At 45.5% G+C, this 117785-nt stretch overlaps 2 protein-coding genes across 2 annotated transcripts; both read right to left on the bottom strand.

Moving 5' to 3' along the window:
* Window positions 1–49558: 49558 nt before the first annotated feature.
* Window positions 49559–100973, bottom strand: LOC120838355 (arylsulfatase B-like). Its single transcript, XM_040208230.2, has 10 exons — window positions 100954–100973; window positions 94215–94305; window positions 77241–77396; window positions 73379–73495; window positions 72270–72380; window positions 69887–70024; window positions 68332–68458; window positions 65011–65301; window positions 54977–55422; window positions 49559–49684 (listed from the first exon to the last, which is right to left on the bottom strand). Exons 1-10 carry the CDS (start codon window positions 100971–100973, stop codon window positions 49559–49561), a joined length of 1623 nt encoding a protein of 540 aa, XP_040064164.2.
* Window positions 100974–111316: 10343 nt separating this feature from the next.
* Window positions 111317–116560, bottom strand: LOC121838363. The gene is made up of 3 exons (XM_042294562.1): window positions 116458–116560; window positions 112529–112640; window positions 111317–111407 (listed from the first exon to the last, which is right to left on the bottom strand). The coding sequence occupies exons 1-3, from the start codon at window positions 116558–116560 to the stop codon at window positions 111317–111319; spliced, it is 306 nt and encodes a 101-aa protein (XP_042150496.1).
* Window positions 116561–117785: the final 1225 nt, after the last annotated feature.

Below are 117785 nucleotides of genomic sequence, written 5' to 3'. Positions count from 1 at the left end.
TCTGTCTTGGCGTGCACACTCGTTGTGAGACGCGCCGGCTGAGATGCGCAGGCATAAACTAGGCAGCGCCGCGTCGATCGGAGTTTCAACGGTTTCGTGAAAGGAACTTGACCGACTTGACCTCAGGCGGCTCACTCAGAGCTCAGTCAACTACGAGCACCTCGAGCGGGGAGGAATGCAACAGCTGAAGGACAACATTAAAAACGCCAAAAAATCGCAAAAAAAAAAAAAAAGAATGAAAAAAAGAAGCAAACATTATTACAAAAGTTAAATGCTAGGTGACGCAAGTTACTGTCCATTGCGAAAGATATGGTTAATACCAGGCTCTGGTTAATACCAGAGCCGTATCTGCGGTCGTGATGAAGTACAAGAACAAAACTTTCAGAAAAAACTTTTACCCTAGAGTAGGATCGAGTAAATTTTGGAACATAGCCCTCGTCATGTGACCCCACAAGAGCCGTAACGTCACCGGTAAGATGGCAGCGCCCACAGCTGGCGGACGTGAGTGTTCGGTCATTTGGTGCCCGGTAGCCGTGACGATCATGGTGTGCCGCTGCTTTCCGACAACTTCAGGCTACTTGTGCTCTCCGACGCAGGTATAATGTGAATATAGGAAGGAATGAGACTTTATGCCCTTTGTGCGCAAGATCGTTCTGGATCATCTGAATATTAACACCTGTGAGACAGCATCAGCCGTATCGCCGTACCGGTGCTCGGATTCCCGGATCTGTTCGAGGATCGATAGAACTTTGTGTGCTTTTAGCATGGAATTTTCGCACTCTTTTAGCTTTGTTTCAACGTTGGAATATCTGACAATCGATGCGAAATGTATGCGTCGGACGTAGGGCCTAGGGGAAGTTGTTTCAGCCCTAGGTAACCGCATAAGCACAGCAACTTTTAGCGAGGAAACTCCTGCAATCTTTAACCTTTTTGTGCTAACCGACGATTCTATAAATTGGCAGTTCTCAAGATTTTGATATAACGTGCTTTCATTTCACTAGCTTGCATTAGATCGCTGTCCTTTTTTTTTTTTTTTTAAGTGAAAATCTGGCGTTTGTTTAAGTGACGTGCACACGACTGTTACGAAGACCAGTCATTCGGAAAAAAAGGTCACTACTAACGTTCATAAAACAGTTCATTTATCATCTTGGAACTCAAAACACAGTTAGAAGATCTTCACATTTGTAATTGATGAGTGCACAAAATGTTGCATCCGATGTACCTTAGAAATTAGTATTAGTAAGCTGTTTAATTTGCCGGTCATTATCAATAGTCTTATAATCAGGCTCTCTTAGATGGTTGTCTAATCCATCATTCTGACATCTAGAATACTATATTTAAAAAAAATGCAGTCCTGCTTTTTAGATGTTGAGAGATAGCACCCGTGCAACTCGGAAATAGATGATTAACTGTACATTTTTATCTTTCGTAAGATATATTGCAGCAATAATATTTTTCATCAAGAGTGCATTGTATTAATCTTTCAATTATTTACTTGTTTTAATTACCTGGACAAGACGACTCATATTTGTGTTCATCCCTTCCTCGAAGAGCAGTCTTGTTGCAAAATGCCGACTACCATTGCTTTCAGTCTCTTCAATAGACTTTTTTCAAATGTGTGGGCCGCCTATACTTCGTTTCACCGTAACTTGGTAAAGGGTAACCGCCACAGCTCTCTCGAGCCAACCAGAGAGACGGAGTGAAGGTATGTGTCAGATCTCTGTAGGAGAAGAGCACTCTGATGATGCGTTGTCACATGCCTCTCTCCAACGTGCATATTGCCTCACTGGGACTGTAGCCTTCGCCGTTCGGCAAATTGGGATGAAATGAATTACAGTAGCTACTACGCTAATTACCCAAGGCCTTCATGTTTTGGGCATTTGTTCAACAAGGATGTTATGTCAGCAATCATTGTGAACACGGCTCGGCGCTTATTGGACTCGAATGCTGCATTAGTGTTCGACGTGAAATGGGGCCCATTCACATGCTGTACGCAGAAAAAGAAATGGTGACAGTCAATGTTGCTTGATTGGGTTTTGCAAAGGATCTATTGTGTTATATATATATGAAATATCCTGCTATATGACAATGCATCAACAGATGCTATTAAACTAGATGCTCAGAGGTGTGTTCGTCTTTGTGATTAACAAGTTACAGCAAAAGTTATTTCTTACGAGTGTAATAGTTATTTTCAATAGCTTGGCCCGTTTTGTGCTTATTAATGTCAGTGTGCTATGATGGATCGTGTATATAGTTTTAAATATCCTCCCTGCAACGCCTACAGGGGTCCTTGAGGGCTATAAATGACTAAATAACATTTTCACATCACTGGAGTTTGTTTTTGGATGCACCACATGTTTAGGAGAGGTGGAAAAAGTGCAGCCTGATGCAACAAGTCTGCCAGTCTGGTTTGTTCCATTTATTAATAGTGGGGGGTCAGAGATGTGTGTCCTCAAAAAGGTCCACCGCATGCAGTGAACACAATTCTTGGTGTGTAGACTCTGAAGGCGTAAAGGCTGGAGTGTGAATACTATGCATACTGTCGAGACCGGTTATAACGAAGTCGGTTATAACGAAATAGCGGCTATATCGAAGCGATCACGATTTCCCATTCCCTTTTGCACTTCGTTATAACCGAAGTCAGTTATAACGAAATAGCGTATATAGTGAAGTGATTTCCGATTCCCCTTGACTTCGTTATATCTGGTCTCGACAGTACCTGGATAGTATATCAAATATGTTTATTTCCACTTGATTATATAATTATTGATTCTTATCAAACGGTTTCTTAACGAGTTCTTTCTGCGGCAGCCTCGTGCCAGGCATTCAGCCGTAGTACCTGTGCTTGTTGTTGGATGACGCTCCTGGCTCGTCTGTGTTCAGTTTGGCCAAGTGGCGACTTTGACTGATGCTGCCTTGTGATCATACGTCATGTGCCGCCCCTGACATCTGATGCACCAAATCTGCAGGGCTGGCTTCTAATCCACAAATTTTCCTGGCAGTTTTCTGCATCAATGTAGCAAGTTCGCGCATGTATTGCTTAAGTGGCGCTGCCTTTTGCTGTACCGTTGACTTGATGGCTCGCGACAAAGTTTGCTTGCTATTCAAGCCACTTCACTTCCATTCCGCAGTGGCGATTTCTTCTGCATCCCACGACCCACTGCAACTTGTGTAAATAAAAAGTCTCGTGTGGCAAAGTGAAGTCGGGTGATGCTTGGTGTTGAGTTTATAAGAACGACCAACCATTCTATTTCTTCAAGCCACTCAGCTGCATTCTTCCTCAAAGTTAGAAACTGTGTGCTTCGTGGAGTGGATACAGATAATTGGTGTCAGCAAATTATTACGCATTGTCCTTGGGCGACAACCGACACCAAATCGGCCGTCATTGCATTGTCGCTCACCTGATTTGTCGTGCTTAGTGTAGAAGCATGTGTCATGCTTGCCTCCCGTTGAGGTGATAGGAATCGGAAGCTTCGGGTAGTGTTGGCACCAGGGACAGAGGCTGCCAAAGGTACTCCTCAATGTCGCACGGTCCCTCCTCGATACATGGCCAAGGGTTGTTCGGCGTGAACCCTCGCAGGCCGATTCATTGATACAGGCACCCCTGGTAGACGTGGTCGGCCTCACGCAGTGGTAGCAGAGTGACCGTCGGTCGGCCGTTTTCAACACCTCCGACTTCCTCAGTGTACTTTGTTCAATGTGACCTACACTAGTTCTTTGCAGTGTCGGGAATACTGCGGCGTTGGGGTGTCTTGTTGAATTGGCATACTAATGAGCAACCAGTGGCGGTCGTTGTGCCATTGCAGCGTAAGCCACTTTCAGTTCGTCAGATACCGCTTCGCTCGCAGATGTCTCTAGTTGAAATGCCTCCTGAACTTCCCGAACGATCTCGGCAATCCCAATAAAAGCCGGGCCACTAGTGACAGGAAGTAGCTTCCCGATCTCCTACCAGACAACATTGTTTATGATGTCACAGATGCCTGGGGAGGCTGGCCTTGGAGTTCCAGCTGGACGGCTCCAATGTCGAGAGGCTGGAGAGCTCCTGATAGTGACAAGCTCGGGCGTGTAGTGCACATTCAATGTTGGAAGCCTTAGTAATGAATCCTTCGACTGTTGTTGAAGGGTTGCAGACAAGGCTGCCGAAGATGTTGTCCCTCAGATGAGGGACATCAGGATTCTGAGCTTCTTGTCTTCTGTAGCATAAGGGTCGGCGCAGGCACTTGATCAGGTGCAAAACGTCTTCCTTGAAGGTGGTGATGCTCTAGTTGGGAGCATCTCCTGGACCGAATTAGGCATTCGGTCCTCTCTCGTCAATGCTGGCTGACGAACGTGCTTTTCAGCTTGATCTTGCAAACTTCCCACACCGCTGAAAAGGATTCCTGGTTCTCAAGCCAGTGCCTGGCAGTTTCTTCCACGACAAGTTTAGGTTCTGCAGGTGCTGGTTGTCTGTCCACCCATTGTGGCGGATGACACGGTTATATTGTTCAATCCAGTCCTCGACGTCTTCATATAACTTGCCGTGAAAGGGCGTCAAAGTGCGAAGGGCATGCAAGCAATGGTGGGAGCGGACGCGGTTTGCTGCTATGAATTTGTCATCATTGACTTAGTCCGCTTCGTGTTTTCTGGCAGGAGACCGAATTCCGGTGGTTCTTCCTGGTAGCAGCAACTGACTCAGATTTCAGGTTCTTCGTGGTGTATTTGCAGGGTTCGCTTTTGTGGGATTCGCTCGTCTTGCGATTTTCAGCCGGGCTCGGGATTGGACTTGGTTCACGGCTCGCCAGGAGTGTAAGACGTGGGATAGCTTGCCACCCTTGTCCTGTTGTCGGGCAACTTGGCTGAGGGGCCGCCAGGGTGCACACAAAGTGAAAGGCTAAAGGTAAAATACCCAGCATCTCCACCAGAACATATGATGACAGTCGAGCATGGCCTGGAATTTTCCAAAATAGTAGAGATTGATTCAAGGACTGGACCAAGCACCGTGACAATTCGCAAGTCTCACGGCCTATAGGTGGTGCAAGGTGCCTATCAAAATGGCTGTCATCTGGATGATTGTTGTAGAGCAGCAGTACGAGGCTGGGTTCGATACGCGCAAGTAATTGTAGTTTTGCTATATACAAGCAGTATTAGACCCTTACTTTATTTTTTTCACAACAGGAAGGTGTAGACAAGCACTTTTATTCTGAAGCCTATCATCCAGGAGCTAGGGAGCGCGATTGCCACACCGCGGTACCACCATCGCTGAAAGTTGCGAATATAACAAAACTGACGCAAGAGAGTCTACCCTGACCAGTAAAGAAGCTGCAGTGCTTCGGTGGCATTCTGTCCGAATAAGTCGACTTCTTCGAGGTTTTGACGACTGCCATGGACAGCCACCGCAGGCTGTCGCGGTAGGATCGGGTGGGCTGGACAGGCAACACGTGCCCCAGTGATACACGCGCGATGAAATATCCATACAGCTTGCAATTCGCGTAACCAGTGTTGATGAAACGTATGTGTCGACGAAACGTGCGGCAGACCAGCGGATTCAATACCAACTGCAACATCTGTGCTCCGTGAAAGTGCACGTCTATGCCAGGACAATTTTTGAAGCAGCACAGCATCACCTAGCACGGCACAAGAATTACCAGCTTGAAAACAACTCTTCGGCGCGCCGCACACCTGTGTTCCATGAAAGTGCACACCCCCGCCGGAACAATTTACGGAACGGCACAACATCATGTAGCACGGCACGGGAACTACCGGTTCTCCGGTGCGCCGCACAACAAAAGAGAGCCTTCGGTCGTTTGTACGAAGCGGCACCACGATTATATAGTGCCAAGTGCACGACTCACACAATTTCCGTAGCTAAACTGTGTATTCAAATACATTGCACACGCTTCACTGCAGACCTCAAAAGTTCCGATGGTCAACGAGAGTACAAAAACGTCGCGTTGAAATTTATCCTCGCGATATCCGAATCAATCCGAGGTCCGAGCAACGCAGGGCCGATTGTCTCTCATATCCCCGTCGATCACCAGCGAAATGCTGACCGTTCCTTCGTATTTCCACGTTATACCTACGTGAGAGACCAAGCTGAACTCTGAAGTCGCTTTCGACCACCTTCAGGTGACGCCTCCAGCATCTGAAATCAACTCGCTCAGTCCAACGACAACAACAACGCAGCCGACAAGCTCCGGCCGATGCTCCGGCCGATGCTCCGTGCTCCGGCCCAGCTGCCTGGGCGCTGCCATTTTTCCTGTGATGACACGTGCTTGGTTTGGTCACGTGACTAGTTGTCACTTTTGTTTTGCGTACAAGCGTAGGCAGCGGCCTGTACTGGGCTACTTCGTTGGTAGTGGGTCACATTCGAGTGCAGACCGGAACGCACGTCAAGCGAGCGGGGTTTCCCGTAGTGCAACCATAATACGTCGCGGTTCGCCTGCACATCCAGTGCTTTAGGAAGTTGACATTTGCTGCGCCATCTACATTGTGTCGTGCGAAGCCCTGAACCACGTTATCGCGCGCGAACAATCGCGTTGTGTTTAAACTGTCAACACCGTCGCTGTCGTGCCGTTGCGTTGAGCGCTGCGTTTAAAAGACAAAATGATCACAGGAATAACTGGTGGCAGTGGCGTACCAACTTGTTTTTGAGTGTGTGTGGGGGGGGGGGGGGGGCAAGGCAAACCACATTATCTTCCCCGGGAGGCGGTGCCCTTGGTATCCCTTTGGCGCCACCGGCCAGTATTCGCCCTGCCCAGCGGTGGCTGTTTCAGGGGGGCAAACCACATGCATCGCCCCCCCCCCCCCCCCCACTTTGAGAACTTGGGGGGGGGGGGGGGGGGGGACAAGCGCCCCCCTTGCCCCCCCCCCCCCCCCCCCCCCCCCCCGGTTGGTATGCCCATGACTGATGGTCCCACAGTTTCCTGCTGTCAGCAGATCATGTACAGCAAATACAAGAAGGTAAGAAATAACATTACTTGATCTGGGCTTGATAGCCCAGATCAATAAGAAACAAAGAAGGAACAATTACGCCCGACGGCACTCGAAATACAAATTACGGTCGCGTCCGTCGGAACTCGAAATAAAGAGTAAAGTCACGCCCGACTGAACCCGAAATAAAAGTTAAAGGGACCATGAAATGACCTTTTTACTTTTTCCAGATAACTTTTACATTAAACCGTCAATGTTCACTGAATGCCGAACAGGCATCCGTTTTCGTCTCGGTTTATTAACTTCTACACAAAAAATTATTGAAATATCGACTTTTTCATTCTCTCCAACTGACCGCAAAAGAAGCCGTGACGTAGGCCGTTTCCAGAACCGGAAGTTCTCTCGGCAGTAGGAGAATGGGAGTGTTAGCGGCAACGAGTTGGGGTGCGCCGGTAGGTTTTACTGCGCTGATGTCACCGACGTATTTCCTGAATCGGCGCCTCTCATCGTCGCATCGCAGCTGAGCGAAATTCAATGAGATATGTTGCGCTACAGCGACAGCATGGGACTAGTCCCATACGCCGGTATGCCTGTTGGGAAGTGCAGCGTTCGTCACGAGTGTTCGTCAACACTGCCTCGGAAAACAAGGGGCACAGAACTTGCAAAAGTAGATTAAGTACCTAGGTGTGATTTTTTGTAATACGTTGCGCTGGAATAGTCACGTGGACTATATATGTGCAAGGGCATATCAAAAACTAGCGTTCCTTAGAAGGCACCTAAGACATGCAAATAGAGATGTTAGATTAACTGCATATAAATCCTATGCGCGTCCGATATTAGAGTATGCAAGTTGCGTATGGGACCCCTACAGAAGAAAACAGGTCACACAAATAGAAAGAATTGAGAACCTTGCTTTACGGTTTATTTTTTCGGAATATAGGCGTACGTCGTCTGTTACCGCAATGAGAGCTGAGGCGCGGCTGGATCGCCTAGAAAACAGAAGAAAAATTTCTAGATTAAAAGAATTATACATTATAGCAAACGGACTGACAAAAATAGATCCTGAAACATATCTGCTACCTTCGACGTCTCGTTCCCGGAGAACCAGCAACACTAAAGCCATTTCACCGTATCAATACAAGAATGATGTATTCAAATATTCATTCTTTTGCAGAACAATAATTGAGTGGAACGCTTTACCAGAAGAACTTGTCAGTTTCTGCAGCCTTGAGCTATTCGGAGCCAAATTGACCGAATTTTTTAATTAAGTGATGCATGTAAAGAATGCGCAGGCACTTCGAACTGCCTGCGCACGCTTGACCCGCACAGAGTGCATGATCATGTATTTATTATGTGCTTTTGTACTTCCTCTCCTGCGTAGACCGAAAGGTCCGCAGTATTGTAAATAAATAAATAAATAAAGAGATTGACCTGACCTCTTAATCTAGAATTGAGGTCAGTGATCAAACTGTCATTAGATGTCATTTCTCTTCAGTCAGACATTAACAGTGTGTTACAATGGTGTAACATGTGGAATATGCAGCTTAACGTTAACAAATGCAAAGTAATGAGAATTTCCCGTGTCCAAAATGACACTCCTCGCTACTTTTTTAACAATGTTTCTTTAGAGCACGTTTCATGTTATAAATATTTAGGCGTTCATATCTCATCCACTCTCTCTTGGGATTCTCATATCCAATACATAACAAATAATGCTAACCGCATGCTCGGATTCCTAAAACGGAATTTTTCAACAGTTCCTGTGTCGCTAAAATTACTTCTCTACAAAACACTCGTTCGCTCAAAACTGGATTATGCCTCCTCCATCTGGGACCCCGGTACTGACGTACTAACCCTTGCAGTTGAAGCGGTCCAAAACCGTTCTGCTCGCTACATCCTCACCGCATCGCTAGCGTAACATCAATGAAATTGGGCCTAAAACTGCCAACGCTTGCTTTGCGCAGAAAAATTTTTCGCTTATGCCTGTATCACAAGCTATACCATCATAACCCTTTCCTACGTGAAAGGTTACTAACGCCTGCACCTTACATCTCGTCACGTCTCGATCATCAACATAAAATGGACGTACCCTCGTGTAAAACTACATCTTTTCATAGTTCGTTCATACCTCGCACCACTCTTGACTGGAACCACCTTCCAGCCTCTGCGGTATCGATTTCCGATGGTGTGGCGTTTAAAAACTGTATTGCCAATATTTATATTCCAGAATTTGACTAACCTATTGTTATTTTTCTTGTTCTGTTTCATGTGCATATCTTAGATTTACTTTATATTATGTAACCCACTCCCCTCTGTAATGCCCTCGGGCCCTGAGGGAAAAATAAATGAAATGAAATGAAATGAAACTATAATACGGGAAGGGTCCACAAGGGTCGCGCGGGCATATTCCATTTAGCACGCCAGCCGATCGTAGGCAGGCGGTCTTGCGACGAAGCAACGCAGCGCCGAGTCGGAATGCCTGCTAGGCCTATACGCTTCGTCGGAGTCGGTGGATCCAGCGGTCTTGTTCGTCGTGGTCTGTTTTAAGTACTGTTTTCTTGCTGCTTGAAGTCGGCACGCGCGGGAAGAACACGTAGAAAAATAAACGTTCAGTCAGTCAGAGTTTTGAGAGGAAGGAAAACAAAGAAAATAAACGTTCGTAGGCGGCCGCCGCCACCCAAGTACTGTCGGCCCTGCCCTACTGCGCACGCGCAGTAGTTGCTTCGTTTACCACACGATAGATGGCGCTTGGCTCTCAGCATTATGAAGGACTAACAGCACTATTAAGGAACATTTACAAAGATAACAAGGTGATTATAACATGGGAAGGAAAGGCGACAGGGAAAATAGAGATAAGACGAGGCCTTAGGCAGGGGTGCCCGTTATCGCCTTTGCTGTTTATGTTGTATCTGAGAGGATTGGAGGATAGACTAGAGAAGAGTGGGCTTGGGTTCAACCTTTCTTACAGTAAGCTAGGCCAAAAAATTCAGCAATCCTTACCGGGATTGATGTATGCGGATGATATTGTACTAATGGCTAACAACAGGACAGAGTTGCAGGAATTAATGAGCATCTGTGGTAGGGAAGGAGAGGAATTAGGTTTAGAATTCAGTAGCGAAAAATCGGCAGTCATGATTTTTAACGAGGATGAAGTTGAGAGGCTGAAGATACAGAATATTACAGTTGAGAGAGCTAGTAAATACAAGTATCTAGGAGTATGGATATGTGATGGTGCAGAATATCTCAGAGACCATGAAAAGTATATAATAGGTAAGGGCAACAGAAATGCAGCTGTAATGAAAAATAGAGCACTTTGGAATTATAACAGGTATGAGGTGGTGAGAGAGATTTGGAAAGGGGTCATGGTGCCTGGCTTGACTTTTGGAAACGCAGTGCTATGCATGAAATCCGAAGTGCATGCGAAACTAGAAATAAAACAGCGCGGAGTAGGTAGACTGGCTTTGGGGGCACATTGCAAAACGCCAAACCAGGGAGTACAAGGAGACATGGGATGGGCATCATTTGAGAGCAGGGAAGCGGTGAGCAAGGTAGAATTTGAGGATAGGTTGAGGCTAATGGACGGGGAGCAATGGGCACGAAAGGTTTTCAGCTATTTATACATGAGGAGTGTAGACACCAAGTGGAGACAGCGCACTAGGAAATTAAGAGGAAAGTTTTTGGGCTATAGCGAAGATACGGAAGAGCAAGTCTCAGTTAAGAAGAAAGTTAAGGCCACAGAAAGAGATCGGTGGCTAGAGGGAATGCAGACAAAGACGGCTCTGGAAAGCTATAGATTAAACAAAAGAGTTATTGCCAAAGAAAGCATTTATGACAATTCTAGGGGAAGCTCATTGCTGTTTGAGGCAAGAACGGGTGTTCTGCGAACCAGAACATACAGAGTGAAGTACCAGGAAATTGATACAGTGTGCACTGCTTGTGGAGAGGAGAACGAGACGGCTGAGCACTTGATACTCTACTGTAAAGGGCTTCACCCTATGCCTACCGAAGACAACATAGATTTAATAAAGTCATTGGGTTTTAGAGACAGCGAAGGGAGAGTGGATTTCAAGACTGTAGAGATTACCAAGCAAAGATTAAGTGAATGGTGGCAGAAATCGAGAGAAAACTAGGTATTTTCTTATTCACTGATGGCAAGGGGGTTTCATAGCCTCACTTTCTTTGCACTGCGAAGTGAATATAGATTTCACATTTAAATATTCTAAGCTTAAATGGTAAAACAAAATGGCTAGGTGGCGTAAGCTACCGCCCTATCCAAAGGGCTCAGCCGTATTCATCCATCCTATAAACGCAGTGCTATGCATGAAATCCGAAGTGCATGCGAGACTAGAAATAAAACAGCGCGGAGTAGGTAGACTGGCTTTGGGGGCACATTGCAAAACGCCAAACCAGGGAGTACAAGGAGACATGGGATGGGCATCATTTGAGAGCAGGGAAGCGGTGAGCAAGGTAGAATTTGAGGCTAGGTTGAGGCAAATGGACGGGGAGCAATGGGCACGAAAGGTTTTCAGCTATTTATACATGAGGAGTGTAGACACAAAGTGGAGACAGCGCACTAGGAAATTAAGAGGAAAGTTTTTGGGCTATAGCGAAGATACCGAAGAGCAAGTCTCAGTTAAGAAGAAAGTTAAGGCCACAGAAAGAGATTGGTGGCTAGAGGGAATGCAGACAAAGACGGCTCTGGAAAGCTATAGATTAAACAAAAGAGTTATTGCCAAAGAAAGCATTTATGACAATTCTAGGGGAAGCTCATTGCTGTTTGAGGCAAGAACGGGTGTTCTGCGAACCAGAACATACAGAGTGAAGTACCAGGAAATTGATACAGTGTGCACTGCTTGTGGAGAGGAGGACGAGACGGCTGAGCACTTGATACTCTACTGTAAAGGGCTTCACCCTATGCCTACCGAAGACAACATAGATTTAATAAAGTCATTGGGTTTTAGAGACAGCGAAGGGAGAGTGGATTTCAAGACTGTAGAGATTACCAAGCAAAGATTAAGTGAATGGTGGCAGAAATCGAGAGAAAACTAGGTATTTTCTTATCCACTGATGGCAAGGGGGTTTCATAGCCTCACTTTCTTTGCACTGCGGAGTGAATATAGATTTCACATTTAAATATTCTAAGCTTAAATGGTAAAACAAAATGGCTAGGTGGCGTAAGCTACCGCCCGATCCAAAGGGCTCAGCCGTATTCATCCATCCATCCATCCATCCTATCAAATTTGGCAATTTTCGCCACACATTTCTAATTATGCTACAAAATGTGGATCTGAATATTATTTAACAAAACTTTTAGGAAACATTCGCCGGCTATTTATTGTTTACGATCGCGGTGCTGGTGAGGTAGGCTCTTACCCGATAGGCGACCTGGATTTGGCTGACGTGCTCCATTTCCGCGGATGCATCGTAGTGAACAGGCGAAGGAAGGAAGGCGCAAAAGAGTCCAGTTTTCTTTTAAAAGTTCTATAGCAAATAATTTTTTTGGTTCCCTATTTTTGTGTTTTTGTGTTTCTTTTCACACCTTTTACGACGTGCGGTGGATGAAACTCGATTTTAAAATCATTTCATGGTCCCTTTAAAGGCTGTGGCGTTTTTTTTTATATTAGGAGCGAATTGATTGAGTTACATCGTGAAGAATAATAAATATGCACATGCACATCGAGGTGTATTCTATCCCTGAACCTTACGGAACCAAGCGTGTAAATTGGAGTTCCCGTGTGTATTGCCTAGAGGCATTTACCAGTTCGCAGACCTCAACAGGATCATTCTTTAACTGCGACTTGGATTATCTTAGAGATAAAATAAATAACATTAATAACCGCACATTCTTAGTACCCCGATCGGTAAAAGCCAAACACTAAATATAATAAAGGAAGCGATGCACACTTGAGTTTATTTTATTACGCATTTTCTGAAGTCGTCCCTTCTTTTATCGGTGCATGCAGGTTTGGTGCCTCCGAAAAATTAGTCTCGTATAACTAAGTGTGAAACTCCTTTAAGCTGAGCATAGTTGTAACCCGAGACTGGGGATACGGACAAGGGACAAAACACAGAACGACAGGGACGAAGTCTCAAACGCAGCTACAATTTCACAGGACATACATATATGTCAGTCGCCATCCTCCGTCCCCCTTTTTCCCTTTCTTTTCCCAAAACTCCACCCCTTCCCTATTCCTTTTCCCAAGCCCCCGTACATTCCAGTCAAAAACAATTTAGATGGCGCCAACTCCAAGTTGCCGACAGATCCCGTGTCAACAGCCCACACCGCGACATACCGAGGTCACTCCGGCTCTCCCCAAACACAGTCGCAAAGACGCCGACAGAACCCTTGTCCCCCCACACACACCGTGAAACCCCGAGGTCATCCCGGTTCTCTCAAACCAGTTAGCCGCAAAAATTTTTCGGCTTTTAAGTGGACGGACGTGTGACTGATGCATTCGGCAGACGTCTTTATTCTAATGGTCTCTCTCACTAATCTTTTCATGTCGATGTTTTCCTTTTCTACAATCTTTACGTCTCCCCAGGCTGGAGAGCAGTCGGCACATTCATTCAAATGTTTAGCTATTTCCGAATTCGGATCATTGTTTTTTTACATTTCTTTTATGTTCCGATAATCTGTCATTCACACATCTTTTGGTTTGACCTACATAAATGCCACCACATTTCATTGGTATCTCGTACACTACACCGATCGCGCATACTGTAGACTTCTCTCTGTGCGCCCTTTTACACTGGTTGGGTGTTCTCAAAAATGGGGTCAAACGGTCCAATCTGAAATCCCTCTCAAAAACTACGTCGGCGCCGAACTTCTTTGCGCACGCCTTTAGGTTGTGTGAGATGTCATGGTGGTACGGGATAACCGCCCAACGACCCCGCCGGGGCTCTAGACTTCCTTTATTTCCCGAAACTATCTTTTTTATCTGTCCAATTATGCCATCAACCGAAAACCCAGCATTCTTCAGTCGACACATCTGCTTCTCCACTGCCTTACTAACGTAGTGGGTGCAAGATCGGTTTAAGGCATTGCCTAATAATGATCTAATAATGCCGCATTTAACCGTCTACGTTAGTAAGGCAGTGGAGAAGCAGATGTGTCGACTGAAGAATGCTGGGTTTTCGGTTGATGGCATAATTGGACAGATAAAAAAGATAGTTTCGGGAAATAAAGGAAGTCTATAGAGCCCCGGCGGGGTCGTTGGGCGGTTATCCCGTACCACCATGACATCTCACACAACCTAAAGGCGTGCGCAAAGAAGTTCGGCGCCGACGTAGTTTTTGAGAGGGATTTCAGATTGGACCGTTTGACCCCATTTTTGAGAACACCCAACCAGTGTAAAAGGGCGCACAGAGAGAAGTCTACAGTATGCGCGATCGGTGTAGTGTACGAGATACCAATGAAATGTGGTGGCATTTATGTAGGTCAAACCAAAAGATGTGTGAATGACAGATTATCGGAACATAAAAGAAATGTAAAAAAACAATGATCCGAATTCGGAAATAGCTAAACATTTGAATGAATGTGCCGACTGCTCTCCAGCCTGGGGAGACGTAAAGATTGTAGAAAAGGAAAACATCGACATGAAAAGATTAGTGAGAGAGACCATTAGAATAAAGACGTCTGCCGAATGCATCAGTCACACGTCCGTCCACTTAAAAGCCGAAAAATTTTTGCGGCTAACTGGTTTGAGAGAACCGGGATGACCTCGGGGTTTCACGGTGTGTGTGGGGGGACAAGGGTTCTGTCGGCGTCTTTGCGACTGTGTTTGGGGAGAGCCGGAGTGACCTCGGTATGTCGCGGTGTGGGCTGTTGACACGGGATCTGTCGGCAACTTGGAGTTGGCGCCATCTAAATTGTTTTTGACTGGAATGTACGGGGGCTTGGGAAAAGGAATAGGGAAGGGGTGGAGTTTTGGGAAAAGAAAGGGAAAAAGGGGGACGGAGGATGGCGACTGACATATATGTATGTCCTGTGAAATTGTAGCTGCGTTTGAGACTTCGTCCCTGTCGTTCTGTGTTTTGTCCCTTGTCCGTATCCCCAGTCTCGGGTTACAACTATGCTCAATTTACACCAGCTAGCCTGCACCCTCACCATTGCTCCTTTAAGCTCACTGTTCTAGATCATTTTTTGATGGCCCCTTGAACACAGTGAGAACTAAAGTTATTCACTCACCAGCACAGGTTGCTGCCACTCCGGAAGATTTGAATAGACCACCTCAGTTAAGGTAGAGTTCCTGTATAGGCTCTACCGTAGGTAGCATATACAGGAACTCTAAGTTAAGGCTTCTTCCAGTGCCATCTGTTGTCCATTTTTGACATCCCCGAAGAAAAAGGCTTTTCGACCTGTTTTCACTGACAGTCTGTAGAGGTCGTCAAATACCAAAGCAAAGGTGTGCAGGATGACATTTTTTTCTAGTATAACCGGGAAAATATTAGCAGTGTTTTCGCTCCGATTTGATTTGGAGCCTAAAAATATGCACACTGATGCACCATCGGGCGATTCACCTTCTGACATAAAGACCTGTTGATTCGGAAAACATTTATAACTAGGCTTAATAAAGAGTCAAGAACTTACCGTCAGGGATCTCTCCACTCCGCAGACGACGCAGGCATCGCCACCCGGTCTAAGAGACCTGATAACGTTCGCGAATTTTTCCCGTGTGGAAGGGCCAATGACATCAAGTGGGTGTTCAATGTGATTTCCCTCGTTGAGTGACACAATGCTCAGTCGATCTTCATCAGGAAATAAACTTCGAATCATGTAGAGAGTCGAACGTTTCACCAGGCTGAAAAATCGTGGCTCCTAAAATATTGAATCAGATTTTTTTTATTTAAGGAGCTGCATTTGCTAGACACCAAAGACAAACCTTAAAAAAAATTTCTGATCGTAAAACATCTTTCACAAATAAATTCCACTGCTATAATCTATTTAGCAATGGCGCAAGTTCAAAATTGTGCAAGCGATAAATCTAGAAATAAATCAATCTTTATATTGTCGACGCTAGCTGTTCAGGGAGCAAAATAATTTCCCAGAAATCCTGGAAGCACATCTAACCCTTTTGTGTCGAAATTAAAAGCGTCTAAAAATACTGCAAAAAAAAAAAAACATAATTTGGATTTAATCACTCACAATCGAGCTCGACGTATCAAAAACAAGCACAGTTCTTCTTCCACGCCCCTGGATGTGTTGAATCACACGAAATACCACATCGGGTATAGCTTCGAGGGAAGGGCCTTGCAATCTTGGTTAAAGAAAGGATGCGGTGTGATGAATTTGTTAATGAATAAAACTCTTCACCTTAAGACACGTGACAAATAAAGAAGGCTTACTCATAGTAGTCGTCGCTTTCTCTGACAACAGCCCAGGTTGGTTTCGATGAGCAAGTTTCGTAATGAGAATTTTTTATCGGTGAAATATTGTCATTTCCTTTCTCGTTGCAAAACCTGAACACCTGCAAAAAAGGAGACGTAGCAAAATTTAACGCGAAGCTGTTATGCGCTAGGACCAGGAAAAAATACGTCCGTGGATGTCAACAAAAAGCTCCCCATTGGTCGTGGCACGTATAAACAAATAGAAACATATGAAGGGGGAAACCCGCGTGAGTCAGTCTTCTTCCGGACTATTAGGTAGTGAGGTCCTGATCTCACGGTGTCATCTACGGTCATCAACTGATCTCAGCCAGGAGTGCGCTGTGGCGTGGCTGAGGGCAGAAAGCGCAGATCTAACCTTCCTCTCTTTCGCTTCCGCGATGCGGATAAACAGACTTGGGCTCGATCGGAAATGAAGACAATTAATCCACAAAGTATTGTACGTTTCTTCATTGCAATAATATGTAAATCTTATAGATGTATAGTTGTAAAGTTGTCGTGAACATAGGAGCTTCGCTGGTCCTCCATCTTGACGGGAAGTCGATGGGCTCTAAATTTTTTTTTTAATCACGTGGAACTCTAATAGAAACCACACAAGGTGTGCACAGCAGGTACAATCTCTAAGTTGCAGGAAAAAATAACCTCATTGTGACTTGTATTATTTCACGTCAGAAAAAAATTTACAAGCATAAGTTTGCCGCGTTATTTCTAGATTAGAACGCACAGGGATTCGAAATTCGGGCCTAATGTCGAATTTGTCACGGTAAATTAAACAGATGCTATAAATTTTCTCGTCCCTAGCTCTTTTGCAAATTTAACGTAAGAGTTTATACTATTGAACGAATGCTTGTAAGAAAGCTTTTCTCCCTAACAATTTATTTTTACTACTCCGCCAAAGAAACTTATTTGATGTTTGGGGCTGTAAAAATATCAATGCATTTTTAGAAACATAATTGTGTCAAGTAACAGGAAGTTGGGTATGTGATTTGTATGTCAGAATTCGCTCATCAACAGGACATATTGAAAGGACATCAAGTAAAAGTGAGCTAGCGCACACCACCTCAAAGCAGATGGAGGGAAAGCTCGCCCTGCAAAACCAGGGACGCTGGGTTTAACCTCCACCCATGTCCATTTCAATCTCTGCGACCATCGCACAGCGTGCTATCGTGCATCACTACTGCTAGCCGCAAGCCAAAGACCTCGGGATCGCGGTTCTAATGAACTGCCTAAATTGTTCACCTGCAGTTGAGAGACAAGTCGCCAGTTGAGACAGACTAACTTCAAAATGTACAAACATACACACAAACATACATCACGAAACATTAAAAACAAACAAAGAAAAGCCAAAAATTAATTTTACCTGCAAACCTTCGGTACAGAAAAGGTGGCAACCGTTGTCTGAGGGATGTCCGGAATTGTCAAACACTCCGTACCGAAAACGAGCCCACTCGTGAGTTAAAATAAAAGCTGAAAAAATATAATCGACGCATCATCATCCTTCGTTCTACACACACCTTATATTTAGAAATAAACCGGAGCCTCCCTAGATGCATGAAACCGGCGCTGCGCTTGCGCAATGGAATGCAGGCAAGAAGCTCGCCGTCCTCCAGCTACCAACCCGTGGCGTGCTATGGCGGCGTCGATGTAAGTCCCCCTGCTCTTTTTCGCATTGAAATAGTTGATTCTACGCATTCATAGCAATATTTGAGTATGTTAGTGGCCTCATTGACCGTAATAAGATTTCTTGCTTCGCAAAACTTCGCGCGAATAATGTACGTGACGCGCGGCGATTTATTCCACGTGGACTCCGCAGAATGGAGGCTAAAGCTTGATTGACGTAATAAGCGTAGAAGCACCAAGAACAATAAATGTGAAATACGCAGAGCGGACATGCGCTAAACTCACAACTCACGTTTAATAAAGAGCATATAAAAAAGAAAATATATTAAAAGGAAACTCCGCCGATTTTTTGGCTACTTAATCCAAAGGATGACTTCCTGATTCCTAAATGCTATCTCGTTCCTACAGAATTCTAGTTAATTAAAAAAGTGATATTTTATTCGCTGCCAGAACCAGTACATAGCTCTTGCCAAGTTTTCCCTAGTTTTCCCCGTCATTCAAATGTGGCGTCATGGGTGGGCACCGAGGCGCGCGGCCGACAATCGGGTACGCTTGCGCCCGCCTTTCTCGCGTCAAATAGCGAGAAAACAGGGGCATTCGTGCTATGGTAATCTCTAGCTGCACAAAGCATGACTTTGGCCTACGTGCCAAGACCTATGGTATGTGCTATGAGGAAATAAAACAACGAAAGCAATTGGGACCTTGAGACACCGTTCTTTGCCACTCGGTGCGCTCAAGCCACGGCTCGCTAGTTTCGTGAAATCGCTAGCAAATCCGTTATCCTTTTATCAGAAGCTGGTAGTTACGCCTGTGAAGAAAGGCTGGACGTTCACGCAATACATTCTTTGACAAATTACCCAAGTGCCACGGAGAATGTTCCGAATACAGGTACAGTTGCGCCGCACTCTCGCGTTACCTGAAAGAACGTGTCATTTCTTTAAGAATTTCTTTAGAAAACTTACTGCTAGAGACGGCAGCACGTGTAACTATTCTTGTAATATGCATATGCTCCTTGTTGTTTAATTTATTTTGGAAAATATCTATAGACCATTCCAGAAGAGCGCCTCTGGTCGGGGCCATTTTCATCGTTCGTGCGTGTGGCGCGTGCTTTGCTCGTCTTCCAAAGCGGCGAAAATGCGCGTGCTGGGCTCTCATATAACGCGTCTATGCTGTGGTTCTCGTAAACAATAAAATGTATGGAATGGAATGATCCAAATCAGTGTAGGCCAGATGGTCACTAACCATGGAGCTAAACATCAATTTGTGATGAAACGCGTGCAAAATATACGAGTACACTATCCATCCTCAAATAAAAAAATTTTGTTCGAAGATATTGTCACGGGTGGTGACAAAAAAAAAAAAAGGAAATAAACAGAAAGAAATAAACGTTTAATGTGGCAAACTTGTGCCAAAAATAAACGAGTACAAAAGATAATAATAGAGCGTCGCGGGCGTCGAAGTCGGCGTAGCAGCAGAGTCGAACGCTGGTGCGAAACTGACTCCGTTCGCCTTGCGGAATCCCTTATGTACCCTCGTGGGTTTCTGGATCGTTCGGCGTAGAAGGTTCGGCGCGTAGAACATTCTGACCTCGAACAAGCAACGTGGTTCTCGAATTTACCAGAACATTACTTTACAGAGTCAAAAAAATGCGCCTCCGCGGCCAGGAATCGAACCCTGGCTTTCAGCGTGGAAAGCACGCGCGATAACCGTTAGGCCACGCGCGCGCTGCCTACTTGGCCAGCTGCGCGCGCGGCATTACTCCCCCCTTTAAAAAAGTGCATCGCCCCGATGCAACCCAAAAACAAAATGAAGCAAATAAAACAGAACGGTAAACTAAAGAGTCACATAAGGTCCACAGTCCTATCGCGCGTAGTACGGCTTCAGTCGCACGACGTGGACGACTTCCGGTCGTGGAGGGCGGCGTGACGAAGTCCTTGTTCCGTCGGGCATCACCTCGTAGTTCAGATCCCCGAGTCGACGAAGCACTTTGTAGGGTCCAAAGTATCGTTTCAGCAATTTCTCACTGAGGCCGCGGCGACGGATGGGCGTCCATACCCACACCCAATCTCCGGGCTGGAAGTGGACGTCCCTGCGACGAAGGTTGTAGCGGCCGGCGTCGACGCGTTGCTGGTCTTGAATCAGGAGTCGGGCGAGCTGGCGAACTTCTTCGGCGCGTTGAGCAACCGCCTGGGCGTCGTCGCTCTCGTTGCCAGATGGCTCATGGGGCAGCATGGCGTCCAGCATGGTCGTTACCTTCCGACCATGTACCAGCTGGAAAGGGGTGAATCCAGTGGTCTCTTGGACCGCCGTATTGTAGGCGAACGTGACGTAGGGCAGCACCTCGTCCCACGTCTTTTGCTCTACGTCGACGTACATAGAGATCATATCGGCGATTGTCTTGTTGAGTCGCTCCGTCAGCCCGTTGGTCTGCGGGTGGTACGCAGTTGTACGACGATGGCTGGTGTGACTGAGTCGGAGGATTTCTTGGGTCAGTTGTGCCATGAACGATGATCCGCGATCTGTAATCAGAACTTCTGGAGCGCCGTGCCGGAGGACGATGGACTCAATGAAAAACTTGGCAACTTCCACAGCAGTACCCGAAGGAAGAGCTTTCGTTTCGGCGTACCGCGTGAGATAATCTGTGGCGACGAAGATCCAGCGGTTCCCCGACGTCGAAGGCGGAAAAGGACCAAGTAGATCCATTCCGATCTGCTGGAAGGGTGCAGTTGGAGGAGAAATAGGCTGCAGGAGTCCGGCCGGCCTCGTCGGAGGTTTCTTGCGTCGCTGGCACTCGTGGCATGATCGTGTGTACAGGTGGACGGTCTTGGGGAGCTTGGGCCAGTAATACTTTTCACGAATACGGGCCAGTGTCCGGCTGTATCCAAGGTGTCCGGACGTCGGGTCGTCGTGACATGCTTGAAAGATCTCCCCTCGAAGGTCGGTTGGGATTACCAGCAGCCACGGCGAGTTGTTGTCCCCGAAGTTCTCTTTGTAGAGTACACCTTGTCGAATGGCGAAGGTCGGCACGGCTCGTGAGAAAACACGGGGTACGGTACCGCCGCGCCCTTCCAGGTGCTCGATTAAGGCTCGCAGCTCCGGATCGTCTCGTCGACGTCGTGCCATGTCATCGGTGTTCACTGCCCCTAGAAAGCACTCGTCATCATCGTCGTCGTTGCTGCCGGAAGGTGTTTCGACAGGGGCCCTGGCCAGGCAGTCAGCGTCGCTGTGCTTGCGTCCTGACTTGTAAACCACAGTCATGTTGAACTCTTGTAGCCGGAGGCTCCATCGAGCGAGGCGTCCTGACGGGTCCTTGAGGTTCGCAAGCCAGCAGAGCGAGTGGTGGTCCGTGACTACGCGGAACGGGCTTCCGTACAAATACGGACGAAATTTCGTGATTGCCCAGACGACCGCGAGGCATTCTTTCTCAGTCGTGGAGTAATTTCTCTCTGCCTTGGACAGTGTCCGACTTGCGTAGGCGATGACTCGTTCGGTGCCTTCTTGTACTTGAACTAGTACCGCGCCAAGTCCTGCGTTACTTGCGTCAGTGTGAATCTCGGTGTCCGCATCCTGATCGAAATGTCCAAGAACCGGAGGCGTCTGGAGTCGTCGCTTCAGCTCGTCGAATGCCTGCTGCTGTTCCTCGGCCCATTCGAACCTCTCGGCGTCCTTCGTGAGGTTTGTGAGCGGTGCGGAAATCCGTGCGAAATCCCGAACGAAGCGACGATAGTAGGCGCAAAGTCCAAGGAATCTTCGCACAGCCTTTTTATCTGTCGGCGCTGGAAATGACGCGACGGCGCGAGTCTTCTCAGGGTCTGGGCGCACGCCTTCGTTGCTAACCACGTGACCTAGAAACTTCAGTTCGTCATAGGCGAACCGACACTTTGACGGCTTGAGGGTGAGTCCAGCGGTCCGTATGGCTTGAAGAACAGCTCGGAGTCGTCGCAAGCGCTCGTCGAAGTCGCTGGAAAATACCACGACGTCATCGAGGTAGACCAGACAGCTCTGCCACTTCAGTCCTCCCAGTGCGGTGTCCATAACACGCTGGAAAGTTGCTGGCGCCGTACATAGACCGAAGGGCATTACCTTGAACTCGTACAGCCCATCCGGCGTGACGAAAGCTGTCTTCTCTCGGTCCCGTTCATCGACTTCGATCTGCCAGTAGCCGCTCTTCAGGTCCATCGATGAGAAGTATCGAGAGTGGCGCAGCCGGTCTAACGTGTCGTCGATTCGGGGGAGTGGGTAGACGTCTTTCTTCGTCACCGCGTTCAGCTGCCGGTAGTCCACGCAGAACCGAAGCGTTCCGTCCTTCTTCTTAACCAGTACGACTGGAGAGGCCCACGGACTGCTTGATGGCTGGATTATGTCGTCGTTCAGCATCTCTTGAACTTGCTCCTGGATCACCTCCCTTTCTTTAACGGAGACTCTGTACGGTGATCGATGCACAGGGCGCGCGTCGTCCTCGGTAATGATGCGGTGCTTCGCAAGGGCTGTTTGACGTACCTTCGACGACGTCGCAAAGCAGTCACGGTATTCGGCGAGGAGGTTAATCAGCTGCCGTCGTTTCGGGTCTGGAAGCTTAGGGTCGATGTCGAGTTGCGCTGGCGACGTACCGTCTTGCTGAGGTGGCGAGGATTCATCAGTAATGGCAGCGATTTCGGCGGAGTTTCGGAGATCCTCGACGTGGCCAACGGCTGCACCTTTTGTGAGCTGTTGCGTTTCATTCCGGAAGTTCGTCACGAGGACCACAGTGCGGCCATCCTGAAGTTCAGCTACTCCTCGTGCGACGCCTATTCCTCTTCCCAGGAGCAACTGGAGGTTACCTTCCAGAAGAACTTCGCTACGGGTAGCTGCATCGGTCACGACGGGTATGACAACACTTGATCGCGGCGGTAGATTCACGTGGTCGGCGGCGACTCGGACGGCGGCTGACGCAGTTTGGAGTATCTCTGAAGGCGGGACAGGTGTCCGCAGCGTCAATCTGTTTTCTCCAAGGTCGATGACGGCGCCGTATTCACACAAAAAGTCCATGCCGAGAATGACGTCTCTGGAACAGTCTTGTAGAATGACGAATTTCACAGGACACGTCTCGCCGTGAATTTCGACGCGAGCGGTGCACCTTCCGACAGGCGTAATGAGGTGTCCTCCGGCGGTTCGTATCTGCGGTCCATCCCACGGCGTCGTGACTTTTCGAAGGTGGCGAGAGAGCCTACCACTCAATACTGAGTAGTCTGCCCCGGTGTCCACGAGTGCCGATGCGTTTTGGCCATCAATAACAACGTTTAGGTTGTTGGACACCGTTGCAGGCGCGTCGGTGCAATGCGGGGCGTCGAGAGAGTGGGAGCGCTCCGGCATTCTTGGAGGCTGTTTGCTTCCGTCGTTTTCGGCAACGTCACCTCCAGGCGTTGCCGCACTCAGTTTTCCCGACGACGCAGGGGAGACAGGCTCTCTCGGCGGGATCGTGGCGCTGGGGAGGCTGAACGTCGTGGCGATGGGGAGCGGGCTTCATGGCGGAGAGACGACACTGGGGAGGGCGAACGTCGGAGGTACTCCTCGATGTCGCGAGGGCGTTCGCCGTACCTCGGGCGTGGGTCGTTCGGGTGGAACCCACGCAGGCCCATTTGCCGGTAGGGACAACGACGGTAGATATGGTCGGCCTCCCCGCAGTGGTAGCAGATGGGTCGTCGATCCGCTGTCCTCCACACGTCGGTTTTCCTTGGCGCCTGCTGTTCTCGGCGGTCGTACTGACGTACTTCGTCGTTGCGTCGGAGGTACGCCTGCGTTGATGGGTCTCGTCGTGGCGCCACGGGGTAGTGTTGAGCAGTTGGCGACGGTCCTCGGGCCACTGCGGCGTAGGTCAGCGCCGGCTCATCGGCTGCGGCCACGCTGGCAGGAGTCTCCGGTTGAATTGCGCGCTGAACTTCTTCGCGCACCACTTCGGCTATCGACAGCGAAGCCGGCTGGTTGGCAGCAGGCAGCAGCTTCCTGAGTTCTTCCCGGACGACGTCCCGGATGATGTCGCGGATGTCCGGGATGCTGCAGCTGGACGGCGAGAGGGCAGCGAAGCCGGGAAGTCTCTGGTAGTGTGAGGCCCGTGCGTGAAGGGCACGTTCGATGTTGGTGGCCTCAGTAATGAAACCCTGGACAGTCGTAGGCGGGCTCCGCACGAGGCCCCCGAAGATGTTTTCTTTGACGCCGCGCATTAGGACCCGCAACGTTTTCTCTTCGGGAGCGTTTGGGTCGGCGCGGTTCATGAGGCGGAGAACGTCTTCGACGAAGCTTGTCACGCTCTCGTTTGGCCCTTGGTGTCTTGCTTGGAGGAGTTCTTCGGCACGCTGTCGTCGCTGCTGGTTGGCAAAGGTGCGTCGCAGCTCGGCCTGGAACTCTTCCCACGTAGAAATCGACGCTTCGTGGTTCTCGAACCAGGTGCGCGCCGTGCCTTCCAGAGCGAAGTAGACGTTCTGAAGGCACTGCTCTGGTGTCCACTGGTTATGGCGGGCCACTCGTTCGTAATGCTGTAGCCAATCCTCCACATCCTCATGGGCCTCACCATGGAACGGCGTCGGGTTGCGTGGGGCGACGGGCAGGTATACGACGCTGGCGGTGGACGGGTTCTGGGACGACTGGCTGTCCATCGTTGGCCTCGTTGGCTGCTTAGTCTTGGGCGGTAGAGGTCTGAATTCCGGGTGTAGACCTTGGGTGCGACGACTGAACCGGATCTCGCAAGTGCTTTCGTCGGTTCTTCGTGGGCTAGGCGTCGGACTTGCACTGCGGGCCCTCGGAGGGGTACGCGGCAGGGGCATGCGGTACCCAGCACCTCCACCAAAATGTCACGGGTGGTGACCAAAAAAAACAGGAAATAAACAGAAAGAAATAAACGTTTAATGTGGCAAACTTGTGCCAAAAATAAACGAGTACAAAAGATAATAATAGAGCGTCGCGGGCGTCGAAGTCGGCGTAGCAGCAGAGTCGAACGCTGGTGCGAAACTGACTCCGTTCGCCTTGCGGAATCCCATGTACCCTCGTGGGTTTCTGGATCGTTCGGCGTAGAAGGTTCGGCGCGTAGAACATTCTGACCTCGAACAAGCAACGTGGTTCTCGAATTTACCAGAACATTACTTTACAGAGTCAACAAAAATGCGCCTCCGCGGCCAGAATCGAACCCTGGCTTTCAGCGTGGAAAGCACGCGCGATAACCGTTAGGCCACGCGCGGGCTGCCTACTTGGCCAGCTGCGCGCGCGGCAATATGATTGCGCGTAAAGTACAGAAATGCGTCATCGAATTTATAATTAAAAAAGAGTTAACAAAAATTACTCAAAACATTTGTAATAACATTTCTCCCTTATGTTTTTTTTGTTTTTTTTCTGTCGGAGCAGAATGCAACGTGCTCTAACAGTCATCCACGAGTACACGTGGCAAGGGAGTAAATAATATAAGATTTTATAAAATTAAGCTTTTGTTTAGCGCAGTTTCCATCAGCTCTAAATTTGCATGGACGAAATTAATCACTTTCATGGTTTTAAAAAAGCTTTGCAGCGCTACATCGCCTTTCGCCGCAATAGAATAAAATAAACATGCTTTCACCATCTCTTCTGTGAGAGGACATGGCACACCAAGCACTTGACCCACCAGGCACCGACTATTTTGTATATTAATGAATCTAAACACCTGTTCCATAAACCTTTGTAATACCAGACACGAATAGCATTATGTTTAAAGTCTTATTATTTTATTTATTTATTTACTCAAAATACCTCTAAAGGCCCTCTGTATGAGGGTATTACATTGGGGGAGGGGGGACAAGCAAATGTGTAGTACACAGATAGTAGGGCTGGGCAATTGATCGATTAACCTTCCGATTAATCGATTATTGCTTTAATCGCGATCAATTTTTTTAACCAGTTGATCGGTTAAAATGAGGCGAACAAAAGTAAATAAATATACGTTTTATTCCTTTCTCCTGCTGCCGTTCCCTCTAAAACGAACATACAAACTTGCTCCTTGTTCACCTCGTAGGTAACACCCAACAAACAAATCATTCGTCGTGAGTCACGCGGGATTGGAAGAAAAAAGCGAAAACAGAAGCAGAATGAAAGCAGGCTTTACGGAAGTCCGGTGACCTCGGTCTTGAATTTGGGCGCTCTTTTTGAGCACACGCAGCAGCTTTTTTTTTTTTTTTTTTGAAGGCACGCAAGCATGTTGGCTTACGGGTTTGCAGCGACAAAGCTCTTCCGAAGGCTGCCTTGATCCCCATTGTGGGTTATGCTCCGTCCTTGCGGTCGCTACAACGTGACCTCGCTCGTCTCTCCGCTCGTTCAGCGTGGTGCAAAGCCGGCCGTGGTCGTGGCTTGCTTCAGTATTCGACCCTCTGTTTTATTTGTGTGGTTGGAATTTCTCTCTCGGCGTCGCTTTTGCCTCTTGACGCAACGACCTTGGCGGACCTGCACTGCCCGTGGCAAAGTGCTTCCAGATGTTCCCCCGTTCTCTCGTCGTCTTTGACGAGTTGGCACCGCGCGCAGCCGGATGGGCTCGTTTCCCTTTTCCCCGTAAAAAGGGGCCTTTCCTTTGCCGGGGATTTTCTGTTTGTTGAAAGCTTCAAGGACGTCGTGGAATTAGAGCGTGCGGGTAAAGTTACATGAACGACGAAGATGTTTCATCCTGTTTTTGTCCTTCATGTACTACTCCTATAACACCTTCAGGGACATCCTCGACGGATCGACGCTCCCCAATTATCCCCGTCTCCCTTGCCCCCGTCTTTCCTCTTCCCTTCATGTCGCGCCGCAGTCACTTGTTTGAGAAGTACCTCATCACAACACCCTGCGCAGGCATGGACGAATACAGGAGTATGAAGGGCAACCTTTCAGGGAAATTCGGGTTTAAAGTAAACTCCGCGGGCGAAGTTTTTGACTTAAAGAAAGTTCACTTCCTCATCTGCAAAAAAGCTTTCGCATATAGTGGAAGTGTAAGCTCGCTTCAATACCATCTCAGAGCTAAGCACCCAAGCATCTCGCTGCAACAAGAATCATCTGCAAAAAAGCAGACGACTATCGACGTTTTCTCTTCGAGGCCGGTTTCTCTGAGGAAAGAAGAAACTATTGCACAAGCCCTTACATCTTGGCTTGTTTCTTCTAGCCGGCCTCTCAACATTGTGGAAGATCACGGACTAGCGAAAGTTCTTCAGATTGCCTTGGATTCTCCGTCTTACCAGCCGCCGTCCCGTCGTGCAGTGAGTGCCAAGGTGGATGCCCTGTATACCTCGAGACGGGAGCGTCTTCAAGCAGAACTCTCGGCAGCCAGCTTCATCAGCTTAACAGCGGACTTCTGGACCTCCATCGCCAATGACGCCTACCTCGGGATAACGGCGCATTGGATCGACGACGACTGGATGCTTCGATCGGCAACATTGCAGGTGAGAAACGTACCTGAGCGCCATACAGCGGAACAATGTGCCAGTGAGGTATTGGAGACTGCTACAGATTGGGGAATCGTTGAAAAGGTAAAAGCTGTCTGTACCGATAACGCCCGCAACATCTGTCTTGGGGTGGAGAGAGCAAACTTTCAGAGTCTGAAGTGCGCAGCTCACACGCTTCAGCTGTGCGTCCACAAGGCGCTCAGCCTGACGGATGTGGAGCGACTGCTAGCCGCCTGTCGTCGTACTGTGGGTCACTTTAAGCACAGTTCGAACAACCAGGCCGTCCTTTCAAAACATGCCGCTGAACTCGGAGCACCTAAGAAGAAGCTTCAGCAGGACATCGCAACACGGTGGAACAGCACGTACATAATGATAACCAGCCTGCTTGAACTGAAGGAGCCTTTGCGCCGCTCCATGGAGGACAGCAGTACCATTAAATCGTCGATTCCCCACCTCACAGACGTCGATTGGGACATGTTGGAGCAGCTTCGGGAAGTTTTGAAGCCCCTGCTCGACATTACTGAGCTCCTTGGAGGGGACAAGTACGTTACTCGGTCTGTACTTATTCCAGCCTTAAAACTGCTAAAGAATAAAATGAAGACGAATGACTGTGACCCTGCCTTCATCTGCCGCTTCAAGGCCATGCTGGTGGACTCTATCGATGAGAGGCTTCGCGCGTGGCCGCAATACAACGACTATGAACTGGCAACGTGTCTCGATCCTCGTTTCAAGAGCCTCGCATGCATCGAAAAAGATCGCCGCGAACTTGTGTGGGAAAGGCTTTCCCAGCTAACACATGCGTCTTCGGACGATTCTACTGATCTAACGCCCAAGAAAAAAAGAAAATACGTTTTCTCGGAGGAAAACGAAGAACCCACCATCTCCTGCCAAGTGTCGCTTTATCGATCGATGGCCGAGGTGACGGACGATGAACTGGACCCACTACAGTGGTGGCGAGCTCAGGGCTCCCTGTTTCCTCAAATTGTGCCAATTGTGAAGAGTGTGATGTGTGTCCCAGTCACCTCAACGCCCTGCGAGCGTCTGTTCAGCGCAGCAGGGATGATCGTCAACAAACAAAGAAACTCGCTCCTGCCGGAAAATGTCAACAACGCGTGTGGCGCTCGCGCCACACGCGTTGCTTATTGTGAATTGCACTGGTTGATCGGGCGTTCTTTCCGAAATTCGCGAGGGAGGCGAAGATCCACTCCGTGGGGCCCGCTGCAAAGGTAGATGATTTCTCATTCTTAGAGAGACCCGTTTGAGACAGTTTGTCGTTCAAAATGGCCCCTGTACGAACTTGACAAGCCCATTAACGTTGAAGCCGAGTGAGTTTTTTGACTACCAATCAATACGGTAATTGCCCAGATGCGGATGCAACACACGACACATGCCGGGCGCATTCGGTCTCGTTCACAAAGTTTCGTTCGAGCGCGACTGCAACCACTAGCGCCCCGTTAAGAGTGCCTGCGTCGTGCTGTTGCTATTGTAAAACTTTCGGCGAGCCATCGGGGAGGCGCTGTGATGCACGACACAAAGTAGCGCACCGCGGTCGAAGCAAATGTGTGAACCAGCCTCTATTCGTACCGCGGTGGCCATGTAACAAATAGCGAAAAAGAAGTTCGCGTTGGACACTGTCCTCAACATCAATATCGGCGGGGCACGCTCAGCGACCGCCAGCGATGCAGCTCATTGCTGGTGAGACTAACAAACACAAAGAGCGAGCAAACCTCACTTGCGCGGCCGTTGCCTAGTCTATCCTTGCTTTATCGCACAAAGGAAAGCCGGCAAGAGTTCAGCGGGGTAGCCAGGAAAGCTTTTACCCCCCCCCCCCCCCCCCCCAAAACCCAACCGACCCTATAGACGTTCGCAAGTACGGCTTCTGGGCTTCGCCATCTTGCGGCTGATGTCGGTAGATTGTATGATAACAAAGCATTGCTAAGGCCTGCCTGATAGTCAACCATTGTTGGGGCGTACCCAGAGTTCAGTAATGCTTGACTATCTGACAATCTACATACACGAGCAGCAAGATGGAGGCGTCCAGAAGCTGTACTTGCAAACGTCTGCAGACCTCAGAACTATACATCTGTCTCCTGTTTTTTTTTTTTTAAGTTTCGTTTTCTTCGTATTAAATAAACTTGCCTTAGCTTCTCTTTCTAGGCAATGCAGACGTCAAAAAAATTCAAGAAATATGAGCAACGTTCAACCCCATAATAATTGTGTTGGGTGTATGTTTATATTGCAGGAATTTAGTCAGCCCAATGGGCGTCTGGTTCCTCAGCTGAAGATGAGTACTTTTCACGGTGCAGTACAGGAGCTAGCCTAGCAGCCGGGAGACACGACCGCATGCCGTTACGATACTCATCCAGATCGAAGGGGGAGGGCTGGGGATTCAGCCCAGGATTCCTGGGCTGTGCAGCGCGAGCTTTTGCTCCATGTGTTCCGATCCGGTCCATGGTAGCCGACTTTGGAAACTGATCTCCCTCGTGCTGTCTCGTCTTGGTTCTTATTTTCCGAGACAATCCAAAAAGGCTCTCTCAAATTGCGCTTGGCCAGTCGACCACGACATATGGCGCCGGCCACCCCTCCTTATTTAAAAAAAAGAGAAGCCCCAAGGCTGCGACATAGACAGCCGTCCAACCTAAGCAAAACCCGTCCGCACCGACGCTATCGCAATTTTGTTGAGCTAGATGTACCGGGAGTTCCTGAGAAGAGAGAACTGTGTTATTTTGCCCGGGTAAATCAACTATGCTTCGCAGAAAGTTCATACTCCGTGAAAATGTGACGCTAGTGGTTGGGACGGAACGCGAAAGTTTGAGGGCATAACGTTATTTGGATCAAGATATAATATATAAAACGAAATTTCGCTATAATTGCAGGTGCACCTATAACGCTAATTTATTCAAAACAAGAAATGACACTGTGGGCGCTGTAGCATTTATTTCATTAAAATAAACTTGTCAGCCATAAAGAAAACAATGTCCTCTTCCCTTCTCACGACTGTTTTCCACTGATATTAATCATCCACAGTGTCGAGTTCTTTTTTTACGGTATTAGGCTTAAAAGGACGTCGTCTCGTCGAGGAATTTTGTTTTTCTGAAATATGTTTTTATTCATGTAATGTCAAGTTTTTAAACTTTCGCGGTCTATCCGAACAGATAGCGTCACGTTCTCGATGAGTTTGAGGTTCCTGCGATGCATTCCTTACGAAAATGGTATATCTGAACTTATATATAAAAAAATGTGGTTATGTAAAAATTTGGGCAGAACTGGCCATATAAAGCACATCACTTTATATAAGGCATATGTGGTCAGATATGCCCCATTTTTTACATATCCATATCTGGCTCTGCCAGATAGGGGTATATTGTCACGGCTGGTGACCAAAACAACAATAAGTAAACAGAAACAAATAAACGTTTAATGTGGCGAACTTGTGCCAAAAATAAAAGGGTACAAAAGATAATAACAGAGCGTCGCGGGCGTCGAAGTCGGCGTAACAGCACAGTATAACGCTGGGGCGAAACTGAATCCTGCTTGCCAGGCGGAGCCGCTTTTGTACACGCGTTGGCTTCTGGAGCATTCGATGTAGAAGGTTCGACGCGTAAAACATTGTAACCTCGAATCAGCTAGACGGTTCTCGAATTCACCAGAACATCACATTACAGTGTAAACAAAAATGCGTAGCCGCGGCCAGGAATCGAACCCTGGCCCTTCGCGTGGGAGGCAAGCGCGATAACCGTTAGGCTACAGCCGCGCTGCCTACTTGGCGCGCGGCAATATCTGCCTCCCATATCAGGCCAGATATGTCCCAATCAAATAAGGCAACCTTCATATGTATATATTGTTGTTTTCTACAAATATCTACCAAAAGTCACTTCCTATCTGTATAAGAAAGATGCCAATTGGATATTGAGCATGTACCAACTTTTATTAATTTTTATACATGCTGCGTTTTACGCCACTCCTGATTTCGCTCAACTTAATTCCTAGGGAAAGCAGGATTATCGACATTCGCGTATTGAATGTCAATGAAACGTTAATGTCGACGAAACGTGTGTCCATGAAACGTGTATCCACGAAAAGGTGGCCGTGGAACGTGTTATCACGAAACGCAGGGAGGCATAAAAATGGGGATTTGCGGCCACTCGCTTGGCTGAAAAGCTAATCTTGTCTTCCACACTTGCAGTTTCATCAACGAGTTATCTCGAGCCCAAAGTGAAGCACAAGCGTCTACATCGTTGCCGCATCGTGCTGTCCTTTTACGTGGCATTCGACGGCACTCAGCACCCTGCTCAACGGATTTACGGAGCCAACTGGTTCCCGTTACGACCGCTTCACGCCGCTCGGACTCTAATTGTCTGCTAGTTCTACACCCCCGTGTCACGTGCTTACGTGACTGCACAAAAGGCTCGTCAAGCCTTCATCGTCTGGGATTTGCGGCCACTCGCTTGGCTGAAAAGCTAATCTTTTCTTCCACACTTGCAGGTGAGAGTGCACGCTTACTCTTTTCTTGAGTAGAATTTGTCATACTACCAGGCCGCAAATCCCAGTGTTCTACTTTTGTTTGTACAGTGCGTGTTGGCAAATCATGGGTGTCGATGTTTGTGTTTATCGAGAAAGAATAGGATGTTTCCTCCCTTCTAGCACCCGCAAATGTGTAAAGTTGAAACGTTTTTTATTCTGTCCGCGAGTTCTTGCTGTTGTTCCGTCGATCAGAGTTGTGTTTGCACTCGCGTTGGTATGCTCACTCCTCATTTTGTCCGGAGACGTAGAAATGAACCCCGGCCCCAAGAATGCTCCCGACCAGCCAACTCTCGCTACGTTGCAAGAGAAGCTGGAAGCTCTCCTCCTAAAGACTGAGTTAAACCACCAAGAAAGTCTTTCAAAGCTTAGCGCGATCACAATAGGGGTCGGTGAATTAAGCGAAAGGGTCACGAGTCTTGAAAGAAAGGTTGAGGAATTGTCGGGAACTAATGAAGAAGTTACTAGAGTCTCTCAAGACCTCCGCTTGCTGGAAGAAAAAGTCGAATCAATATCGTTAAACTCTGAAACTACACTAAACCTTGCGAGCGACCTCAACGCTCTTGATAACCGTATCCGCCGGAATAATCTTGTATTCAAAGGCATTCCAGAGGAACCCAGGGAAACCTGGGCCAGATCTGAAGAAATAATAACTTGCTTTGTCAAAGAACACTTAGATATAGAGGCAGGTGTAATTGAAAGAGCCCATCGGGCAGGTAGAAAGAACGTAAACTTCCCCCGCCCCATCATTGTAAGATTTCTTAGCTTCAAAAGTAAGCAATCGATTCTAGAAAACGCACACAAGTTGAAAAACCTAGAATCTCCTAAGGTATGGATTGAGGAAGACCACTCGCCATTGATCCGTGAAGCACGCAGAAAGCTTTGGGATTACGCAAAAACGCATCGTAGTCCCCAATCACGCGTGCGTCTAGTGTTTGATAAACTTTTTATGAATGACAAGGTGTTTTTGTACGATACCCAAACAGACACCGTTGTTGAGTCGCAACGGTCTATTCCAAGCCGAATTACAAACTGACTAAAAAAGAAAAAGAGTACGTCTCATGATTTGTCCTTTTTTCTTGCCAACTTTCGGAGCATACTATCTAAACAAGATGCTCTCGCTGATACAATTGCAATGTGCAACCCCGACGTCGTGTTAGGAACGGAGACTTGGCTTTCTGATAATATACTGAATAATGAGTTAGTACTCAACCATGACTTTGCGATTTTTAGAAAAGATAGGATACAGTCACGTGGCGGTGGAGTCCTTATTGCTGTCAAAAGAAATTTGCCCGCTGTTCCCATTCTAATGGATGACAACATTGAAATAATCTGGGTGCGTGTAAAGGTTGCTTCCTCTTTCATTTTAGTAGGTGCATGCTATCGACTGCCGAACTCTTTGTCTGATTTCGTTGATGACCTGTATACCTCTATTGGAAATGTTACCTCTCGTTATCCAAGCTTGCCTGTTTTTCTTGGAGGTGACTTTAACTTTCCCGGGATTGAATGGACCACTGTTAATGTGTCTGACGAATGTCGCAACAATTTGCTTACATCCGCCTTTCTAAACATCTCGCAATCATTTTGCCTGACCCAAGTAGTACTTAAACCCACTCGGGACGATGCAATTTTAGATTTATTGTTCACTTCTGTGCCAGAATATTTAAAAAAGGTCACGTGTCTTGACAAGATCAGTGACCACGTGGCTGTCTTGATTAACTTCAGTATATCTATAAGAAATGCTCCCTTACAGTCCAAGGAAATTCACGACTTCTCTAAGGCAAACATTGATGGCATAAACAGTGTTTTAGAAACTTTTATTGGCGAACTTAACTGCGATTTATTTTCTAGGTCAGTAGAAGAGAATTGGCAAAGGATAAAAAATAAGCTTAAAGACATACTTGCTACATTTGTTCCAAAAATTACTATACCTGATGCATCGGAAAAGCCGTGGTTCACGAAATCCCTGAAAAAAATGCTGAACACCAAAAGACGTCTCTTCAAAAAGGCACAATCTCGGGATACTGACGAATTATGGTCTCAGTACGATACTCAGGCTAAGCTGTGCAAACGTGAAACCAAGGTTGCAAAATCCAACTTTTACGGCAATGGTCTAAAAAACTTGATGCAAAAAAATCCCAAGAAATTTTGGAAAATAATTAGCCCACCTAAAGACACAATTCCTAATTGTTTCTTAGACCAGCATGGAAATGTAATGTCACCAACGGAGTGTGCAAACAAATTTAATGAGTACTTCGGAGATGTTTTTACCGAAGAGTCTTACCCGCTGCCCCAGTGTGATTTGGCACACAACCATTCTTTATTATCGAAGATTAAAATTGACCCGGATGGTATTAACAATATAATACAAAACCTGCCCCTCCAGTCTTCTCCTGGTGCCGACGGCATCAGTTCCAAGCTACTAAAACTTACACAGCCATATGCCGGGCTTCTTCTTGCACAGCTTTATCAACAATCCTTAGACCAGAGCATTATACCGCATGACTGGAAACATGCAATCGTCACTCCAGTTTACAAATCTGGTAGTAAATCGTTGTTTTGTAATTATCGACCGATATCTCTCACCAGTGTCCCATGCAAGATTCTTGAGCATGTTCTGTACACTCATATAATGAACTTTCTTGTAGACAATGATTTCATTTTCATAAATCAGCATGGCTTTCAGAAGAACCGGTCTTGCGAAACCCAACTTTTTGAATTATTAACAGATCTACACACAAACATACATTCGCGCTTTCAAACTGACACTATTTTTATTGATTTTTCTAAGGCGTTCGACCGCGTGCCACATAAACGCCTACTTAAAAAACTCGAGTGTCTTAATATTGATAGTTCTTTAATTAACTGGATTCGGGAATTTTTGACCAACAGAACACAGGCAGTTTCTTTTCATTGTAATGTTTCTTCTAGTATTAATGTGAAGTCTGGAGTTCCTCAGGGATCAGTTTTGGGCCCCTTGTTATTCCTTATCTATATTAATGATATTGCCACTAGCATTTCCTCTACAGTCAGACTCTTTGCAGACGACTGCGTTATTTATAGAACTGTAAAAAACCAGACCGACTGTCTCTCACTACAGCATGACTTAGACGCCCTCTCTTTATGGTGCGACCGCTGGCAAATGAACATCAATACCTCAAAATCTAAATTTATGAGCTTCTCCACAAAAAAATCCACTGTAAGTTTCAACTACTCAATAGGACATTTATCAATTGAGAAAGTAAATAAGTACAAATATCTAGGAGTTATTTTGAGCGAGAACCTACACTGGCAGGACCATGTAAATTATGTGGCTAGCAAGGCTAGTAGGTCATTAGGTTTTCTAAGACGAAATTTATATCTGGCGCCTCCGGACATTCGTTTACTCGCTTACAAGTCATATGTTCGGTCTCAATTAGAGTATGCCTCTATCATATGGAATCCTTGTCAAGACTACCTTATTCAACAAATAGAGTCAATTCAGAATAGGGCAAGCAGATTTATTTACAAAGATTACTCTCGACACTCCAGCGTATCTCAACTGAAAGAAAAAGCTGACTTGCCACTCCTCTCTATCAGAAGAAAACTTTCTAGGCTAACCTTCGCCCATAACATCTATTATAATAACCCACTCCTCAAGCTTAAACTATTAAAGCCGCCACACCGTATTTTTCCTCGATTTGACCATCAGCATAAGGTATTACTACAAACATCACATACTAAACTTTTCCAGACGTCACCTCTACAGTTGGCAATTTCCGACTGGAACAAACTTCCAGCCAACATTGTAACTTTAGCAAATGTCGACGAATTTAAAAATGCGTGTGCTCAATACTGCGTAAATTGAAATGTATGTTTTCCCCGTGTTTTCATTATATTGTTATTTTTGCATGATGTGTGTTCATATTTTCACTGTTCTGTTTTCCTTGTATACTGTTGAATTTCCCCCCTCATGTATGCCCCCTTGGGGCGCTTGTGAGGTACAAATAAATGAAATGAAATGAAATAAGCATTCTACCTGCAATTGTGACATGATTTCAGACGGCCAATGGCAGGTGACTGCTGGTAGAATTTCGGAGAAAGTATTTTTCCGGCTGCCAGGAGATAGACACAGTCTAATTCTAGAGGTAATCTGGAAGAGTACCAGTAGGAAAACGATCAATTGTCGCGAAGTAGGTTGCAGCACACTTACGTTGAGGATACCAGACTTGAAAGGTGTAATTCGAGATATATGTTGACACGGGCATGACAACCACTCAAACAGAAAAACGAGAATTAAGGTGTCCGTGAAGATTCAACACGATGTAGCACAAGCTGTCATTTGTAGAACCGGACACTAAACGCATCACAAAAAATTCTTGAGCTTCTTTGAAGAAATTGCGTTGTCCGATTACGAATAGGAGCTTTTGAATTCACTGCAGAAGCAGAATCCGCAGCAGCCACCCATGGCGCAACACACGCCAAACTAGGTCCGGCAGCAGGCATTCCGAGATTGCAAATGGCTAAGGCGTCATCCGTCACGTCACGCGACTACGCTTTTGCCATTTTCCGCGCACAGAGAGCGGACTCAAGCGATAAAAAGGTCGCCGATTGGTTCGGAAGGGACGCACGTTCTACCACGCTTTCAGCTTAGGGAGAGAGATATGTAGAGAAGGAAAGTCCAAAACGGGAGTGCACACACAAAAGGCTTATCTTCTGGGGCATCCCAACGATTCCTAGTCAACAGGTTCAACGAGTCAAAAGACCCAATGCGTCAAAAGATTCATTATTGGACTTTGTGACTCGTTGGACCTTTGGACTCGTTGGACCTCTTGACCATAGTCTTGACTCGCCGTGTATCTTTTGTCTCGTTGGATCTCATGACTCGTTAGACCTCTTGACCCGCATTGAATCTCTTGACTCGTGTTTGGCGAGTCAAAAGGTCCAATGAGTCAAGAGATCTTTTATTGGGCCTTTTTTTCTCGTTGGACCTTTTGACTTCCTGCCCGATCACCGAGAAAGGGGGGAAGGGCTTTGAAGAAAAGCAGGAACAGAAAGAAAAGATAAAATACGATGAATGACGGCTTCCGGGTGGAAAGGAGGGGCGTGATTGTCACTGCACTGCAGCGGGTGAGATCCCGCTTCTAATAACAAGGCAACAAAAAAGAGCGAGATGAGAGAAGGGTATACAGTGGGGCCTCGGGGACGAGAGGTTCTGGGATCCTGAATGGCTGACTGTGTCACGGTGTTATGCGTTTTCCACTTCAATCGGCTCGAGACCAACATCATCTCTTCGTGCGGTATGCTTGACTAACGAAGGAATTTCCCGAGAGTTGTGCACGCTTCACGGTCGCGAGGACGTAAGTTGTTTCTCGAATTTAGAAATCAACGAACAGTCAGTCGGTAACTGAATTCCGAGGCACGTCTAGACCTACACGCGGCGCTGACGTCCCGCCCCTGCGGTGGTTCTGCTATCGGCGTTGCGTACGCGCAGACGGTCCACTTGACGCGCTCCCTGCGCAAGTGTACTGCCTACACCTCGTGCGGAAACTGCGCCTTTTCCCACACCTCGTGAGGGGTTGTATGGAAGCAGCGCGTTACCTATACGCAGCATGAGCTCAACTGGGAGGAAGGGTTGTGTGGATCATTGGGACAGCATAATGTTTGGCAGCCATCCATGCAGAGGGTCAGCATGTCGCAGTATCTTGCTGGTCAGTGCAGCATGACTGCTGACTGGCACCACGCTGTACGGGAAACCAGCACGGGCGTGCGTTCGTGGAACCACTACTGCGTGGTGCACCTAAAGACCCCAAGCTATACTCCGTTTCATCTAAGGATTGACCGCAGCCTATGCTAGAAGCCGAAAGCGTCACGGGACATATCGATCCGCGCGACGCCTTGAACACCTTTCTGTTCGAGGCATTTTAGAGTAGGAGAAGGGCCCTAGCACCACTTGTCTTGCTGTGCATGCACACGCTTCACTGGCTCGTGTCCAGGTTGAGCAACATTGATCAATATCCATGCAAACTTTTATTCGTCTTTCGATGTGCCGCGGTAGCACGTATATATATTTTTTCTTTAGTTTGCATAAACGCGTAAATCACATATTACATCTTTTAATGTACGGTACTTACTGAATTTTGTCCTTGCAAACTGAATTATTTTATTCGCACGTAATACAGCCGAGGAAAAACAACATTGTACCTTCCATATTTTTGCGACATATTTGGAACCTCGCATCCCATGATCCATTACTGCAACCACCTATCAAATGCTAATTTAAATTTCGATATATCTTATATCAAACCTGAAAGTTTATTAAAAAGGAAAAGTGTACCATAATATCGACCAGCCTTTTAAAAAATATATCTTAAATTATTATCTTAAATTATTTTTCGTCATATTGCCTTCCGATTGGCCAAGTTCCATATCTTACCTGCACGAAAAGAACCGGTGAATTATCGGGAGTTCCTCTCTTCGAAGTCGTCATCTAAGGTGCATCCTAAAGGAACCTCGAAACGATATTTTCTACTTTTGCTAAATACTGCTTAGAATCACTCCCATACGTTAATAACTGAATAAACTTACCTTAGTTGTTCTTTCTAGTCAATGGCAGTCGCCAATAAAATTCGAAGAATATGAACATCGTTCATCCCCTCAACTCGGAGCCAGAAGAAGCGGCCACATGGCCTGGTGCCTATCCCATGCGTTCAAGGTCAGCTGGGGTTGACAAAGTAGAGAAGGCCTGCTGAGCTCGGACATTGTCAGAGTTGGGCTCCTCTCATCACCGCAGTGGCTGGACACGTGCCACTGTGGCACTACCCGAGTGTCCGCCGAGGCATTCATTGATACGAACTGAAGTCGATTTCTCACCCAGTTCTCGTGTCCAGTCCATTCATTAGCCGCGCTCGACTGTCGTTAGTCGGGTGGTTTCGATTTCACAATCACGTCATCTAGCGTTGCAGAGGCAAGACTGAAAAAAGTAGTACCGTTTTATCTTCGCAATTTCACAATTTCACCGCGACACACAAAAAAAAAAAAAGTTTCTGAATCAGTGGCGGTCTGTGCGAGCATACTCGTGCCAGGCTGGGACCAGTACGAACCGGCAAGGTCATGAACGTTGGTTTCATCGGAATTGTGTACTATATTGAAATATTAAAATGTGAAATATTCCAATTCAACGTAAAACGCGAGGTCCACCAAATCGGCTTGTTCATCATAATGGATAAAACTAACAAGTGCGCTCTAACGTTTGAGAGGTTTGTGTCAAAACGATTAGATATTGTAGGGTTTGAACTACGTTGAGAAAAACAATGCTAAAAGCTCAGAAGGTTTGTTGTCTATTTTTTATTTTATTACCACACATTTCTTGTCAGCTAGAAACGAAACCTGTTCCTGTAGGAGTAGCCTCTTCGCGATGTTCAGCGCCATCGTTCCGCCGACTCACTATTACATGGGCTGCACACATGACTGTGAAAAACAATACAAGTAGAGCAGAACCCAGTAGAATGGATGCTCCCGCACATGACTGTTTAGGTGGATTCGTCGAACTCCGCACTGTCTGCAAAATTTCTGGGGCGCTTGTGGCTGCTCCTGAGGTTCCAGTCCAGCTTTCTCTGCTTGTTTCAGGCGTAATACTTGTGGATGTTGAAATATGGGACTTTAGAAACTTTTCAACCCTGAGTTGCACAATTTTTGAAACACCGCTCGCTCGGCTGTAATTGTTCCAGTACCGCATGCCGATAAAAAGAAGACCTGCGTCGTCACCTAGGTACTCCGGGGGAATGGCAAGTGTCATCTTCTGGACTCTTGAGTTGAGGGCACATGCAAGAAGAAATTAATGGTGTAGCGCACATATGCTACTATTTTTTAGATCACCGCTTTATAACAGATTTTCATGCAAGGAAAGGCAGCGGTTCACCAAAACAATAACGAAAATGCTGAAGGCCATAATTTAGTTCATTATTTACCTTCTTCAAAGGTCTATTATTTATTGCATAGTCACTTTAACATAATATTCTGCCTTCCACCCTGCTGTCTTTTCGCTCCTCGGAGCTGAAACTGATATGTAGCCCCCTCCCCCTCTTGCCTTTTTTTTATTTTTTGGTGTACTTTTTGCGTTTTTGTTTTTGAATCCGTCTTTATTTTTAGAGCTCAGCTCTTAGGCCTGGTTCGCACTTGCGGATCGGTGGCCTAATCTGCAAGAATTCGGCCGCCGGGCGTAGCGTCCACTGTGCATTGCCGCGGCCGATTCCGCTTCGGCGGCAGCGGATTAGCTGTAAGTGTGAACCCGGAATACAAACCCGGGAGCCGGAACCCGTAGTGACGTCAGCGCTTCCTCCGTACGGGCGGTGACGTAATTACGGCTTCCGGCACCCGGAGTGAAGACTTGAAAAATTTTCAAGTTTCTCCTTCAAGGGTCGTGACGTAGGTTTCCGTATTCTCTCCGCGGCCAATCAGCGCGGCGCGCCAGGCGCGCTTCCCTCCTCCGCCCTCCTTGCCACCGGCGTGCAGATAATAATAATAATAATAATAATGCTTTATTTCCATCCTTTATGATGGTGGGGCCCAAGAAAAAAAGCTGCAGTGAGCAGCTTGACGAGTCCCTGGGCCCCTACAATGGACAGCAGGAAGCGTGCGGGAAAACAAACAAAAAGCAACATAATAGCGTGCTAGAGGCAATGATGTTAGAAATCAGTACACAAAACTAAAAGCACCTTTTGCAAATGTTAAGAGGGAAAAGGATCATGTACAAGCATATAATAAGCGCAAGTCTCCAAAGGTTAGATTTTCTAGATCAATGTTATTGCTGTTAAGGTTGTTTAACAAATGCGGGAGTGTGAAGCTTTACATTTGAGAGACATAATTTGTTCGCTGCGTGACCATCCTCCATTTCTCTGGGTTACGGGTAGGATACGGAGAAGTTTTCCTCAGCGACGCAAGGTATTCCAAAAGACATGTACCTCTTATTTTTTCACTTTTATAACTAGTAGAGAGCCGATACTCATATAACTTGTGAATAGTGATTATTTGAAAGATCTTAAATAAATCAGCGGTATGAAAGTCGCGTTGCACGTTACATATACATCTCCATATTTTCTTTTGCAACATAAAAAGTTTTTCAATATTGGTAAATGTTGACGTTCTCCAAACAAGGTGGCAATACGTTAAGCGGGAGAAAAATAATGATTCATAAAGCAATAATTTAACACTTGTTGGTAACACAGATCTGTATCGATTTATAAACCCCACTACTCGAGCTAACTTTGGGATAAGATAATTTATATGGTTATCCCAAGACATACCCTCACTAAAAATGACTCCAAGAGTTTTAAAACAACTAACAATTTCGATTGGAGTAGAGCTAAAAGTGAGCACTTTAGACAGCACCACAGGCTTGTTTTTTGGACGAAAAATCACAGATTTTGTTTAATGAGTATTGATTTCCAAGGAGTTACTATCTTCCCAACTTTTTATTTTTGATAATGTCAGATTTGCCATATCGATTAAATCGTCGCAAGCATTGGAAGAAAAAAATACTCTTGTATCATCCGCGTAGATCACGAATTTTGCGTGCTTATTTACGTGAACGATATCATTAATGTATAAATTAAATAGAAAAGGTCCCAATGTGCTCCCCTGTGGGACCCCTGACGTAATGAACCTTACAGTGGATGAATAACCCTTTACATTTACATACTGTTGGCGATATTCTAGGCAGGACTGTAAAAGTAGCAAAGCTTGTCCGCGTATGCCATACGCTTCAAGCTTTTTAAGTAAAACCACATGACTAAGGCAGTCAAACGCCTTTGTAAAGTCCAAAAAGACCCCCAAAACATATTTTTTGTTCTCAAAATTTTTCAAAATATACTCTTTTTGATTAAGAAGTGCAGTTTCAGTTGAAAAGTTCTTGAAAACGAACTGCGACGAAGTTACGAGGTCCCACTTATTTGAAAAATCTACTAGACGTTGATAAAGTATCTTCTCCAAAGCTTTAGAGAAGACAGGCAGTATAGAAATAAACCTATAGTTACCTAACTCGTTTTTGTCACCTTTTTTATATATAACAGTTACTTTTGCAATTTGCATTCTTTTGGGAAACGCACTCGTTTCCAAAGATAGATTAAAAATATAACTTAACACTGATGCAATTAAGTCAACTACGTACTTGACTGGGCGAATTTGTAAGCCGTCGGCATCACAGCTCCCGCTGTTCTTTACTTGTGTAATCACATTAAGAATTTCCGAACTATCAGTTGGTTTTAAAAAGATGGAACTACAATTATGGGGACAAACATGTTTCCAAGCATTAGTTACATCAGCGTTAGCACCAGCGCTAACACCTATGTCTACAAAATATTAATTGAACACATTGGCCAACTCTCGATTGGTTAAGTTTGCACCTTTATGCTGCAATATTTCGATATTATTTTATGAAGGAGCGCCTTTAACCAGTGAGCCTAAATGTTTCCACATTATGTCGGTACGGCCGTTTGCCGACGAAAAAAGGGAAGAATAGAAACTCTTTCTTGCATTCCTCATCTCTTTGGTTAAATTGTTTTGGAAAGCCCTAAACTCCTTAAGGACATCAAGGTCACGCGTCTTGATGAAACGTTTATATAGCGCATCTTTCCTTCGAATTTTTCTAAGCAAACGGGAACCCATGGTTTACGACTTTTGTTGGATACCACTACAGATTTATATGGAAAGTGGCGTTCATATAGCCCAAGAAATTGCTCTAAAAATCTGTTATAGACAAATACTCTCTAAATGCTGCATGCATTTAGAGAGTATTAAACCAATGCAAGCTAAATCCGACGAGCCAATCAAGAAAGAAATGTCCGAACCTAATAAAAGATTCCAGAAACACGCACTAAAATAATTTGCTACTTGGGCCAGTAAAAATAGAGTTTTAATAGCACTGGCTATCCATGTGGCTTGTCTACTCGCCACTACACTACAATATTTGTATCCATTGCTTGTTATCGTAATTTTGCAGCGCTCGAGTTGCTTTCTGGGAGCAGCAATGATCCTAGTTATCAATTACGTTTCTTAAGTCTGAGGTAATGATCCCAGTAATCAATCACTTTATTTAAGCCTGAGGTATACAAAAAGGAAAATTTTCTCTACAAGAGGCACCAACCTGCCTGAAAATCTCAACTACGCGGTGGACGTCTTTCCTTTCTCGAGCTCGGGACCGGTACTATCTGGCTGCACACGGCGTTAGCAATAAGTTCCAGGTTCGATAAGATGCAGCAGGCGACGGCACTTGCATCATCCATTCACTCATTTTCAAGGAACATCACCAGGGGGCTCGTTTCCTGGGCTCAGTGTATGGGAAACAAGCTTCTGTACCACGGTATGCCAAAAGGTGTTTCAACAGTCATGAGAATTTCAAACGCTGTTTCATCAAGTGCTCAGTTATCACTTGAAAATGTGGTTTGTGGTTGGATGAAATATGTCGACAAAGGAAGAGCATTTTCTTTTTCTCCGGAACGTGTAGCTAAAAGCCTGTCTTCAATAATACTACTGTGTTACTAGCCCTTACGAAAATGATTAGTGAGTTTCAATTGAGTTTCTAATATATTCCTATAGAATACATAGGTAAATATATAGAAACTTATTAAACAATTTTAAGGGAGATCCTATTCAAAGTCAAAGCCTCTGTCTGTGAGCACCGTGGTCTTTCTCACCCTTACTATTCGCTGTGGAACCGAGCCGTCTCGGCTCAATTCAGCTTAGTGCTCTAAAGCTTTCCATCGTGAGCCTGTAGGTTTCCAGCGCAACTACTAAATGCAGTTCTGAGTAGCATCTGTAACAATGTGAGATGATATTGCCACGTATATGAGTGAACGCGCCTTCAGAGTTCTGGAGTATTCACGTTTCTTCTTAGTTCAAAAAATTAAAATCATCTGGGGCAAGATTAAACGTGAATCTTCCAGAAGTACAGAGAGTAGCGTTGGTCCATGTACCAGAGTGTCGAACCGATATTTTTATTGGTTCGGTTCGGGTTCGGGTTCACGGCTTTCGGTTCAGTTCCGGTTCAGTTCCGGGGCGCAAAAAATAACGGTTCAAACCGGTTCGAACCGGTTCGAACCGGTTTGAACCGCTAAATTGAGAATATATTTTCCGCGTTGTTCTGTCAATAGGCGCTATTTAGGCCGTGAAACTAACTGCTGTAAACGATCTGATTTTTGCGAGGACCTATTTTTGAGAATTTCGCGAATCGCCTACAATTCGCGAAAAATGGGTCCCGCGAACAATTTCGGTAAAATGTAAACAGATTAAAATTTATATTGAGATTCCACCGCGTCGAGAAAATTACAACCCGCGAATTATTCCAAAACTTCAGCTTTGACCTAAATCGCGAAATATTGAGCCCACGAAAAATAGTCGTTTACAGTATATAGTTTTTTTTTATTGTTTGTTCAATTCAGTTTTATTCTCAGGTACCAAAATTATAAAATTATGTTATTTATTCCTACACAACAAGAAAGGAAAATCTACATTAATATACAAAACGTCGTGTTTATACGACTCAACATCCCTTCGTTTACCAGAGTCACATATATTGTACCTGAATCGAAATGTTTTCGGAAGTGAAGTAGGTTGGCTAAAATACCCGTGATTGGTACAACTTTGTATCGCAGTATTAGATGTTGAATCGTGGTTTTGCACTTGAACTAAGGAATTAATTACAGTGAATACAATCATGAAATGGGCACCTCGTCGCCATATATATCATGAAATGTGTTTTACGGAATACGTTTCACGATATATATATGATGACGAGACGACTGAGCTTAAGGGAATATAATTTTCAAAATGTCACGAAAGTCACGGGACAAGTCCTTCCAGTCTATATTTTATAGGAACACTAAGCGACAATCGCAATGCTTGTTTTTCTAACTAGCATATTGTTTGCTCTCAGCACCATGATGCGGGCGACGAATCATGCGAAAAGGAGTGGCTGAAATTGTTCACTCTAACCTATGAGCACCTTAGTACTGAGATCGAATCTGACCTAAAACAGTGCTTACCATGTGAACATTTTCTTATATTGGATAAACTGGCATAGCCTGGATGTTGAGGTTTGCTCTTGACAAAATGCAGGTCAATTTAATTTGCAAATAAGCATCACCCTCGCTAATTGATGATTTTTGTTAAATAGAACAAAGTGGTATTTCATGCTCTACTCAATTCGGAAGCTACCTAATTGGACACTTTCTGAGAGTTTAAGTGTGCAATCGTCATAGTTCCACCATTCGTTCCAGTAAAAAAAGGCGATAGTAAAAACACATAAAAAACGCGATAATAAACTTCTATATATTTGAGAAGTTATATATGCGTGAGGAACACATATAGTTATTTAAATTAGCTTCAAAATAATAAAAAAAACATTATTTAAAGCTTTTCAAAATCACCTATAACGTGTCTATAGAGGATAAAAGCGCTGAAAAATATTTGCCGAACATCTTTCAGATAATTTAAAGGCGCATTTACTTATATATCTTGGAGGTGAGAATCTTCTATTTATGCTGCCAAATCTTCAGACAGGAATTAAGTATATTTTTATTATCATCGATAAATTTGACTTTATGAAGTTCACATAACCGCCTGAGACCGACACGGAAGGACGATACTCGAAAATACGCCAGCTGTTGTGTCTTCGGCAACGTGCTTTTGTTAGCTGTTTTGCAGTGTAAAATAGTGGGTTGCAGGGCATGCCAAAAAACACTGTCGTCATATGATATATCGGAATAGGCAAATACACGAGATGTGCAGAAATAAGGAGATGACACGCAATTTTTTCTAAATAATCTCTTACACAACGCTTTACTGCAAAAAGAAATGCATAGAAGTGCATAAAATGATATTCCTAATTAAACATAGATTCCGCGCAGGGCAAACAAAGATTTTTTAGAATCCTAATATAAATCACTTTTGGGCATCAGCTTGCCTCAGCTCGAAACGTCGCGGGATACTACCTCGGGAGGCTAATGTTATCTTAGGTTTTACGTGCACTTGTTTTGAGACCTTACTTCATGACTCTGTTCTTTATCAGTCATGTGCTCCAACATTTCGTTAGGCTGCCGTATATCATCGCGAGACTACTATAAATACTACACAACTTTACACGTTGGACGTCTACTGCTGGTGTTGCGAACGTCGCACTTCACCAGAAAGCTGAAGTATTTAACATGGTTTGCACGTGACGTAATCGCACTAGATACTGGTTGTCATTGCGAGTTGTTCTTGCTGAGAAAATCAAATCCGGTTTGGCAAAATGCACGCTGCAAAAGTTTCGCGCTCAGTGCAAGCTATGTATTTGATAGGCACACATTTTTCTTGTTGGTACATCGTCGTTAGGCACGGCGCGAGTATCTGGCACGACGAAAACGTGCTTTCTGGCAAGAGTGTTTTTACAAATAAAAGTTGTACCAACTACCCATCTGTCACTACCGTTTCCAGGCCACGCTTTGTAGTCTGCGCCGAAAATGCGGGGCAGAGGAATCTTTACGACACAGTATGCTTTAAAACTACCCCCGCCCCACTCCCTTTTTTTTTAGTTGCTCCTCAAGATACTTTTTATTCCTCAAGGATTGCCTGCTCCGTATTGAGTGGTGTTCACTCGACAATTATATTTGTGTCACTTGTTAACAGTAATTCTTCCTTGCTTTAACTTTGCACCCAACTGTGAAGGTTAAACAAAATACAGGGCGGTCGAAACTTGGAGAACTTGAGAACGACACTCCTGTGAGACTTAGAGCGGCTGCCAACGTTCGGCTATCCCCGTGAGGCCACTAGGATCATTCTTCTCAGGTATCCCTCCCGTACACACTAATAGTTCCATGTAACGTCGGACTAATACGTCACATTTAGACCCTTTAACACTTCTATTCTCGGGACAACTTTCTTAGGCAGTTCAGCAATAACGAAAACATGTTTGGGAGCCTCAATGGTGTGCATACATGTAAAATGGGTCGTGCAGCATCTTTTTTTTTTTTACCTTAAGTTCAATAAATACCGCTAAGTTGTAATCCTTGACGTTGATAACTTGCAAAAGCATCCATTAGTTTGCCCTTCCGCGAAATGGCAGACAGTCGAAAGAAAGAAATGAAACAGCTTTCCCCTCCTCCACTCACAATTAGAACTATCAGCCACATGATCTGATCCTAATATATACACCGTCAGTGTTTATCATAGTCATACGCAGGGTTGGCAAAGCAGAGAGCATGGGCTGATCTTCAGATATAATTTTAGTTGGGCTATAATGCCCGAGCCCCACTAAAGCGACAAATAGAAACAAACGACAGCGGCTAGCCTTAAACCAGAGTATTTCGCAATTTGACAAGCTGTGTAGAATAAAGAAGGCTATGCTCAAACACGAGTATCATGCACACGATGGTACCATTTGCAGGCTTGTAAACACTCGTGCTAACTTCGCGAGCACCGAACAACTCAAAGCCGTATAAAGGTACCATCGCGAACATGCTGCATGTGTCTGAGGCTTGTCGCTTTCGTTTGTTTCTGTTTCTAGCTCTAGTGGGACTCGGGCCCATCATAATCTTTGAGTTGAACACGAGCGTTACCCGAATGTTTGGCGATACTGGTTGTCATGAACCAGAGCATTTGACTCGGGATCATGACAATCGGGTACATCATGGTGTCACGTGACTCTCAGTGCGAAGTTGTTATGTCATGTGACGTCACGGTATCAACAACGTTAATAGATCTAGCGACGTCCTCAATTCGAATCGACTTAACGCGGTGAGTCAGGTGACGTCACGGGGTCACGTGATGTGACATTACTTGACAGCATGTCTTGACATCATGACGTCACGTGACATTGTGACACATGGCTAATCATAGTGCCAATAAGAAAGCGCCGCAAAAAACCAGGATTTATTATACATTGCAATTCTGTATATGACGATTTGATCAATACGTAGAGGAATACACGTGACAATAATAATAAATTTGTAATACTAACAAAAAACAATACCGTGAACAGTTTTGAACCGGTTACCGTTATATTTTTTTCCGGTTCAGTTCCGGCTCAGTTCCAAGATGGCGGCGAAGTTTTGGGTTCGGTTCAGTTCCGGTTCGGCTAAAAATAACGGTTCTGTTCCGGTTTTCGGTTCGGTTCGGTTCCGGTTCGACACCCTGCCATGCACGCCTCAATATTTTATTGATGTTGGGTCAGTTTATTGTTTTACAGTGTTTATATTGCTTTTTTTAACCATAACTCGCTGATACCAAAGGTCTACGAGCCACACTTCATTAGGAACAAAGAACCGCTACTATTTTGTGATTTAACATAGCATGACACAACGACGGCAACTTTGGTGGTTTCTGTGCGGCAACCTATGGTTTCAGAGGTTTGAAAATTTTACCAGATATTCTGACCTCTCCTAACAGTTCATGCCCAAAACGACACCATTTTCTTACTGGTTCGGTGATTTAGCAAACAAGACCAGCGATAAAGCGCTTAGCCACAAAGAGGATCGAGGTGATGTTTCCAATCACCGCTCCTTTGGCGTCTGTTAGTGCTGACATGGTTGTATCAGAACGGTCCAACGTTTGTGAGTGAGGAACTCAAAATATGTTTAAGGAAAAATGGCACCATATGTTTGTTCTTAACCTTGCTATAACGTCCTGCTTTCAAAGGGTACAACCGAGCATCTGAAAAAGATAATACAGCCGAAGCTGTAGATGGCTGCATTGGATGACTCATTCACAGATAGCCAGATTATTGGTGTCTTACAAAACAATGTCATATTAAATGATTAGCTGTAGTCCTGGTGAACTTTCATTGGTCTGGAAGTTCAAGACTCTGCTAGGGTAGCTGCGGGCAACATTTCTTTAACTACAAGACGTGTAAAGCATCCTCATCACAAGATGCGGAGCAACAGAAGGTTAGCTGGATATTAGATGTCCAGCCAAGGTGCAGGCTTTGCCTGAAATGTTTGATTTGGCCGCAGCAAGGTGCAAGAATATTCGACCAGAAGTTTCCATTGTTAGTGTGACTACTGTATGGTGGCTCGTAGACCAGGAATCAGGGTCACATATGCGCATCACTGAGGCGTCCTAGCTCAACATGCTACCTAGGATTCCGTTTCATGACTTGCCAAAGCATGCATATGCTTCGTTTTCAGGTCCCTTTGATGCAAAACGGAGGGCAGTTTTAAAACAAAATGACGAGCCCGTCATGTTGAAAGAGGACATATTATCACGTCTTTGAAAATTTTGCTCCGTGCTGTCACGTGGAAAGAGAAAAGTTATGCGAAAAGTGGTTCGAATCGAAGAGCGCTACGTCAGTTGTAGCCTTCACAGTGCCAAAGAAACTCACGACGTGCAGGCTATCTTTGCATTTCGGATTCGGGGATGGCGTTGCCTTAATAGACTCGAACCAACGTTGGCATCACGGTGGAAGGAAAAAGACGTGTCGGAACAAGCCCAGAAAAGGGGTGGCAATTCCACTCGGGCTTCGCGCATCTCCCGGTGGGGCACTGCAGGGTTGAAACTCGGCCTTGGAAACGTGCGCCCGCGAAAAAAAAAAAAAAAAAAAAAAAGCACGGTTCGTCGAGTCTCTGTCAAGTTGCGCCATCTGAAGGCGTTTGTTAAAAATGGGAATGAACAATAGACCCAGTTTCTCCGTGGCAAGTCGGCGACGTTAATACACCTCAATCTTCTTCCGCCGTGGTTGGCACACCCCTATAGCAACGCCGACATCAGAGCCAAGGCGCCCCCAATCCGTGGTGGTACTTCGGGAGACCCCTGGGGTCTACCGGTAAATTGGCCGGTGGAACCATGGTCGCTGCGTAGGCTGCGAGCTTTTGCATCATCTCCTCGAGTTCCTGCAAAAACAACATCAACAAAAATGAGACACTCAATAGTGTTGACGATTGGGCTAGTTGGTCATTCATATTAGCGGAAAACAAACAGCGCAAGGACAAGGACAGAGTAGAAGGCGGAGACACTCAAGTGTACCGATTGCATGGGGTAACATGCACAATGACAAAAGGCGCAGTTCAAATTTTTATTTACTTTCCCAGAGCCGCGTGTTTCGATAGGTGACCGTAAAGAAAAAATCTGACAGGCGTGGTTTATCATGGCATAGCCTCCTCTATACTTACAAAGCCTGGGAGTTCGACGGCGGAGTCATAGAGGGCCCGATCTGGTAGCACAGAGACCCTCTCGGTGAGCATGCGCTCAGCGCACAGCTTTTGCAGCGGCGAGGACCCGGAACATATACCCGTTTTCAGCTGAAGAAAAAAGTGGGTGTGTCCCTCTCGTCGCATGCTTATTGGTCGCATACCGTCGCACATATTATTCCGTTCTGCGAAGTAGTTCCGATAAAAGTTTGCTCTCTGGAATGCTAGCGTTATTTAAGCTTAAATAAATTTGTTATTCTCAGTAGGATAAATAATACACCTCCTTAGTATACGCGTGTATTCACGTAATTCAACGCCTCACAACATCTGAGGATCGATGTTCGTAGCCAGCCGGCCAGCCGCTGTTGCTCGCCTTCCAAAATGGCGACTCCAACAGCTCTGGCTGACCGGTCTGTGATGTCAGCACTCCTTCCTGAAGACGTTTCCCCTCGGGTGTACTACAAACGTCACGCAAGTGGAAATGTCCTGTCGAGCCAGACAAGGCAGTGTGTTTTGAACGTTTATTCTTGGATGCGGCGGCAGTACCAAGAAAAAAATGTTGTGGAAGTCATCAACCTGACTGCCGCCGCAACGGGGATCAGTGTTAGTTCGGTCTACGAGATCAAGCGTGGCTTCAAACGAGCCAACTGAGCTGTGAAATCTCCTTCAAAGAAGCGCCCGAAATTCGCCGAGAAAAGAAGAGGATTTCAAATCACGACGCGTGCACTTTGACAGCCGTGAGAAGCTGCCTGCACAGTTTCTTCCGTCGGGGGGAGATCTCAACGTTGAAGAAAATCGCCGCTCGTCTCCAAGAAGACAACGTGCTGCCGTCCTGTTCCGGGTCTACCCTGTATCGCCTGCTGAAGGACATGGGTTTCGAGAAACAGAAACGGAATCACAACTCTTTCCTGATTGAGAGAGAGGACAGCGTCGAGTGGAGGCGGTGGTATTTGAGGGCAATCAGAAAGCACAGAGCCCAGAACCGCAAGATCTACTTCCAGGACGAGACTTGGGTGAACGCCGGCCTCAGAGTTGACAAGGTGTGGACTGACAGCACCATAAAGTCAGCAAGGCAAGCCTTCATGTCTGGATTGACGACCGGGCTAAAGGTTCCTTCTGGAAAAGGTGAAAGAGTGATTGTCACCCACGCAGGTAGTGACACTGGCTTCGTGTCCGGCTGCCTGGACGTGTTCCGTGGGAAGAAGAAGGGGGACTACTACGATGAAATGGACTCGAACAGGTTTGAATCATGGTTTCTTCATCTGCTGGACCACATCGAGCCTAACAGCGTAATTGTTATAAACAACGCGCCATACCACAGCAGAAAGGCTGAAGCTGTTCCCACAACTGCAACAAAGAGGGGCGAGATCCAGCAGTGGCTCTCTTCCAAGAACCTAGACTGGACTACCACAATGAAGAAAAAAGACCTTCTGAGCATCGTGGCAACGGTGAAGGATCGCTACACAAAGTGCAAAGTTGACGTCATGGCTACGGACGCCGGACACACAGTGTTGAGGCTCCCACCGTACCATTGCGAACAAAATCCCATTGTGTTGATATGGGCACGAGTCAAGCAGAAGGTCGCCTCCAAGAACATCACATTCAAGCCCAACGACGCCGAGCGGCTCTTGAGGGAAGCAGTGGACAACGTAACAGCTGTCCATTGGCATGACTGTGTAGAGCATGTGAAAAAAAAAAAATAGAGGCGAAGTTTCGAGAATGTGATGTCCCAGAGTCGAACCTCGAGCCAGTCATCATACCCCTCGATGCAAGCGACACGGAGGAGGAGAGTGGAGACGACGACGAAACTGACGACGAGGATGAGGGTGAAGAGATCTCCGGTGTTCAGCCTTTAGAATGGAATTGACCGTGAACTAATGTCCCCCTAGGACATGTTCTCTTCTGAAAGTGGCTAGAACTTTGGACCCTGTTTGTCATACCCCAGAACACAGAGCGGCCCTTTTAAGGACCATTCACATACTGCAAAATCGAATTCCCGGCTTCATACACGCCTAACCTCCAGTGTCATGTTGTTGTCGCGATTCTACCTTTCATTACGTAATAGCCTTGTTCATGGCTTCTCGAGGTCTTTGAAGTCAGCTGTATGTATCCCACTGTGTACAAAGATTCACGCTACAAAAAAAATTGCAGTTGTACTGCACTCGCTAATTTGCCCATTACAGCAGAGGTATCAGGTGTTATTTTGCCCTTTTGCATTCTAAACATATATGCATACAATTACACTTTAAGGGTCGTTTTCATTCAAGAAAGAAGACGTAGTCTTGGCGGCATGCCGAAAGCCGACCATTGTTCTGAAATGTGACCCTGAGCTTAACATTTTACTTGCTCACCTCGTGCATATTCAGTGTCGCTTACACCTCATTTTGAGGTCTAAACATCAAGTTCAGCCCAGTCTTTCATTGAGATAGCTCCTTCATTGCAGTAATCAGTTCCCCAGGCGGTTTGTGGGAAAGTAAACTCACAAAATGCCATCCACATGCCTTGGGGTCGCTCTGGCAATAAACGTATCTCTCATCCACCATGCTGTTTCAGATTATAATTGGGATTCTTATCGCCATCCTCACACAGGGCCACTCTGGCAACAAGCAGAAGCTTTGATGGGATTCTGGAAGAACGTATCTCACATCAACCATGCTGTTTCTGCTTATAATCAGGATTTGTACCACCATCCCCACACCACGAACTTAAGAAAACGGAATTAAAGCATAAAAATTGAAATTCACCGCGACACACAAGGAAACCGATTGCCCACTCATTACATACACATGAACGTCAACGCAATAACGTAAACTAGAGCCTCTAGTTTACGCAATAACGTAAACTAAAGGCACTAACGTAAACAAAGGTTTATTAGGACAGAATAAACTATGCAAACATGGGTTCGTGGCTGGTAGCAGGTCTGATCAATCCCAGTTCATTAAGTTTGCGGCGATGTCGATGATGTCAGCTGATCTTTTTGCTTTAGCGCTCCATGGTTGCCGTTAAAAACTGTAAATGCACTAAAACTGGCACATACTGATTTTTTTGCTTATAGTGTTTTTAGAAAGCCGACGGTATAAACAATGTTAGATATACAAAGATATGTTTATTGAAGACAGTCTGAAGAAGCGATGCAAAATTGTGCAGAGCATAAGCATGTTTATTAGAAACAAACGCTATTTGACGAGGTATGTTCTAGCTTTTTGCCACTAGAGGATGCTGCAGTGCTAAATTCGTTTTGGTTTCGGTCTCTAATCCTGGATCCCACCACCCCCCGACGGAGAGTGGTTAAGTCTGCGCGATATCGCGGCATTTCATTGGTGGAAACCCAGAACACTCCGCCACCAGCCGGACTTGTTTTACTTCGGTTCTTAAGGTGAAAACGAGTAAAACCCGACGGGAAAAAAAGCGGTAGCCCCGAGGAACGCGAGAAGCACGAGCGGACATTCCATCGCTCGGGAAAGGTGTGTTTCGGCGTCTCGCCGCAGCGGGGCGCCCGTTACATGCCTCTTGTTTGCCGCTCCCTTTTCACTTTCGGCGGCCGCGTCTTGTGACGATCTGCCAGGCTTTGTCGGTAGACTATAATTATAGTCATTTTTTGTGTTTTTTTTTTTTTGCTTCGTGATTCGCGACATTTCTTAAGCCCCCAGTAACTGTACAAGCGTTTAATTTAAATAAAAAAACAACTAAAAAGAACATTCCCATATACAAAGTTCTGGGGCACCTCTTGTACCTAAAATCTAAATTTCCGTCTTTAGCATTGTCGCCTATTTTTTTCGTTTCACCATGTTGATTCGAAAGAAAACTTTAAAATCTAGCCTCCATCTTAAAAAAAAAAAAAAAAAAAAAAAAAAAACTTCAAACTTTAAACTATTGTCTGTAGCAATATTGCCAACTACGGTGAGCGTGATTAGCATAGCGTAGGGCAACGTTTCCCCAGAACTTGATCAATATTATTTCAGTTCTGCGCAAAATAATGTGCTGTCGATTAGTACGAATCGCCCTCAATATAAAGCTCTATATACGGTGAGCAATTTCACAGCAAAACGAGCCTTGTTCTTGACGCTTTTCTTTTGCTTTATAATTATTTTTTAGTATAGAGCACATTAAAGAAGAAAATAAAAAAAAACTCTTTCGCAACCTTGTGTTTGAAATTCGAGGGAAAGTTTCTAAGGGGGTGCACGCCTCCCGTACTTAGACCATGTAGCTCGTTCCAACACAACGTTTTTTTGTAGGGAGCTAGAGGGTAAATGTAGGCTAAATGGGAATGCCAAAATGACTGACATTCCGTAGGTCTCAAATTCGTCTTTCCTCACCCACCTGAAACTTCTTGAGTAGACCCTTTCCAAAACTACATCGAGCAACACTGGGTGCAGCCATATTTCGTGCATCGCTATACCTGGCGCAAAGTGTGTGAGGGAACCCGAGCTCACGCCGATCGGGCGCCGACGCAGCGGTCGTGCCCCAAGACATGGCGGCCTCGGATAACTCACGCTGCAGCTACGAGAGGACGAGTAATTTTTTTAAGGGTCTATTAACTATGTTTTAGTAACCGGAGAGAGTATAGTTTCATTACGGTATTTTCTATTGTAGTAATTCTTTCTTCTCGACCGTTTTATCGACCAACACACTGTGTCCAAACAAGCCCGCGTTTGCCCACACCGTGTGTGGGCATTGTGCTCGCGCGGAAACAAGATTCGCTTTAGGCGATGCATCGGCGCATGCGCAGTGACGACCGCAGCGCCACCACAGTGGCGTGACGTCAGAGAGTTGAGTTGGTCTATAGATAAAGTCGGAACATTGATGGCATTACCCAGAAGCAGGCACACGGGTTTGCACAGGTACCCTGTATAATACGTATCACTTCAAGTCCCACGGCAGCCAACGCTACAGTCCGGTAGAGCGAATCATGCCGCTTCAAAAGTACATCGTCACTTCGCTCCTCGTCTATGTGCGACTGCTATCGCAGAGTATATTTCCGAAGAATGTTCTTACCGTCACGTTCGTGGACGACAAGTTGTCGAGCTCGCAGGGATCCAGCTGTATGTCGAAGTAGTAGGGAGGACTGGCGGCCACAAAGTTCCGCCCGGCGTTGCGCCGAGAACAGTTTACCACCACTTCTTGGCGCCAGTTAGGCCTAACCGCGAGTTCGCGGACGTCGTAGAAGTCCCTGAGCACAGCACCGGTTCGAGAGTCCAGCATCATTCGGTCGAGACCTTCCACGGGTCGCGTGCCCCCTGGCACTGGCGCGCGGCCATCGAACAATCCGCTACGGTACGTTCCAAGGACTACCTTGCGGTTGTCAACGATCAACCCGGAGATATTGTTGACCGGATCGATGTTGAGAAGGATTTCATGTCGCGGAGAAGGAAGGTCTTCGGAGAGGGCTTCCCACATGTCCTTGCCGTCGATATCACCGAGCCTCGACACGTCTCCTCCTGAAATGGATGAAGTGCCAGAGATTGTCCAGCGTTGTATGACGCAGTGTAGCAGTATGCGCGTGACCTTTAAAAGAGCTGCTTTTAGTACGGGAGTGTTACTGAAAATAGATAGCTTGCACGTGGCGTCAACACGTCGTGCCCTTGGTCATTTCTACATCATGTCTGAAAAAATATTCACAGTGTTTTTTTGTTCTTTTCTTTTTTTTTTGTAAAAGTAAATTACGCATTGCCGAACGCTCATTCCCTATCCAAATGTAGCGCTAACGATCTTGAGCAGATGCCAAAATGTCATCACTATCCGTTATCTTGTTCCAAAGATTTTGCCTGTTTTCCGTTACTGGCGCCCGGTAGAACTCCACGTATCCGAGAGCTCTGTTCACCTCCATTTTCGTATTAAAACTTTAATAAGAGTCACATAACTTTCGAATAAAATAACAGTTAATGCTTAAACTTTGCCATCTGGTTCGGTCTGTTAGCGCTACATTTGGGTGTAATAGGCATTCGGCGATGCAAAATTAATCTTTTAAGGGTGGGGGGAGAGGAATTTCGTTTTCATTTGCGAGATAAAAGGCAAAGCTAATGTCTTGTACATTTAACGCCTTTAGAACTGTGAGGGCAAAGGGAGTAATCACTGGACGCCGTATTTGTGGGTGCTGTTTAGAGCGCATGCTCAGAACGAGGTGACATTAATAGGCTGCTAAGATGGCCACTCTTGATGGTGTGCAATGCGGGTTGCAAAAGAACTGTTGAAGCTCGCCCTTCGCACGCGCTCAGCAGTCGCGCACACAGCTATGGCCGCCAGTGAACAATTACAAGCATGCATGGCTCCCCTATTGGTGCCTCACGACTGCAAGCGCGTGCAGCTTCCGAGTGAACATAGCTTTGGCGAGTTTGAAATTGCACGGGCTTGCGCGCACGAGCAGGGGCTTGGAGTGACCTTGCTTGCCATCGTTTATAAAAAGTTTGATTCAGAGAGATTACACCGTTTTGGCATCCTCATTTTGAGTGATACACCAATGTTAATCTGAAAAAAGTGTCTTGCATTGTGTGGAAAAGTTTTCTACAGTCGCCCTTTAAGAACAGGTTTACCGGAAGTTGTCTCAACAACTATGTCGAATGTTCTTTTACTTGTACCAACGAGTTTTACTCGGAGATACATTCCTAGGAGTTAGATATATTAGGCCCTGCGTGATATGTCGACGATAACAAAGCAACATACTTGGAGCCTTCAGAATGGCGCAGACGGTCCCCGCCAGTGGGGACCGTTTGAAGTGTCGAGTGTACAAGGCGTTGGGGCATTCAGCAAGATTGTAGCTCCTTCCTCGTGCGTGACTTACTGCGTCTATATTGGCCGTTTCTGTGCATGCGAAAACTACATTGCGCTGCTTGTTTTTTCTGAATGTGATGTTCCTAAAATATTAGCCATAGAGGGCTGCTAAGATCACCAACCTTCTGTTTGCTCGGTGTTCACCTGCACACTAAGGGTATTTTTGAAATGCCCTTAGACTGCAGGGTGTTCCTGTAATACCCCTTTGGGCGCAGTCTATGGGTGTTTCTGTAACACCCTTAGAGTACGGTCTAATGGTGTTCCTGCAGGGTCTAAGGGTGTTCCTGTAACATACTTAGGGCGCGGTCACACTGCCAGCGCATCATACAAAAGACAGTCCGCAGACATGTTCAAAGCATACATATGTGCGAAGCAAAGGTGCTTTGATCATGCCCGAGGAGTGTTAGCAGATAATTCAGCCATCACATCTGCAACGAACACTATATAGGCACGGCAACCCTGCCGTGGCATCATCGGCTAACGTGCACCCAATCGCGTTCACGCAGATAATCATCGGCTGGATTCCCCTCATCATCGTAGAAGGCATCCTCGCCTGTGAGAGGCTTTGTGGTCATCGGCGACTTACTGCGGAACGGAACAAAGATTGCGCCGCCACTATCTACGCACGTGGCAGGCTTTCCCCGCACAACAGCCCCCAGCGGAATGACGTCATCAGGAGACCCCTGCTTGCCTGGCGAACAGTATATAAGAAACATGCCCTTGGCCCCCAGCTCCAGTGGACACGGCAACCCTGCCGTGGCATCATCGGCTAACATGCACCCGATCGCGTTCACGCAGGTTGGTGATCGTAAATACGGGCTCCGTAGAGAGTACGCTGACTTAGTTGTGTTGCCGTGTCCACGGGTGTTAGGCCAGTGTGTTTATGACTGCCTGACTGTGGCGGGCATGGTACTTAAGCTATCCTGCAATGTTGAAAAGAAACCCGGACCCATAACTTAAAAGATGTTTTCTCAGACTCTCCAGACCCAAAAAAAGATCCTTAAAAAGGTCAACGAAATTCAGGTAAAACAAGACACTTCGGAAATTAATATACAGAAGCTGCAAAACAGGCTGGACACGATTGAGGAAAAATTACAGATCGTCAATGAAACTAGTGGCAGAACTCATCAAATTTAATTTACACTTACCGGTCACGATCACGAAGTTACTTCTTTTAAACAAACAAATCGAGGATCTTGAGAATCGATCCCACGGGAATATTTTGATAATTAGAGGTATCAGTGAGAAATCACCAGAAACCGAAGAAGTCCTGGTAAGAAGAGTAACTCATGAGGTATTTGATTTTATGTTGAAAGTTAGGGTTGATTCCATTGAAAGAACTCTCAGACTTTGAAGGCACATACCCAATACGTTTCGGCCTGTTATTGTGAAATTCGCTGACTTTCGGGATAAAATAAAAATCCTTAACAATTGCTCCAAGCTGAAGGATACCCAAATCAGCATTAACAAGGATTTCTCAAAAAGACTTATGGAAAGACGAAAGAACTTGTGGAACTGTACTGCATTATGAAAGAAAGGAAGGCGCAAAAGCTGGACTGGTTTTTTATAAGGTCGAGGTAAACAACGTTCTCTATGCCTGGAAAGACGTTAAAAAAGAAAGAAATCGGTGCTCGCCATATCTGAGCACACAGGATCAGGATCACTGATGTCACAACAAAGCACGCTTCAAACTGATTAACATAAATGACCGAAGTATTGTACATAAAGTTGGCCCAATTGAAAGCATTGTTCTTGAACACAAACCCCACGCTATGGTAATCACAGAAACGCGGCTGCATTTCAATATTATAGACAGTTGAATTACACCACCAAATTATACCATAATTAGGAAAGATAGGAAAGACGTGGCGGAGGCGTAGCAATTTTGATCAAAAGCGATATTGTATTTACTGCACTGGATGAGGTTAAAGCTATCGAAGCTATATGGGTCCAAATTAGAATGAATGACCGAGTTATAATCGTGGGCCTCCAAATTTCTCAGTTGAATGTTTAGTCAGGTTGAGACAATATATGGACTTGGAATATATGGCCATAATAAAAACATCGTGTTAGTAGCTGATTTTAATTTACCCAGCATTGACTGAATTACGTTTTCGGTGAGAACAGCAGAAGGGGCCAGCTGCGAGAAACTACTGGAAATTGCATTTTGTTATAATTTATTTCAGGTTGTCACAGAACAGACAAGAACGACTTCTTCTGCATCATCGTTACTTGAACTAATCATTGTTTCCACAAACCTAACGTCTCTTCTTTTGGAATGTGAACTTTTTGAAGGAATCTCGGGTCATAAAACGACATGCATGAAGCTAAACTTCTGCAACTGCAAGCTTGATCACCGTCCACATAAAAAAAAAGTTCTTAATTTTAAAGCCGCAGATGACGGTGGCATTTTAGATTATCGTGAGAAATCGCTTGAAGACTTCCAGCTACTCTATCAGTTAGGTGCTGCTACCGACGTTTTGTGGAAATTTTTTGCTGATGTGACAGCACATTGTGTTAGTTTATTTGTGCCTACGCGTATCAAAATAATAAGAAATAAGAACTCCTGAATCACTAGAGAAATTATACATGTAAAACGAAAAAGATGTCGGATGTCGGAGAGATGTCGAAACTAGTGCGATTAAACAAAAAGACTTTAGGAAAATGACACTCCAAAGTTACGAAGAGGTAAACAGCGCCAAAAGTACGGAGAACAAAGAATAAGGAACACACAGACCGAGCGCTGTGTTCCTCGCCCTTTGTCCTCCGTACTTTTGGCGCTGTTTCCCTCTTCGTAACTATGCATAACTAATTCGCCCAATTTTCAACGGTGCTACACTTCAAAGCTTGAGTCACGACCTGAAGAGGCTTGTTAAAGATGCGAAGCATACATTTAACAATGCCACTCTTAAGAAATTTATTACCGAAGCCCCGGCTAAATTCTGGCGGTATGTTAATCCCTCCTAAAAAAGGAAATTACTTCAGACAACATTCAGCTACGAGTAGAAAAATGAAATTCCTTTTTTTTTTTTTTAATTTGTGTTTACTCAAGACAACCAACATTTGCCAGGAGGTAGAAATTTTTCTGATTACCCTCCAATTTGTGACTTATTAATTTAAGAGGAGGGAGTCACTGACCTCCTGCTTAACATAGATGCAAAGAAAAGTGATGGGCCTGACGAAATTCCTAACATGGTTTTGAAGCCGTACGTTGAATCGGTTGCTAAGCATCTTACTATAATTTTTCAGTCGTCTATTAACAATGGTTCCGTGCCAAAAGCCTGGGAGGATTGTCAAAATTTTCCCCATACATAAAGGAGGCTCTGTTTTTTTTGTGTGGAAAACTACCGACCTATATCTCTGATTAACACGTGCTTTAAGCTTCTCGAACACATTGTTTTAAAGCATCTTTTAATGTTCCTTAACAATCACGATATTTTGTTTTAATATCAGCATGGATTTCTCGAAATGTCTTTCCACAACAGCCCAACTCATCGAAACCGTGCATGATCTCTCCAAGCTATAAATAACCGTGGCCAAACGGACGTCTTTTTTTTTTTTGATTTTGCAAAAGCATTCGATAAAGTGTCTCATTTTAAAATTAAAGCCCTGTTTAAGAACCCCATCATTACAAAACTGGTTTTGCTCGTATTTTTCATCGAGAGTTCGATTCGTTGAGTCGGGAGGATGTGTGTCTTGACCCGGCTAGAGTTGTTTCTGGAGTTCCACAAGGCAGTGTGCTAGGACCGCCTTTATTTTTGATATTCATAGATTGCATACGTTGTGGAATATCAGTTACAATTAAGCTGTTTGCAGATGATTGTATTTTGTACAATAAAACAAACTGAACAAGATCAACTAAAACTGCAAAATGAACTCCTCAAAATCGAACGTTGGTGCGATGAGTGTCAAATGGAGTTAAACCCTCGAAAATCGGTCGTTATGTCTATAAAAAAAAACATTTCCTAAATTAAGATTATTTTATAGATGATACCAACCTACCTCGTGTAGACAAAAATGAGTACTTCGGAGTGAGATTTACAAGTGACTTACGATGGAATACCCACACAGAAAAAGTGTCCAGAAACACTAACCAGGCACAATGGTGCCTCAGAAGAAATCTTGCAATGGCTTCGCCAGAAATAAAAACATTAGCTTACAAAACGTTAATGACACCTGCCGCAGAATATCAAAAGTAGTGTGGCACCCATATCCAGTAGCTAACTCGTCCAAACTTGATAGATCCAGTGGCTTGCTTCCAGGTTTATCTTTAATAAATATAACCATATATCGTTCCCCCACCGGACTCTGTAGACTTGCTGAACTTCCTTCTTCTGAATTGAGAACGAAGTGTGACCGCTTGAAAATAATTTTTTTTAATCATTCATGATCTAGTTAAGATAGACTAAAATAAATACATGGACGTACTCGACAGTGAATGCACGAGACATCGTCATAGCATGCACATCAGGGAACAATCTGTCGAAAATGGTTGTTTTAAATTTAGTTTCTTCCCCAGGGCCATAAAGGAACCAAACCAACTCCCTAATTCCGTCGTCACCATGACAAATGTCTGTGATTTTGTTAAAAATATCAAGAGTATATTGCTTGATAATGTACCGTGACTTGACGTTTTGAATGTATTTCTTTTGCTTTTTTTATTCCTGCATGTGAATCGCGTTCTTGAAGTGTCAATGCGTGATTGTTCTTTTGCATCTCTTATGCATTACCACTATTGTAAAGGCCTCGTAGAGAACCGACAGTATATATAAATAAATGAAAAATAAACAATGATGAATTCCTAGGAACAATTTCACTGTGTATGCTCCTAGACGTGCGCGCTCGAGCAGCGAGTTCACGCCAATGGCAGCTGATTTAACGTAACTGAAAACCACGCATTAAACTCTTTGCAAATAAAGATGTCTGCTATGTTTCTGCTTTTAACGCAGGTTGTGTTAAATTGATGACTTCTACGCCGGGGGAAAGTATGGAAAACACAGTAGATGCCTCGCCTTCGGCACGCGCTCGTGTCGACCTTAGCCAGTTGCCAGAGACTAGCTCTAACAGAGACCAGCTGTCTTTTTCTCCTCTGACTGTTCCGATGCGTTCTCTTTCGAAGGGTGGGTAGATAATCTAGACATAATCCAGCTTAGTATGTATGTTGTACTAATTTATATCTAGCGTAGAATCAGTATTCTCAGGTCTACCACAAGAAAGTGTTTTAGATCATCTTCTTTTATGCATATTTAAGCGGTATCTTAAATGTCAACCAAAACGCTAAATTTATATGCGGATGATTCAACACTCATCTACGCTGCTGAGAATAGTGAGGAAATGGTGTGAAAAGTGAATTTATTATTGGATCAAGTATCATTGTGAGCTAACATGAGCACATTAAAAATAAATACGAGCGAAACTAAGGCAATAATACTAAGGCCTAAACATAGAGTCGTCCCTCTCTTAAATAATATAACTTGGAACTCAGTTAAAATTGAATTGGTCCAAACTTTCAGGACACTTGGAGTCGTGTTTTCAAATAATAAGACCTAGGACTATCGTGACACATATTTAAATAAAAAGTTGTCAAAATTGGTAGAAATGATACCTCGGCTTCGTTACAGGCTTTCAAAATCCGTTCAAGTATTGTTATACAACTCGTTATTTTATTCCATTTAAACTACTGTTTTTTGGTTTAGGGTACTACCACCGCGACAAACTGAGAGAAAATGCACCTGATTAAAAAAAACAATGGTACGTGTTATTTATTGCAAATGCGCCATATCGTTCACTCACAGAAATCATTTTCAACATTTTTAACATTCTCAGTATAACCTCCGCAATTATAGGCTATCGACAAGACTTAAAACAGAACTTCGGTATGCCACTTCGTTATTGATGTAATTTGTCAAGCCTACAACAGCACGCCGTAACATATGCAATTCGTGATCCTGATTACTCGGATGTTGCGACATGTCCATTAAACATGGGAAAAGGAACGTTAGCCTACCGAACCCCAATACCTCTAAAAAAATTGCACATCATTATAAAGAAATTGAATTTCAAGGAAGGACGTTCCATTTTGTATAACTACCCTTCAGAAAAAAAGCAAGAAAATCAAGCTGGTCAAGCTGGTTTAGCTGGTTTTTAAGCTGGTTCGAGCTGGTTCAAGCTGGTTCGAGCTGCCACTGGAGCTGGGCAAGAAGGCACTTGAGCTGGTTCGAGCTGGTACTGATTCTGGTTCAAGCTTGTCAAACTGGTTCAAACTGGTCAAGCTGGTTCAAGCTGATTCGAGCTAGCACTGCAGCTGAGTAAGCTGGTACCTGAGCTGGTTCAAGCTTGCAATGCTGGTTCGATCTGGTTCTGAATCTGGCCCAAGCTGATTCGAACTGGTCAAGCTAGTCTTGCTGGGAGCGCGCACTCCAAAGTCAGCTAAAGCTTGTCGAACTGACATTGCCGGGAGCGCGCTCCAAGGTCGGCGGGGGCGGGGACGATGCCACGTCCTCTTCTTTGTCCTCTCGTTTTGGTAGACGACCGAGCGCTTCAGACGCGCTGCGAGCTTCCTTTGTTGCACACAAAGGAAGTTCGCAGCGCAGAGAATAGCAGGAAAGGAGAATTTGAGGCACGTTTCGCTATCTTGGGCAGATTTTCAAAGGGATGGCTGTGTGCGCGTGGTTTGGAGACTACTTCATTGGCGGTGCAAGCGAGCGACAGTCCGTTCAGCGCGAGAAGAAGTCCGATGCCTCGACTGAGGCGTCGTTTTCACGAGAGCGGCCGAGGCGAGTGGGAGAACCCAGAGCCTATATTGGGGGAGAGTTTGGCCAGTGTATGATCCCGCCGCCCTAACGCCCCCCTTCCGAGTGAGCCAATCAGCCCGCGGCGCAGAACTAGAGGCGTGAGCGCATGCGCGTGAACTCCCGGCTACCCCAGCTGAGCGGGGAGGGCCACCATTTTCATTCATTCGCCCCCGGCGGAATGCATGGGATCGACATCCCAATTTCGGTTCTTTCCTTTTTTTTTTTTTTTGACAGACTCTGGCCAGAAAATGATAGAGAGTTATTCCTCGGTGGCTTAAAAGGCTAACGAATGAAGCTGCTCCGCGTTTGAACGCAAACTTTTATTCGGGGGAAAAGCAATAACCATTGCTGACGACGCATAGCCTCAGCCGTGCTCGGCGCCGACAGCGTTGCGTCAAAATGGCGGTAGTCTCCTCTTTGCTCCCTTCTCTCCCTCTCGCTCCTTCGGCGCTCTCCTCCCTTTTCTTCACTTTTCTTCTTTCCGGCGGCTTCGTCGCCACACCCACTGGCCAAACTCTCCCCATATACGGCCCCGGGAGAACCCTGCCCCCTCACTCGACACCCCGCCACGAATCAGCGACCAGCGGCAAAAGACAACGCCAAGCCGCCGCGAAGCGAGCCGGAGCCGAAGAGCGTGTATAAATTAACAGGAACCTTCCTCTTTTCCATCACTCGTAGAGAACCAGCCGTGCAAGTGAACAGCACCATTACGAAGCGAGGGTCGACTCAACTTCCCCGGAAAGGTACGGAGAAGTCAAATGACCCGGCCTTTCTCGACGTCACCCCCGAACCTTCTTCGAACGCATGTACCCTCAGGAACCTCATGCCTCACAAAACTCACGAACTCAACGACCTCATGAACTCACGCGCCTCAGCGAACTCGTACACTCACCGAACTTATGAACTCGGGAACTGACCGACCTCATGAACTTACCAAATTTACAAACTCAAGTCCCTCAACGTACTCTTGAACTCATCGAACTCACGCCCCTCGCTCAACCTCAAACTCAAAATTTTTCGAGGCTTAGAAACTCGCTCACCATCACCTCACACCAGATCGGTGAGGGTGAATGAGGTGAGTGAGTGCGCTCATGAGTGAGTTTTACATAGGTATGCCCACCAATCCTCCAAGCAGAGCTCGGTGCACTGCCGTCCCCGGATATTCTCGTTTCCTCCTCCCCCATACTTTCTACCCGTATACACCAACACACTGTGCTGACGTCACGCTGCTCTGGTAACGCTGCTGTCTTCATGGCACATGCGCAGGAGTTTTGACTCACACGAACCTGGTTTCTGCGCCCACGTGTTTGCCCACACGTGGTGTGGGCGAACACTGGCTTGCTTGTGAACAGCGTGCTTGTGTGTACATTCTCTATTACCATTCCTTTTTCCACGATAGTGGGAGAACGGGGAAATGTTTTCACGTGTGTTTTAGATTGTTTTAAAACAAAAAGTGATACTTTCCGGCTGCAGAATAGAGAGTGGGCAACCAGTCGGTGATGCGCATCATCTGGTTCGAGAGTCGACCTACTCTCGACAGCAGGGGGCTCCAGACAAAGGCTGCTCCCCTGACGCCTCCTTCCCACAGGGTCGCCTTGCCGCCCCGCAGAGGCCAGTTGAAGCCACTGTTGGAGTCATCACCCCACGGAAGACCTCCGTTGTCGGTGCTGAAGGCCACGACGCTGTTCTCCAGCATTCCTTTCCGCTTGAGTGACTCCATCACCAGGCGAACAGATTCGTCCAGCTCGTAGACCGCCCCTTAAAGTAACCGCCAACATTTCGTTAGGCATTTCAATGGGTAGCCCAATCTATGCCGACTTCGTTACCATATCAGCATTAATTATAATTTAATACCTGAGAATGGTGCGGAAAAAATAGGAACCTCTTAAGTTAAAGGAAAGCACAACAGGGGAAAACGCCTCACGCTTTCCTCCGTTGTCTTTTATTTCGACTTGAAAGTTTCTTCATTTTTCCTTACCACTCTCCCAGGACTATCACCAGCTCACCTGCACACTCACTTAGGTTTTGATGTGAGAGCATTAGAACGCTCGTTTCGACGAAAACCGCCGGTGTCACTACACATAACTATATTGGGGTATCGTGTTCAGAGATTAGATGACTCAGCACGCGTGCCTACGCATGGAGTGCGTAGGTGCACCCAGAGGGTAAGAGAGGGGGAGGGTGACGCGTGCTGACGTCAGCGCTTCGGACCAATACGAGCGTCGCACAGCTGGCGCGGAGCCAGAGACCAAGAAGCTCTGCGGCGCCGTGGAATGCCCTTGGGACAGCAGGCCAGCTGAGTTGCCGCTGTGCCACGGGCGAGAGAACTAATGCTCACGCATCCTTATCAGATGAATCCCCGTGACCGTCAAACCGACTGTTCTTTTCACATAAGCATATCAACATTGAAGAAATCGTAAACAAAAAAGGACAGTGTGAATTAGACATAACACATCACCGAGACTTTAGGTAAGCGAAATACGACACACACACACAAACAGAAAACATCTCAAACACAGCTGCAATTGCATTTCACTTAAAAAAGTGCTTAAATTAAAAATGCCCCCAAACCCAGTACTTCTAGAGCTAGATACCCACTCCGAGCACAACAGATAAGGTACCATCCTCCCCTAAACCATAACTGTATCAACACACACCAACACATTAGAGAGCGAGCTAGGGTAGGAAGGGAAACGCTGGTTGGAGTGAAACACTTTGAAGAAAGAAGATTAAGAACCAGCAAGGGCAAAATTGTACAAGCTTGGTCATGCTGACAAAGGCTGGTAATTATTATAATGTCATTAATGCAAAGGTGCAAACAAGTTGGACAATAATGATATTGCCGTCCACAGGGCCGAGAAAGCAACGCTCGTAGACGGACTTCTAGAAGATTCGCGTTTATTCTGGTTCCGGTTGTAACTTTGGTCCTGCTTTTTTATTCTCGGAATTGCAAGTTCATCCTCGCCCCAAGCGCGTGACGCTTGAACCTTCTTGGCCGAAAGTTCGAGATAGTAACGCACTGTAGATAAGCAGCTGCCCGCGACTTTGTCGAGTCAGGGTCGCCTTCGCTTGCTGTTTCGTCGTCTAATCGCCGCCCGCTTTTCTGCTGCCTCCACGCTCGTTCTTTGCCTTATCTTGTTTGCCGTAAGTTCGCCGATTAAACCTTTATTTTTAGTTCACAGTTCACTGTTCGTCCTCTTGTTACCTTCGTTCGTGACAGTATTAATAATCCTGAAGTAGGGAAAAAGGGGCGACAAAGGACAAACACAAATCTCCAAACAGAGCTGGGTGACTGGTGTGCCACTGAAAAAATCCGCCTGGTCCTGGTATCGAACCAAGGACCTCTTCGTTTCCAGTGGAGGGCTGTACCAACTGAGCTAACCAGTAGCGCAAACGCCTTTTATCAGCTGCCACCAGTCTAACACCGACAAGGTTGAACAGCCTATATTTTAAGGTTATGATGATAATGTAATTAATGTAAAGGTGCAAGCGAGCTGGACAAGAATGACGATACTTTCACTAATATAAAAGTTAATAAAAGATTATGAATTAATTAGCCGACTAATCACCACGACTAGGCCCCTATTAATATGTCCCCCTGGCCGTCTAACTCACCTGCACAAACCGCATAAGTGTAGCTTTCACACCTTTACTTAAACAAATTTGTAAAGCTTAAAAAAAAAAAAAACACGCTGTCTAATAACATAAGCTACAGTCAAAAAGAATTTTCTAAACAACACCTCCCACATATTTCACATTTTTCTCCATATAATTATTCATGCATTCAATTTCGGCCGACACAAACGGGGTCGAACTCCTCACCTTATAATTCCTGCTAAAGGCCGTACTGCCACCAAATCTTTTGGCCATTGCCTTAATTAAGGTTGAGAGAAATCTCATGGCGACTAAAATAGGGTAACTAAAGGCCGTTACTCGTTAATCACTCCAAAAAGAGACGTAGAACGGGTTATTCGATACAGCGTTTGAAAACAAAACGCGATAAGTCAGCTTAAAAAAAAAACGCTTTATATTCTTGTTACACTGAATGTGACGTTTTTAAAAGCGGTATCCGCTTCTAGTACTGGTCGTCGTTAATATTTTCTCGCTTTTTAACGCGTCCATTCGGGAATAACTGAGGCTTTACTGGCATACCTTGTGCAAATCGTTTTTATGGTCTCCCGTTTCCTCGTTGTGCAAATTACCGTCCCGAGCCTTTTTGGCCATCAACACCACGAGGCAAGCACTAAAATGAGAATTTTAACTGAACAACGAACATCGCGATGTTCCCTGAAACTTTTCAAGATGACAGTCATAAAATATCAATAAATAATAATTAGGCTTTTGGACGTGTGAAGATTTTATTCCACGACCCTACCAATTTTTTTTATTAAATCCTACGGGCCACATTCACAAAATTATCAATCTCCTTTTTCCTTGACAAAAGATCGTAATGTTCCCGAGGGCTGTAATTGCCTGGGTATCTAGAACGCAGATCAATTATAAATTTGATGTTTAATTAAAAACTTTGTTATCCCAGGGAATGTCCCAGCAAGCTGGCCACGAGGTACAGTCCGTAGAACTATAGCTGGGTACTTGTGTACTGCGCGTACCCATTTAGATGAAACTAAATACCATCACCCATTACCTCATCAAAACGTAACAATACACCACTCGTTTCTCTATTTAAGAAGTAACTAGGTCGTTACTTTCTTACCAAAATAAGTAACTAGGTACGAGTAGTGGGTTACGTACAGCTCGGCACGATGGTAACAAAATTCAAATGTTTACCTGCATGTATGGACCTGTTCAAGTCGTGTATGTAGGGGAAGTGTGCCACCGAGGACGCAGGAGCTTTAAGCCCAACGGTGTAGTCACCGACATGCGCGGCCTGATGTGCCATGTACAAGAAGAGAGGCTGCCAAATGAAACAAGAAGAACAACAAAGATCTCGAAACTTTCGTTTCGCATGCAGCGGATCCCGCGACTGTCTCGCGTATACGCCGCGACCCGCTAACTCTAGCGAGAAAACTTCTCTAAATTTAGAGGGAGAATTTCTTCACTAAATTTAACGGGAATTTATTTTCGCGTGAAGTCAGAGTGTCACGCGATGTCATGGCGTCACGTGACATCAATGTGCTACGTGAAAATTCGTCCGCCAAATTTAAAGGGACGTGTGGGCTCTGCACGGACCTGGGACCGAGACACGTGCTTTCTGATCCACTGTCGTAGGTTCCTCCAGCTGGGCCGGGCTCGGGGGTGCGCCAAAATCGGCGAAAAGTCAACGGACTCGGGTCAGGTCGTGTATAGTTGTCTCCCCATGGGGTAAAACCATGGGGTAGGATCCGGGGCCCTTGATCTGCCTTGTTTCAAGCATGTTACAAATACGCGCCCCGCCGGCAACTAAGCACACACAAAGGCACCTTTGTTTTGGAGGGGGGGGGGGGGGTGAGAAGGAGCTCGACGCTTGAATAAATAGCCACCAGTGTTTCACGCATATAAGGAATTCCGCATTGGAGATTTGCTTGCTAACGACCCCTGGTATACGTCGCGTCAACGCTGCTCGGTTTACTGTCACGAGCCGTCTCATCTGGAGCACAAAAGGGTCATGGTCGAGTCCTGCTTGCGAAAGACCAGGACGTTCAAGTAGGCCAATCGGGATCCTGGATTTGCTCAATGGTTTTACTCCGTGAGGAAGTCTCGATATATATTTTGTGAAAATTTCAATGGGACATTGGGGCCCATTTGTTCCCGTTTTCGGTGACGCCAGATTCACATGGTGAATTTTGGCCTGAAAATTCGTAGCTGCGACGTCGGGCACCGCAGCTTCCCGTGGGCTTTTTTTTTTTTTTTTTTTTTTGCCCAACGAGCGACGTCATAACTGCGAAATCGCAAGTGATATCGCACGATGTGAATCATAGCTAACTGGCGCCATTCAGCTCCACATCTTTGAGAGCTCTGTCGGCAGCCATCTTCTCATCGAAACATTCAGAGAATCACAATTATTTTGATAAGATAGCAGTTAGTTCTGAAGCTATGGCATCTTGCGTAATTTATTTTCGCAATAAAAATATTTTTTTCCTTCCCTTTTGTTCTTATTCTCGTGAGTTCCGTATCTGGTACGAGGAACGGAAAAAGAATAAAAAATTTCAACCTGGAATTTACGAGAAAATGTACTTGAAGCAAAGCAAGAACACGTGACAGTCACCCGTTTCTTCGGGAACACCCTTCCAGCGGCGTCGATAGATCGAAATGATGTTTAACGCATGCCGGAAGTGACGACACTTAAAATAACTGCGCCCTTGTGGAAAAGGCGTTAACGGTCCGCAGAAAACGCGACACTTACCTTGGCTTTATCGTGAGCCTCAATTAGCGAAATGGCCCTTTTCGTAAACAACCTCGTTGAGTAATGGCCCCCTTGATCCAGAACAGGCGTCGTGTTATTCCAAAAGTCTAGTCCAACGTATGTTTCGTTATTATAGACCTGAAATCGAAAATCGCTCGCATTGTCAAGTCTGGTTCACGTACACTTGTAACTACTCACGGCCGAGTGCCTTAACAACTTAGGACCTCTTACGACGAGAGAACATACAAGCGCCCCCTACCGGGTAACCATGAAACACTTAGCATTACCGTATATTTCTTCCTGCTTTTTTTCCCCCATTTGTATTTCTTTCTTGGCTTTAAAAGCCTATGACAATGTTGTAATCGATCATTTCTCATAAATTGTACGTACTATCGAGTACAAATGTAATGCAAACAGCTGAACGCGCGGTCCACGATACATGTTGCACGCGCAGCCTGGAGGCTGATAAACCTGCAGACCGGAGAGAGGGTATGCACGAATACTTTACAAGGGGAATACATTCCCCTACCCGATAATACAAAGGCCTCGGTAGGAGTGTCGCGAACTTTTGTCGAACCGGATTTTTAGGTCGAACTTTCGGGGTTCAACTGAGTCGAACCGGTTCGAAGAAACCTTCGAACTTTTCACCAGAATCGACCGGTTCGACTTTGTGGACACTGTGGCCAGACCTTGATACCAGCATGTCTAGGTTTGGAGAATTTTTTTTTGTATGCAATGGTTTATTTTATTTTATGAACAGTTGCAATTAAAATAAATCAATTCTTATCACTGAAGAAGTTAATAACTTAATTTTTTGTACTGAATTAACTGAAAGAACCAATCAGCGCTGCCCTTGATTCATCCCTTAGCCATCACCATCCAATCCGAAGCCAACTGGCCTGCCTGTCGCGCATGCGCACACGAGTCGAACCTCGATACAAGGTTCGCCGAACTTTTCACTAAAAGGTCGAAAAAGTTGAACCTGGTCGAACTCGAACCCCGGCCGGTTCGTGACACCCCTAGGCATCGGCGCGGACAGGTTTGGCGCACTTTGAATGGCTGGATGATCGGCCACCTTGGGCTTTTCCGGACTGAATTGGGAGTGGGGGAGGCGCCACCTATTGTCATGGAAGTCTCGATTATCAGGCATTCGCCGCCGGCGGTGAAGAGCGCGCCGCAGGCCGTTCGGTCAATACAAGTGTTTGCTCAATATGTGTCGTAGCTCCAGTCAGACTTATGTGCGGTATTTCTTTTACAGCGGAGCTGTTAAGGACTAGTCTCCCCAGGATCGTATCCCCCGCAAAGAAATGAGGACACTAAACTCTGGACACCTACCGCCATCTATGAGCGACGGCGTCAAGCCACGCACCCGGTTGCCGCCGTCGCTCATAGATGGCGGCAGCATTTCCACTCTGGACGAGACGGCTGAGCACTTGATACTCTACTGTAAAGGGCTTCACCCTATGCCTACCGAAGACAACATAGATTTAATAAAGTCATTGGGTTTTAGAGACAGCGAAGGGAGAGTGGATTTCAAGACTGTAGAGATTACCAAGCAAAGATTAAGTGAATGGTGGCAGAAATCGAGAGAAAACTAGGTATTTTCTTAATCACTGATGGCAAGGGGGTTTCATAGCCTCACTTTCTTTGCACTGCGGAGTGAATATAGATTTCACATTTAAATATTCTAAGCTTAAATGGTAAAACAAAATGGCTAGGTGGCGTAAGCTACCGCCCGATCCAAAGGGCTCAGCCGTATTCATCCATCCATCCATCCATGGCTTGCTGACTAGCGGACGGCCATTACTTTCCACTTTACAGCTCCGCTGGCTCCGCTGGTCTTCCTTCTTCACCAAAGTGGAAAGGCTAAAAGTTGTTGTTTTTTTTCAACACAAAACGTGTTTTATTAAGCGAAATTTATTTCTAAAAATTATTCCGAAACATCTTCATGAAAGAACAAAAAAGTCACGAAAAACTAATCTTGTGTAATTTTGATGTTATAGATAAGATTAAGCTGTTTACTATTTTCCACTTGTTCCTTATTTTCGTCTGGTCCTGTGCCTCTGTTCCCCCCTTTTTCCAGTGTTGAAAAAAAATGTGCTCTTGTGTACCTGGCGGCGCCAAGTTGCCCCATGTGCGCCAAGACAGTGTTATAAAGACGTGGAAACAGCAAAGTGTGCAAACCTGTGGTCACCGAAACTTAGCAAACGAAGGGCCTCGCTCAATATGTTAATTCCCTCTTCTCGCTTCGCGATTGGTCCTTTTGCGTTCCGATTGGCGAATGCTGCAATCCCATTGGCTAAGGAGCGATAATGAGATGCTGGCCCCAGGCCCTGCCCCTCCTTTCTTAAGTTGTCGGCGACGGTATAGTAAGTGTCCTCACCGCAGCGAACGTGTGCGTGTAGTAGTCTTCGCCCCCGTTGTAGTAGCCGTAGAAAGAATCGAATCCCCTGTAAGTCGGCGTGAAACTTTCCTTGTAGTAACCTAAATTCCACTGCAAAAAAAAAAAAGACATGTCTTTTGTCGGGACCCGACATTTGATCGAATGTCGGTTCGTCGCACTCCGTTTCACCGAACGCCATTTCATCGAAACCGATTCGTCGAACGCCGTCTCATCGAAACTGGTTCTTTCCTATGCGGCGAGCAACTGCAGAGAGAGGCGGAGACGGGAGCGCGCGGGGGTCGTCGTAATGCCGAGCTCGGGTTGGTACGAATAGTGGGTAGACCTAAAGCTATAGCCGCCTTTGTCTGCCCCGCACTAATCAAACGCTTTAGAACTCGGAACGCCGGCGTCTGGCGTTTGGCTCTCGCATTCGCCATTCAACCTATAAAGTTTCGAAGGCTTAATCGTTTCCCACAGCGTGAGGAAGATTTCCTCCACGAATGTCTGTTATCTTGCCCGCCATATTATTTTTTTTTCTTGTGGAGGTAGTTTTCTGGTGTGAAATTGACACCTTAGAACCGCTGTTGATTTAGGTAAAAGCTATATGCTTTCACGGGGTAGTCATCAGTGCGCGTGTATACTTTCGAAAACACGGAAAAAGAATGAGTGGTGAAACGTAATAGCCGCAGTCCTGCTGCTTATGCATCATAGAAAAGATAATGTGTTCGCTGTAGACACGAGTATCCGCGCACACGACTCCCGCATGCTCGAATCATGTCTGATTCATGTTCTCAACATGTCTGCAGGCAGTGTTTGCATGACTCCAAGTGACATGGTCGTCATGCAAAGAAAAAACACGCCTGAGCCAGTGTCTCCATTTTGTATAATGTGGTTAGCGAGTTGTCATCACACGGTAAAAAAAAAACAGATGTGGGAGGGCACACTACACGCTTCTTTTTTTTTATACATAAAATGCCACAGATTAAAAGATGCACGAAAGGACTTGATGAAGCAGCCATCAGCAGTTCCATTTAAAGGCGTTTGATGAAATGTCCAAAAAACATTTTTGTGTGTGTGTTATTCCTGCGACAGTTCAAATCAATACAGACCTTTCCAACCAGGTGACTAGTGTAGCCCAGATCTTTCAGGTGCTCAGGTATGATTGTGAAATTGTGCGACAGGCCCCGCGGTTCCGCTTCCAGTAGGAGGGAATGCTGCAGCCCTGTTGAACGGCGAGATCATTCATTAGAGTTTAAAAAAATGCTGAGGGTCAATGAACACTCAGTCAACGCTTATGTCACGTTTGGCTCCTTCAAAAGGGCACGTCACATAGTACCTGATGGGACAATTATCTGAGCCAGACTGCCCCATCAGCTAGCGGCATTCTTTATGGCCTTTGCTCTTGCTTAGAAGCATTGAAATTTGTCCTTTTCTAGCAGCGCCCTTCCCAGTACACTGCATGAACAATCCTGAACAACTGTTCCGACCAGCATATTCGAAACTGTGTGTCAATATCCTCGTACAAAATAATTGCAGTGCAGTGATTTAAATAATATTGGCTATGATGAAAAAACTCTAGTTTATTAATATTATTTTTTTTTTCAGAAGACGAAGAGGAACAGGTGTTTTGCGTAAGTTCCTGCAGGCAGGCGGCCTCAATGCCTTAGAACTAACTAATCGTAGAACTCTTTCAATTCGACCCGGGCGCGAAGAAGCTAACACGGTGAGATTGGGGTGCCTTTTTAGAAGAGGTATGGTCGCAGCAACCTAACCGAGCTGAGGTGGGAGGAAGTCCTCAGAGAGCGCACCTTTTCACTCTAAAGCTGCATTCACATTGTCCTTAGCAGTATGCACGGTATGGTGCCTGGAGTGCGTCTCCGACTGCTGTGTTGAGCGTCCTATCCCGCCCACGCTTCAAAAGTTGTCCCGAAGTGGCAATAAATGACTTCACAGAAGCCGGTCATGCTGTCGGATGTCGCGATCCTGGCGGTTGGTGGTAAACATGTTGGCTAGAAGCACGATCGAACGTGAGTGTCGCTGTCTTCACGGCGTCCCAACTTCTGGCTGTTGAAACTTCCGTGGACTGTCACGCTGGAGGACAGCCTGGAGCAGAACAGGCGTCGGCCACATCTACCACTCCTGCTGGGATACCGCTAGGATCGCGACCGGCGACAGCGTGACGCTTCTATGACGTCACCTGGTGGCAACCGAGGGACCGCTTTTTGGACGCGGTAAACAATAGCCGGACGCGTGTTCGAGGCACATTACCGAAACCGAAACACGAGCACGGAGGCTCATGGCCAAAAGTTATGTAACTAAACCCGACCGCGTTTTTTTCAGTTTTTTTTTATTGTGTGAAGCAGACGACGGACAAACTTGCGTGCACCGTTTGTCGTGCGATTGTTTCGCACTTTTATCATTTACGCTCGATGTTCTGCGCTTGAAGATCGATTGACTGGTACCACGAGCGACAGTCGCGAAGTAGCGGCTCCACGCCCGTCGCAACCAACGTTACTAAAACACTCAGTTGGGAAACTCGCGGTCAAAACCTGGGCCGCTGGCGTCCACCGGGACCGAGCTAAATGCGACAACAGCGCCACTCTTTATCATTTGTTTGTACTGTGGTCACCTTGAGCTTTTAGAAAGCATGTTTTTGCGTAAAAACAAACGGAAAAGATTCTTTTTGTATGAAATTTATTGGAGTTTAGTACAAAATGAAGGGCGCCTGATGTTTTTAAAAATTTTAGTTTCCAAGGTTTTGCGGCATAATTAATATTGTTTTTATACAACCATGCCTCAACGATGCTTTCAGGTAGCGCGTCCCGACCTAGGTGCATTTTAACTTCGATGGTAATTCGCGGCGCGTCCGCTGGGGAGACGGGGGTGGCACCTCTTCCGCTGCATCTGTTTCGGCGCCAAAATAGCCGATTAAAGTTAAAATAGACGTCACGTGCAGTTCCTCGAGTGGCCGCTGCGGGAGAAATGGCGGCGTTGTGTTCGCCATTAGCTCGGTGCTCGAGGACAGATCGGGGACACTTTTTCAGAGCAGTCTCTATGGCAGTTTCCCAACTGAATGGTTTAGTAACGTTGGTCGCAACGTTGGTCCGTCGTGAGCTTCCATCGCGTCGTCCAGCCCGCGGTACGTCACATATTGTGAATGGCGTGAACATGTACAGGCTGTCCACCCCCCCCCCCCCCCCCCCTCCGCCCACCAAAAAAAAAGCAATTTTTTTTTTACCGCAATTATTAACTACATATCGCCGAACGTTCATTCTCCCACAAATAGAGAGGTCCCAACCAGATGCAAAGCTTTCAGCATGAACCGGTATAGTTATTCAAAAGTTTTGCGATCTTTTTTTTTTTAATTCAATGGGAAAATGGCGCTCATTTTCGCCCGTGTTCGGTTTTTGGCTCAATAGAGCGTCATGTATTCGAAAGTTCCGTTGGCCGCCATTGTCTTACGAAAATTTCCAGAAAATCACATAGCTTTTGAATAAGATATCGGTTGGAGCTGAAACGTTGGCATCTCGTTCGGACCTCTAGCGCTACACTTGGGCCAACAATGGGCGTTCGGCGTTGCGTGGTTTATTTTTGCGATAAACAAGATACCTGCAAATGTGTTGTACTTCAACTAACCTGTACTTCAAGTAACCTGTAAAATACTTGTACTTCAAGTAACCTGCGCAACATTTTTTTTATTTTTCAGGGACGTATTTGCAGATTTTGGAGGCCACAAAAAGATGGGGTTAATATTCTTTTCTAGTTTTAAATGTGTGCCTAGATTACCCACGACTTTGATTATATTTGGTGCACATAGTTTGAAGTTTGAGCGCCACCTGACCATAAAAGAGAGAGCTTGAGCGCGACTGAAATTTACAGATTCGCGACCGGCTGTTTTCGGGCGAAAAGAAAAGAAATTTCGAGCCGCAAAATGGGTTCTCGTTAATTGGGCTTTGATATTATACGCTTTGCAGCAGCTGTGCATGAGCGCCGATATAACCGACCTTCAATTTTCGTTTCCTCTTATTACGTTTCATTCACTTCATCATTGCCACAGCAGGACAGGTTGTTGCCATTTTAGGTCCGACTGCAACCTTCTCCCCAGCATTGGTCTTTGTGGAGGCTCGTCAAAGCCCGCGGCGGTAGCTTGGCATCTCGGTAAAACAAGAGAAGGTCAGCAGTGGCGGCTGCATTCTGGCACGTGTGCAAAGCGTCTAAATAAAAACCTTGGCAAGCATAAATACCCTATTATTGTCTTTTTAAGACTCAATGGCAGGGCTTCTGCCTGCACAGAGAAAGCCCAAAATTTCATCGAATGTGCACTGAGCAGGTCAAATTTGTCCTGGAAAATTTTCAAGCGCAGTCCTCTTTCTTTAAAAAAAAAATGTGAGCAAAATGCTTGCCAAATGTTAAAGTCGGGCGCGTTCGTGAACGACCGAGTTCGCGACACCATTTACATCTGCGGTCATCTCCCGATAGGTGCAGAGAGCAGGCGACAGCGTGCGTCGTCTGCTCGCTGCGTCTATAGAGAGATGGCGCCACAATTTAATAGCGTCGCTGTCTGTCGTCTGCGAACACGGCCAAACTTGACTTTGGCAAGGTTTTTGGTCCCAGTTTTCGCAGGAAGAGAACTGCGCCTTTTGAGTTTCACACGTTAAAACTGACCTGCTCAGTGCCCATCCGCTGAAAGTTTCAGCTTTTCTGTATGCAGGCCCCGCTTTTTCCGGTTTGTTTTACAGAGGAATAGGTCAATTTGGGACGCCCTATCCGTGTGTTGGCACCTGTTGTCTTGTAATTTGTTCTTCGGTGCCCTCATTGGCAAATCTCTCAATCTCATTGGTTGTGGAGACATGCACGGAACAAGCCATGCCCTGCATTTCTTATACTGTCACTGACGACCAATAAAAAAAACAAAAAACAGCATCCATAGTAGAGCTGGGGTCCTAAGATAGGCCGTCCTCTCAAAGCTGTATGAATAGGGTAGAGGCCAGTCATGAGAGCACCCCTGGACGGAGTACAGGAAGGCAGCACGTAGTAGTTGTTCAGGATGATTCCCGACGACGCCAGAGCGTCCAGGTTCGGGGTCGGTATCTGCGGGTTGCCGCGGAAACTTGTGTCCGCCCATCCCTGCCAGGGTAGGTCGCGGTAGTCAGAAAGTTGGTGAGATATAAGGCGATATATGTCTATATATATCTATATACATTTCTAGGTTACGCCCTCTAAAGATGCAGGTCGCACCACTTTGACATCGTACAAAAAGACAGCGGGTTCGCGGCAGACATGAAGAGGAAACCGTCTCCGGACACCACCTCAATCATGTTGGAAATATTTTTCCTTGACGCGTACGAATGGTTCGAACATGTATGCAGACTGTCTTTCTGTCTTTTGGATCATATATCGGCAGTGTGACCGCGCGGCATGAAACGACCGACAGCCACTGTCAACTTAACAAACGCCGAGCGAGGCGAGTCCCTGCGCGTACACTAGAGCGCTTCTAACCCACTTTAGACGGCCTGCCAAAAATCGGTTTCTAAACGTATCACGTTGCGATTTACTACAGAGGTGCGGCCAGGTGGTGAAAGCGTTGAGTTCAAATATCAACGAATTAACTTAACTGGTTCGGAAAAAAAAAACTATTTTGGTTGTTTGCCGCAGCATTCGCAGACGACGTCAAGAGTATGTGCTACCCAAAGGGGGCGCAACGGGAAACACGAGACCATAGAGTTATTACAATAAACGCTAGAGGCTCAGCTGGCGCTAGTGTGCTGTTGCAAATTGAAGCAGACAGTAAGCAGTCCGAAATTGACTTCCGGTAATGCATTTCTACGGAAAAAAGCGAGTGCATTTTCTCCCTGCGCTCGATTATAAGAGCAAATATCACGAACAAATCGTACCTACTAGGCACATTAGAACATTTCCCAGACACGCAGATGAAATATTTGGTCAGTTACGGCGTTTTTATTTTAAAATCGTGGCATGAAAAACGGTGCTAAAACCGCTTCGTACATGTATTTATGTGCACTGTCGGACACTGTTAGCGCGAACACGGCGCCGGCGCTTTCCAGCATGGGGGTATATGTGCCAAACGAACGAAGGACATGTGGAAAACCAAGAGAGACGGCAAGAATTACGCAGTAACACTGGATAAGTAACTCCTTGTACTTGCAGACGATAAAAATAAATTGAAAGTCACATAATATAGTCCGATTTACAATAAATAAGTACTGCTTTATTCTTTCTGCTCATGAATACATGCGAAGATGCTTGTTCTGTGTTCAAATCATCACCCGCACGCTCCTAATTTTGCAAATAGGGGAAATCAGAGAACAGGTGCGCGATAAAAACTGCCCAACATGGGAAATAATAAGAAAATAACCTTTCGTAGCCCACGTACTTTATTCTTTACGTTTCGAACGTTTTTTTAACCACTCGTAAAGATGCACGACGGGGGCATTTTCATATAGTGAGCTAGGACAGGCATATTAGCAATATATAAGCACCAACGGAATGCTGGCGAACTTTGAACACACTCTACATTCCTTTCGATCGTTATTTTGCTTGGAATCGTCGCTCGTTTCTACATACCTGCCATGAAACAGAGGTTTGGGCCTGAAATTTAGCGAAGTTTAACATCGCTCAGTGGTAAAGGAAAAAGGCTGTAACTAAAGCAATTACACTTTCAAAATATTAAAATAAAGGTACATACTATCTGGTACAACCGAAATAACAAAAGTTATTAATGTTATTTTCCGGCGACGAGACAAAATTCACGCGCGTTTTCCCATAGGAATACACAGGAAGACCGGAAAAGTAGACTGCATGCTGTCTGCTTCAATTTGCAACCGGAAGTCCCGTAGACACTAGCGCCAGCTGAGCCTCTAGCGTTTATTGTAATAACTCTATGCACGAGACTAATGCAACGCCTCGACCGATCGTCTATCCGTTCCAAAAGTAGTGATCCACGGGAAATTTCATTTTCTCTTTGTCTTATGGAATTTATTTCTTTAATAAATAAATTACCGCAGAATTAGAATTTAACATTAGAGAGGCGCGCGCTGACATAGTAAAATGTTTCCGAAGATCGTCTGCTAAGCTTGGCGCGACGCTTCCGACTGTTGTCAGCGGCGGATGTAACCAGGCGAGCCCGGAGTCATGACATCGCCTGCGAAGGCCACGGAAGATAACATAAAACGGGTTTCTATCTTTTCTTTTTTTAACAAAGTAAGCTATTCTGTTGATATTTGTACACCATGCTTCCACCACCTGTTTGCACGACTGTAGTGAATCACAGCGCAACACGTTGAGAAACCGATATTTGCGGGCCGCCTAAAGTGCACTGGAAGCTTTAGCTTACATGTTGTATTATCGCTTTTGTGTCAATAGCATTGCGGCATTTCGTACACTTTTCTTAAACTGTCACTAAACAACATTGTTTCCCATCGGCCACACAGGTGCCGGAAGTTGGCCCCACGACGGTTTGGTTAGACGAGATCAAATCAGTGTCTATTGAATATTAATTTATAAAAAAAAAACGTTGACTTATTAAGGCTGTCAAATTATTCAATAACCTTGCAGTGGTTCTTTCCTCTTCGCAATATTAGTGGGTGTTTGGACGGAAAATTAATCGCGGTTTCCTCGCCTTGAATTCAAGCCCGCCAACGCTCAATACCTCCGCCCACATGTATTGCTAGCGGTTCGTACTAGAGCCACTAAATTAGCTGCGCTTAGAGTATCGGGACTCCGTCCCCCGACATTGTTCTGGCCGCCGCCATTTTGGCTCGTATGCAGAGCAGACTCAACTGCCGATCCTCATGATTCAGAAGTGCGACTTCCTCAGCATTAGATGTGGTGTTAGGAAGCTCATGTAATGTTGCTTTGCTCTGTCGCGGACTGTTTTAACATTTCTAGAGGGCGGAAAAGCGTTTCCTGTGATTTCAGATAAAACTTCAGATAACTGGCGACCATGATGTTAGAACACAACATGGCCAAGTGTCGTTACTCTGAAGCGTAGCTTATTTAGTGGCTCTAGTTTGTGCTATACTCTATTTTAGGAGTTGTGTGTATCAAAGGCAAAGGCAGAGGCGCGGGCACATAACTTTCAGGTTTGCTTACCTTTCGCGAGTGCTCGTGAAAGGAAAGCAGGCACGCGCGCGCGTGTGCTTGTGCCCCTGCTACACGCAACTCATGAGATGGAGTACGGATGACAAAATTTTAGAAATTACCGTTATCTAATTAATAAACAAAACGTTAAAAGAGACTTTCGGAAATATTCAATAAGGAAATGGTCGCCAATTGCGCCAGGACTTTGTGGAGATGAAGGGTGAAAGCTACTAAAACGCGCCATATTTCGTTTTTTTTTTTTTTTTTTTTTTTTAAATTTAAGCGTTAAGCAACTTTGGCTTATGGTTCGGACCTCTAGTGCTATATTTTGGGCCGAGACAGGGTGTTCTGCGATACTTTCGCAGTAAGAAAAAACAGGGATTATATTCTCTTCTTTTTTTTTTTCTTTTTCCTTACACACACGGTACTTGCGCCGATTTTAAGTTCTGGTACTTGTAAACATATAGAACACGAATCCACCAAAAATAATCTGTCCGGATGATTCGGTCCACATGCACGGCTGGACATGAACTTCTTCGAACCAAAGCGACGCCTCGCGTGCTTTCTAGAAGTTATGTAACAATATGTCTTTTTTTTTTTTTTAAGGTAGAAGTTAATCTGAGGCAGAGCTCAGACTTAGATTAGTTTAAAGGGGCATTATTTGATCCCCAGTTCATTTATTCTTAGCGTGTCCTGAATTTTGGTTTTTCTCTCTTGTAGCCTCACTCTTTTGTAAGGGCTTTACGCCACATATTTCGCTATAGGGAGTATTCACTGGCGGCCATATCCGTGTGCGTTGCTGCTGAACGCGTGCTGACGGCGAGCTTCCGCAGTCCTTTTGGAGCGTGCATTTAGCACCATCAAGGTTGCCGGTCTTAGCAGGCTATTAATGTGAGCTTGTTCTGGGCATGCGCTCTAAACAGCACCCTCAAATATGACGTCCAGTGAATACCTCCTATAGGGAGTATTCACTGGCGGCCATAGCTGTGTGCGCGAATGCTGAGCGCGTGCTGATGGCGAGCTTTCACAGTTCTTTTGCAACGTGCATTCCGCACCATCAAGAGTGCCGGTCTTAGCAGCCTACTGTTGTGAGCTGGTTCTGAGCATGCGCTCTAAACAGCATCCACAAATATGGCGTCCAGTGAATACTCCCTATACACGAAGCCAGAACACATTCAACATCTTGTAGATAATCCCGGTATATCTTTTTTTAACCTGAAAAAATTAGAAGAGTGGAAAAACATCCTAAACTCCTAACCTTGCAAGCAGGATTCGTTTCATTAAAACTTGGGTTTGGGCTAGTTGGTCCATTACTGAATAAAAAGTTAAAAAGCGCGAACAAACGAGGACAAAAAAGAAACACGGACGACAGGCCTGTCCTGTCGTCCGTGTTTCTTTTTTGTCCTCGTTTGTTCGCGCTTTTTAACCTTTTATTCAGGATTCGTTTGTTTGTTTTTCATAATAGTAAAATGTTTAAACAAAAGTTGCTATCTTGCGAGCAGGTTTTGTTTGTTTGTTTTTCATAACAGTAAAATGTTTGATAAACACTGCTATCCACTGTTTCAGTAATCAGTCCAGATGGCAGCTTTACAGCCCAGCATTTGCGCATCCGCTGCCTCGATAAGTGAGGAAAAACAAACGCCATACGCACAAGCGCTCAAAATGCCAGCTGTCAGAAGTTCTTCAATAAAATGTTTTTTTGTTTCCTGAGAAGATGGGAACGGTGGGGCGTCTATAGAGACTTTTAGCAAACCGTTACAATGTTCCGCGTGCCGCACTACCAGAGCCTTTGAAGCACGGGAACCGAAATGGCGTGGCCGCGAGCTCTCTACCTCTCAACGTAATTAGGCACCTTGGCGTCAAGGCGCCTCGTGACGTGCAGAGGCCCTTGACGTACCGAGGAGCATTGTGCTCGTGACGTCAAGAGCCTCTGCACGGCCAAGAGCGCTGCAGTTGCAAGCATTGCCGTTTGGTTGAGTAAACGCGTGACAATCTCGCCTAGTAGAAGTATCCAAGGACTGTACGCTTTGTGGCCTAAGCATAGCTTGCCCGTAACCTCCTTGGCGGCCATGCCGGTATTTTCTGTGCCCTGAGCGCTCGGTTCATCATGTCAGTTTCACACCGCAGAAGTAGGAGTTCGGGGAACCATTAAGTATAGTTTGTGTGTGTTGTGTGTGCGTTTAGACAGCCGGAAGTTAGTCGGCACCAATGATCGACTTGTATCAGCTGTAGAGCAGAAATTTAGCCAGTGAAGTACAACCGCTATAGCCTGGGGTCTTTAACGTGCATCACGCAGTAGTGATGCACGACCTCACCCCGGTACGGTGCTCATCCAGATCGAAACGAGCAGGGGTGGGGATCGAGCCGAAGATCCCTAGGTTCTGCAGTGCGATCTTTCGCTCCACGTTCTCCGAGCTGGGTCGCTAAACTCGTCAAGCACAACTTTGTGTCCGAAAGTTGCGGAACGCGCTAATTGGACTCTCGCGCCGCTGACGTCGCGCCGAGCGAGGTGTCAATCATTCGAAGCAAAGTTCATCGAGGCGCGCGTGCGGCGCGTGAGGGGCGCGAGGAGCCCGCTGATTGAACGGCTTCGCCGATGACGTAGCGCCCATTTGTCCCTACATCCCTACGCCAAGCTAAAATTAATGCTTTGCAAATTGTCCCTAGGCGACCTGCTGACGCTCAAAATCCCTCCGAAGTTTGTGTTAACAAGAAACCTCGTTTGTCGAAGTTGTCGCTGACGTCAAAGTGACGTTTCCGAACTTTGCGAGAGCCGCGGTTTGAGCTCGAGATCTTCGCTTCGGATCGAGGCGAAGTTAAACTTTGTCAACATGGCGGTGCCGTACGCTGCGGCCGAGCTTATCTTCCGCCACCGTCGGCGTCGCTACTGAGACCACTGGGGACGCCTTTCAACTCCCCGACGACGACTTTCGGCGACAGTACCGGCTATCCAAAGCCGTTGTGCGTTTACTCTGCGACGAGCTTCGTTCGCCGCCTCGGACCGTGGAACAACAAGTACTCTGCGCGCTCCGGTTCTTCGGAACCAGTAGCTTTCAAGGCATGGTGGCGACTGACGAGCACCTGCCAGTCTCCCACATGACTGTGAACCGGGCTGTCAGAGTTTTTGCGGCTGCCATCGCTTTTTTTTATTTTATTTTTTTCTGTAATATCCGAAGAGGTACTAATAAGCTGGTATACAATTCAGAATGTTGGGAAACAAACAAGAACCGCGGTAATTCTTGGGTAGGGTCGAGTCTCCCGGCAGCCGGCAGAATTATTTCCCCGAAATTCTACTGGCAGTCGTCACTCATTGGCGGTCAAATCAGTTCATCGAACGACGTGTCATCGACACATCGTTTCATCGGCACGCGATGTAATCACATGAAAGAGATTGTCTTCCGTTAGAGGTATATACGCATTAAGCATTTTCCCACCTTTAAACATGTAAGTGGGGTGTCCCATAACTAACACCCTAATAAGTGTAGCGATGGACCTTATAAAAAAAATGTAAGCTTCACACCTTTAAAAATGTGTGATTTTTTAAACATGTTTCTTAAAACGTATGATAATGCCTACACCTTTTTATAAAGATGTAAAACTACAATACCCCTTCTCGTCAGGCACGCAGCCAAGGGGAGGTGGGGGGGGGGGGCATAAGGCCTGGCCTCCCCCCCCCCCCAAATTTTCCATTTTGCTGGGGCCTCCTCTCCTCCCTCCCCCTCATAGAGCACTTTGTCATCGGCGCCCCCCCCCCCCCCCCCCCCTTTAACCGAAAATCTGGCTACGTGCCTGCTTCTCCTCAAGGTGTAATTACCACAGTACATTTCTTTTTTGGGGTGTACACAGTGGCCCGGGACCCATTAATATGACTGAACAAATAAATTACACAAACGAGTCGCCGAAACAGCACGTTGCTTCTTGGCGAGTGTCGAGGCAATATCATCCGAAAACCGGCTTCAATATTGGCCGGATGTACGGTTTTGCGCCTCGTGCCTACATCCGGCAGGTATGGGAGTACCGATGCAAATAAACGATTTATGTCTAATAGCACTGGCACCACTGATTTCTTAGGAGGCTAGATCGTGGATAGAGGCCTGTATTGCTGGGGTCGAGCGGCACCACCGGCAGTCATCGCTTGACACAACTCAATTTTATTACGTTAGTAAATTGTTCTCTACCATGAAACTTCTATCATGTTTCCGCAAATAACAGTTAATATTGTGGGCAAGAATATTAAACACGTTAGAATACCAATCTTGTTTAACTAATGTTGTGTGGTTGAGGGTCCAAGGCTACTTTGTTGGGCGTTAACTGTTATGTGTTTAATGAGACAAGGGCTACCGAGAGTTATTGTGGAGTCATCCGTGATTTCGGAGTCATCAAAGCTCAGCAAACGATAAGTTAGAATGCCTTTACTGGGGATTTTCGCATCGTTTTGACCGCTTGTACATAGTGCTTCATGGTGAAAGCTTTTTCTTTGAACTCCTGTGAGGGCTTCCGTGACAAACTGAAACTCGGAGCGTGCCGTTCAGTCGCTCGACGTGCCATTTATTTAGCAACCGAAGCAAGCGACGTCGGTAAAGTCAATCGTGCTCCGGCCAATTTTTTTTTTTAATCGATGTTCAAACGCTTGACGAATGTCTATTTGATCTCCAAGAATCCGACATAATCATCGCAGCACGTCATAAAATGCTCGCCCTCGAGCACCGCGTACAAGCTTCCAATTTTTGCGTGTTTCTTCCTTAGACTTGCGTGTATTGCCTCATGATGTACAAGGCCAAAGCAACAAGGACGAAAACGAAGGGAGAACTAGACAGGACGCGGCATATTGCCTGTCGTCAAGCAATGGCCGCCGGTGAGGCCAGTGACGGGCTCCCAATTCGCGATACAGATTTGCACTGTGAGAGTTCTAATGCATTACACCCGCCGAGTGCTGCACGGAGAACAGGCCCCGAACGAACTTGCCGAATGCACCCAGTGCAGACTGATGCTGTCGCCATAGATGTTGTAGAAAAGTACCGACCTCAAACCGAAACCAGCGCCTTTTTGTTCGACGTGATGGGTGGGAATGCGAGAGTGCAGTCGCTGCCATCGTTTGAACGTTGGTTGCTGCAACGTGGGACTTACATTTGCGATGACTTCCACTTAAGCAACTCAGCAGTCAGAGATATCTACAGACGGCGTAAGTTTCCGAAACCAGTTGACTACAAAACAGCATACGCTTGAGGAAATTGATGGCACTGTACGCGCAAGAGCTTGCTTCGTTTTAAGCATAATATTATGAGTGAATAACTGAAAGGATACGGCTTAAATCTAGTTCTTTGGAACAGCTAGCAATACGTTTCGTAAGACTTTTTATTTCCCTGGCATTGAGAACGAGATCTTTCTTAAAACAAAATATGACGGGGCGATATAGCTGCCATTCAAATATGACTTTGCTTGAGTCTCGGGCAACGTCTCCATGTTTAGCCTTCCCGGACGCTGAGTGAATCCGTCGCAGGTTTTTGCTGTGGGAGCTTTGTCGAAAAATGTTGCACTTTTCACCCATACACAAATGATGCTAGATCTCGCGGCCCCTGTGGTTGTCCTGGGCCTTCCATTACACACTGGTAGGTTTCAGCGTCTGTACGGCTACAAAACGACTCAAATTTCGCAAATAAAAGACGGGCCGTCGATTCCTTTCTTCGTGAAATATCAGAGGCTTACAATTCAAGCTCGCGTTTGAGTTTCTGGCCCGCGGGACGCGATTTCGAGCAGAAAACCAACTTTTTCTTTCAGTTCCGCTGTGCGAATGCCTCATCGTAGCAGACGAACTCTCGTCGTCTGCTCTCGCTCCTCACCTGGGCGAGGCATGACGGGATTGTCGGCGCTAGAGAGCCCAAAGACGACGTACAGCGAGCGGCGTGAACGCTCGCCTCCCCGCTCTGTCTCGTGCTCTCGTGCACCGCCTAGGGATCGCGGGGGATGTTTCGTCAAAATTTGCGAAGTTGAGCGCGCGCAGGAAGGAGGAAACTTTGCGGCGTTCTTTTGGTCACTCCCCCCGCTACGTCAAAAAGCGAAGAATGTTTTGCTCCACGAGTTTAGCTCCCAATCGGCAACCGATTCCCCACCAGTAAGTAGAAATGACTGTCAGTACCCAGCAATGGCGAAACCAGCAAGCTATGTAAATATAAGGTAACATTATTCGCAGTTCATCCGGAGGGGGTAGTGGTGTGGCTGGCGTGGCAGAGGTCTCCGCACCTTCAGATGAAGCTCCTGCATATCGTTTGCTAAGAACGGCAATCTTGATGGCGTGGAGTGCACGTTGCGAAAACACTGGATTTCTTCGCCATGCTTCACGATTCCATTTAAGCCCGAGTTGTTTATGCATTTTCTTTGTACTTCCGTATTTGGCACTGGGCCGGGAAGTATTCAACGTCAGAACCAAGCATGCTTCGACGATGCTCGAGGCACGTGCGCAGATAATTTTGTCATCATGTCTCCATGTGCGCAGCAAATACAGCGTCTTTTACATGATGTACATGCAGTGGCGTACCACCTTGTTTTTGAGTGTGGGGGGGGGGGGGGGGGGGGGCAAATTAGACCTTCCCCCCTAGGGCCGGGGGCGGTGCCCTTGGTATCCCTTGGGCGCCGCCGGCCAGTGTTTGCCTTGCCCAGTGGCAACTGTTTCAGGGGGGGGGGGGGGGGGCAAAACACATGCCTTGCCCCCCCCCCTAAGAACTAAAAGGGGGGAAAGCGCCCCCCTTGCCGCCCCCCCCCCCCCCCCCCGCCGGTTGGTACGCTGTACATGCAATGTGACGGTTGCTTCAGACATTTGCGTCAACTGCATAGGTGGTGCGGCGTTGCGTGGGGTTCCAGTACGGCACTCTGTGCTACCCTCGGTTGCCTAGCAACCACTAGTAACGTCTGGTCGTAAGCAGTGGGCTCGGTGGCTGTGCTGCGACACAGTCAACTAATCCACTCGCTTTCGCTATGCAGGTGTTTTCCTCCGTCATCACCCGTGTGCTACTTCCTGCTCTACTGATTGCCTTCCCCAGCGTCACCTAGGAATGTGTGCCTACGTACTGTGGACGCGATACCGGTGATTGCCATCTGTCCTCCCTCTGCGTGACGGCACGTGTGGCAACGCCTTCGATCGAAAACTACAACCTCGACCCAGCACAAGGAACACCATCACCATCATCAACGGACCCAGCCGAATGGACGATGCTGAAAACCGCTCACGAAGAAACAATTTAATATTTTACGGCGTTCCTGATCCCGTCCCACATGAGACTTCTGTCCAGTCCGAAGAAAAGATAATCAAGTTATGCTCTGATCATCTCCACGTGACGCTTGAACCTACAGATATAGAGCGAGCTCACCATCTCGGCCATCACACAAACGGACGCTGTCGCCCATTAATCGTAAAACTAACTTTTTTTAAAAACAAGGAGGTCATTCTTTCGAACGGCCGTAAGTTAAAGGGCACCGTCTTTAGCATTGGCGAAGATTTCTCGCGCCCCGTCCAAAACGCCCGGAAGCAGTTAGTTACATTTGCTAAAAACAAGGCAGTCCCATTCTCGCTACGCTACAAAACATTATTCATTGGCAAACAACGTTATATGTTTGACGAGTTGTCACAAACTGTCAAAGAAATTGCATAACAATCACCAATCTATCAACGACCAATAAACCGCCCTCAATCCACCCCTCGTGTAAATACTACCTTATCTGTTATCTTTACCAACATACGGAGCTTCCTTTCAAAGCGGGATCTTGTATCTAATCTCGTGTCGTCATCCAGCAGCAATATATTACTACTAACTGAAACATGGTTAACTGGCGACGTCACTGACGAAGAAGTCCTTGCTGACTTGCCAAATTTTCAAATCTTTCGAAATGATCGGAAAGGCGCACGAGGTGGAGGTGTACTCATCGCCGTTAGCCAACAGTTGTCCTGTTCTCTCATTACCATTCCCTCTGATATTGAAGCATTGTGGCTCATATGTCGGGCTTCTCCGCAAACAGTTGTACTGGGCATTTGCTACAGACCACCAAATTATAGTACCGAATTTTCCCGTAAACTAAACGACCTACTATGTCAACTTTCTGCAGAGTACCCAAATGCACGAATTCTTCTTTTTGGTGACTTTAATTTCCCAAATATTAATTGGATTGACCCATCACCCTTAAGTGTAAGCAACTCAGAAGAAAAAGAATTCATTGAGGTTTGTCTCAATTTTAATCTCACCCAGCTGGTAACAGAACCAACGCGCGTCGCTCGCGAATCTGCAAATATTTTAGATCTCGTATTAACCAATCAACCTGACAGTCTATCATCCATAAACTACCTTCGAGAGATTAGTGACCACAAAGTTATTCATGCTGTCTTTGAGCTTACTCCTGCAAAACGTCATATCGAAAAGAAAACAATTCGCCTGTACGATAAAGGAAGTTATGAAACTATAAATAACGAGCTGAACACCTTTTTTCCAGTTTTTGAAGCAACATTTCACAACCAGTCAATTCATGAAAATTGGTTGATTTTTAAAAATAAGTTAAACGAGCTAGCAAATAATTTCATCCCCTTGTTCAGTTTCCACGCAGATCAACATAAACCGTGGTTCACTAAAAGCCCCAAAAGATTAAAAAACAGAAAAAAACGTCTTTTCCGCTCAGCCAAGCTGTCGACTGGCCCTAGTGCATGGGAAAAATACTACGCGGCTGAGGATGCATATTTAACCGCAATCCGAAACGCCAAGTACTCTTTTTTCCACGTGGACCTACCAAATATGTTGATTAAAAACGCCCGAAAATTCTGGGAAGTGATAAACCCTCAGCAAAAGCGTACTGTTGCCATTATCAATGAATTGGGCGAACCTGTGAATGATGCTGAATGTGCGAACGTTTTCAATACCGCGTTTTCATCGGTTTTCACTGCAGAATCTGATGTGTCATTTACAATGCTCCCTGCAAACACCGAGTATCCAATGTCTCCCGTCACTTTTTTTGCTGATGGTATTGCGTCAGTAATTGATAACATTAAACTGTCATCATCAGCCGGCGTAGACGAAATTAATTCCAAATTTCTAAAAAATACTAAACACATCTCTGCAGCATATTTGTCCTTGTTATTCTCTCAGTCACTTTCTACAGGTAACATTCCGGAAGACTGGAAGGTGGGAAAGGTCGTTCCCGTCTACAAATCAGGTAATAAAGAATCCCCATTAAACTACCGCCCTATCTCTCTAACGAGCGTGCCTTGTAAAATCATGGAACACGTCATTTTTTCTCAAGTCATGCATTTTCTGGACTCGATCGACTTCTTCCATCCTTCGCAGCACGGCTTTCGTAAAGGATTCTCCTTCGAAACTCAGTTAGCCCTCTTTCTTCATGATCTGGACATTAACCTCGACTCTAACATACAAACTGACGCCATATTTTTAGATTTTTCAAAAGCATTTGACAAAGTACCTTATCAGCGCTTGCTACTAAAACTTGCTCAGTTGAACTTAGACTATAATATCTTACGATGGATCAAAGAATTTCTTAACAACCGCTCCCAATCTGTCCTAGTTAACAACCAGTCTTCTAATCTCATCCCAGTCACATCGGGCGTCCCCCAAGGGTCTGTTCTTGGTCCGCTTTTATTTTTAATATATATTAATGATTTACCGCAACATTCATCTTGTAATATTCGCATGTTTGCAGATGACTGCGTCATCTACCATTCCATCACTAACGTATCGAACCAATCTGCTCTCCAAAACGACCTTAACCGCGTGCTGCAATGGTGCGACCGTTGGTTAATGTCACTTAACTCTACTAAATGTAAAGTTATGTCCTTTCACCGCCGCCGCAATCCCCTTTTCTTTCCCTAAACCATCACTACCACCCCCGTACACTCTAAGAAAAAATGGAGGAAAAAAGTAGCAACGGCGCGCCTTCCTCCCTTCTACCGACGCGCCCCCAAGCGGACACGAGAAAAGGGGAGGAACGAAATGTTTTTCTCCTTCTCCAGGCAGACGGGAGAAAGCTTTCATCCTCCCGACTCATCGTCTTTCGGTTTCGTTTTTCGAGCAGGTCGCGCGCGTTGCTTAATAAATAGCTGTTGAGTTGATTGAGCTTCAGCGGCAGCGAAGGCCGCCTGTAATTCCATCTTCTAGTTTAAACGTCCAGAACATTTCGGTTGCATTGACGTTTTTATCACTAATTTTATCAAACGAGCAAACGAAGCCGCTAGAAACAGCGAAGTTCGGAGCAGTGCCAGCAGCGCCACGTACACTGGGGGATGGCCGTCTCCGGATTGCGTGACTCGCGCGCAAGGAGGTTAGAAGTACTCTCGCGCGGCACGGAACGACGGAACTACAGCCACTGCAGGTTGCAGCACTACAGACTACAGTAGCGAAAGCACGCGGAACTGTGTCGACGTTTTCGACGTATGGAAACTGCAGGAACTGCGTCCAAGACAGGCAGGCTTTGCTGCCGGCTGCCTGGGTGCCTTCCCCCCTGAGTTCGGTTCTGTTTTCCGATGCCGAGTGCAACCGGCGTTCAACGTGGTTTTGTGTTTGTGCGTGTCAGCAACATAGCTGCAACATCGTGATGACAGTGTTGGGTTGTGAACAGAAGACTGGAATTATCGCCGATGTGACCATGTGTTCGCGTATCAGTGGTGTAACAAGAAGATGAGATCGTAAACTGTTGGGCATTAATGCCGCTGGTCGGGTTGTGATCGGAGGGGGCGGGGTGTCGCAGGTTGACATTCCGCTTTACATTAAAAAGTTTAATACCACTTGAGAGATTACGTGCAATCGATCAACGTGCGGATAGTCATGTTGGAACGCTGGTCTGAACAGTAGAAGCTCCTACCGTACAGTGGCCAATGTGACTGTCGGAATTGTCTCGTCCCCGACAGCGATTGCGCTCAGGGGCAAGGACTGAACAGTACGAAAGCGTGACGTAAAGTGCGTATATTTACAGTATGGAATTTCGGCATTAAAAACAATAGTAGGTAAAATCGAAAAAAAAGCTACCCTTAATTTTGCTGTTTAATTATACTACGGTTGCTGGAGAAACTGCCCTCCGTGGCGCGCTGGGATGAGCGCTAGAAGTTTTCGGGCTCGCCACGGCGTAGTTCCGTACACTTAACACCTGCCGCAAGTCGCGGCTTTGACTGCATTCAAGTTGATCGAAAAGCAATTTCTCAGTCCGTGAAGCATCACTTCCAGCTGACTGAATATCCACTCTACAGAGATTAATTCAAACGGCAATTGCAGCTTCGCGCGAACAGCACAAATAGAAAAACAAATAGAAATACAAGCCACGACTTGCCGTGTGGGGAAACAAACTCATGACTTCGAACCGCATTGGAGCGGCTTGATTTATTGGCTTTCAAATAATTACGGCATGATTGAGCGTTTACTTTTTAATAAGAGATTCAACCCCTGAGCCATTCAAAATACTCTCAGAGGTATGACATTGCAGGGAAAAAATCAACATGCTGGGAATATTTTTTATTGCTTAGGGAGTCACCGAAAAGTTCCGCACGTTCAAAACGACCAGTATAAAAGACGGAAACGCAGAGCACGGGTGTAGTGTTCGGGTTAGTGTGGTGTTCCGTTGAATTGATATTTGTGTGTGCAGTGCATGTGCTTAATGTATGTTCACCTGATGTTGTAATAAGTGTATGGGTGTCATGTGTGTATAGTAGGGGGTCCTCAAGCACAGTAGTGGCCTGAGAGAAGCAAATTATTTTTTGTAGAACATGAATTGGGCGGTACCTAGCGCCACCTAGCCTAGCTACTTGCAATTACTCTGCTTGACCCCGCCATCTGGTGGCTAGCGATTTAACCTTCTATCACGCTACGCGATAAACAGCGGCTTCGAGTTCGTTCTTTCGAGAGCGACTTCTGGTTTCGCGGAGTGAGTTTGCCCTTCTCCGTGATGTGCGGTTGACGAAGGAATTGTGACTCGAGGAACACCAAAGGTAAGACGCAAAGTGCGCGAAGTAACTACGTATCGGTTGTCTCCGTTTAACATCGCAGTGCTGTCGACGAGAAGACTGAGTAACTGCTTTCGAAACGCAGGTGTCCGTACCTGTGGGGGGAGTCTGGCTTCGGAAATAAACACAGTTTGCGGAAAGCTGGTGTTACGCTTTTATTTGCTGCTGCTCTCGTCCCGTACAAGAGACGTAGCGTCCTCGTTAAGCCTTATTGGGCTCGATTTTCTCGATTCGGGGCCGCCATATTGAGATGCAAGCGACGGTGGAACTTTGCTCCCCTGCTTCAGGGACGAAGGTTTCTCCCTTTCTAAAGGAACATAGGTTACAAGACCGTTCCTCCCGTAAGGGAGGACTATCCGTACCCTTTTTTCTAAGAGTGTAGAATTAACCGAATCATATAAATACCTTGGTGTCACCCTTTGCAGCGATTTATCTTGGCGTACGCATATTACTAACATTACCTCATCTGCTAACAAAACCCTGGGATTCCTTAAACGTCAACTACGCCACGCCCCTCAGGAAGTAAGACTACTCGCCTACAAATCACTAATAAGATCAAAGCTTGAATATGCATCCGCCGTCTGGGACCCTCACCAAGTATACCTCATCAACGCAATCGAAGCAGTCCAAAATTGCGCAACTAGATTCATTCATTCTTCATACTCGTACCATACCAGCGTATCACCCCTGAAAGCTGAATCAGGTTTACTTAGTCTCGCTTGTCGTCGCCGCATCGCTACCCTCTGTTTGTTTCACAAGTTATTTAATTCCCTCCTCTGTATCTCACCTTACATCGTACCTCCCACACGCATATCTCACCGCACCAGTCATCCTCTCCAGGTTGCTCGCCCACGCGCTCGCACTGTCACTTTTTCTGCGTCATTCTTCCCCCGAGCAGCTCCAGACTGGAACGGCCTTCCCCACCACATTGCTGCCATCACCTGCCCATCAATCTTCTTCGAAAATGTTACCAATCATCTCTCATCCTGAAGACCATAGCACCTATGTTTGATTATTTTTGTAACCCCACCCCTTATGTAATACCCCCTAAAAGGGGGTCTTTAAGGTAATAAAATGAAATGAAATGAAAAATGAAGTTGTAATCGGTCCTAAGTAGTGCAGTCGGTCCTAATCAAAACACTGATATCTGAACCTCCCTTTATATCGACTTCTTGGGCCGTGTTGCCTGACTTTTACTCAACATTTCTAAATATTGGGGAAAAAAAAAAGTAATTTGTGAAGTGTTTCGTCTCATACTTTTTTTGCTGCATAATTTCGAGCAGCTATATTAGATTAATCGAGTGTCCTACAGTTTTTATTTGTCGTGATGTTCTTACTCAAAGAGTGTTTTACTTATTTGCACGATACACGATTTTCCCGAAAGAGTGTTAAAATGTAGAAATTGCGTTGCGTTTCTGCTAAAATTGTTAATGGCTGAGAGAACGTACCCGAGCTCTTTCGTTTCGTGTATGTGTTTTTAAAAAGTGTTTATACAGTATTTCGACTGAATCCCCCCTCCTCTAATGTCCAGAAATGGACCCGAAAGGTACTTCGAACAGATAAATAAACAAAGTAAACAAATACACTTTTCATTATTTAATTCGTTTCGTATTGTGAAATAATACGCCCCATAAATACTGCAACCTTATTCCGCTAGGCAGATTCGGCACATTTTTCATTCCTCCGTTTGGGCGTAACAGTCAAACTTTAATCGAAAATTTCGTCGAAACTTCGCGTTTCAAGTTCGAAAAAGTCGAAATTGTTCAAATTCGAAATCTCGGCATGTTTGCGATACCCCTAGTAATGGTGCTACAAAATAAAAAAATACATAAAGAGTGAATGGCATCTCCGTGAGCACGAACCAGGTCATCAGCCAAAAAGAAGATGATATTTGGCGGTGTGGAGGAGGGCTTGGTGATCACTGATGCCTGAACAGAAATCACGTGGTGTAGCCTGCAACAAATATCACATCAAAGCGTTATCATTCTGAAAATATGAAGTTTTCCTGAACTGCGCGTACGGCTCCGACTCATAAATGCGATCAATAACGGCGTTTACATGAACGCGACAGTATAGAGCATCGAATGCGAAGGGAGCGAATTATACGCGCCGAGTACCTCTACGTTTTCCTCTACACGCCCAATCACAATCGTCGAATTTTGATTCGACCGGCTACGCTCGCATTCACGGCTGGATTTACATGGAGGATGCGACCGTAGCGCATCGACTCGAGATTTTACCGTATTGATTGGTTGGAGGTGGGTAGAAGAGGAAGAGGTAGGGAGCAGTGTGTGTGTGTGATTGGTCCTTTCTCGATTACATGCGCTGCGATCGCATTCATGTAAGCCCAGCTCATAACTGAGGATACATAGATTTAACCGTAACGTGTCGAATCGAGATATGAGGATTTTGATTGTATAGAACTGCAAGAAGCAGAGGGACTGGGCGCGTATGATCGGTTCCCTCTCAATTCGATCCGCTGTTGTAGTATTTGCGTAAACGCATCCCTGGTAATTACGGGTAATGATAAATACAAAATATAGACTGTTGGCATCAAGGCTGATTGCTAAGTCACTGACAGCTTAAAAAACGCAGGACGGGGCCAGTGCCGAGCATCTTATTATCGCTTCGTATGCCATGAAATCGCTGTATTAACCAATACAAAAAACAAAGAAACGTTACAAGAAGCTTTAACATAACGCACGAAATTCGGAAGATTAGAATATAGTTTGACACATTTGTTCATTAAACGAACCACGGGTATTTCTTGGATTGTAAAGGCGCTTTTAACAGAATTGTGTTCGTTTATTTCGAATTTCGGACAGTACGAAATTTTCTTGAAACTGATGCAAAAGAGGTCGCCTGACTAGATCCCATCACACTTGCAACACTATCAGCACAAATATAGCAGCACAAAAACTGCAAATACAGTTGTATATAACCCCCCCCCCCCCCCCCCACCACCACCAAAAAAAAAAAAGTTACATCGCTAGAGAGAACAATAAAATTTTGCGAAATAAATGTTCTAGTTAATTCTAAATGTCATCAGACAGGAAGTGAGTTCTATTATATTAATAGGCTCCTGTAGAACTTCCCCTCAATCCAGAGTCTAGACACTATGGGGCATCCGCGCCCTACGTCTCCTTTAGGCTGTTCCTAGCACCGCAAAATGTTTCTTTCAGATGAGCAACTGCGTAAATAGTTATACTTACAGGACTACTTATAAAATTAAGTCCAACATTAGCTATTACTGTTCTAGGAGCGCATCTGTATGAGACAAAAATGTGCGACAACAAAAAAGAAGGACACAAGCAAGAAGCAACACCATGAACGATGGTTCCGTAACACTCGATAAACATAACATTTGATGTCCGAAGTGGAATCATGGAAACACGCAGCACCTTCCAGTCTAACCATGTCCTGGAGGCGACCAGTATACCTACAAGCATATATAGTTAGCCAGCTTGCGAGAGGAGCAGAGCCGTCGCCAGGGGGGAAGCTCCCACAAAGAAATAGAGAGATCTATCTCCCGAGGTTGACGTGCAACGTGGGACTGCATGGTCACAGCATCGATCAACAAAACTAAAAACCTACTACGACACTGCCACAGTACGATGAGAACACTGGGGCATTGGGTGACGGCGGCACAAAGAGCGGGGTTTCACTAGCCATTCATAGTGCAGGAGCTACGGTGAATGACTACGAACATCAAAAGATTGCTTCCGATAAGGCAAATGTATGGCAGTATCAACGTGCTTTACCTCCTAAGAAGATGGCTGTGGAGCTCAATACATACGTGAAACCCATTTAGAACGAACCCACGTACAGCGAATTATTGTCGATATCGAACTGACAGAAAATTTAAATAAAAATGCATGTAAAAAGTACTTTTTACAACGAACAACATATTGGCTGTATCGAACTTTTTCCTCCCGGGAGGGCTTCCAAAAACGCGGAAACAATTGTCTTCTAGCCTGTCCCGTGCCCCCCCCCCCCCCCCCCCAAAAAAAAAAAAGAAAAAAAAAAAAAAAGAAACGAGAAAGAGAGAAAATTTTAAAAGCTGAAGTTGCGAACAGAATTGAGCGAAAAGAAACAATTCAGAAAGGGAGAACGCTAAAAAATACACTCTGCACGCGCGCATAGAAAAAAAAAAAAAAAAAAAAGAACTTCATCCCAAAACAGTTGCCTACGAAGAGAAGCGATTCAGAAAGGGAAATAAGCAAAAGAACAAACTCTGCTTTCAACGAACGCATCATGGAAGTTCGTTGTAAATGGATTTTGCTATATCGAATTACTTGCTATATCGAGCTGATCGTCGCGTTTCCTGCGGTTCGTTGTAAACGGGTTTGACTGTATTACGAACGCAGCCCCTGTAGTGCCTTCCATTTGCGCTTTGAACTAGTTGCTGGCTTGAGTGAATAGACCACGACGTCACGAGAAGTTTCTTGGCATCCAGGCTCTAAGGGCGTGCTTCAGAGCTGCTTGAAAATCTTCTTTCTGGTTTACAGCAATAATACAAGACCCCCGTGTATTCTATGGAACGGCGCTTTGACGAAAAAACATGTTCGGTGATTTTACCGTGCCACAATCCAATCTCGCATTTCAGGGAAAAGAGGAGTCGTTGTCAGAACTCACCACTGGCATTGAGAGACTTCCACGCCTCACCTATAATAGCTGTACAACATCGGAACTAGACTGTATTGTTGTGGGCCACTTTGCGGACGTCGTTGATGACCCTCAGGTACAACAAATTGTATGCTTGCCATTGCCTGCCTGAGTTAGGCTGTGGCACGAGCCATGGGCATAGAAGCAACACGGAAAGCCGTGGGTGCCCGGGCGGGTCAGAATGCCATGTGATTTTCAGTCAGGCGTGTTGACTGCGTTACCCCCGGTTCGACTCCGTAATATCAATCGACAAGCCTCCCAAGATCCCGTAGTTATCGGGGTAAAAAGTACGCCAAAGACCATCTCCTTCGTGCGTGCGCTGCTGGCGAGTGGGTTAGATTCAGAGGTATTGCAGGCGGTGTACCGATGAAGAAAGAGGGCGGGTCCATTCTGCACAGGGAAACTTGTCTGAAAAGAGAGAGAAAGAAAGAGAGCCGGTCCCAGCGCTGCAGATCCTAAAGTTACGTGCCGACAAAGATGGACTTTTTATAGAAGGGGATGTACAAGGCTTCCCATGGATAATGCTGATTGACACTGGAGCCATCACTCCCTTCGCTAGGCCTGGATGTGTTTAAATGAAAAGAACTCCCGTAGTGTTGTACGTATGCCATTGCATGTGTTCACTGCGAACCATCATCATGTCATGAGACCTTAAACTTTTTAGTCGCGCTACAATTCACAGAAGTCATGTCACTTACGTTGCCAATATATTTAAAGAATGTATTATCGGACTTGATTTTTTACAAAGCTAATGGTTGTTCTCTCCCAAGAACCACAGATGGAACCATCGCATCGACTTGTGCAGTCAACCGCCAATGTTGGCCAAGAGAGGAAAACTTCTGCTTTGCTCCAACCCCAATCTGATCTCACCAAAAACGAGATAGACATAACTGTTCGGACGGTATTGTGGTCGCTGCTGGAGATGTCATGTTCGAGGTTGTTTCTGGACTTCAAGAACCTTCGAAGGTTTCAACAAGGGATATGTTCATTTCCGCGCCACCAATATAACGAATGAAGCGCTCCAGTTTAGGGAGGGTTGTTCAATTCCACAGTGGTCTGGTGATGTGAATTTTACTCTCCCTTGGAAGTATCTAACCCACCTCGTGAAAAATTAGCTGCCCATGTCCTTAATGGAAGTAGCATGCGGCTCCAAATATGACCTCGATCAAGCACAACAACTCCTCAGCTTATTCAATAAATACAAAGATACGTGTGCGAGACGGGACGGACAAGAGTGACTCGCCGACGCAATGATAGCATAGGTGCTGATCCGATGAAGCAAAAACCTCTAACAATTTCATTACCAAAACGAAGCGAAATCGGCCAGATATATATATATAATATAGAAAATGCAACAATGATCAAATGAAATGCCCTGCCATATTTTATGGTTTCTCAACTTTGTATGACTTTCGGTTGGTTTCTATCGCCTGTATTGCTGGAGAATAATTGATTAAAGAGCATTTTTAAGCAATCATAAAATAGCGCAAAATCAAAAAAGACAGGGACACCAAGTAAACAAGACAAGTGCGAACGCGTGTCCTGTTTGTTTCCCTGCCTCTTTTTCACTATTTTATATGTATAACTAAGATGAATCAACCAGCCCCGCCACGTACCTAACTAAAGGTTTTAAGCAGCCCCCTCGAGCGCATCAGAGAGGCGAAGTGAAACACGTGACAGCTTCGTACAAGATGAGTACGCTACGCTATCACTTGTCACGCTCCTACTTTCTCAATGGCTTACTCGGATAGGCGACACAACCGAGGGCCCCGTAATATAGGAGTTCGGATATTGGATAAAATACCAACTCACCAGGTAAAGAAAATGACTGAAAGCACAAGGGCAACACAAATGCCAATCCCAAACTTTATCGCGGCTCTCATTGTACGTGAGGTAAGGGTTCGCCTGAGCCGTTCGATCTTTCATAGACCCGAAGCTTTCCACTCTCTTTTCATATTGTCACAGGTGTTGTCACAATCCACCGTTTTCCGGTTTTCCGGTTCGAGAGTACAAAACGCACGTGTTGTCTGGTTATATTAGACTGCGGGGGAAAACAAGGCAGCAATTTTGTTGCTGATTTGTTTTCCATGTGCCTGGAAGATTTTAAAGCGCTATGCTGCGTTTGAATGTCGGAATCGGCACCGGCCGGGGAGAAGATAAGTTTATTTTTGGTTTCTTTTGAAAAAAATCAACCTTGGTGGAAAAACGGCGTAGGTTTGAGCGGCGAAGGGGGTTGACTCGTGTTTGGAGAGAAATGAGCATACCCTTCTACTGTGAGCGATTTAATTAATTTTCCCCGATAACCTCAATTTCGCAAATTTCTCGACTTTACTAATACCGCCAAAAATAGAAAAAAAACGTAGGAAACAACCCCTAATCGCCATATACCCTCCCCGCGAATTACTCACAAAATTTCCTAAATATCGAGCCCGAAAAAATAAAATTGTTTACAGTATGCACTTCATTAGAGGTCAATCAGTTTAATCGCAGCTCCAAAATCTTCGCCTTTAAGAGTGGAACACGATAGCGTTAACGGTCCCGGTTCGCATCGCCTTCTCATCCGCTTCTCGTGCTCTCCTTATCATTGAGCAGGGCGTGGGGCGGACATGGCCTAGGCTTCTTCTTACGGCAGCGACAGCGAACACACGCAGAATCATGTTCTCCGTCGGAGCGGTATCAGCGGCTGATAACCGTGGTTTTTCAGCGGCAGCCAAAATCCTGGATTGTTGAGTTGTTCTTCCAACCTGCCCATGGGCATGTACGCTCTCAACACCGTGTTCCTACAGTGTGATATCAGCGGACGCCCTTATCGCATCCAAGATTTTCGGGACGGATTGAGCAAGGCCGGCGAGTTCAGGGACATCGTCGCGTGCGGTTCATACCAAATAAATCATGTTCGTCTGGTCACCCTCACGTTGCTCGCCGCGAAGTACAAGCTGGTGGCCGTAAAAATACTTGAGGTCAAGGCCTAGAAGTGCGTTGTGATCGACCCCTCCAAGTCGGAGGTGCGTATCAAGTTGCACTGGGTTCCTTTTCTTCTTACTGACGAACACGTACGCAAAGCTCTCGAGCCTTATCGTAAGTTCCACGAGATCACCCGAGAGACGCAAAGTCAGGAGCTTTGAAGGGATCCAGTGAAGGGATCCACTGTACTTCTACACTTCCAATTTTGGTCTGTATTTAAGCGAATGCGTCACTTTTCTTCTCCTGGAAGTATACCCCCGATTTGAGGCTACTTCTGCTGAAATGGCCCCTCTTTTCTTTGCCCCCCTATGCTCCCGAGATACATCTTGGCGTCGTGCTATGGCCTGCCTTGAACACCTTATCCCACCAGCTTTTTGGTTTGTGCTTTTGTTTTCGCTTTCCTATTTGTTCATTTTGACATCTCTCAAATGGCTTCCTAAAAATTCCTACTAGTTCCTCATACGTCCATTTTCTTTCTGGTTGTTTAGATATTTCTAAACAACCAGAAAGAAAATGGACGTATGAGGAACTAGTAGGCATTTTTATGAAGAAATTTGAGATACTTTGTTCTCAAACTTTTTGGATACTTCCTGTGGCTAAGTTTCTTAAAGGCTCCACTTACCTTCCCGTTTCTGATCTTCTTGTTGGGGCTGTGATGTGTCAAATCTACTTTTCATTCTTTCAACGTTGTGCACAGTGTTGCCTACTCAAAGATCTAGAACCCGCAATAGGAATCAGTAAAAAAATTTACTAAAAACAGCTAAACATAAACCAAGAGAAAGTGACCTTTTTATTACACATTTTGCTCTAATTAGTCTGGAACCAGTTTGATAAGCAAAAGAACGCAGAAAAGTGAGCTCTCAATTTTTCTCTTGGAATTCTCCCATGCACATAACGATATTCACTGCTTTGTCTTGTCTTCGCTGGCAGGTGCGCTGCACACCTGTGGACGCACACCTGCAAGATTCTCACCTTTTGTGTAACAGCAACATCTCTAGCTTCTCAATAACATCTCCAATATCCTACAGCCCGCTTTTATTTAAAGTTCCGTGCGTACTTTACTGGGCCCATTTTAACATGAAATATTTAAAAACCTCCATACATTCACGCACAAATCAATTCAAAGCGTGTTCCCATGCCTGCCACTGTAACATGTCAATAGCGTCGCAAGCGTTACCCTTCTTAACAACAATAACAATTTGCTGAGCGAAAGCGAAGATGACGACCCTTATTTATAATTGAAAAATTAAAACTGCAATATCTCCAGAAAGAACGCGAGCAACTTAAAATTCGCTAGAAATCCCGCCACCCTGAAAAGGGCAATTTTTCTTGCAAGACAATTCACTAAAAAAAAAACCCACTAGACCTAGCATAAAAAACTGCTAAATTGGCAACGGTGGTTCCGTGCTCTTCATCCTCGCACATTCTCATAAAAAAGCCGACGACTTTGCATCACGCAGTGTGTCGATGAAAGTGTACGTCACAGCACGCAGGCAGTTGGAGACTCCAAGCAATTAGCCTCCGGGAAAAGTTAAAGTGGGGTATAACGCATGATGGAAGCCGAGAATTGATATCTGTCAGGATTGAGCCTTTTTTTATTCATGGGGCATCCACATTTTGGCATCGCTGCTACATTGACACAGGACAAACAAAGCCCCCAGGCAGCTGGCTCCTGAGATCTTCCTCTTTCTTGGGAATGAACTCGGAATTTTAGCACAATTCAGTATTCATTAATCAGGAAAGAGCACTCTTTTTTATGTTCTCGTAGGACTTTTTTTTAAATTAAAACTCGACTCCTTGGGCGGAATCACAGTTTGTTCACGATCATAAAAGGAACTAAAAAATAAAACGAGTTATGACCCTCAATATTTAAAAACGAAAACCAGTGCTCACAACCATAAACCTTCCTATCTTTTTTTTTTTCTTTTTTTCAGAAATAAACTACGTATTGCCGAACGCTAAGTCTACGCCCAAATGTAGTGCTATAGCGGCCCGGACACAGAAGTTTAGGAACGAACCGTCTTCTTATTCAAAAGTTACGTCATTTTCATAACCTTTCAATAGACCGATCTCACAAGGAGTTGCACGACGCCACCGCTGCCGCGGTTTATTCTGGTACCTGTAGTTCTCCCCAGTTTTCTGGCCGCGTCAAGGCGCGTTGTACAGCCGGCGTTTGTCAATTTTCAGGTTAGCACGAGTCTTTTAGTCGGCCGTTTACTCACGGTTTTTAGTGGGCGTCTTCACCCGTTCTGTGTCAAGGTGCTACAATAACAGCACCAGGCAAAAAGGCATCGGATTTTATGTCTTCCCGAAAGAAAGCAGCCCACGAAAAGAGTGTCTAAAAAAGGTCAAGAGAGCGGTAGAAGAGCGGCAGGAAAAAGAGTTTTTAGATTTGTTTCGTTGTTTGATTCATAATTTATATTCACCCCATTGCACGATAACTAAAGAGGGTAAGCTTACACAGGGCATGAGCCGTAGTAGGGCGTGATAAAGTGTTCCGTACGTTGGAATCTCCCTGAGCACTCGCTCCGTAGCGCTATATCCGTTGGTCTATCTCAATCGGAACTTCCACACTGCCTTGCTGCGACGGTTTTTAATACAATGTTTGCTTGATGCATATTGGTGGTTACAACTGTTATAGATACGACATGTTTTGAGCACAACTATGCTTCGAAAAGATCAGTGTGAAATAAACTTAAAATAAAATGACTTTTTCCAAATCAGACTTAATTTTTTTTTTTTTGGTGGGCTATTATGCCACAACCTGATTTTGCCTGGCGTTACTGATCCATTCTGTATTAACACCAATCGACACAGCGGAAAAAAAAACATTTTACCGTTAACCAAATAAAATTGAATAGAAACTGTACACAAAAGCTCATCTCTACCCGAAGTTCTCAGGCATCTCGCATGGTTACGTTTTATTTTGACAAATGCGAGTTGTTACGGCTCTTCAGGCAGGTTCTTTTTGTGGATCGTTTCTTTGTGTGCAGGCTTCCCCCCGCAGTTCACCTGTACCCTGTCGCAAAGGCTGTCAACCAGAATAAAACGAGTTTTAAAAAACTATCGCTCTCCGAGAATGTCTATTGAGCTCGTTTTCCTTGTCGAATAAAAGTTATGCCCAAGCCTGCGCACTACATAGCTCAGTATTTCACCGACACATTTGACGCTGTTCCATGGTGCTACACCGAGCCGATAGTCCCTCGAATTTTGTGCTCTTTCACGTTGAGGTAGATATTCACTTGCTTCCAAGTTTATTGAGACGTATGAGCACCCGGAGTGCACGAGGGAGTAGCGGTCTCGTTGTTTTTCCCGCTGTTGCAGTAAGACCACCGCGTGAACGCAGTGGGTTCACGCGCGTTCACGAAGGCGAAGAAGCGGACGACGACTAAGCAGACGACAAAGCGATTCTAAAACGATAAGACAACCAAAACTGTTTTTTTTTTTTTTGCGCTTGATGACAAACTAAGGCATCACAAACAACACAATCGTATAAAATGCTGATATGCAGGAGAATCCAAGCTAACACCACGGCTTCCCAAACTATGATGTACGCCCACATGAGCACTTTTCAGCCGGGAAGCCGGAGAGCGATGACTACAAGTAGCATGGCGGCGGCAATACTTCCGGAATGCGCGCGCCTGCGCAGTTCGCTTGGGGCATCGGTCTATTGGAAAGCGGGAGCCGTTCCCGCTTGGCTGGCGCCATTCATTTCTATGTATTCCCAGGCTCTGTCGGCCACCATATATTTCAACTGAATAGACTTTTTAGTGTTGCGTCGTTTACTCGCAGTCTCGGGGTTTTTTCAACCATATCTTTCAACTGAAAATTTCCGAAAAACGTTTATAACTTCTGAATGATATGATGGCAAGCTTTGAAACTTTGACGTCAGGTTCAGACCGATAGAGCTACACATCTGGGCGGAAACTCAGTTCGACGACATGTAGTTATTGTTGCAATAAAACGATCTACGAAAACTCGCTATTACCTCGTAGCGTCTGCTGTGTCTGGACTTCTGCTGAAACGAAGTAACAGTCAAGTGCCTATGGGTAGAACTCATTGATGCCGTAGAGGCAGCCTGTTATTAATGAAAAAAGCGGCAATAAATACATCAGGTGTTTTGGGGGCATGATTACGTTAAAAGGGAGTGACGTGCAGCGCCGCAGTTGGTTGCCTTAGCACCTGTATGCTCCACTTGGAATCGCGGCCGACAAAAACTGATTATTTTTCGTCTTCTGAGTACAGGAAACGCACCGCTTCAATTTTCGGACTGACAACTGCGGCTTTATCGTTTGTGCAAAATGCCAAAATGATAAAAACACACAGTGTTCTCTCTAAAAAAAAGTTATGGAGGATATTTGTTTTTAACAAAAAGGGGTTAGTTCTTGTTTTTTCTGACAGCAGATTTTTGTTTTTATAGTGGTCGGCATACTATTATACAGCGATAAGGTCTCAAATTTCGTCACGCACTGGCATCAACCGTTGGAGCTACATTTCGGCCAAGTCAGAACTACGTATATCTGTTTAGCTATGCAGTAGGAACAAATCCTTTCGATGGTCTGAACGGAAGACCTGTAAACGAAATTGATCCTGGCCTGAACGTTGCCATGATCGATTTTGTTGACCCAATATTTGCTGTCACCAAGAACTAACCTTTTGGCTGGTGTGTATACATTCTTTCATTAAAAAAAGTTGACCTTTTGAAGCTTAGAAAAGCGCCCCCCCCCCCCCCCCCCCCCCGGCCCTACATCTGCCCCTGGCTCTCGCGCAACTTATTTGAAAATAAAGTCTTTTTTTTTCCTTTTTATTGTGGCGTCGTGGCCTGAAAATTGTTTTTTTTTTTTAATAAATTAGAATTGACCAAACCTTTACCGGCGTGTGTGTTTTTTTTTTGTTTTTTCGATTTATTTGAAAACACAGAACACTACCTATGAGTAGCACGAAAGTATACCTACTCAATCTGTTAACGTGTATTTGCCCACCAATAAGAAAATAAAGGAACAAAAACATGAACCTTCCTTGGAGTACCAACTGCAAACGCGATACCTGGCTTGCATATACACACCAACAAAAATAAAGAAAAAAACATTTACCTTTCTTGAAGTGGCAACTGCGAACCCGGGAGCTGACTTGCATTTACACACCAATAACAAATAGAGGGATAGAAACATGAGCCTCCCTTGAAGTGGCGAGTGCAAACGCGGGAATGCTTCGAAGGCTGCCTTTACGAGCCGTGCGCATTGTTTCGCCAGAGCGGCCGAATCCACAGCTGCCGCTTCGTCGGGTGCAGGCTAATTGAAGGAAACCTGAAGAAACTTAAACCGCGACAACGCTAGCTGTCGGTGCTCAGCAGCCGACAACGGAACAGCGTTGGGCTAAACTTAAAAACACGTGACCGCTGCTGCTTCCCGTAGAGTCCCGAGCCGGACGCACCACGCGATCAAAAATGGCGGACTCCCGGTCTGTTACTGCTGCACGTGCGCCATGGAAGCTCCGGAAAAGACCCATTTATTCTTACGTCAACAATAGGTATTGGAAGCTGGAAATCCGATAATCGTTCAACTAACGCGAACATTTTGTTTTTCATTCAACATGGACGAGTCAAGGAAAAGTGGCGCGTTTTCTTCGTTAAAGGGATACTGAACCAAGGAATTTAGTGTCCATAATTAGTGGCGCGCGTTCTTTCCACGAGCCAGCAGCCGCCGGTGTGCGCGAGCACACGCAGCGACAATGACGCCAAAGACCTCCATTCGCGCTTAAGAGGACAGTGAAATGCATGGGCTTCGGGCCAAAGAAGAATACAGACAGGCTTTTCATCTCTACAAGTGTAAGCTACGTGCTTTTATGGACCAATTAATCGCTTACCTTTTACAACAGACACCAGTGTGTAGATGAAAAACGTGTTTATTCTCCTGTGGCCCGAAGCCCATACATTTCATTGCCATCTTAACCCCGAATGGAGGCCTTTGAGGTCATTTTTGTTGCGTGTGCTCCCGCACACCGGCGGCTGCTGGCTCGTGCAAAGAACGTGCGCCGCTTATTATGGACACTAAATTCCTTGGCTCAGTATCTCTTTAAGATACGAGACCCTTTTATTGTATGGCGCGGAATGTTTTTGCTGCCCTGAAGGATCTTCCCACGCGGCTCTGACAGCGACCATTTGAAGCAACTGCGTTTGATTCAGGGTTGGGCAGTATCGCGATACCGATGTATCACGATAGTATTTCAGAAATACATTTCGTATCTGTATTCCTGTGTCGCGATACATTTTTTTGACCAGATTCTGTATTCCGCTATCGAAATACATTTTGGATGTTTCTTTGTATCGCGATACAATAAGGGTGAAATGTGTTTCGTTACATTTCTTGAGAAATACTCCCCCCCCCCCCCCCCGCCTTTTCCCCTCCCCCCCCCCAAAAAAAAAAAAAAAATACAACTCAGACCGCAATTGTTTTTGTTTTGTTTTTTCTTTTTTTTTTACTTTTCAGGGCGTTAAGGTCAAGGAGATGCTGGGGCATTGTTACCATGCTGACCAAGGTTCCTTCTGATTCTCCAAACTATTTTTCTATGCGTCCTCTTCTCTCTTCTGAGCTGTGTTGCGTAGTCGGGGAATTAAACCAGATGGCGTGCCAGGAGTGGAGTCGGAGCATCTTCTGCCGCAGGTCTTTAGGTAGGAAATTCTTGAGTTATTGTTGGCTGGCATCTAATGCCGATGCTAACCGTCTATCTTGCCTTAGGGTACACAATACACCCATCCGGCAAAGCTGAGTCACAGTCCGTTGCAGCACGAGCCTGGCGGTGGTTGACTTGAAATAGGGGGATGACTCACGCAGTGAAGTTCAATACATATTCAAAAGCGTCTGCGGCTGCGCCCGTAATATTGCCGGGCTCAAGGGTACGTCATCAGCCAATGTGAACGTGACCCGCTGCTCTGGTGATCCGAAACCCAGGAAGGAGGCCAGACGTGGCCTCGCTGTGCCGACCTAGACTTCGTACACCTGCGACTCGTCTCGAGCCCGCTGTTCCTCGGAGAGCTCGCACCTGTGCCGGCAATATCAGGTCGCAATCCACGAGGTCTCTATCTGGAGTATGCAAGGCGAAACTTGAGGACTGTAATCCATACGTCGGTGACAAAGGGTCGGCAGGAAGGGCCTTCACAACAGGGATGCTACCGCATCGTTTTTTCAACCGTAACAGAAGATAAGACATGTGTTCCAGGAGGCTTCATGTGGTCCACTGTTCTCTAAAATTCCAAATAACACGGCTTGCACGACCTTCAACGAGGTATCCTACAACGAAAGTACGTATTGTCCTTTCATACAGCAGCGTGTTAAAGTTTAATGTTTCAGGGCCATACCTACAGATCAAGAATACCAGTTCATTCTACCGTGACGTCATGTGATCAATGTTGACAGGGGCGTCCTTTTTGGACAGGCGCGAGGTGACGTCTTGATGGGATTTAGGATGACATAGATTTTATTTAGAGTTCGAAGTCTTTTCGCATCCCTCGTCAGACAGACAGGTTGTAAGGGAAGGGACCGCGGTCAGCCCTTGATGGAACGTTTTTATACCCATTGAAGACTTCTCACCGTACGAAACCACTACCTTCAAGGCAAGGTGCCAAGCCTACGGGAAAGTAATTTAGGGATCAAAAACTTCTACTTCCAATTTCAAGCTTTATGTCACTTGGCGTCTGAAACAAATTTGAAAAATGTATTGCAGTATCAGTATTTCTGTATTTGTATTTCTGCCCTCCCTATAGAATGTATTCCTGTATTTGTATTTCCATTGACTTTTTGCCTCTATTTGAAATGTATTTCCGATACGTACCGCCATACACTTTTACAGATATATTTCAGTATCAGTATTTTAGCTACTATTTTAATGTATCCCAGTATTTGTATTTCAAACACATTTTTGAGTATTTCTGCCCAACCCTGGTTTGATTTCTATACTTGCATGCGTGTGTCCTTTAGGAGGTTCAGAAGGAAGCAATTTTGCGCTGCGCCTTTTAATAAACAAGGACTTCTCGGTTTTGATTCAGTCTTGAGGAAGTTGCACAAACGGAATCTAACAATGAACATTAAGGAACCGAATATCTAAAGACCAACGAATTGTGTATTCGAAGGACAGTCCCAAAATATCGGAGTGCCTGACGCTTCTGGTAACAAACTAACCGGCTGAAGCTTGGGAGCCGTGTATCAACTCACGTAGGTTTCATGAACTAAAAAGCGGCGGGTTGCTGTAGCTGAGCCGTCTATTGGAAAGATGCGTGCTTTCAACACGTACCTCGTAAGCGTCAGCAGCTTCATTATATACTGTCAGTTAGCACGTACCCGTAGACACTCTCGTGCCGGAGCTCAGCTCTCCTCCCCCAAGGTCCCTTCAATGTTCGTCACCAGTCGACCGAAGCGCCCCGTTCCTTGGACGCTGCGGCAGCTCTCGGAACTCCCGTTGCGGAGGCCCACCGCAGCATGGAGAATCGTTGGCGCTTCAAATCATCTTGTGACGAAGGTTAGGAAGCGGGACGAAGGGTCCGTGCCTCGCTGCACGCTTGCCGACTTAGTAAATCTAGCAACGCCGAACCTTGGCAAAACATGGCATCATGTTTACCGCTGTCCATTTAAAGCCGCCTACGATGATACTCTCTTGACAGTTTCAAGCAGAAAAATACAATTATTTTGTTGAAACGATGTCACCCTCGGTGAGTTAAACTTACCGACGTCGCTGTTTCATTTGGACAAGCTTCAGCACCCTGGTAGACGCACTATATCACAGATTGTGGAACTTTCGCTTATGTTGTCTACTGTTCTACTTTACAGCAGCAGTGATTGATTTGTATTTGGTTTATTTTCAACAGACCATGAGAGTACTAGAAAGAAACTAATAGGAAGAACACAAAAAATATATCTAAAAAAATATATTGAGAGCTTAAGAAATCCAGGGCGTGGCAAGTCCCAAGCATATCCATCTCATCATCGCTCGGCAACTAATAAGTTTGCGACATTTGCCGACAAGAACCTCGAGAAACCAATCTCGAGGCAAGAAGGGTGATTTGTATAGTGAGCCACGCCCCACGTCTCTTAAGCTGTCAATAACCACTAGTACCTTCGGTAAACCAAGATACAACCCTTAGGTAAACTCTGTCTGTGTGCGTTTACTATACCTTCGTCCGTCTTCGCACTTTTCTGTGGTTGTTACTGTTGTTGTTGTTTTTTTTTTTTACAAATTAGAATTATTTTACCCAGGTTTCAACGTTACCTTAGAGAAACGTTTGTCACCAATTTTGGTTGTGAGATTTCTGATGTAGTCATTCACGCAAAAATGATGATGCACAATAACCAAAACCAGTCCCTGCTTTCTCCTTGATGCTTGGGTAATTTAGCAATAGGTCTATTCCTAACGCGGGGGACAGGGGGGGGGGGGGGGGGGAGGGGAGGGAGGATGTGGCCAGTGACAAACAAGCCGCGCAGTGACACGCTGCAGTGACTGGCACGGGACAACAAACAAGACCGCGAGCGCAATCTCGATATCTGCAACGATCGCGTGCGTGGCGCGCAAGAGCCTGTAAGGCGGGCACTCGAAGCCTGGCCGGTAAACAGTAAAGGTGCGTTTCTCTTATGTGTTGCCTTGCCTGTCTTTCTGGCGGGTGAGCGGTAGGACAGATCACCACGACGTAATCTGGCACAATTACAAATAAAGAAGCTTTAGTCATTCTACAAGTCAGAGAAAACTGGATAGCACCTATGGAACTCGACTAAACTCCAAAAAGAGTGCCTCTGGTATTTATTGCCATCTTTATTAAATGAACTGGGTAATTTTCAGACATACACTTGCAGGTACACTGACCTTCGCGCACTGTACGAAATTATAAAAAAGCAATTTTTTATGTGCTACTGAGATATGTTAAAATATTTTAGTTTAATTTTTTGCGTTATCTTAAACTTTTTACTTGATTTGCCTAACTGTATGCAAAAGCCACTGTTGTCAATTTCTTTTTTCGTGGTTTTTGTTTTTGTTATGGAAGTACCTTGTATTGACAATTTATTGTTTTCTTTCGTTTTACTTTTGTTACCCGTGCTTTGTACTTGAGGAATGCTGAGAACCAGTCAAGCTGCTCGGACGGCGTTTTGTCTTCAGCTCCCACCATACTTAAATTGTAATTAAACTATTATTCTTATAATGAAGCCTACAAACCAGCAAAGGAGCCCAAATTTGTCACTTATTTGGAAGTTAAGACCCAAAGCCGCCCCACGGAAACCGAACTAACTCTGGCGCTTTCTTGGAGAATTAGAACAAATATGGCCATCTATGGCCAAAAAATGTCAGGTTTTGGTTTACCTTGGCTACTTGTGGATTTTAAGGCCGTAAAATTTCCGCCTAAAACCAAACTTTTGGCCCAAAGGGCTGCGCTACTTAGGCATTCAATAGCGCGCACACTGCAGGCGTCCACTTTTTTCTGAATCACTCAAAACAGCATTGGGGCTCAGTGCACCTCTTGCTCACAATTGAGAATGCCCCTGTGTGCGTCAGATGACAAAGATCCAAGTATACCAAGTGACACTCGTAGCACGTTTACAAGGGTCGTTCAGGGTTGATCGGAAATTTTGCTCCTGCACAGAAAATAAAAAGTCCGACAAGCACCAAACTATGTACCCTTTTTTTTAGATATCACCGGGGCACGCCCAGGCACCACTGCTATCGTTTTAGCAGCTCACCGACTGGTACGGCGTACAAATAACTAGGCTACGTGACTGCACTGGGTCGATCGTGTCTACGCGGTTTATTTGTCACTGACTGTCGTCCTTCACCAAACCCTTGAAACCATTAGAACAGTCTTGTCCGTGACATCGTATTTTCCCTATACTGTACATCCAATCTTTTGAATGTTTTAGCAGGCTTAACTTGATGTTTCGCCAGAGATTTGATTATTCACAGCTGTTTCACAGCTGCAAACGTATTATTGGTCGTCGCCCTAATTGATGGAACTGCTTCTTATTAGTCAAATATGTCATTCTACGTGTAGAATATTCTATAAGAATTGCGCGAACGTCCTCCGTAAGTTTTATCACGCTAAACAAAACAAATCCCCGTCGAACTTGAAGAACTCTTGTAATCTGTAAAAACGTAAATTGATGTTAGCTTGTACGAAGCGTGACGACAAAAGATGCCACATCTATTGTACCACTTGACGCATTTTTATATTAAATGTGACGTTCTCTTTAATTCATCTAAGATATTCATTAAAGAAACGTAGAGAGGCACATTTAATATCGTGTCTTTATTGACAAGAAAATTGTCTTCATGAAAGTCAAAGTAATTTCCGTTATTTGTTTTAGCAGACACGAGTCATGCGACAGCAATGCGGCCAGTAGAATCTAGGATGGTGCACGTACCGGCAGCTTCCGTATCGTGCCACACCGCACCTGAAAGAATTAAATTAAGTAGAAATTTTCTTGAAACCGCTGAGTTAGGATATATTAGAAGTTCACCGGCTTCGTTGCCTACTATACTTTGTTGTGATACCGATGCAGTTCTTTTTAAGATAATGTGTTTTCTTTTGATACACTAGATTTTTTTATATTTTATTGCTACCATAATGAACCATTTTCTCATTATAATAGAGTATGTTAACAAAATTCCTAATTTGATGGAGTAATTAAACACCAGGAACGAGTGAATCAGTAAGATATTAACGCCAGATATATATATATATATATATATATATATATATATATATATATATATATTCTTTGTTAGTTGTATTGAAGAAACTGGTAAATAAGTATCAAAATTAAATTAATGGTGTTGTTATCTTATAAGTTTCCAAACTTGTGCAAGATCTTTTTGTATGATTGATAATTAAATTAAATTATCGAACCGAAGATCAATTGGCAGTATTGACGCTTGTTTCCTAGTTGAGAGACATGGCAACTTTATTTGTTGCTGAAAATAGCTACGAGTGACTTTGCAACATTTAAAATATAATCATTCATATTAGTCGACTGATGTTGGTATATTATATTGCAATGGTTTACGTATTTCGTCTATACCCGAGTAATGTACAGCTATGCATCATTATATTGCTGTTAGATGGGTAAATGAATAATACACAAAAATGCGGAAACGCCTTATTTCTTTCATCTAAACTGTTTCATTAGCACAATTCTACGATGCTTTAAAACATATGTTCACCGATAACAATGTTTTATTTCGTGTTGTTTTCAACATAGCTTAAAAAGTATTTTTTGGCCTATATGGCACCAAAAAATATATTGACGACCTCGACGGTTCCTGTATTCTACAAGAACAATCGTTATACGGCAACGTAACCATTTGTTTTGCGAATTTTTTGTAAACTTTTGGTTTATGTTTAATGCCCATTGGTTCATCTGCTCTCGGCAATTATTCACTCAATATTAGGTTGCAGTTATCTCAACTAATTAAATATATGAAAATTGGGCATCCATTAAAAATGTTACTGAATTAACAAACGAAGTTTTGCATTATGATATTTGTGCATAATGTGTTGCTAAAAAATACAAACCCTTCAACAGTTAGTGTTTTGGCAGTAGCATTGCAAGTCCAAAATTCACATGGATATTGAAAGTTATCAGAGTGTCCATCCTTGAGCGTTATATTTCGGTATGTGCATGTACCTGCAAAATTGATGACAATAGAATATTTAAAAAAAATCAAGAAACTCTCAAGGTGTTTGCGGGTGTTAAAATATTCTGATGTTCAGAAGATTTAATTGGGAAAACACCCGTTCCAGTGGCACCGTAGTTTACGAGAAAAACAAAATACAGTTTAAATTGCAACAAAAAAGGTATCACGTGGCAAATATACTTGGTGCTTGATTTTATTTAGAACACATTTTTTTTTTTATCAAGGGGTGAGATTTACACGAGTTTCGTCTTCACCATCTATGTATCAGGCTCGGTGAACATTAGGAGAGGCGATAACCATCGTGCTAAGTTGACTAATTTACTGAAATTTGTTCATTAACATTCTAAATATTGGTTAAGTATTGACACGAATTACTGCTAGACGCCAGACCAACTTCAATATTTTCCGAAAAGGTCATGCTTTTTCGGTATTAATCTATCAATTTTCGTATATCTTCACTCAATTAAATATATCTTGCGCGACTAAAGGGTGCATCAAGCCCTGTCCACAATGACGCTTGAAATAGTGACGTAGTCGTTTAGGTAACGTGGTCACCTTTGTTGCGGCGCACTCACCTAGGACACATTGCTGAAATACGGTGATGACATGATTGAAACAACATATTCAGTCTTCTAATTCTTTAAGTGGGACGAATAAACACGAAATTTGATCGGTTAATAACTAGCAACACCAATAACTTATCGTAACTTCTTTCAATTGCTCTGACCTCTGATACTGCAAATCAAACATGACCCCTAAAACCAATAATTAAAATGTCTTAGAAAATAAGTCAAATCACCGTTACGATTATCTCCTCATATCCGTGCCTTAGATAAACACTGTGCAGAAAGAATTCGTCTAGCTTTATTTTCCGATATTAAAAATATGTTCGGATAAAAACTAAGCACCCAGGTGTATACGGTCGATGTATACAGAATGTGCACCTCGTTTTTTTTTTCTTGTTGTTGTTTCTTCATTATGTTGATTAGCGGCGTTTCGTCACCTCTTTTTCTTAACCTAGACTGAACCAGAGACGAGGCTGTGAAGTTTCGTGCCCGTGGTTGGATGGCGCTGTTGTCGCTCAGTGGCGTTTGTTGGCGGCGATCATGACCAATGGGAAATTCGAAATTATGATCTTTTCGGCGATGCATTTAGTATCATCTTTTTTTTTACAAACTACGTACATTTAATAGCTTGTATAAAGTTGGTGATCAACACATCATCGATGTCTTAATCCCGGATCAGTTTAAACCTGACCGGTGCCACATGGTGGATTTCCAGCTTGTGATCGGGTGGTGGTCAACACAACCATCCACCGAGCCCTCAAAGAACAATGCAGAATTCCTCGCAGAATCACTGCTTCTGCTGCTTCCTACCACCGCGGGGCCAAGCCATGAGCAACCGAGAAGACGGTTTCGCAAACAATGAAAATTAAAAATACCCATTCGTGGATTCTTATGAAATGTGTTATAGCATGACCCTTGGAAGCGCTACACACGTCCGCCTTTAAGAAACGCTTATGCTGTCCCCTTCACTTTATGGGCTTCTTCCTTTGCGTCCTCTATTTCTAGCTGCTTCTTTCTGGCCTCGTTACGGGGTCATTGTTAGCGTGTTAGTGCAACCAACCTCCGCTTCGCAGTCATCGAGCGACGCAGCAGAGGCTGGTTGCACTATCTCTCCACGGGGCGCGGTGCCGCCGGGGCTGAGATGCGCTCCGATAGCAAACCGAAACTTAAAAACCCGTCGATTTTGTGCGGTTTTTCAGAAAGGCGTAAAATGTTTCGCGTGCCTTCTATCGTTCTGCAATCTGTTGATTTCGTGTTTTTCGATGATGCTGAGCAGTTTTCTAATTTAAACCATGCCCTTAACAACAATATTAAAAAAGTTAATTGTGCAAAAATAATTAACAACTTAATTATCCCGGACTTTAATAATGTTCCTAAATGGGCCCCTGGCCCAGGACCAAAAGGCCACAAGCCCTTTTTCGTTGCGATGAGTAGTTTTCGCAGGAGCGATTTGGCCTGCGTCCTCTGAAACACCCTATATATATATTCAAGTATTCAGCGTTTTTGTCTTCCGAATAATCACAGCTTTTCGGATGTGTAGCCAAAGGTACGAAAACCATTCCTGAAACACAGGTAGTTCGTTATTTTAGAGCGCAGCTCTTAGGCGCCCGTTTCCGGCTTGAGTGGCGTTGCCGTCGGCGTAACCGCGCGGTGCATTAGGCCCGCTTCAGACGGGGCAACTTTTCCAGCAATTTTGAGGTTGCTGGCGGGTTGTTCCCTAGCTTTCCCTAGATCGACGCAAATTGCTGAGATCGGGTCCGGCTCGAAACGGACGAGCAACTCGAACTCGGAGACGTTTGAAGCGGCAGCAGCCAACCAGGTACGCGATATTTTCACGTGACACCCCTGTGGTGATGATGACAGCTAAAGACTTGGTTCTGGTTTGAAATGGATCGTTTCTGGAAATAAATATTTTCAGAAAGATGAGTTAGTATTTTCAAAGCCATTCAAAATGCAAAAACACGTTTTTAGCGCGTAGCTGTGCGTCTAAATAGTGCAAGACAAATAAAATTTAATGATGATGATGACAAGTGTTAGCAATTCGGTTGCTGCGTGTGAACGCGGTGGCTTGTGTTGCTGGTGTTGCGACGTCGAGTTGCCGGGCTAAATTGCTTCGTCTGAAGCGGGCCTTATGGGACGCGTGACGTCACTGATGACGTCATCAGTCACGGTGACGATGCCGACGCCGATGATGTCATCAGTGACGTCATGACGATGACGTCATCGTCATTGTCACGTGACCTCACAGAAGTCACGTGACCCCCATGAGGTTACGTGACCTTCGTGAGGCGACGACGACGCCGCTCGGGGGGAAGAGTAGCACACAGGATGCGAAGGTGAGGAGAAGGGAGGAGGGGTCTACCCTCCCCTCAGTACCCCTCCCTCCTCCTCCTCAAGAGCTGTGCTCTAACTCAGCGTTACGGGGAGTTGTATAGAGCTTTCCTTTTTTACTCATTTACCCATCATCTGTCGCGCTCACTGATGACCCTACCATGGCCGCTTGATCATTGCAACTTCGCGATGACCTTTAGTCACTTCGCCAAAATATGCATATAAATGGCGATCCTGCTGAGTTTCCTGAGCTCGTCGCTAAAGGAGCAGAGTAGCGGACGCGAGCGATGGTTTTGCATTGCTCGGGCATCGCGTTGCTTCCGCTCTTTGGCCGCCAGCCACTGTGACCTATGTTAGCCGCTACCAGGTTGAATATCGTTCACTGCGGCCGCCTAGAGCACTTTCTCCCGGCAAACAGATCCACTCGACAGGCCATTCTCTGCTGTGCGGAACCGGGATCAAGCGGCCGTGGCCCTACTCAAGAGAAAAGCGAATATTCTTTATGTGTTCTAAAAGGAATCTGCTTTTCGTCTCATTAACACCCGCTTGAAGGCACGCGCGAGCGCAACCTCAGTATTCTACAAGACGTACTATTTTGTAGCAAATGAGAACAGGGCAGAAGAATATAAAACCCACAGGACTCCGCCAGCTCTCTTTATAGAGAGGAAGAAAGCAAACTCATGGACATAAAGAAGAAGGGGGATGATCTAGGAAAGCAGAAAGCTGACATACTTGACACTGTTTTCAGCCCTGGTTAGAGCTATATTCGAAATTCATTACAGTTGCCTATGAGTTTTAAAATACTTTGCCTGTGACGAATAGTTTAAATCTGTTGTAATTGTGTATTACTTATAGTTATACATTGAATCGCAATAGTTAGATTTGAAATGGAAGTCAAAATGTGTACTACCGTTTTCAAATGAAACTCCAAAGGGGTGATTTTGGTGAGCAGCCATGCTCATTCTTGACACACCTCCCAAAACGATCACAGCGCACAGCAGAATTGTCTTCATTCCTGCTATAAAAACAGTCCACGTGTTATCACGATCAGTAATGTCTTTCACCAAAAGGCGCTGTTGCAACATTTACTTTATGTGTGATGCAGTTTTTTTGCATAATATGAGAGGTGATGGTCCCTACGGGCATATACATATTTTTATACGGTGGGTCGAAAGGTTAGGAACGAATTATTGGTTATAAACCTAACGACTAAATTTAGGTCATTAATTATCGCAGCCCAGCTTCACCGCACCTTCCCCTGCCTTACACTGGTACAGCCATAATGTGTTCCCTACTATATAGTTTTAGTGGTGCGCGCATTTCGTCAGTCCCGTCGCCGTTCACTCCTTGGCCGAAAAGATTAAGTATTTTGCAAATTCTGTTCGCTGATAATCAAAAACATTGTTCAATTCCATATGGGCGCACTCGTCACAAAAAAATAAGTATCATCTTTATGTTTCCCTAATCCATCATATCTACGGATGTCCAGAGCTGGCAGTAATGCAATTACTGTAATGAAATTACAGTAATTTAATTACTTGTTCCAGTAATTATAATTCATTACTTTTTGTAGCAGGTAATTTAGTAATGTAATGAATTACTCCAGCGACGGTAATTGTAATTAAATTACCTAATTACGTTTTCGCACTAGGCATATTTTTTGTGTCCACAATACACAAGAGCGCTTTTCTTTTTATTTTCTTTTTTCTTTTTCCTCTACACCTTTCCAAAAAACGCTCTTTGGCCGCCGCTATGTTGCTGATGCTAATGCGGCTGGTGCGACTCTCGCGCCCGCTATCAGCTAGACATTTTCTGCCACTCTCTTGAACTGTGAAAACCCGCTCAGCGCGATTCTGTACCTATGTTTTGCGGTTTTGCATTCGACGTTTTCTGGCCCCTCTTGAAAGTTTCCGCTTACTTTTTCTGATGCATACTGCGTACCCTCTCTGTGTTATCCTCCACTGTGAGAAATAGGGCTGGGAGGTGCCTTCCATTCGAGCTTTTCTGCTCGACATTCTCGGGAAACGAAGGAGGGGAAGTAGGTCGAACTAAGGCCCCTGGTGGAACGGCCCTCGACGCGATTTTGCGAACAATGACAATAGTTCTCCCCCCTCCCAGAGATAATCCGCGTAGGGTCCTCAGTCATCTCCAAAAATAGTTGTCCGGGTTGGGGTGGGAAACGGATCAGTCGCGTGCGTTCCTCTGTCCATCGGTAAACATGCAACAGATAGTTCTAGC

This window comes from Ixodes scapularis, unplaced genomic scaffold, assembly GCF_016920785.2.
Source record: "Ixodes scapularis isolate PalLabHiFi unplaced genomic scaffold, ASM1692078v2 PGA_scaffold6__148_contigs__length_123643588, whole genome shotgun sequence".
Lineage (NCBI taxonomy): Eukaryota > Metazoa > Arthropoda > Arachnida > Ixodida > Ixodidae > Ixodes > Ixodes scapularis.
The sequence above is the reverse complement of the archived record's forward strand: the minus strand, read 5'-3'. Positions and strand labels throughout refer to the sequence as shown.

Coding starts and splice junctions, on each gene's coding strand:
- LOC120838355 (XM_040208230.2), bottom strand. CDS start 100,973: ATGTTGCTGTTACACAAAAG. Junction 94,306..100,953: donor ATGTTGCTGTTACACAAAAG/GTGAGAATCTTG, acceptor TATTTGTTGCAG/GCTACACCACGTGATTTCTG. Junction 65,302..68,331: donor GAACAGGTCCATACATGCAG/GTAAACATTTGA, acceptor GGTTACTTTAAG/GGGCGGTCTACGAGCTGGAC.
- LOC121838363 (XM_042294562.1), bottom strand. CDS start 116,560: ATGAAGACAATTCTGCTGTGCGCTGTGATCGTTTTGGGAGGTGTGTCA. Junction 112,641..116,457: donor TGGAGTTTCATTTGAAAACG/GTAGTACACATT, acceptor TCAATTTTGCAG/GTACATGCACATACCGAAAT. Junction 111,408..112,528: donor AAAACACTAACTGTTGAAGG/GTTTGTATTTTT, acceptor TAATTCTTTCAG/GTGCGGTGTGGCACGATACG.